Here is a 116,920-nt window from a genome sequence, read left to right as displayed (position 1 = left end):
CATGTGAGGTGTCGGGATTCTGGTTCCAAGCATTTGTGGTGTTATTCTTGGCACAAGCTCCTCTTTACAACTGCAATTTTGTTGTGCACAAAATATTTAACTGCTTTCCAGTCTCTCCCATTGTCCCTTAGGATCGGATTCTCTTTTAGGCATCTTTCACAGTCCACTTTTCCAGGGATCTTCAGTTCCTTTAGATGGTCCTTGAAATGCTGGATGATGACTTCTCCTTCTGTCTCTGACCAGGGCCTTTTGGATTTCCCTGTAAGCAAATGAGGGAAGAGAAGGAATAAATTGATTAATAAAAAGCACCAACACCAAATTTAGGAAATGAAAGTCAAGGTTTTTCATTTGCAGTATTTTATAGAGATAACTGAAAAACATACCCTTTTGACTTGATGCCAATGATGACTTTTTATTGCCCTCAGCTGCCTTGCATGATGAAGTTCTCTCCTTGCAGTGTTTATCCTTCGACGTTTCTGAAATATATGTGTCAATGAGAAGTTTACATCAGATTGAAACGATATGATTTTAAAACTATTCAGTCAAGTTCAGATTTTTTTTTCCTTTACCATTACTATACAGGAGCAAAAAAAATTACCTTTTTGACTTCTGTTAACAGTCCCCTCAGATTGGACATCTGCTTCTGAGTCACTAGACTCCTCCTCAGCTGCAACAAAATGTTTTCAGTAAATATTTAAACACAACATTTATTTTTTTGCCGACAGTGTCCAAATTGCATATTTCATACAAAATAGACGTATTTGAAATCCTTTACTTACAGTTGATGTTTGGTGTGATGTCTTCCAGGGATTTTCCTTTAAATTTACCCATTCCACCTTGCAGAGCAAAAAGAAGTCTACTGACTTTTACCATTTGGATTGTTTCCTCTGGCAGTCTGTAAAATTCCCTGTGGACCTCAATATCATGTCCCATGAAAGTTGCCAGCTGGTCTAGTTCGTGGGTTTGTAGGTTTAAGAGTTGTGACACTGTGGCTACATGTTTCCGTAGTTTGGTTGATGTGAGATTCTGTGGGAGTTTAGCTCCACAGCTTTCTCCAAACCGTCTTAAACAGTCACATCCACGAAAGCTCTCTTGGGATCCATAATATGGACGAGCAAAAATGTAGGGATTGGTGGGGGAAATCCCAGCCTCTTCTCTAGTTTTAATCAGAAGTTCCACAGACTCTTTTACATTTGTTGGGAACAGGACAGGCACTTTGCGGCCCCTTTTCCCCCGTATCTCTACTCTGGTGAGATTCTCACAAAGTTTTTTTTCAAACTTTGAAAGGCTCTCTAAAACTTCATCATGCATGTTGTGTTGGCTCCTTTGTAAATATGTGCTGAGTTCCATTCTTGAAACTTCTCCTTCACGACGACGATTGAACAGTATTAGCTGTGTCAGAGTGACTTGAGCGAGTTCGCTCCATGATTTTGCTGTTGGTTTATCAGTGAGATTTCTTTTGTAGACCACCTGGAGGATTTTCAGATGGTCCTGGAGCTTTTTGATGTCTTCTGACAAAGGCAGTATTTGGGGGATATTCCATTTTTTCTGGTAAAGCGTTTTCAGGGCATTGGATGATACATGTGTTGTCCATTCTAGTTCAATTAACTTGGTGAATTCCTCTGCTTTTGATTTTAAATCAACATTCTGTTGACGCAGTGCCTCTCCTTGCAAAATATGTGACACTTTCACAAGAGAATGCCGCAGTTTTAGTGCTGTTGAAGGCACTTTGAATCTGTTGGTTAACTCATTAAACCCAGTCATCTGTTTTACAGCCTCAAGGACTGTGTTGAATTTTCCTGGACAGATCAAGTCTTTCAAAAAAACAACATCCTTGTCAATGTTTCTTGCCATCAGAACAAGTCTGGCAAGTTCCCTCATCTTATTTCTGATGTCTGCTTGATGTCGTCCAACTTCTCCGTTTCTGAGGTACATTCTCTCACCCAGTGAAATAATAAGGGAGTCTGCCTTTACTAACTGAGATACATTGTCATATGACATGTCCTGGAGAACCCTCTGAAGTCCAGTGGAAATCGCAATATCCATGGGCAACATCATGGAAGAACTTGCCTGAACTTTTCTTGTGACCATGTCTCCTTTTGACCGGAGTTTGCAACGCTTATAATGCCTCCAGAGATCTGTCTTGACATACATAGCAAAACAAAACTTGCAAGGTAGGTAGTTGGTTCCAGCTGATTGATGGGTTGCTTGCCTTTTTGGGATGATTACTCCTTCCCCAGAGGTCAGGACAGAACAGTTGTGCTGATAGTTTCCCATGTTTGCTACTTTGGCCAATAGCAAGGATTGCATTTTTGATCCTTTCCTGTGTGCGAGTGCCTTGGCCACATCAGGTTGGTCTGAATGCTTCTGTTTCAGATGTCTTGTAATTTTTGCATAAGGCTTCTCACAGAAAAGACAATAATTCTTCTTGTCATAGATACGTTGATGGGCAGTGTTTGAAGACATTTTTACTGTGATCTTACATTGTTGAGAGTTACTGCCATTTGAGTGCTGCTCAGTTTTAGAAGATGGTTTTCTGTGGATTACTTCAGTTTTTGTAGTTTCTTCTTCCTCCAATTGTGGGTCATCATTCACTTCTTGATCTGACATTTCCAGAGCAGGGGAAACTTGTTCTTCAGTATTCTGAAAGAAAATGTAGTTTATTTATTAATTACTTTGCAAACAAGATAATAATATCATACATGCATATTTATTTTATACATTTATAACTATCTTTACCACTACTTAAGTAATTAAACACTTTATTACCATTTCACACTCAGAAAATTCCTCTTCTGTCGGCAGAGATGAAGGCAGCGGGTTACTGGCAGTGATGCCAGGCAGATCTGTGACCAAACTCTCTGGAATGTTCATGTCATTAAAGGTTTCAGGGCAGGAATTTGTTGAAGGGGGTCCATCCTGTAATAATAACAACAACAAATAGTGAATACATGTCTATATCAGGTGACAATAAATATATTTAGGCAGTGGAATACAAAGTAAGACAAAATCTCTACTGTGGAAAAATCTTTAGTCTCTTACAGATAACTAACGTTATATTAGCCTACCCTACTTGAAAGAATTACTTACTTCATTTTGATTCTCACATCCACCGTTGTTCATGGTTGCAGTATAATCAGGTCGATGTGCCAAACCTGTAAATACAGTTAATCAGTTGTCATGAGTTACATAAGATAGTGCTTTTAGCCCATAAGATTAGATAATATATTTAATAAAGCAATAGTACTCACACATGAATGCCTGAAGAGCTTCTTCAATGGTGGGACGTTCTTCGAGTGATCTACTCAGCATCCGGGAAATCATATCTCTTTGGCTGCTCCATCTTTCCTCACAGTGAAGATTGAAATTGCCATTTTTGACATTTTCAAATATCCCAAAGGCATTCTTGAAGTATGGTGTTGTTTGTTGAAAGGGATGTTGTCCATCTGTCAGGATGTAATGCATCAAGCATCCTGCTACCTAAAATGTAACGGATTACATTAAAACCATGTCCTCAAAGTCAAACTATGCAGAGTGAATAATAATAAGTCTGATTATTATTATTATTAATGACTGAACAAAATCATAGAGCAACAAACAATCCTAGTATGTAGTATACAATTAAATGAGCATTTTAAGCTCAACACACCTGGATATCTGACTCCTTCTTGTATTTGCTTTTTCTAACTCCAACATCTTCATAACTGGCCCAGGACAAAGTTCCACCTAATTGCAGTGAAAATGATGCAGTGTCTCCATGATCCTCATTTCTGCTTGCTCCAAAGTCTCCAATACACATTTTGTTGTTGATATCTGTAGACAAATAACATATCTTTAGTCATATAAATATCAAAACATAATTTTATCAAAATTAACATTTTGATTATCAACATTTGTGAATAAAATGACTGTACAGTTTGCCCATTAAGTTTCCTTTACCAAACAGGATGTTTTCAGGCTTCAGATTTCCATGCAACACTTCATGTGAGTGGAATTCCTGAAGTCCCAGCAATAACTCCTGACAGATTTCCAGTCTCCACTGCTCAGTCAGGTTTTGTCTCTCGGGAAAATCTTTATTTTCAATCAGGTCTTTGAGATTATATTCACAAAGAGGCAAGACTACATAGGCCAAGTAAGTGTCTTCAATCACAGTAAGGGGCTGCAACAGATGTTTTGTTTTTAATCTGTCTGAACATAGAAATTTAGCTATTTCCAATTGGCTTTTGTTGATATGTTTAGGAAATCGCTTGACTGCCACAGGGCCGTTACAGAAGAGTCCTGGAAAGACTTCTGGTCCATTGCATCCATTTGCAATCTTTATGTTTAGATTGAATACAAGGCCGTCAATTTCCATCACGCCAGACTCAGACTTAAGACTTTCTAGTGAGCTCTTCCATCGGGATTCCTTTAAAATTAAGCAAAAAAACAACAACAATGAGACAATAGAGTACCAATCAACTTATTTATTATGTTTCTGCTACAGCATAAACATAATAGGAACATTTTATGAGTTTATTCAATAAATATAGATGAAGAAAAAACTTCCACACATCTTTACCTTCTTTTCCATGTGTTCAGTAGAAACGACTGAAGTTGTCTTCTAAAAAACAACAATTACAGCATTACATTATTATACAGAATTTGGTTTGATTTAAATTTTGACTGTATTTTTGTATTTTGAGTTTTAACATGTTTACAAACATTTACGCCACTTAAAGCTCATTAACAATATAATAAAAATGAGAGATGAAAAAGTAATATCTGAGATTCATGACATTTGCTAAAACATGTTTTGAATAAAATATAAATATATGTAAATAATAGTTACATACCTGTCGCCATTGACAGTTGGGGTTTTCATAGTTGTAGACGATTTCTTCTCCTGCAAGAATTTCTGTGATTGCAAATATACACAGATGTGGTCTTTGTTGCTTATCCAATATCTGTTGGTCACATAGGTACAGACACAAATTATTTCATTAAGTTTGTTAAATGAAATAGTTACTAAATTAACAGAGACTTTTGACTGTGTTACTTACAATTTTAATTTTGCTGTTTGGCTTGATGTGATCATCATTTATGAATCTTCCAAGTCTTGCTGTATCTTTACTGCCATCAATGCTGAAAAAAAGAGATTAATTATACTTATTCCTGGGCTTAGATTCAAAGTTTGGACGTTCATGCAGTTGTACTCACCAGAAGTTTTGTCCTTGGAAGTTGTAGAAATATAAAAATGCTGCATTTTCAGCTGAGTACTCTTTAACCAGGTCCTCTCCTTCAGAGGCAGAGATATGTCTTCCAACATACTCCAGCAAGAATTCTCCTGGCTCAATGTTTTTGGTGGCAATAACTCCATAACCTGAAAAACATGACCAGGGTTTCATTGAGCTTTGCATTTACAGTCCCACAATGTTCAAACTGGCTGAACCTTCCTTGAGAACACATGATAGTTTTATAGATAATAAACACAGACTGCAGCAACATGCAGCTCAGTGTCGTACTCCACACTAACCCAAATGAGGTTCTTTAAAAGTAGAACCTGCTTCAGGGTATTAAACAGAAAACGTTATATTCTCAAACAAAAGCATACCTTTGTCTTCACTGATGAATTTCTTCTGAAATATGACTCTGTCCTTCTCAGAAGCAATGAAGTGCAAGGCTTCCTCTTCAGGACAAACTCCTTTAGGATTCATTCTTTCTGTGAGATTGTAAATAAATATTAGACATGGTACACTGTACTAAAACTTTAGCTTGATTGAAAATGACTGTTTATACAAAAGGCAGTAAAAACTTGTTAGCATGAGTGACTTAATGAAAAGATACAAATCTGTTAGCATTTTTGCTTTACAGACTAAATTAAACACAAGCGAGGAATTTGGTAAAGTGTGGAACTTACCTGTTGTTATGAGCTCAAAACAAAGAACAGAAAAATCTCCAAGCTGGTTTTTGTCCTCCAAAATGTTGCAAAGTGGTCAACACTCCACGAGACAAAACAACAACAAAAAACTGTTGAAAGAAATCTAAGTTTGAGTTTTGTCTTCTCAAATGTGGCTGTGCTAAATTAACAGACACGTCTGACTGTGTTACTTACAATTTTAATTCTGCTGTTTGGCTTGATGTGATCATCATTTATGAATCTTCCAAGTCTTGCTGTAGCTTTACTGCCATCAATGCTGAAAAACAGATCCTCAAAAATCTGTAGTGAAAACAGTAGGAAATGTGAGGTCTGTTCTGTCCTTCTGGAAAGAAGAATGCCTCTTTCTGCAAGGAGCCCAGATTATATGCAGTCCTCTCTGAATCCAGGACATTCAAAAGAACAAAAGAGTGAACGGTTGCATTTGTTTTTAAATGGTGGTACTCAACTTCTGCACTAAGCAAACGACTGGGGGCCTTATCTACATCACAAGTGTGAAACTGAAGGCCCACAGGCCAAATGTGGCCATGAGAGGTTTAAAGAGGAATTAGATGTATGCTTTTACTTCTCTGATTTCAACATGGACATGTTATATCCCACAAAAACATTCTAATCTAAAACAATTTTTACCAATACCAAACAGATAAAAGTACAAGCAGGGGCGGATCTAGAAAAATATCTATGGGAGGCAAGAGGGGGACAAGAATGAAAAGGACGACTCATTTATCTGAACTCCAGCTAAGTTCTTTGTTACTCAAAACAATGAAATATTTGAATTTAGTCATTACAGAGATAAATAGTTAAATACAGAAATATATCTTGTTCATGAGTCAGTTACATTCACTTTATATGACATTGCATTTAGTAACATATATCCTGTCATACAGTTACTACTGGCCCTCTGAGGGCCACAATAATGCTCATTTGGCCCTCAGTGACATCACTGAAGTTCATTATTGAAATAGATGCATAACAGTAATGGGGGACTGTATGTACATTTAAAGATTTTTAAGTTGGTCAAAGCTTTTTTCTGCTTTCTGAGGATTCTTTCATGTAACATTCACCAACTCATCTTGATGGTTCTGTTACATGACATGGCTGCACTTAAAGTACTTGGGAAGTATTAGAAATGTTCAAATTGGCAGTCATGTTCAAACTCTACAAAATCCTTTTCTGTTGGCTGACAGAAACAGTTTACACAATGTCATTTCTTTGAATTAACTAACTAGATCAACAGCAATCATACTTATGAAACTTCATTTGTCTCCAGAACATGTTACAAGCCTCCATGTGGCCCAAAACTGCATAGTTAAATGTCAATGTATGTGTTTTATGCTCTGTGTCTTTGGGAGGACAAACAGCAGATCTTCAGCCACTTTAAGAGGCTTTGGGAGAACAAACCCTCACCAGTAACACCAGTAAGAGGAATGGTGTGCTCTCAAAGGAGGAAATAACAAAAGGCATGGCTTCTTTCACCTGCATTTACATCTGATAGCTGTTTAATTGTTGTCCCAGGATGAGCTCAATCTGGCTTCTAGAGAGGAGGAGGGGCTGGCTAAATGTTCTACGTTAATTGGGATTGTCCAGACTTGCATATAAATTAGTGGTGCTCTGGGCCCAATGCCAGTAAAGTACTCTGATTTGGTGCAAAGTGGGAGAGGTAAAACACTACCAAGTTATTTGCTGAGCTTCCAAAAAACAACAAAACAAATTATCAAAAGAAATCCCAGTTTGGAGTGGAGGTCACTCTAGAGTTTTCTGTTGTCTGTCCTTTTAACAAACTGTGTCACAAAAGATCCTGTCAGTTCATTTTTTTCCCCATCAAATTTTTAGATGGTGCTAATGATATGTAATTGCATTTCATTTTTATTCTGCTCAATCAATATTCAACAATTGGAAGAGAAAATGCACATTGTGTCATTATCAAACTTAATATATTTAACTTTTCTCTGCAGTGATGACAATTTGAAATGCAATATTTCACCAGTTGAAGTTTTTAGATGTTGGCAAGACTCTTCATATCAGTGGTTCAGCTGTTCTAGATCCGCTCCAACGTCTCTGGTCCATAACTCTTCAACATGCTGTCATCAGCTCTCAGATAGTGTCCGGATCAGAGATGATACTGTGATGGAAATTCTTCTATTGTTCTGTTCTGTTTGTTGATATAGTGACCTTTGAGATTTTCTCTGTGCATAAAGTTGGAACTGTCTGCACATCTGCACCAAGTGGTCAGATGTGTGTAATCTATCAAAATGGTCACCAGATTATTCCATCACATTGAAAAAAAAAACAGTCAAAGACAGAAAATATTTGTCTTGCTTTGTAAACACAGGGGATACTAAACAAACGGTTTTAATTAAGCAGTTTACTGTTTTCATTTTTAGACTATTAGAGCAAGCAGTGTAACTTCTCCTGTTTTCAGATTTTGTCATTTGGGATTAGCCAGATGCCCACGCCTTCAGGAAGCCATCATTCCTCAGCAACTAGAGCCCAGACTCTCTAGATTAAGCAAAGTGTGCAACTAGAGGCTGGTTGTTACCAGGATGGTCTGGGATGTGCAGAGCAGGGTGGAACTGTGTGCTCATTGTGCAGTCAATCAATCAATTAATCAATCAAATTTTATTTGTATAGCATATTTCAGCAGCAAGGCATTTCAAAGTGATTTACATCATTACAAACGCAGAAACACAATGCAACATAGACTCAACAATCAAAACACGACATTAAGTCAAGTTCCATCAATAAATTTGTGATTTATTATGTTTCAAATACAATCCTAAACAGATGGGTTTTTAGTCTAGATTTAAAGGAAGTCAGTGTTTCAGCTGTTTTACAGTTTTCTGGAAATTTGCTCCAAATTTGTGGTGCATAGATGCTGAAAGCTGCTTCGCCTCGTTTGGTTCTGGTTCTGGGGATGCAGAGCAGAACCAGAACCAGAAGACCTGAGAGGTCTGGAAGGTTGATACAACAACAACAGATCTTTAATGTATTGTGGTGCTAAGCCGTTCAGTGATTTATAAACTAACAACAGTATTTTAAAGTCTATTCTTTGAGCTACAGGGAGCCAGTGGAGGGACTTTAAAACTGGTGTTTTGCAGTGCGTTTGTTACAGTCTAATGAACATCTGGACCTGACTTTCTTTCCCATCTATTCCTCTATTTAGACTATAATAAGTAGATTAACCCAACGTCACATGTTTTTTTTTGTGGCTCTCTGTCAGTATTGCATGTTTTCTAAATCAGTCTACAGAATATTTTCCCCAAAGTTATCAAGACGTTGTTTGTAAAATGTGAGACAGGCCTTTATGTTCTTTTTGGTCAGCTATGGTTTTGGCCTTGGAACTGTCCAAGCGAGTCTATTTGTGTTGAATTTTGAACTTTGACCTTAACCGAGGCAGCAAAGCTTTAGATGTTGTTCTGGTCTTAAGTGACGTCCGGGATGAGTCGCCTTTGAGCTTTTGGAGTAATCATGTTCGGTTGGCTCCTCAGAAAGGTTCTCCGTTGTTGTTGTGGATGTTTCTCTCTGAACATCCAAAGACTTTCCAGACTGATAGATAGTGACTCGCTGACTTGGTGTCTCATCTGTTGATTTAATTTTGATCAAAACATGATGTGTTGCTTTGTGAGTCTCATGTTATCAGACTGGTTCTCTTTAAGTGATAACTCTACAGCTTTTGTTGTAATCAGACCTGAAGCCGAACAAAAATCTTTGCATAATTTGATTTAGAAAGGAGGTAATGACTTTGTTCTTATGAGGCCAGTTTGGTTTGGTCTGTTTTACTTTATAAATAAAATCCTTTAAAAACGTATTTTACTAACTCATGTAATCTTTGTTTTGCTACATTTATTTGATGATTTGAAATATTTAAATTAGTAATAAAAACAAAAGAGAAGATATATGTTATGTGAATACTTAAAAAAAACAATATTAGTTAAACAAAGTGAACACAAGGTTTATGTTTATCTGTAGAAGATATTTTCTTGTTTCAAAATCAACTGAGCACCAAAGAGGGCAAAATCTAGATTGTATCTTCTACAGTATGGTCTGTCACTGAGGTTTTTAGTTTCAGGTGATTTAATTACACTGTTGAATAAAAAATAATAATAATAAAAAAAGAGTCAAATTATAATTGTTCAATATTTCTCAGTCATGCACATCATCTTTGCTCTTATACACCCAAGAAGCCTATTACTTCTGCACAGTATCTATATCTGGCCCATCAAGAGATGTGACACACACACACACACACACAAACATTCATAAACATTAAGCAATGAGACACTGAAATCTAAACGGCGGAAAGTTCTGATTAGTTTATCCACAGATTATATCAAACAGAAGAGGATGTTCAGGAGCTGCAGCCTGAAGCCAGCAGCAGATCCTCTTCTGATCTGATCAGCTCTGTGATGTCTAACGGCTCTGCAACAGGCATAAGGAGAGACAAAGACAGGCTTCTGGTGGGGGGTTTTCTTTGTCACCAAGGAGGTGGAGCTCAGACAGTGCATACCTCAGTTATCAGGAGTTGTTGTTGGGAAGCCAATAGTTTGTCTGGTGGTTTAAACTCAGAGGTGATCCTACACTGTTTTATTTTGACGGAGCGTTTTTTTTCTTCTTTGGGAAAATGAAATACTTTTCTGTCAGCATCTAGGGTACAAAACCAGAACTAAAACACTTATTTGGAGATCCTAGTTTTGTGGATAAGTACTTGTGAAAGAAATGTATTAAAATACTTAATTATCGGTCTGGAGCAGGAGCCTGTAACTCCAGTCTTTGAGGATTGGTCACCTGTAACTGTAACTGGACCAACCACACCTGAATCAAATGGCTGGATCACTTCCTCACTGTGCAGTTCCTGAGAAAAGTTTGTGTACTGGGGAACTTGGTTACTGAACAGGGAACAGATGGCTGATTAGAAACAGGTTGCAGGTGTGAGGGGAGAGAGCTGAGACAGAGAGCACACTAACTGGGTAACCAGGAAAATTAATCTACACATAACACAAACTAGGTTAACTAAGAAAGGACTGAACTAAAGTAAAACAGAAACAAGGTTGGTCTAGTCAAATAAAGAGACTAAGGAACAGAATAGTATGAGAAGAGAATCAACAAATAAAAATCCCAAAACAACCCACGTCCTGACACATTTTCTCTTGCTGATCCCATGTGTCCATGATTCCAATAGAAACGGTGTGCAAGCATGTTTTCCCAGGTGAAGAAACCCACAGGCTTTCATCTGCAGACTTCTGTCATGTCAGAACGTCCTACTGAGAGCCTCTGTTCTTTAATGAATTACACAGCAGGTGAGTGGACACCAACATACACATGCTGGAAACCATGCATGTAGGTGTGTGTGTGTGTGTGTGTGTGTGTCTTTGCATGGTTGAAAACACTAATGTCTGAGGCAACAATGCCCCCTGCAGCCTGTTCTGCTTTGAACTGCAGAAAGAAAATACTTTCTGCTTGTGGTTGATTTTCAGGTTAATTAAAGTTTGCCCAGAGTTTTGCACACAAAAGTGTTGAGAGTCTTTATGCTAAAACAGAGCAGTGAGGCACAGTGAGATGAACATCAAAGAGCAGATTTAGATGCAGCTTTACCTCAAACAGCAACGGAGTGCAGTGAAGAACCTTTTTGTGATGATGAAATGTTAAAGAGATCGGAGCAACCCGGCACAGCAGGAAGGCGGCTAGTCAGCTGGAAGAGCAGAGCCAGACGGTCTGACTGATGTGGGATCAGTGCTACACATGAGGGATCTGCTGTTAAAGTGGAGCGATGTGACCTTAGAAGGATCCTACCATGAGAACAGAGTAACTAGCATTAGGAAAGGCACAGACACCATGGAGAAGTGCTTTATTTCTTCTTCTAGTTTCTGAAGAAATGGAATTGTTGTCTTAACTATATATATATATATATGTGTGTGTGTGTGTGTGTGTGTGTGTGTGTGTGTGTGTGTGTGTGTGTGTGTGTGTGTGTGTGTGTGTGTGTGTGTGTGTGTGTGTAATATGTACTCACCTGCATCATTGTTCTCTATTGGATCCTGGCCTCTTGCCCTGCCACTGTTTTGATAATCAGATATACTTTCTAATTTCTAAAACTTTTCTTTCCCTTTTCTATTCTGATGTGAGGAGCACTCACATTTCAAAAGTCTAGAGACCGGAAGCTCTGTTTAGCCAAAACAGTAAAGAGTAACATCATTAAACCTTTTCAGTTTGAACCACAGCACATTGAAATCGATGGATGATTTTGATTTCTACATCGAAATCATCTCTTGTGATTTCGATGTAGAACACACACACATGCAGAGACGGCCATTTTACTTTAGCATACAAGAGATATGGATGAGTTTCTGCTCCATCATTTGTAATAAACTTCATAGTTATACATGTTATACATTCCTAATACATCACCCATAGTCAATAAATCAGAAGGACAGTTGAATCCACCGTTTGCTTTTATTAAAAAAAATGTTTATTTCTAACATGTTTATCAACAATTCTCAGCACCTGCATTCATCTAAAGCCACAGTTCATTATTCCATGATTTAATCTCTGCTGATTAAATCAGAAGAGAAAGAGAACTATCAGAGAAATCACAGGATGGCTTAACAAACGACAGGAAACCACTTTGTTTGTTTCTGAGTAATATTCATCCAGTTTGATATTTACTGATTAGGTCGGACTTATGTCGTCTCTTCTGGTTCTTTTAATTTGAAAAGATCAAGAGGCGTCGACAGTGCCTCTCTGAGTCGTTACTGTTTGCTGCCCCCAAGTGGCTAAAACAGGAGCTACACTAATCTGCTGCCCAGTACATCCATGATCATCTTGGATGTACTCGAGGCCTCCTGGACACCATTTAAGAAAATGTAACATTTTGATTTACAACTAAAGCTTTTCAGTGTTCATAGTTTATATGAATTAAGATGTATTTTAGCATGAAATAACCACAATTTAAGATACATACGGTATTTAAAAATGTGCGTAGTGGGGTTTTTTGTTGTTTTTGTTTGCAGCACTGCTTCTTCTTTCTTTGATACACTTTTGTCATACTGAAGACATTTAAATCAGTTCACGTGTTTCAACACCTTTATTAGTAAATATATTAGAATTATGAAAGGACTCGTTATTTTCACTAAGTTTCAAACATTCTTGAGTTACTTTTTCCTTCTATCACAGTGGGGCATGACCAAATAGTAACCACTTTGTTTCTGTACTGTTAGAAGAAGTTACTGGAGTATGTTTTCATCTCACGCTTTCTTCTTGGGAAGAATTAAGAGAAGCTTGAGAAGTGTTCGTTTTTGTCTGCTTTTCTGTTGCCTAAAACAACTGGGCGGATTTATCAGAGAGAAACATTTTGCTGCTGTCTGCTACAGTCCATCCATATCTCTGCAGGATAAAACCTAGCTAGACACCCGGAAGGAAATTTTAAAGTTGTAGTCCATGGAGAAGGCTGTCTGCAGAAAGATGTGGTGCTAACTCCATGACTTTTTATCTATATGCTCAGAGCGTGTCGTGACATATGCTGAAGCATATCAAAGGTGTGTGTCAATACAAATCTCACTCAACTACGTGAACCCAAGTGGACTGTTCATCTTCGGGTGAAGTATGAGGGACTCAAGGGACCCACAGACAACCTGGCACCACGACAAACAGTCCACCCCGTGCAACTGTCTTGGGGCAAGGCTGAAAAGTAAATCACATTCTTTAGATATGTTGAGACGTTTAACAGGATGGAAGAGACCTAATGGGTACCGACTGCACTTTGACAGCTAGGCCAGCACTGAGCAGAGCTGTCCCCTCTTCAACACCAGCACTAAGCATTATGTAGTGAAAACTTCTGTAATCACAACGGAGGTCCCGATGTCTTTGCTGATCATTTGTTGCTAGTTTTCTGAACAAGGAAAGACACAAACTTACCGTATCACAGCAACACAAACCAAGAAAAAAATAAGATGGTAACAAAAGACCAAAACCAGGTATGTAACTTTTATTAAAAAAAAATTTAAAAAGTTTTTTCTTTCTGTGAAGAAAAAAAAACAAAAAGAAGTGGTTCTGGTCTCCAGAATCAGAACCAAACATGCAGAAGCAGCATTCAGCTTCTATGCACCACAAATCTGGAACAAACCTCAGGAGAACTGCAAATTGTTATCAATACATTTGATGTAAATTTTATTATGGTTACTCTTGATGATTTTCATGATGGCATTTGACAAAATCTAATGTTTATTTGTTGATTATTGATTACCATGTTATCATGTAAACAGTAACCAATTATGTGCAAAGCACTTTGAACTCTCTTATCGCTGAAATGTAAAAAAAAAAAAAAAAAAAAAGAAGTAGAAGAAAATTGACCTCCATCTGCAGGAGAATGACAACTTCAGAGAATTATTTTGTTTCCAGCAAGACGATGACTTGAAGCAACCAGCTGAAGCTACACAAAGACAGATGGTATATATTCCACTGGGCTTTGACAGGAGTGGCCCAGTCAAAGCCCAGACCTCAACCCAAAATAGAATTTGTGGCAGGACCTGAAAAGCACTGCTGATCCCCACCAACCTGACAGAGTTGGAACAATTTAAGACTAGAGGAAAACTGATGAGGAGTTTTCCTGCTCAACTGGCCTGATAGAAACTGATCCACACAGATTCTGCGCTGGAACAGCAGGTACTGCCTGGACAGGGATGAGTATTTATGCAGTTACTTATTCTATGTTACATATTTTTATTTGCCATTATTTTCTAGAGATCAGATTTTACGTTGACATTAAATGGATTTTTTGTTAAAAAAAATAAAGAAAAAATGTTAATCATGACTGATTTATAAGAGCAATAAAAAGGATGAAACAACCAAAGGGTTGAGTTCTTTTAAGAGACACTGCATGCTCTGGAGAGAGGAGGAATGAAAGTCTGTGGAAGCAAGACCAATGATGTGTGTAAATGACAGGGAAACAGGAACCCGTGGTTTACTATACATCACAAAAGATGCACAAGAGACATTAAAAAGAGTGAAGGAAGAGAGAGGTGAATAGAGACAAGTATCAGGGTGGAAAAAGGATAGGTCAAAAGTACATTGAATTGGAATGAACAAAATGAACAGGTTTAGAAAGAAGTTTATCAGAGGTACAACTCAGGTTGAGCAGTTTGGAAACCGTTTGAACATGTGCAGAGATTTTTAGGTATTAAGTTAGTCTTATATTGACCATATTTTGACAAGATGTACTGGTTTATTGCTATGTTGTGGCGGTTTCGTAACATATTAGTGGGTTTTCTTGTTACTGAGATTTCTTCAACTTTATTACTGTTTCATTGATCCTGCTTTGTGATGCGAACAACTGAATTTCGAGCCGCCACCAGAAGGGGCGCTGTTGTCTCCTAACATACCCATAAGCGGAGGAGTGAGAGGTGCATGAAATGGAGAAAAATGGCGGATCATGTGCAGGTAAGTAGAGGTTTCATGTTTTTGTTACCGACAGTTTGTTCTAGAGCGGGAAGATGAGGTTGAACCTTGATCCAGATGCGGTGGTGCAGGTACGGAGCCGGTGTGCAGCGCCAGGGAATGCGGTGGGCGTCGGAACGCGGGACTGTGGGCAGTAAAAGAAAGGATGAGGCAGCCTGTGTTGACTCGTGGCCTGCTGTCATTGCGTTAGCTTGTGTTAGCTGCTGGACGGAACGAAAACAGACACTGTGGTGGCGTGCAGTTCCAGTCTGTGGGGTTCCAAGTGTCTGTTTTAGCTGGTGGTTTACCACTACCGGCATGATAGCGTGCATTACTTGCGTGTTTGGGGGAAATAAACAGTAAAACACAAATGGCTGACTGTGTGCCACTAGCTTTCAGGCTAACATGCAGGGGTTAAGTGCGAGTTGGCGCCAATATGTTCCACATTAGAGGCATTTTTCCTGTCAGGAGCAGCGGACCGGTGTGACGCCGGAGACTTTGCCGTTGGAATAAAACGTTATTTTCGTCTCTGTTGTTAGCTATCCGGACGCTGATGCATGCTAAGCTAACACTAGCTGCAGCCAGACGTCGACTTCTCCCGCCCGAGCTCTTTGAAAACATAACCCAGTGTGTTGAAATGTTTGTCAGTAAAAATGACTTCATCTTCACGAGATGAGGGAAAGGGGAAGTTGTTGTCAAGGCACCGGGGAGGTTTTCCCCCTGTGTGCTGTTACCGGAGGGAGCTTAGCGGTGCGGTGTTGTGATGTGTAGCCCGCTCTGTTGCTTCGTGTTCGGGTCCGGACACATGTGTAAGGAATCTCAGACGGGACAGCGCTCAACTTTCCGATTCGCCGATTGATTGTCGTGAGAAAGATTTAACATGATTTTTCCACTTAGTGTGAGAGTGTTGTGGATAACCTACCGGACACTAAATACGAAAAAATACACACAGCAATGCTTCGCGTTTTATGTGAATGTGAGTGAACTCCCACGGGAGGCGAGCTGCATCTTGGATACCGAGTGTCGCTGCATCCCAGCAAGCTTCACCCTGTATGTTTATGGGATGCTCTCCTGGCCAAGATCGACCTGGGCAGGAATCTGCAGCACACATCAACCTAAATAAGCTTTGATATAAACTGCCCTACATAACGAAGCAGGAATTCTGCATATAAAAACTACTTTTTGCTCAAAAGTGGCTTAAAACACCACGCAGACAATTAATGTTTGATTTTATGACTATTTATGATTTTTGGTCATTTGATGTTTGATGTGGCGTGTAAAATAGTGTATTTTACAACTAAAATGAAAAACATAATATTGAATTTATCAATGAACCTACATGACTGATCAACTGAAGAAGGATCCTCAGTAGACAGATTATGAGCTTTTAGGGGGTTTTAAAATGTCCCACTCTCAAACTGACTCTAATTTTCCAACAAACGGTTTGCAAGTTTTTTTTAGCATCAGACTGACCAGTACAGACCCACCCCCACTTGTTGCTATGCACTCCCCTCCAACCAGCAAAGAGAAAGCTACCATTGTTTATATTTGATTACAAATTTGCCTGTTTGGAAATTGCAGTTGCAAAAATCAGACAGGAGGCCAATTAACAAGCTTGTTGTACTTATTATATAAATTTCAGAATGGTGAAGAGTTATTTAAAAAAATTTCTGAAGCATAAATTACATTATAACTTTTATAATCAATGTATTTGCAGGAGTAGGCACAGCAAAAATGTTCCCCTCTTAATTTTTTAAGAGTTTAATAAAGTTTATCCCCCATATACACTCTTTAACAAAACCAAATGTAATTGATATGAATTAATTGTGATATGTTTGTGCAGCTAATATTCCTGTAGCAGAGCTGTTTGACGCCATGTTTGTTTGGTAACAACACAAATGAAATTCTTAGATGCACAAACATGTGGCAGAAATTTATTTTGACTTACAGGAAGGTGAACAACTTCACTCAGGTTTTGTACCTGAGTGAGCAGTATGCGCAGTAATGATGGTACCTCTTATGCTGTGAAATCACGGAATGCTGAAGGTTCCTCCATGGAGTAGTGCCTACCTGCCCTGCTGTGCTCTGCTGTGTAACCTCATGTGTAGGTGCATCAGTAGGTTGTCTGAATCTACACACCCTGTCATCACCACACTGACCAACCCTGGACTGAGCTCTGTGTTGCACTTCGTTTACATTCAGTGGCATTTGAGTCTCGATAGAACAACGTTTGGCTCTAAAGTAGGTTAAAAAAAGTGAGAGAATGTTATGAAGGGTTGTTATGAAATTAATCAGTTATCTGAAAAATCTGATGTTCAGCTTTTGATGAAAGCTGGTGTTATTGAGTTTAGATCCAATTCACGTTGCCAAGCAGAAATGATTTTAATAATGGGTGACGAATCAAAAGACAAAATTTCATTAGAACGTTTCGGGTTGGGTCGTGTCTCAGAAGCTGCTGAGGATGGAAACAAAACTTTAATCTGAAAGTATTGAAAACGATGTGAAACAAGGAGACACAATCCTCACCAGATTCAAAAAGCTTCAAAAACATGTCATTCGGCTTTAATTATACCTAATGGCTGCTAGTAACGACTATTGTAGTAATGGATTTTCTGACTGTTAATTTGAAGATTAATCAGACAAGAAAATGGACAACATCTGCAGATTAAAAATGCATTAAAAGATCCAACTTTCTTATTTTTGAATAAGGAAATAATCATGTAATTGGCCAAAATGCAACATCATTCATTTAGTTTGCAGCTAAAAAAAAACTGAATATCAATACAGTGCACAGCTGACATGGTGGTTACTTCTTGGGATTTGCTATCCAGATCTCAGTCTGGATAGCAAGGTGTCAACAAGATAGCAGATTGAGATCTGGATAGCAAAAGGTGCTTAAAAGAATTAAAACAAAAAACGGCCCCTACTCTTGTTAATGATTAATCGATTACTAAATCAGGTGACCATTATTTCAACATTCAATTCATCACAAGTAATCTTATTAAGTAGTTGTTTCAGGCCTAAATTGAAGTTTTATGATTCACACTTGAAATGTACAAATCAGGCAGCTTGCTATAACTTGATACATCATCAGCTCAGGTCACATGTAATGCATGTAAAAACTGTTTGTTTTTGTTTGTTTTGTTTTTTTCCATGTTCATTAAGTGAAAATTGTATTGCTCTGATTGTTATCTAGGATTTCTATTATTATTAGTGTAATAATGGTTATGCTGTCATTCTCCAAAACTAACTGCTCTAATAGTTGTACTGGGGGCAGCAAAGGGTGAAACAGTAAATTTGACATCTGTTGTCTATAGGAAGTCAGTCTTGCTAAATGATGGTCAGTTGCAGTCAGATTATTATCATGCTAAATTAGCATTGAATGACTTCCATCAGTTGTTGATGTGGCAGCACTTTAAAGCCAGGTCAGAAAAATAAACTGCTAAAAACTTTATTGACACACTAGAAAGAAACACTGGAAGCAGCAGTGAAGATATCCTGAAGTTTGACATTCAGTTGAAAATCTGAAATATTTCTACTGGTCAATGTTGGATGAAATTGTTTAATGCTGATCTTCTACACAATCATACTTTTGTGCAAAAACACGAAAGTATGATTACGATGTGTTTTTCTTTTCGGTATGTAGACACATTTAAGTTAGTTTGTTTTATTGTGTATATTCTTTTCTAAGAAATCTCATGAACAGATCTAACCAGCTGGTACTACCCTAAAATATCAGCTCATAATGAAAATAATAAGCTTAGTTTTCAACAAGGTGGGATCTCGGTTTTTAACAGTTTAAGTTTTAATGATGTTCTCAGCTGGTGGGAAACGGAGGCAGGCTTTCTCTCAGGAACTACGGCTCCAGTTGAAATGGATCCTTATGCTGTGAAATCACAGTAAGGATTTTAGCACAATTAGGCTAGATTAACACTTAGCTGTTAAAGGAAAAACCTGACTTGGGGAAAACTGTAATTCTAACCGTATTCTAATTGGTTTGCATAATTTTTCCAGGCAGGATTGACATTGAAAACATGCCATTTAAGACAAGATACACTGATCTAAAGCTCTTGTTCAGCTGAAAAAAAGTTAATTTGAAGTAAAGACTGCTCCAATTATCTTCACTGTTTTTATCTAAAACATATGAAACATGCTTTATTATTGACAGAGCAATAAACCTGCTTCTTATTGTTTTAGTCCCTCAAATACAAAGTTGGAAGTTCAGTAAATCTGACAAGCTGGTAACCAGTTAATCAAACAAATCTGACTTTCCTGAAGCATCCAGCTAAATGTTTCTTCACATGCCAGCTAACAGCAGACAGAGGATAGTGCCGCTGCAGTAGTTTCCTACATGTAGTGAGGATGAAACACAGCAAGACCAGACTCTGAGACAACACCTGACACCCAAAGCATCAACTCTAAACTCATCTTTGCTGCCACTGTTACTGGTGAATAATAATAATAATAAAAAAACAACTATCTAAAATAAATTAACCAGCCACGCTTAGCCGGGCAGGGGGAAACAAGTGAAGCCTGGCAGCCCACCAGGCTTAGTATACTCTAAAAGAAACCATGCATACAGTGAAATGCTTGTTGTTTTACTCATTATGGCTTATAGATAATGTAAGCCCAAGATTCAGGGTCTCAGAATTTTTTTATATTTTATTAGAGTATAACTTAAAAAATGTTTTGAAAAAAAACCCCAAATATTCTGAAAAGTATCATTTCCATCCAGTCAAAACTCGGTTTGGCTCCTCTTGCATGAATTATTGCATCAATGCACTGTGGAATGGATGAGATCCACTTGTGCCTTGTTCAGCAAGGCACAAATGTGCTATATAAATAAAATTACCTTTGTGGGTCAGTGTAGGTGCAATGGAAGCCCAGGTAGCTTTGGTAGCTGCCTTCAGGTTTGGGTTATCTACTGTTTTTAAATATATATAAAACAACAATTACAATTTTTTTAAGTACTTGATGGAATACAACTGATTCAGTGACTGTATCACATATAAGTCTATATTAATGAAATAGTATTTTTTATCTCTTTTTTTCTATTAGTTTGTCTTTTTAAAAATATATACATATTTACATATTGCAATATTTACATATTTACATATTTAAAAAGAAATAAAGATCTGCAGAATGTGCCCATGTTGTTTTATCTGATTAATCATCAAAACAATTGATAAAATAATTGTTTTGTTGAATACAGTGAACCCTCGTTTTTCGAGGGGGTTACATTCCAAAAAGAACCCGCGATAGGCGAAATCCACGAAGTAGGAACCTTTATTTTTAACAATTGTTATACAATAAAATACTCCATAATACATTGAAACCAAAGGACAAAACCTTTTTACAGGCCCAAACATTTGTTTAACAAATAAAAAGTACTGTATAAACATTTTATTTTTTTTTTTATAAATAACTACTGTACTGTAAAATAATCATTTTAATATGAAGTGAAAGCGGATTCCCGTGCCCGAATTACGGAGATCAGCGCCGCCCCACCGCGACCTGAGTCATTAGATTAGAACGGGAGAAAATAAAAAATGATTAGGAAAAAAAACTAAGTACAGTAGGACTAATAGTGACTCACGTGTATTTCACTGCTCTTCTGACTGAGCCGCTGCATCCTGACTCCGCTCTGTAGCGGGTTTTTTTTTCTTCTAAAGCCCGCGGTGCAGGTGTTTTTTTTTTTGAGAGAAGAACATAGTTATTGGTAGCTGTTGTCGCTCTTTTTTCATCTCTAGGTAAGCTGAAGAAGTGTAGAATTTGGATAATTCTCTGCACCTTTACCGGACCGGACTTTTAGTTCACTTGAACACAGCTACATCAAAACATCGGTCCCAGAGAAATTGTTGATCATAACATTGAATCAGTTCCTAATCGGCTGCATGAGAAACCCACTCATAGTTTAAAACATGTCTATTGTAAGCCTAAAGCAAGTTAAATGAGAACCGAAATAGTTGGATTTAGATCTGGAAAGCCAGCTCCATCTGTTGGCTGACTCAGGAGGAGTACATCAGGACATGAACAATGTCCAAATATGAGCTGGATGGAGGCAACAGCTGCGGGGCTCAGTGTGTTCCTTAGAGCGGCTCCGTTCTTCTGCCTCCGTATTCAAAGCTGCTACAGAGCACACCAACATGTTTCAACAGAAGGAAAGAAATCCTCAAATCACAGATCTTTCATCAGGACAGGTCTGACCTTGTGTTTTGGTTCAGATATCCACCAGGTTTCTGATTTCCACCCATCCAGAAGCTGGTTTTCCCCAGTGTATTATAAACCTGGTGGGCCACCAGGCTTTATTTGCCTCCCCACCAGGCTATGCATTGCTTATTTATAAAAAAATGTTTTTAAATGTTTGCATTTTTAAGACTTAATAGTTGGAGTTCAGGTATTAATCTTCTAATAACATATAATTGTCAAGTGATATTTTCAAGTTTCCTGTCATTTAAACATTTTTTAGCTCAAAAACACGACACACCACTGGATGAATGACTGCCTGAGTGCCCCAACCACTGGACTTGGCAGGTTTCTTGGAGAAACCCTGAGTTTCTCTTTTGCCTAAGTGTAAAAATTAATCTAATTGTCTTTGTAAATATTTTCAACTATCTGTATTAGGGTTGTTATAATACCAAAATATCAAAGTTGATACCAATAAAAATACTCCCATTTCACAGCGTTTCCCTCAGAAAACTAGCTAAGCCTGCTGGTAAGGCGGTCCATCAGCGGCCCATTGTTTTCGTGTTTTTGTGTTAAAAATTTTTTAAAAGTTGATAGTAAATTTGAAAATATGGAAATGTGTGTTTTTGGAAGACATTCTTGCCAACTCTTTAACGTCTCTGTAAAAAGGCAAACAAAAAAAGTATCATTTAAATAAATATAAAAATGTTGCACTCCAGTTACGTATGTCATAATGGCCAGTGGGGTCATAAAGTAAGTTACATTTAAAGGTTGAAGAAATTAAAAGAAATATTAAGGATAGGAAGCATAAATATCTTTTGGTTACAAATTCATTGTGATATGTTTTTCTGAATCTTACCATTTTGCTTTAGTAATGTCTACAGCTTGATGTAGTATTTTGATTTGCTGGTTGTCATTGTTTTTTGGGGTTTTTTGCAAGGAATATGGTAATTGAATTAAGACCCATCTGTGATTTGCTGGTGGTGTGACTCATTTACATAAACATTATCAAGCTGCAGGCCCAAACTAAGAGCCAGGTGTGTGTTGGATCACCTGCTGAGCTAACATCTGTGAGATGTAAATGCTAATGTCACTCATTCTTTTTTCACAAAGATACAGTGAACCCTCGTTTTTCGTGGGGGTTGCGTTCCGAAAAGAACCTGTGATAGGCGAAATCCGTGAAGTAGTTACCTTTGTTTTTTTACAATTATTATACAGAATAATTAAATACTCTACATTGAAACCAAAGAACAAAACCTGTTTTCAGGCCGAAGCATTTTTAAACAAATGTAACGCTTTCTTGTAAATAACTACTTGTAAATACTACGCGTATTTCACTGCGCCTCTGACTGACGCTGCGGCCTGACTCCGCTCTCTAGTGTCTTTTTCTTCTGAAGCCTGTGGTGCAGGTGTGTTTTTTCGAAAGAAGAACATAGTTATCGGTAGTTGTTGTCACTCTTTTTTATTCTGGGCAGAAATATTTACCAAAATTTGCCAAGCTGTATTACGTATATTTAAATACCGTAACGTTATTGGCACACAGGCAGAGAAAAAGCGCGGAGACTGTTTAGCCAATCAGGACGCAGCGCACAATGCACTGTGAAAAAAAACTGCACAAAAAAATCCGCAAGGCCATGAAAAGTGAACCGCGTTATAGCGAGGGTTCACTGTATATGTGTTATATATATGTATCAGTCTCACTTCACTCTCAAGCTCTGTGAGAATGTGTTATTGCATTATTATGCAATGACTATTATGTTACTTGAAAATTATTGTTTGTCACGATAACTTCATCACAGGCAGCGCTAAACAAATGGATTTTAGTCTTGATTTAAAGGCTCTTGGTTTATCTCTGAAGTTTTCTGGATGGTTTAACAACAGTATTTTAGAGTCTATTCTCTCAGTGTAAGGACTATAGAACTATCTTCCTGGTTTTAGTCAGAACGCCAGCACCAGCGTTCTGCTTCAGCTGCAGCTGGAGGTTTGATTTTTCAGGCAGACCTGTGAGGAGCTGAGCTCAACCTTAATATTTAAATATTTTATTAAAAAAAACACTTTTACTGATAAACTCTTTAGTTTCTTTGACCATGGTTATGTTGGAGGTTTTCCTCCTAGTTTTGGGGATGAATCTGCTGATCAAACTTTATCAAAGACTCAGACTGAACTGAACGTCTTGTTCTGTCACTCATAGCCTGCCAACCGCTGCTGTCCTTTTAATAGTCATTTATGTGGAGGTTTATCAGCAGTAATTAAGTTTGTTGGTGCTCATCTCATGCAGCAGATGACACGTGTGCAGGCAGGGCTCCGTGCGCAGCTCTTATCTCAGGACTACAGAGTGAGTGTGCGAGATGCAACTCCTGCATACACCTGCTGCACCGCAGTGCTGCTGTAGCCAACAGAAGCTCCTCTGCTGTTGCTGCTGCTGCAGTATAACCTGCCTGCTCCACCATTTTGAATTTATCAGTGACCGGCATCTCTGTGTCACCAGACATGACTCAGCACCTTACAGGAATTTGATATCATTAATGTACAGGAGGCCGTCTCTTCCTCACAACAGGTGAAAAACAGACGTCCATGTTTTCGTCTGTCGGCTACAACCGGAGACCAAACGGTCCCACACTTAAGCTGTTCTCAGTGAAAAAGGGAATGTTGACTTGCTTGAAAGTTAACTGTCTGTGATTACTGTGTGTTGTGTTTGTGCAGGGCCTTGCCCAGCTGGAGATCCTGTGTAAGCAGCTGTATGAGACCACCGACACCGCCGTGCGACACCAGGCAGAGAAAGCTCTGGTGGAGTTCACCAACAGCCCTGACTGTCTCAGTAAATGTCAGCTGCTGCTGGAGAGAGGCAGTGTAAGTGTCTGCAGGGGGACTCACTTCATTCACCACTAATCATTTTCTCTGATTAAACGTGCTGCAGTGTGACTTCAAAGAAAATACTTTACAGGCTTTTTATGTCTTTAAGTGGAAAAATAGAGATACAGTGAGTGTGGTCAACAGGTGGTGGTACAGCCCTGATCATGTCAATGACAAAGCCAGAATTACAAGAACCTGGGCTGGAGCCAGTTTTGGTGGCCTGTTCACAAGGGAAAAACTAATTGACTAGTGCAAACGTACAATATTAATAGGTAGTTCTGTATATAAGTGGATATGAACTGAGGCTTGTAGGTCTAATACATCCTCTAGCCAATCACTCCATGTTACCCGAGTTGCATGCTGCTTGGACTACTAGGACACCTCAGCTTCTTTTGAGGCCAGAGAGGTCCAGCAGGACTGCATCTTCAGCCTGACATCATCCTTCACCTCCTTTGTCCACCAGCAGCTCCAGGGGTGGGTAATCTAAGTGCCTAAGTACAAACAACAGTCAGACCTTGTCCCCCCACTCATAGCCAGAGGGAGGCTATCCTGTCATTCACTGGAGTGAACCATAACATACAGGTACCAAGATGGGGGTTACAAGTAGAGGCACCGAGCAGACCCCCTCCGGCTGAACGTCTCTCACCAGGGGAACTCCAGAGTGAAACAGTGTCCAACTCCTCTCAAGGATACTGGATCCAGAGCCATGTGATATTCCACATCCCAAGAGCCCTAACCCTCACACAGGTGGTGAGCCCATGGGAAGTGGGACCCATGTCTCTTCTTCAGGGTGTGCCTGAACAGGCTCCATGGGTTGAAGCCCAGGCTCTCACCAACATGCCCCACCTCCAGGCCTGGCTCCAGAGTGGGGCCCCGGTGTCCCCAGGGAACATTGTTTCTGTTGATTTTACTCATCACAAGGGGTCTTTGGGCTTTGGACTTTCCTAGGTCCTCACCTAGGATCTGTCTGCCTTGGGTGACCCTACTGGTGGCATGAAGCCCATGACAGGATATCTCCTAGGCTCTTTGCAGCACTCAAACCCCTCTGCCACAGTAAGGTGGCAGCCCAGGGAGGGGGTCTTAATTCATACATCTTTCTTTTCTGTCCACATAATTTTTTTTACATTACATCAATAGCGAAAATAATACAAGATTTATTTTTGGATTTTTAATTTAAGCTACAAGCTAGCTAACATTATATCTCTGCTCTCTTCCCAGTCTTCTTATTCTCAGCTACTTGCCGCCACTTGTTTATCTAAACTGGTGTCTCGGACCAGTAACCCTTTACCCCTTGAGCAACGCATTGACATTCGTAAGTATATTTGTTTCTCTGGCAGCCATCTTTTTTTTTTCCAACATGAAAGAAAACTCTCCTTAGTGCTCTTGACAAATCAAAGCAGTCTTCACATGTCTTTTAAGTGGGATGTTGTTTTATGTAACACACAGGGAACTATGTGTTGAATTACCTGGCAACACGGCCGAAGTTAGCAGCATTTGTGACCCAGGCTCTGATCCAGCTTTATGCCCGGATCACCAAACTGGGCTGGTTTGACTGTCAGAAAGATGACTACGTCTTTAGAAACGTCATCGCTGATGTTACGCGATTCCTGCAGGTGAGAATCTCAAGTCTTGTGAGATGGTTCCTTGTCAGAGTTCTGAGTTCAAAGAAAGTGGTCTACTTTCAGATGCATTGAGAAGCTTTGAGTTTCTGTGTGGGCTGGAAAAGTCTAGGAAATTATGGTGTTTCTATGCTTCAGACTCTCTGTAATCTCTGTACATCTCTCTCCTTATCTCTGTTTTCTGTGTGTGTGTGTGTGTGCACGCGTCTTCTTTTACAAATGTGTGCAGATCTTTGTCAGTATTCTGCTAATGTCAAGAAAGCAAAATTTTGCAATTGCTGTGTTTCCTTAAATAAGAAATGAAATTCAAATCATGTATGTTCACATGACAAGTTGAAAATCATGGTAGCAACAGATGTAAACAGTTATGAGATATACAGTATTCATAATTCTGCCATAGTGCTAGCGTTCATCATCTATCAGCCAATCAGAGAGACGTCAGCGTCTTGTTCAGACGTTGGTGCAACAAGCCCCGCCTCCTTGGGACGGCCTACATATGTGGCATTTTGGGGAAATTTTACAGTGGAGCCAGCCGCACTTTGACCGAAAAAAACAAACTACAAACCACGAAAAAGACTACTTCTTGTTTTCTTCGCCTTTTCCCAGTAATAACATCCAGTAATGATTATGTGACTGGTGTGGTTCAAAACAATGTTTCCATTGCGGTTTTACAAAATACATCTGAGGATAATCCACCTCATCCCAGCACAACAACTTATGAAAAACGTGTTTTTTTGTTTTTGTTTTTACATTGCCGTGCTTTCATTAAGCAAATTTATTTTCAGATTTTTAATTTACGTGATTAGGCTGAAGAACAACTGAAAATGGTCGTGAACCTGAGAACGATTCTGGACCTGCTGTTCAGTTCAAGCCTAAACTTTGGAACTGTGTGTTTCCAGGACAGCGTGGAGCATTGCATCATAGGTGTCACCATCCTGTCCCAGCTGACGAACGAGATAAATCAGGTAAGTTTTCCTGTGAGTGTTTCAGTGTGAGGCGTAGATGTGTAACTGGAACGGTGGAAGCAAGATAAATCTGAGCCGCTAACGGTTTCAGAGCGCTCCGGTCTGGATTGGAGGGCTCATCATGTGACACACTCTAGTGATTAAGCTATTCCCAGCAGCTTAAAGATGGAAAATGTAAAGATTTTCATTTGTGCCGCCTGCCAGGTGGAGACATGGAAAACCAAATGTTTGCTTTGATTCTTAAGAACAAAAGTCAAGCTGCTCAGATTGAAGCAGTGTGTTGGTGTGACTGGATAAGCCTGTTGGGACTGTAAACTGATCAGTGGCAGCAGATTGCTCCAACATAATTCAGTTTTAGAATTTCCAGATTATGTTCCTTATTTAGGATCTACACTTAAAAAGTTGTTTTGCCTGCAGCCTGGACTCTCTGATTATGGTATAAACTGAGTCTTAAATCAATCAACCAATCAAGTTTATTGATACAGTACATTTCAGCAGCAAGGCAGTTCAAAGTGCTTTACATCATTAAACACAAAAATACAGTCATAAAAAACAGAAAACAAACAAACCATTGACATTAACATGATGTCATTAACATGACATGATGTCACCTCCCTGCTGTTCCTCAGTATCAGGAAGCCGAGTCGCCCCTCATGTTTCTGTCTCCCTCAGGCCGACACAACGCATCCGCTGACCAAACATAGGAAGATTGCGTCATCGTTCAGAGACTCCTCGCTCTTTGACATCTTCACACTTTCCTGCAACCTCCTCAAACAGGTCAGTCCCAAAGGTCACGGGGTCGGAGAATGAGTCCAACTCTCTCAAATGGGCAGTTAGGAAAAAATGTTTTATTTTAAACAAAGATGCACTGGGAAGTTGATTGGGGAAATACGTCAAAATTTTCTTCTAGTCAGAAACTACTACTACTAAGAGGTAAATAAAGCAGCTTGTGCAGACTGCATGTTGTTAGGTTTTAATAGGTCAAAGCTGTTGCACTGTAACAGAACAATTCCTAGTTTATTTAGCTGGTTCTGCTGTTTTCTTTTTCTGTCTTATCTTTCCAAAATAATTGCACCAATTTCCTTACACTGTACAGATCCACAGCGCCTCCTCCTGGACTCAGATGTTAGTCCTCAGCTCAAGGGCATTTTCACCATTTTCACTTCTTCTCCTATCCTCATCTTTGCACTGTAGCCATGTCTTTAGTCCCTTCCTCCTTCCATTTTGTTGCTGTGGACAAACTGTTTCATACTTGTATTTAAGCCACTGTATGTGAGATTCATTTTCTATATAGTTAAAGGATGAGCAGTATTATGTGAACTTGACCTCTTTGAGCCTTCCATCATGTTATAATGTCATTTTCTAATCAAAAACATACCTGGAATGTGGCTTTGATTCTTCCATGCATGTTTGAGAAATCCTTTAATCTCCCATGGCAACCATTCTGGGTCCCTAAACACACACCTCCCCCACTCAGTTCCTTCAGACTAGCCAGCAGCAATTAGCAAACACCTGGTGGAACTGCTCTGCTGCTGATCTCAACACACAAACTACTTCTCAGTGCAACTCTCCTAAGAATAGTTGTAAACAGCATAATGGAGAACCATTGCTGTGATGACGTGATGAAGGCAGAGTTGTCAGAAAGAGCAGGAGCTTCTTAAAGAGACAGAGACCCAATTTCAAGGTGTTAAGTTGCAAAGTTAAACTTCTTTTAAGTCATGTTTGATATACATGCAAATAATAAGAATTACAGGTAACATAATTATTTGATTGTGCTTTAAAATGGAAAATACATAACATAATTTACATGTTTTATTTCCCCTCTTTAGATATTTAAAATGTTTCAAATGTTTTCATTGAGAGCAAAACAAAACCATAGTGAAATTCATCGTTTGTGTACGGAAACATGGTGAATAAAGTTGATTGTGATTCTGAGCCAACACAGGCAGGAAGTGACCAGTGGAGTTCTAGCATGCAGGAAGTGATGGTGGCGTTTCCGTTGTCTCGTTTCCAGGCTTCAGGGAAGAACCTGAACCTGAACGATGAGTCCCAGCACGGCCTGCTGATGCAGCTCCTCAAGCTCAGCTACAATTGCCTCAACTTTGATTTTATAGGAACTTCCACAGACGAGTCATCAGATGACCTTTGCACTGTACAGATTCCAACATCATGGAGATCAGGTAACTTAGTGTTGAGCTCAGGGTTGTTCAGAAGAAAGCCCTAACTTGGCATCTCCAAGTTAAAGCTCCAATAATGCATTTCTTTTCAAATTAATTGAGGCTTTAATCATAAATGGATCATAAATAGTTCACGTTGCAGTACCGTATTTTCCTCACTATAAGGCGCATAGAATAGATGCTACAATAGAGGCTGGGGTTACGTTATGCATCCATTAGATGCGCTAAAGGGAATGTCAGCAAAACAGTCAGATAGGTCAGTCAAACTTTATTAATAAATTACAAACCAGCGTTCTGAAAACTCTGTTCATTCCCAAAATGAATAAACAGCTGTTTTATTATTTTCCCTGAGGTAAAGTCAGTGATGTGGTATTTTCGTGACACAGTTTATCTTTTAACAACAGCAAGGTATAACATATAGTGGAGGGGAAGTTTTCCTCGATTCAATAAACACGTAAAAAACAGTCTGATACTGTTACGGTAAATCAAACGTTAGTGCAATCACAATATATATCCACTTCCGCTATAACCATTGATTCGTTCATGTTAAATTCTCTGGCTGCTGCTCTATTCCCGTGTTCTACTGTGTGACTGATCGCCTTGAGCTTAAACTCTGCGTCGTAAGCGTGTCTCTTAATAGGAACCATTTTGGGGTCTTTACACAAAACCCAGCGTGCACCGCGCGCTTCTTCTTCTACAGGGGAAAATGAAGTCGGCGGCTGCTTACCGTAGTTGCGAGACCTGTTGTGGCTCAGTATTGGTCCATATATAAGGCGCACCGGATTATAAGGCGCACTCTCGGCTTTTGAGAAAATTGAAGGTTTTTAGGTGCGCCTTCTAGTGCGGAAAATACAGTACTTTGAATTCAAGATAAATAACTTTTCTTCATTTTTTGACACTCGGCTTCAAAGTAGTACATAATTGGATTGAGGAAAGAAATTATATTTAGTTTCCAGATTGCAAATGAAAATTTCCAAACAGTCAGATGTTCTCTATTAACTTTGTGTTTGATCTCTCCTGCAGCGTTTCTCGATTCCTCCACCCTGCAGCTGTTTTTCAATTTATATCATTCCCTCCCTCCGTCCCTTTCCCCGCTGGTAAGTGTGAGCTGAGCTGGAGGCGGAGCCGTAAGGTTTCTGTCGGATTCTGAGCCGGTTGTGTTCCTGTGCAGGTGCTGTCCTGTTTAGTTCAGATCGCCTCTGTCAGGCGGTCTCTCTTCAACAATGCAGAGCGAGCAAAGTTCCTCTCCCATCTGGTGGACGGCGTGAAGAGGATATTGGCGAACCCACAAGTAAGGAAGTCACCTGACCCGGACGCTCCCCTGATTGTCCAATCAGGTGCCGCTTTGTGATGCTTTTTATTTTGTGCAACAGTGTCTGCCGGATCCCAACAACTACCACGAGTTCTGCCGCCTGCTGGCGAGGCTGAAGAGTAACTACCAGCTGGGAGAACTGGTCAAAGTGGAAAACTACCCTGAGGTGATCCGTCTCATTGCCAACTTCACCGTCACCAGCCTGCAGGTGAGGCTGTCAGCTTCCACTCCAAGCAGTTTAAAACAACAGGAAGTTGTGGGTTCTAACAGCTAGTCTGGGGGTTCTGTGGGGTTGCAGCACTGGGAGTTTGCCCCCAACAGTGTCCACTACCTGCTGAGTCTGTGGCAGCGCCTGGCAGCGTCTGTCCCCTACGTCAAAGCCACCGAGCCCCACCTGCTGGAGACCTACACCCCAGAGGTGACCAAGGCCTACATCACGTCGCGGCTGGAGTCGGTCCACGTCATCCTCAGGTAGGTTCTGCAGAGGCTGTCAGAACCGCAGATCACAGTGGTTGTCATGAGTCTACACAACGTTTCTGATTTCATCCTCCTGCAACATTTAACGATGGACAAACCTCCATTTCTCAGATATCTTTCCCTGTAGACAGCACATGAATGTTGCTAGGTTTCATGATAACAACCAGAAACATGATCAGAAGGAATGAACCTGAAAATAATCAGCTTTTACACAGGAAGCCCTGTTGACAACTGAAACCCAGCCAGGCTAGCCGTCGTTTATTTGTTTATTTTGGATGCTTTTTAGTGCTGCCAATCGATTAAAAATTTAATCAGATTAATCACAATTAGCATTGTGATTAATCACTATGATTAACTTTGTAAGCTTGAAATGTAAAAATGCATATTTCTAAAATATGTTGTATCTTCTCAAACCAAGCATCTGTTTTCCAAGTTTTCATAATCTGGAAGGTTTAAAAAACTCATTTCCAAGCAGAATTTGAAAAAGTTAACTAGTGCTTTGGTGGAAGAATAATTTCCTCTTAGAATAAATAGGCTACATACTAACTTGGTTTTATCCAAATGTCGACCTCAGTGTTTTTTCTTCTTTCTTTTTTTAAAAATCATTTTCAGCAGCAGTGGTTGATTATTTGACAGTAATCTGACAGGAACGGGCAGAGAGACGTGCTGTACTGAGGGCTGTAGCTGCTGTGTACAGTTTTTAAAATACATTTTTTTCCTGAACACACCAGTCTGACTCTGCTGGCTCGTCTATTCACTTGGGTTTTTAACTCTGCATTTCTGCCAGCAGCACCAGATGGCGCTGTGAACTAGGTAACCCTTTGGGAGGGAGGCCTGCATGCATTCTGTCCCTGCTACATCCGATCCTCTGGTTCTCTCCACAGAGACGGCTTAGAGGACCCTCTGGATGACGCTGGGCTGGTCCAGCAGCAGTTGGACCAGTTGTCCACCATCGGCCGGTGTGAGTACGAGAAGACGTGTGCTCTGCTGGTGCAGCTGTTTGACCAGGCAGCTCAGACCTACCAGGAGCTGCTGCAGTCCACCAACTCCAGTGCTGCAGACGTCACCGTGCAGGAGGGTACGGCCAGCCAAACGCGTTCAAACCCAGCTGCGTCAGGTTGCGTCGGGTAGAGTCTCAGCTTTTGTCTTCTGTCTGCAGGTCGGTTGACATGGTTGGTCTATATAATCGGAGCCGTGATCGGTGGACGGGTGTCGTTTGCCAGTACGGATGAGCAGGATGCCATGGATGGAGAGTTGGTCTGCCGGTAGGAAGCGTATCTGTTGAATTGTTAAGAATCATTTAAACAGAGAACTGGCCTAACTTGACTGAGGTACCGTCCCAGTCTTTATGCTTTCAACACGCTGTAGTTCCTGACCAGGTTTGGTTTGCATGTCAGGGTTCTGCAGCTGATGAACCTGACGGACTCCCGGCTGGCTCAGGCAGGCAACGAGAGGCTAGAGCTGGCCATGCTCAGCTTCTTCGAACAGTTCCGAAAAATCTACATCGGCGACCAGGTGCAGAAGTCCTCAAAGGTGAGGCACTGCACACGGCTGTGGAGCGGGCTGGATCACAGGAAGCCTGCGCTGTCGTGATGCACACTGACATTTGTTCTCCCTTTTTAAGGCACATACTGCAAATTGTGAACTTCTCAGATAAGTGGTGGAAAGTAGAAACTGTGGTGTTGGTGGTGTTTTTGTAGCAGTTGTGTCTGTAAAGAAAACATGGCAGTAAGCTGTTGATCTGTAGCCAGAGATCTGCTAGGCTGCAACCAGGAAAGGTTTTCTCTGAGAAAAAGAATGAAAGTGAAGCTTTAAAGGGGCAGTGTTATGTAAAATCGATGTTTTTGAGCTTCATGTTACAATGTTTTCCCCTCATCAAAAACATACCTAGAGTGTTGTCTTGATTTTTCATGCATGTTTGAAAAATCCTTTAATCTCCATGGCAACCATTCAGATGTGCAAAACGCCTGGGGGATCTAGCTCCGCCTCCCCTTCAGAGCTGCAGTTTCCAAGCTTCAGGGCTTCGATTCCCCAACTCGGCTCCTTCAGACTAGCCAGCAGAAATTAGCAAACGCCTGGTGAACCTGCCCATCTGCTGAGCTCATTATAGGAGCTACTTCTCAGAGCAACACTGGTGAAATGGTTGATAAAAGGTTAATAGAGGAGCCATGTTGTGATGACTTCCACTTCGCAATGCAAGTTTCAGAATGAGCAGGAGTTTTTAAAGAGACAGAGGCCAAATTTCAAAGTCTTAAATTACAGAGTAGAATTTCTTTTAAGTCATATTTGATAAATAGCATTTTGATAACAACTGAAGGCAACATAGTTACTTGGTTGTGCTACATAAAGGGACTGTGGCCTGAAACACATCATACTGCCCCTTTAAATTCCAAAGCAGAGCCAGAGGTCTCCAGCTCTGTCCTGCACATCTTGGTTAGACTTTAATTTGGCTCTTTATCCAACACAACCTTCTGAAAAGGTTGTCCCACCTCAGAAACTTAGCTTTGAACATCATAAAATGTAATAACTAGTATTTCAGCTGCATACTGCAGGAGGAGCAGGTCACATGATACGACAGTTGTTCCCAGCACAAGGTCTCTCTGACTAAATGTCTTTTATTTACAACTAGAAAATAATCTATAGGGCTTATACGTATAGATTATTTTTTGCATAAAAAAAAACTCGGCTGATTGGTAGAACAAGTATCAGGATCTCCAGTTGTTGTCTTTGAACAATGGTTGAGGAGCCTAATCTGATACTTCAGATCACACTGGGACGTCCCTGCAGTGGACAACCTTCAGTGTTTTCATTTTCTGATTGCATACAAACATAAAAACATGCATTTAGGTAGATAAACTTCAGTGGGAATGCACTCTTTTACAACAATAAACAGATTTCTGCTCTGCTATCTCTCAGTTGTGAGTTTTTGTTTTTGATTAATTTGTCAACTTTTTTCTACAATCTAAATGACAACTGTTCATCCAAAAATTATTGTACATTCAGAAGTATTCAGTCACATTTTTCATGTATTGCATTCCATAAAGCTGTAAACAAAGACTAAAGATACGCTGAAGACGGCTATAGGTCAGGGGTCAGAGGTCAGGGGTGTGCAACCAGTGGCTCTTTGGATGTTCCACAGTGGCTCCCAAGAAGTTTGTGTTAAAATGATATGGACTTTGATTTCTTTGTATGTTGCCTCAGGAGAGAATCGTGTGGTCATCAGACATCCAGCACCTGTAGGAGGTGAAATCTGATGAGTTGTATGTCATTGAAACATCTTTGTTTTCCAGCTTTATCGACGATTATCAGAGGTTCTGGGGCTGAACGATGAGACGATGGTACTCAGCGTCTTTATAGGGAAAATGTAAGTAGCCTCAGTCTGAGGAGTGTTTTCCTTACACTACTTTGTATCCCGACAGTTTGGACTGGTTCATTTGACTGTCTGATTGTTTCTTCCAGCATTACAAACTTGAAGTACTGGGGCCAGTGTGAGCCGATCACGTCCAAAACCCTCCAGCTGCTGAACGACCTCTCCTTAGGATATCCTTACAGAGTGTGTGGAAGTGTGTGTCTTTGAGAATCCTGACCCGGGATTAACTGGGAGAACCATTGAACATCCAGGATGGCAGAAGGACAGAATTAGGAGATCCAGTTCAGGCTGAATGGTGTTTTCTTCAGAGTTAACTGTCACATACGACACCGCTGCTGCAGAAATCTGTTCAACCTTCAGAGCTGCTAATGTTGATTGACCAGATTTCTGTGTAACTTAATCAGCGTGTTTATATCTGTCCACAGAGAGACGCTCACTTTCATTTCAGTCATGTAAATTAAAGCATGACGAGCCTCAGTTAGTCGTCCAGGTCTTCATATGTGCTGTTTATAAGGAAAAGCGTTTCCTGCTGCTGATCAGGATCCCATCAGGATGCGAGTTTCTCCTTGACTTCCTGTTTGTGCACATACAGCAGCGTGAGGAAGCTGGTGAAGCTCAGCGCTGTCCAGTTCATGCTGAACAACCACACCGTGAGTATTTCCCTGGACCAGGTCCAGATCACACTTTCAGACTGAAATACCCACGCATCACAGTCACACACACTAACATAGTGTGTCGGTGTTTGTGCTGCAACAGAGTGAGCATTTCTCTTTCCTGGGCGTGAACAACCAGTCCAACCTGAGTGACATGCGCTGTCGGACCACCTTCTACACGGCCTTGGGTCGCCTGCTCATGGTCGATCTGGGTAAACACAAACGTACACAGTCACATGTTAGCTTGTTAGCTTATTTCTGCTGGTGGGCGTTTAATGGTGGGGTGTGTGTGTGTGTGTGTGCAGGTGAGGACGAGGACCAGTTTGAACAGTTCATGTTACCTCTGACTGCTGCGTTTGAGGCTGTGGCTCAGATGCTGAGTACGAACACATTCAACGAGCAGGAAGCCAAGGTGAGGTGAACACACACACTTCCTCTGGTTGTTCTGGTTCTGCCCTAGCATCCTAACGGTTCCCTGTCCGTCTCTTCTAGAGGACTTTGGTGGGTTTGGTGCGAGACCTCCGGGGCATCGCGTTTGCCTTCAACGCCAAGACAAGTTTCATGATGCTGTTCGACTGGATGTATCCTTCCTTCCTCGCTCCAGCTGCTGTCTCTCTTCTCACTGTAACTGACCTATCTGAAGTGTCCTTAACCAGCTCTGCAGATACCCAACGTACATGCCCATCCTGCAGCGGGCCATTGAGCTGTGGTACCACGACCCGGCCTGCACCACTCCTGTCCTCAAGCTAATGGCGGAGCTCGTTCACAACAGGTACACACTTCCTGTCATGATGAGTGGACTAGGACTCTGGAGTTACTATCATGAACCCATTGGTTCCACCAGACTGTTTCCAGTTTTAAACTGGTGTCAGTAGCTCCATTTCCATTACAAACGTGCACACAACTTAGTCAATATTCTGCTAATGTAAAAAAAAAAACCACAATATCGCAATAGTGGTGTTTCCATTAAATAAGAAACGGGATTCAAATCACATGTTAATAAGTTTGTTCATGTGATAAGTCATTAAAACTTATCATTCTACTATCACTTCCTGTCGTCGTCTTTGTGGTTTGCACCTGGTGTGACATCAGACTGATGATCATGTGACTTATGTGATGCGAAAAAAGTGTTTACGTTACAGTTTTTGAAATAAACCAACTTCACATTTATTATGAAATATACAGAGAGACTGTGAAGCTATCGCTCCACACTAAGACGTGCAAGAGAAATGCTCTTTGCAGAAATCAAAAGACTAACAATGAATTTTATTTGCCACAGTTGATAGGCTCACAAGCCTGGATCTGATCTGAACAGAAACCTCATCGCTCTCATCAGCTGTTTCCGCCAAGCTTTAAAAACAACAGCTATCAAACCACTGATAAAAAAACAACAACCTGGAGAAATTGACAAATCACTACAGCAGAACTACAGGCCGATCTCCAACCGTCCATTCATCAGTGAAATGATTGGAAATGCTGTTTCAACTGTTGAATTGTTTCTTAACGATAACCAACCGCTTTGATATGTTTGAGTCTGGTTTCCAGGCTCACATAGTACTGAGTCATATAGATCAATGACATCCATATAAATACAGACTGCTGGTTCTGTTGGACCTCAGTGTTGACCTTGTCTTATTACTGAAACGACTGGAGAGTCGGGTCGGACACTCCGGTCCAGAACTCAGCTGGTTCCAGTCTTCTCATTGAAGTGGACAGAAGTCACATGTGACATGGCACATGTTGCTGAAACAAGCAGAAGATGTAGTTTCTGTTGCCATCCAGCAGATGGAGCTGCAATATCAGCTGATTAATAAATAATAAGAAAAGCAAAGAATGATGTGATCTCCTGGATGGATGAACACATAAACAGCCATCCTGACAACGTCTCCATGAAACATTAGTTTCATTAAGTATTGTGCCAGTTTTATTTTCAGAAATTTTACAGGTTCAAAATTGTTCATGTTTACACTGTTAAAAGTAACGTGTGCCACAGTTCATATTGGCAGGAAAAAATTTTAAAAAAGTTATACCTATAAATATTATTGGGTTCCTTAATTAATTAATTATTTGTATGCTACTTATTACTAAATCAAATATTTAGTAATAAGTGATTTAAATATATTAATATTTAAATCAATAAGGAATCAAATTGTGACCCAATGAATCTAAATTGAACTGATCTGCGAGGGTCTCAGCGATAGCCGGCCCACTCTGCTGCGTCTGTGTGACGCCAGACAATCAGTCAGTTTGTTTTCTCTGCAGATCGCAGCGGCTTCAGTTTGATGTATCGTCACCAAATGGGATCCTGCTGTTCAGGGAAACCAGCAAGATGATCACCACATACGGTATTTGGACTGGAATGCAGCCTGAAGTGTGATGGAAGCTAACAGTAGCTAATGATAGCTAACAGTAGCTGGTTTGTCCCCCAGGGAACCGGATCCTGACGCTGGGCGAGGTTCCTAAGGACCAGGTGTACGGCGTCAAGCTGAAGGGCGTCAGCGTGTGCTTCGCCATGCTCAAGGCCGTGCTCAGCGGAAACTACGTCAACTTTGGGGTCTTCCGTCTCTATGGCGATGACGCCCTGGACAACGCCTTGCAAACCTTCATCAAACTACTGCTCTCCATCCCTCACAGTGACTTACTAGTATGTTGAATTTTTTTCCTGTGGTCAGACAGGATGTCTCTAATGACCTCAAAATGAAGCCACTTCTTTGTTTTTATGGGATGCTCTCTGTTGATGCTCGCTTCCTAAACAGTCTGGAATCTGGTTTCAGGATTTTCTGCTACGTGTGTCTGAGTCCCTCATGTTCATCCTCCTCTTCTTCCCTGTGCCTTTCCTTTCTTCTCTTTTTGTTTTTCCTTTGTGACTCCTTCCTCCTGTCATTCCATCCTTGTGCACTTTCTCCCTTCTTCCTTTCCTTCCTTATATACTTGTACCCAGCTCCTTATCTTCCTCATCCCTTCTATACTTAATACTTCTGTTATTTGTCCTTCCTTCTTTCCTCCCTTGTGTCCTACCCTCCATTATATCCTTCTTTTCCTCCGTCTGGTTTCATATTTCTCAGATCCTATATTTAATGCCTGCCCATAAACATATTGCAATAAACTAATAATTAATTGCTTGATAAATTACAATTAGTTTGATCATTTCTTTTCTGATGATTCATATTTTTGGAAGGAACATTTTATTTATGGTTTTATTTTGGATATTTAAAATATCTTCCAGTTCTAGTGTTAAGTGTTCTTTACAAAATTACAGTTTATTGGTGTTTGATAGGGTGAACCTGCATTATCACACAGTTTTCAATAAATTACTTAAAAATTGTCTCAAAACAACAATTTTATCGCGACAATTAGTAGGACATTTTATTGTCCAGTAAAATGTGTTATTGGGACCAGTGTGTCCACCCAGCCTTAAAAAGTCTTAAATGATTTTCTTCTTTTTTTGTAAGCTGGCCTTAAACTCATTAATAACAGCTCTTAAACTTTGTGGTGGCAGGACTGTTGAATCTCACGTCACAATTTTTCTGGTGGGATTTTTGGTCAAGCCAAAGTTTGAGTCGCCTGGTGACATCGTTGTTCTCTGACTCCAGGCAGCTAAGCCTACCACTAACTAGCTGCTAACAGACCCTTGCTGACTAACATTTCTGTGTCTATCTTGGGTCCAGTTGGATGGACGACGTTCATTTTTGCCACTTGCCCACTTCTGTTGCTAACCCATAAGATGCTAGGTGCTTTCTATGGCGTAACAGTTTTAAGCTAAGCTTTATGGGTTGTAGACGTCTGGGAGGCATCACAGCCAAAAAACAATACTTATAGGTTTTTTTGTGTTCCATTTCATTCAACGTGTCAGCCAAAGAGGTCTTAAAAAGTCTTAGGTTTACCTGCAGATGGTCTGATGAAAGTTATTGGATGCTGATATTTGATAGTTTAGAAGGACTGAGACGTGTGGAGGAAACCAGCAGGTGGATGTAGATTTTCTGATCAGTGTCCAGCAGTGAAAGCAGGAAGTATGTGTGTGTGTGTGTTGTCTATCTCTGCAGGATTACCCGAAGCTCAGCCAGTCCTTCTACTCTCTGCTGGAGGTTCTGACTCAGGACCACATGAACTTCATCGCCAGTTTAGAGCCGCACGTCGTCATGTACATCCTGTCATCGATATCAGAAGGCCTCACGGCGCTGGGTGAGGCCCGGCGGCAGTCTGGTCTGACCGGGACCACGGTCCGATCTGGGTTTTCACCTCTCTCTCTCTGTGTGTCTGTTCTCAGATACGATGGTGTGCACCGGCTGCTGCTCCAGTTTGGACCACATAGTCACCTACCTGTTCAAGCAGCTGTCACGCTCCACCAAGAAGAGGCCTGCTCCCATGGCAACAGACGACCGCTTCCTGCACATCATGCAGCAGCACCCAGAGATGATCCAGCAGGTCAGACCAATCAGCTCGCAGCTTCCCGTGGCGGCGCGCTGCGTCCGCTCAGACCGACCGTCTCTGTGTCGTCCTGCAGATGCTGTCCACCGTGTTGAACATCATCATCTTCGAGGACTGCAGGAATCAGTGGTCCATGTCCAGGCCACTGCTGGGCCTTATCCTGCTCAATGAGAAGGTGAGCTCCTCCCTCTGCTCTCACCTGCTGCTGTCTTTAGGAAGTGTGTTTCAACGGGTGTGTGTGTTTGTGTGTCCTGCAGTATTTCGCTGACCTGAGGAACAGCATCGTCAGCAGCCAGCCTCCTGAGAAGCAGCAGGCCATGCACTTATGCTTTGAGAACTTGATGGAGGGAATAGAGCGAAACCTTCTAACAAAGAATCGAGACAGGTGGGTCGGGTTTCAGGTTGTCTGTCTGTCTTCCTGAGGGCCGGGGTCCCTTCTAGTGGTTAAACTACAAATCCCACAGTAACTGTAGGTGAGAAGTGACCCTGTTTATGGCCATGTTGCCTAGCTACGGCAGAGTAGTCAGAGTCACGTTGAAGTTTAAATGCTTTAAAGGGCAGTATTGCTTAAAATCAACTTTTCTGAGCTTTTCATCATTTTATAATGTAATTCACTCATCAAACACATACCTGTCTTGATTATTCCATGCATGTTTGAGAAATCCTTTAATCTCCATGGCAATCTTTCAAATGAGCAAGACTCCTGGGTGGACCTAGTGCCGCTTTTGAGATGTAGCTACTCCTCAAAGCTGTAGTTTCCAAGCTTCCCCCTCACAGAGCAGTCCTCCCCCATCCGGCTCCTTCAGACTAGCCAGCAGCAATTAGCAAACACCTGGTGGAACTGTGGATCTGCTGAGCTCATTATAGGAGCTTCTTCTCAGTGCAACGCTGGTAAAAACGTTGTGAAAGGGTTAATAGAGGAGCCATGTTGTGATGACTTGCTGAGGGTAGAGTCTCAGAAAGAGCAGGAGATTTTAAAGAGACAGAAGCCCAATTTCAAGACTGTAAATATCAAAATAAAATTTTATTTCAGTCATCTTTGATATATAAAGTATTTTCATAACAACTGAATGAAGTTAATATAGTTACTTGACTGCTATAACATGACAGTATGTGACTGAAAAAACACATAGCACCGCCCCTTTAAGTGTGCCCAGTATGTCCTGGTACTAATAGAACCTCTCAGCCTAGTGGGGCTTTATTTATGCCCGTCCACCTGTCCCTCTGCTCTCCTTTTGCAGGATGTGTTTTTAAAGTCGTACTCTTGTAAAACCGTCTGAGTCTTTGATCTGTGATGGTTGAAGTTTAAAGCTGCACGTGTGTGTGTGTGTGTGTGTGTGTGTGCAGGTTCACACAGAACCTGTCCGTGTTCAGGAGGGAAGTCAATGACAGCATGAAGAACTCGACGTACGGCGTCAACAGCAACGACATGATGAGCTGACATTCCACACGGCAGAGCCTCACCCAGCTGCAGAGCGGGCGCCCCCCAGACCCCCACCCTGCGTCCCCCCCCCCACCTCCCCCAGCCTCCTCCCTGGGCCGGGATGCCTAAGGGAACATCTTCTCACCCCGACACCACATCGGCTAAAGTTTCCCGCCTTCTTTTTGATATAAGCATATATAAATATATACAGATCTATTTTAAAGCCAGTCCGTGTTGGTCTGACTCACCTGGTGGAGGGGGAGGGGGGGGTTGCATGTCTTGGCACGTCTTGGCACTCTAAATCACTGACAGAGGAAGGCGAGAGTGCTGTGGCTGAGAAACGGAGGAAACGGGACCGCAGAGGACGAACACCGGTAACCGTAGTAACCCGCTTCTGCCTGCCTTGTATAGAAAACACACAGAAAAAGAAAAAAAACAAACCAAGTGTACATTTTTTTTCGTAACATTTTGAACAATGTTTATAATGATTGAATTTAAACCAGATGATGAGCTGAGGATTGAACCCACGTGTGATTGAGCTTTTTACAGTGTAGTGAGTTAGTGCAAACTGTCCGTCTGCGTGGGGGATGAGGGGGGCAGAGGTACACACACTAACAGAAAGGGAGTCAGAGCACCATGCTGTACATTTTTCTCAGTCTCTGTTTGAAGTGATGTAAATAGTTGTGCAGCAGCAGGGAGGCAGCTCTTAAAGGAACATTCTGCTGTTTTTATTTAGTCCAACCTTTCAACATGGCTCCTAAACGTTATCCAGCAGGAGGAAGCAGAGAAATCTCCCGCGTGGGTTTGCTGCTCCTCGGTTCTTCTTCTTAGTTTTGGAACGTGACACTAACTGACTTCTGGCTTTCCCCACAACGAAATATTAATACGCAGCCAGTGTTCTGGCTGGGTTTCACCAAATCTCTTCATCAGTGAGGTAATTAAACGTCAAGTGGTTCTGATGTGGTCCCACTCTGACACTTCTCTCTGTTTTCTCCAAGGGTTTCACTCATGCTAGTTTCTCATCCGTTTTGATCATAAGAAAAGCAGTCTTTAAGAGTTATTCATTTAACAGAGACCAAATATGGAAGTTATCTGTAATCTAAAACAAAAATAATCAATAAAACCTAAAGAATCCAGAGTGAGTATTAATAAGCATGAGATTGGAGGCGGACCATTCCTCTGCTGTAGTTTTAAACATTATGGAGTTTTTTTCTGAAGGAGTTAAAGAAGCATTTGTGCATCATTCCTCACTGCTGCTTTGCTTTCCGGCTGCAGTGAAACATCTGCTCAGTGTTTCTTTCTTCCCTCTGTCTTCTACCACCAACCAAATTGCTCTGCAGTGTTTCTGCTGTCCTGCCTGAACGCCGTAGAGTCGGGAGTCTGAGTGTCGCAGCTGATAAGAAAGAAACCCCAAACAGAAAAACAACCCCCGCCCTCCAGCAGATTTTTCCTTTAAAGCCTGACGGTCCTGCAGGCGTCACACACACACCTGCTGCTTGACGACGTGTAAGCAACATGGTCGCAGCTCCGTTTCCCCCTCTGGCAGGCTCGGTGCAGTATCCACCATTTTGTTTACACTCTGGATTCCTCGGACCCCCATTTGGGTCCTGCAGTGAAGTCCTTTTGGTGTGTGTGTGGGTGTGGGTGTGTGTGTGTGTGTGGAGTGGTGTGGCTCTCTGTTGCCTGGTGTGTGTGTTGTCACTTGGTGAACTGCGGTAGAGCTCAAATGGCCAAGGTGTGTGTGTGTGTGTGTGTGTCTGAAGACAGACTCTGAATAATCAGAAGGGGAGGCCAGCGTGGCGACATGGAGACCAGCTCAGCCTGAAGAACCTCAGTAGAAGTCGGGACAGTGTAAAGGCGTCTCTTAGCAACGTGTGTTACTCTGTACGATGTTGCTGCTAACTGTTTGTGACAACTAGCTCATCTCTAACCATGTCAGCACTCACGGATGTTCCTAAGTTTGGTTTGTGTCCCTGATTTGAATGTGTTGGGTCCATAGAGTGAATAGCTGTTTGAGTTGTTTGGATGTCTGCTACATATAGTGTAAGCATTGTGACTGCAAATAAACCTCATTGATTTTTACAACACTGCTGAATGTGGGTTTGTTCCTCTGGATCTTCACTCTGATCCTCTGCTGGTTCAGAACTCCAAAGTTTTTCTTTCCCCAACACCAACGTTTCCCCCCCAAAAGACTTGCTAAGCAAGGTGGTTGGGTGGCAGGGCAGTCACTCCTGCAGCGGCCCGTCGTGTTTTTGAGTTTAAAAAATGTTTCAAATTGACAGGAAATTAGAAAATATCACTTGATGATCATGTGTTATTGAAAGATTGGAAGAGTAACACCTGAACACCAACTATAAAGACTTAAAAATGCAAACATTTAAAAAAACAATTTTAATAAATAAGCAATGCTTAGCCTGGTGGGGGCACAAGTTTTTGTTTTTTTTTCAGCAGTCGATTCCTTCTGACTTTCTTGTCGTAAATGTGCAAACTATGCTATTTGGCTGGCAGCTAATTATGATTGAAAAACAGAATACATCTTATGATTAAAACAATAAAAATTTATTAGACAAAAAAAGGAGTAAATTTTTATACTTTATTTTTTTTCACATCTTCTCTCCAACATTCTGAGGGCCCCCAGGGGACCACGGCCCCCACTTTGAAAAACACTGTTCTAAAGTACAGCACCAGGTTGGAAACAGACACTTTGGTTGTTTAACAAAAAACCTGTAGCTAGCTGGATCACAGCTGGAGCAACTGATTAAAATTAGTTACCTGATCGTATTCAGTGTAAAAAGACTTAACCAGCCAGGGCCTTCCTACAATTCAACCTGATTCTCATCAGTGCTCCGTCTGCAAATTCTCCCATTGAGCTCGATTTCAACAGGCCTAATCCGCAAATTAAAATAAATCAAATAATGTTGAAATAAATGATTAAGTGTTAATTATTTTGGAGATAAAAAGGTAATTTTGCCACTTTCTGAGGTGCAGTTTGTTCTTTTAAAAAGTACTAGTTCTACTTATGGGGAAAAGAATTTGTCATAAGTGAAATAATTTTTCAGCGGAACTTCCACATTTTCATCAACATTAAGCAATTTACTTAAAACAATCTCCTATACATTCCATCTTATAAGATTGTGTGTTTAGACTTTGTCATTGCACAAAGACACAATAGTGAATTTGGCAACAAAATGCTTGCGTACCAGAGTACAGAAAAAATACTTAAAATCTATAAGTGGGCCTATAGATTTACAAATCTGGTGCAGGTAAGACAAAAAATGAATAAAATAAACATACATCTATATAAAACTGCATTTTGAAACAGTCTTAGTGGGGTGATTATTGGGGTTGAGCAATCTGATGGCCAATGGGAGGTCACTATTTGGTTGTTGTACAGCGGATGCTGCAGAATCTCCTGTTAGACGCTAACCATTAGCAACATCAGCTAATGTGAAATCTTTTCCTCAGCAGCTTAGTCGGTTCATTCTGCTGATTTCTTCCATCTTTCCTTCTGGAACTACAAACATCAGACTGGACACTCTGTGGTTCTCTTCTTATTTATTCCAATTACCACCAACGCTGGATAAATCTTAAGAGGGAATATAAAAAAGCTGGATGGCAAACAGCCCTGAGCCGACTGACAACATGCGATGTCTGCTCAGCGCCTGCAGTTCATCTGATGAGGGCGAGCGGGGTGAGACGAGTCCGTACTGGTGTTTGCTGGTTGAACTGGAGGCTAGCTCTTTGCCCGTTTGGATGTGAACACCGTGTCGTTGTGGCCTTCTCTGTTTCGGGCGATCTCCACAGCAAAGAACTGGACTCTGGTGGCTGAAATCACCAAAAACCCGACATTCACTTTCTGCCCTGAGAGACACCATTTGGTCCAGTGAGACACTCCCAACTCACCAAATATGGTGTTGTCCTCGCTGTAGTCCTTCTCACAGTCCAGACGCAGCAGGGTGCCGTAGTTGAAGTCCTCCACGATTCCCTCAAACTGATTGCAGAAGGGGCGCCAGGTCTGGGACGACGTTCATATTCATCGGTTGGATCAACAAGAAAAATCAATCATGCAAATCTCATCAACAGTTATTATTCACTTTAGATTAATATTTCTTGTTTCACTGCAGATGTTATGATCCCTGGAGCCTTTTTTTTTTTTTTTTTTTATAGAATGTCTTCGATATGACTGAGGATGCTGGAATCCTCTGGAACATTCCGCTGCAGCAGAACCAAACTGACCTGCTTGGCCTCGTCTGACTTCAGGTCCTCCTCTTTCAGCCGCTTCACATCCAGGTCTTTGAAGGTTTCTCTGAAACTCAAGTAGATCTGGTCGTCCACCTTCGTCAGCTTCAGGAACTTGGGATCGACGGATGAGATGAGCTGAAAGAAAAGGAGAAAATGTCGGAATCTGGAAGGGAACGCCGCGGTGTGATCGGTTCTTAGCGGGGCAGTCGGATCGTTACGTTGAAGTAGACCTCTGCGTGGTTGTAGGCCTTCATCGCCCACATGGCTTCAAGTCGGGGCTGAAAGAGAAGAAAGGTGGATCAGTGTTTCTCACACACACACACACACACACACACACACACACACACACACACACACACACACACACACACACACACACACCAGTCTGGATGTCACGGAAGACACTCACGTCATTTCCGTAAGCTTCTGCCGGCAGAGACAGAGCGTGTGCAGCCGCCGAGGCTCCCTCCACTCCCTGGAAACAAACACACACACACCCACACACACACTGCTGTTAAGACGGATGCAGCAGCCGGAGAAGAATCAGAGTGTGTGTTGCAGTAGTTGTGATTCTGTGTGTGTGTGTTTCCTGGACCATCAGGAACTTTAACTGAATCGTGCTGCCACCAGTGCAGAGCTTGTCTAACGCTGCCAGCAGTCTAACAGCATATGTGGTGGAATGTGTAGAACATGGGGCTTTGTTGTCATTTAACTGCATATTTACAATGTACGTATTGAGCGAAATGTCACTGCAAGGCTCCAATAAAAGTAAATCAAATAAGAAACAACAAAAACAGATATGGGAGTGCTGAGATTACATGTCTATCTGAGTATCCCCCTTTGGACTGCTTGGGACAGCTGGAAAAATATTTTACCAGAGAAGAAGAGGGGAACACTGGTGGGAGCCTCTACGTGGGACTGCTGCTCATCTGAAGAAGTGGGCTCTCTCCCAATTTTGCCAAAAACGCCACCATGAAACCAGTTGGAAAACCATCTGAGAACCACCATGAAACCATTATGAAGACCAGAACACTGAAATGTTGGACCTGTGATCAGAAAGCTCCCAGCTTCAGAGTAAACGTCCTCTGAATCTGGACATGCAGTTCCTCACACATCACTGTTTGTCTGCTCCTCAGTCTCCACACGTGTTTTCGCTAATTCTCGCGGTTCTTCGCTTAAACTCGGTCCCTACTGTGTTTTTTCCACACAGGGACTCCGTGTCCTCTGACCAGGACCAGCTCACAGACAGACACGTCACACACAGTACATGAAAACACAACAGTTTTTTTTATTAAAGTCCTACCAGAGCTGCTAGTCCCTCATGCGACGCCATCTTATTCCAAACAAAGATCGTCTATATGGCTAGACGTATCACTCCATGCGTCGTGCTAAAACCGGAGTTGTAAAACACTGTCTGAAAATTAGGACAGTGTAATATTTTGTGTTATAATCTATATATTTAATATAGTATATATATAGTGTTATATAGTCTTCATCAAGCTGCCACAAGTAGTCCTGTTAAAAGACTATTTAAAATTCCAGTTACTGGAGTGATCAATTCTTCACTTGAGCACAGAGTGAGTCATCTGAACGTTTTAAGCCTTTGTGTTAAACTATGACACTTCGTGTCGTCACAGGCCTTCTTCTTCTCTTGCGTTTACTCTCTCTCCCTCGCCCCCTATGCCATTTTTCCTCTTTCTCTCCTCAAAATGCCCTCTGCTCTCCCCTCACACCTCAAATTCAGTTCAAAAATACTTTATTTATTCCAAATGGAAATTAAATTGCAACTTGTGTCTAATCAATCATCCGCTCCTTGTTCAGTAATCAAGCTCCCCAGTATATACAACTTATTCTCACTCATAATTCTCAATGAGTGAGAATTATATATATATAATAAAATTCTCACTATTTTTTTCTTAAATACTTCTACATCAACTTGATGCATCTGGGTCCAATTAAACCTCACTTTGACTTGACAGAAGTCTAAGTTGGCATAATTCTTGCCAATTCAGCAAATGTTCAGGAATGAACCATCCCACCACTCCCCTGAAGCTATGCCATAGCTCCTAATAAAGGAAACTGGCAAGCTAGGTACTTCAAAAGTCAAAAGTGCCACTTTTACTAAATATCAGGTCGTTGAACGCTGCTATGTAAGGCGTCATGGAATGGTGACATGAGTTTTGTTATGTGACCTTTTTAGCCAGACTTATGGCAGAAGTGGCTTTCCATAGAGCCCCGCTATTTGTCGCCTCGCTGCTGTACGATGGGCTCGTCCCGTCTCAGGACATCCCGCGCAGGGACAGCAGCCTGGTGACGTAAACATGCTTGTGTTGTGACTGGTGAGTGTGCGCGAGCTGCAGGAGGACGGAGCGCGTGCCCACTGGGGGGCAATGCTGCTTGTTCTCTTCCCCCCTTCAGCACATAGTGGACCGGCCCACGACAGAGCAACAGGAAAACAGCCTCCTCTCCTCCTCCTCTCCTCCTTCATCGCTCCGAGCGGCTCGGCTTCTCTGCTGGATGTTTTCACTCTGAATCTCCGGGCCGCTGTTTCCAGGTAGGATCGTCTTCAGCCTCTTCTCCGTCTGTTCTTTCATCAGTTCTTCCTCCTCTCGTCTCCCGCATCCCCGCATCCCGCACATGACCCGCAGCATCCTCCACGAGCCTCTTTTTTACCGTCGTTTATCGCCGGAAAACAAACCGAACGGGGCTTGTTTGCTCGTGCAGGTGAAGATTCCGGGCCTCGTCGCCCGGGGTTCTGTTCGGGGATCAGGTGGACCGAACAAACTGAATTAGATTGTTGAAACGCCACTTTAGCAGCACATCGCATCTAATTGTGAGGGGAAGGCCTTCACATGGGCTTTTGTCTGGTTCGAACATCTCCAGAATTTGTTCACCAAACCCGCAGAACCTGCTGAGGCAGCAGCGGCGGCGGGGAACGGGATCCATCCGGTTAATCAAACTGGGAGCTTTGCTTAACTATTCATTCTGAATTCAGACTTTAGGGGAAGGAATGACAGGTTACAGATTTTAAAAAATGGTTAGCGATCCCATTTCCACATAAATCTGCTTTGTAATGTTTATTAATTAAATGTGAAAAGTCCAGGAGAGCTAAAAGAACAAAATAAAGAAATTGTTCATAACTATAAAATTTTAACCTTGATTTGCTTTCACTCAAAACTTGGAAAACTAAGGTCAAGAGAACTGAAAGTTGAGTAAAATGAATCATCAAATCTGCTAATCTTTCTCACAAGGAGTTCTTGAAAACACATCTATTGATTCATTTCATTTTTCATTTATAGATCATATGCATTTAATTGTCTCAAATTTCATCTGCTTCTAAAATCTAAACACAATCTAGATTGTTTTTAGATGAGCACATTATCTAAAAAATGTTTTTAGACATGGTGACTGATGTGATATTTGTGAAGCAGAACTGAAATATTATTTGAACTATAAAGAGGAAAAGATTTCGGTCTCAGACATCTTTTAGCAGAGTTGAAGCAGACAACCTTGTTCTAATCAAATTAAAAGTTAAAACATAAATAGTTCTCAGCTTTTTATGCTGTGAAAACAAATGAAACATGTACAGATGAAGCGACTGTGTTTTTGGTGGATTACAGGATTTCACCAAGCTTGGTCAATATTCATAGATGGGCTGTAGTTGTTGATTGGGCCCAGTAATGTTGTGGGAAACATCCTTCCTGCCTGACTTTGTACATTCAGCTGGTCTCTTGTAAGTGTGTGTCCCATTATGGAGCACACACACCCTCAGCTGAGCTCCATCACTGGCTTTCTGGCAGCTAAAAGCTCTCGGTGATAAGACTATCAGCCTTACAGACACTCAGACTGCAGCTGCTTAGATCACTGTCAGACACACACACACACACACACACACACACACACACACACACACACACACACACACACACACACACACACACACACACACACACACACACACACATATACACACATACACACACAAATTATTACTCAGTAGTTTTACCCACTTTACAGTTACCAGCTACAGTTTACTGTGCATTTATTGACCCAAACATACCTTTGTTGCTACACTTTTGGGTTTTTTTTAAACCTTAATATATAAAGGGGAAACAACAGGGGATCAATATTCCTATTGATTATAGATTATTTAAACTAAAATCTCCTGCTTTGCCATGTTTAAAGAGGCCCAAAGAGAGAGAAGCCTGCACAGAACTGAGCCACCAAACACAAGGAGGCGTAATGACAGTACACAGGAAGTGACAACACATAGATAAAGAACTAAAAAATAAAAAAGGCAACAAGCAAAACTTGATGGGCCTATCCAGCAGTCAAGGAGCCAAGGGCGGGGTTCACCCTGGACAGGTTGCCAGTCCATCACAGGGCAATGCAACCCTGCACCTCACACTTAAGGGAAGCTTAAAGATTCTAAGTAATACATGGATGTTTTTGACTGTTTCCTGTTGGCGGAAACCAGAGTACCCAGGAAGCACTTGCACAGGGAGAACATGTGGACTCCATGCTGAAAGACCCCAGGCTGGGATTCGAACCCAGAACCTCCTTTCTGCAAAGCACCAGTGATACTAGAAGTGCAGTGACATAGACAGATCAAAAAAGTTAATAAAAAATTTCAAAATGACCAAAAACATACAGAAAAAGCGCTACAGAAACAATTCATCCACATGGATTAAATAGTGACAACAAAGAAATGACAGAAACAAAAAGTTACCCACAGAAAACAAACTGAGTAGAAAGATGTAAAGCTGCGTAACACAGCTGCTGGGACGTGTGTGTTACTGATGTGATGTTCTGACACACAACTAGGGCTGCCTGCAACCTACAATTATTTTAGTAATCGATTATTCTGTCAATTGTTCTGACAATTAATTGATTAATTGGACTAAAAAATTGGCACATTCCACAGATTTTTCATTCAACGTCTTATCCCTTTTTTTAAATAATAGAAATACATTAAAATATGCAAATAAACAAATTCCTTTTTTAAGCAACAAAATCATCATTTTGTTTGCCTAAAATGCATTAACAGCATTCCTTTAGTGAACACTTGATCATTTGTAGTAAAGGATGCATCTGCAGCTATAACATCACCATGTGAAACACTCTGGCATTTCTTATGAAGTTAAAATGTGGGGCTGATCTGGTGATTTGTTTTTGATTAGCTGATTAATAACTGGGCAGGAAAAGGTGTTTTTTTTTCTTCAGAGTTTGAACCAGGTGAAGCTAAAACTCCCAATTCATGAGTTCAGAAGACATTTACATACAAAGGTTGGTTTTTTGAACTCAATTGCAAAATGTAGATGTTTTAAGTACAGTTTTGGCTTAATTACTGCTCTAAGTGTTATTTTTTCAGCAAATGAGTGTTTTGAGTTTGCATCCACCAGTTAACGATTAATTGATTACTAAATTAATTAATGATTAATTCAAAAATTGATTGACATTTAATGCAGTTAATCGTTCCAGCCCTGCACAGAAGCTAATTGTTTTCATTTTTATGCTAACCTGAGTTAGCATTGAGAGTTTAGCTTTAATCCAACAGTTTGAGATGGATTCCTACTCCAACAGTCAAATGACCTCCTTATCATCAAACACACCTTTTGTTTCTTTCCTCCTCCAGCTCTTCTTCTCCTGGTATAGTGTTTGTTTATGGAGGTGTTTGTTCACCGTGAGGTATTGTGGTATTTTGGACAGAAAGCTGCTTCCCGGTCTACTCAGGTCAGGTTCAGGTGAGGCCAGCAGCGAGCTCCTCTCTAGCTGATACCTCAGCAGCTTTGGGCTGCAGACATGAGCTGCTGGTTGCTGCTGGCTGTGCTCCGTCGTCCCTCTGGAGGGAGGAGTGTAACCACAGCAGTAACAGTTGAGGAGCGCCTGGGCGTTGGCCCGGCTGGAGGAGCTGATAAACAGGAGGGGAGGAGGAAGGCAAATGAAAAAAGCTGTTTCACAGGAAGTCTGGAAGCTTTAACCCCCCGGTGAAGCATTAGCAGACAGGCCCTCATGTTCTTAAGATATAAGGTGTAGTTACTGCGAACACAGCGCCCCCCCCCACCATGAGCTGTCCCTAGAGGAAGGTCAGATAACAGCCAGCCCTGAAACTGACTCAATGGCGTCCCAGCCTCCTTGCCCCATCATGTCCTCGGTCACCTCAGGGACAAACTCTCCATGTGAGGATGAAGGTTTGAAACTGGAGCGCTGGTTCTGTAACACAGCTCAGATGGAGCACAGCATCCACTCATGCTGCTCAGCAAGGCATTTAGCAATGACTTATGGATGGGTTTGTGACAAGATTATAGGAAATATTGTTCAAATTTTAAATCCTTTTTAACAATCAGAGCATCACTTCAATGTTTTACTTATAAGAAACTAAACACACACACGTCATATTTAGTCCTATTAGGTTCTGTCAACATCATGTCTCTTACCCAGTGGCACATCAACATGTGGAAGGAAGTGATGGGGTTATTGATACTTTTTACCATTTATTTTACTGATACTTTTTACCATTTTATTCATATATCTACTGTATTTTTTTTATACTTCTGCAAGTTGTGATTTCCTGTTAAAAATATTTCCAGACAAGGTGCAAAACACTTTCGCACCTGCCTACAAAGATAGGTGACATCCAACACAGCTTTCTTAAAGAGTTAACATATATGGAATGCATTTTCCTGTACTTGTTTTTGCTGTTGAATTATCACTATGACGACACGCCGATGCTTAGAAGTGAATAAATATTGAAGGGTGGCAAGACCCCGTTGGAGTCTGACAGGCTTCTCCCCTTGCTGCAGACAAGCCTTTATGTCCTTGTGATTCTTTCAGAGTTTATTTGAAGAATAGACCTAACAGGAAGAACCTGGAATCAGTCCCCTAATGTGAAATAAACTTACGATTCACGTAAAAAGTGTCTAGAAAAATTATTTATGAATTATTGGTTGGATCATGTACAAAATGAGCCAAGCTGCAGAAGTACAGAATAACAAAGTGTAAATAACAAAATGACACCTGCTGCCAGTGTTGAGAACAAAACATTAACTGGTTGATTTCATCAAAAAGTGACCAGTCACCAAACTTGCTTTGTCAGATTTTTTTTTTACAGTTCTCAACATATAAAATAATAATAAAAAATGCTGTTCAACTTTATGTTTAAGCTTTTTCCATCCTAGAAAAATTATCTGGTTTATGCCACCCACTTTCCACATTGGAAATGGAACATTACATCCCAGTGAATTGCTCCTCTACCATTGTTGCAGCAGCCCAGCCTCTTGTTACCACCAAAATTGGCCGAAAATTTCAAAATCTATGCTATGTGAACGAGCCATTAGCAAAGACTTTGAATCCAGTTGAATGTACTGGCATTACTTGCAATTAACATGCTCAGTTCTGATACAAAACCAATATTCTGATGCCTGATTAAAATCTGAAGCAGTGGAGACTACCACCACTGGATGATACAGAAGGTGGTTACCATAGAGATTGAATGCAGTCTGGTATACATAGATTGCTAATCTAATCACTGATTTCTGTGGTAAATCGTTTTGCTGCTTGGTGTCAAGAGATCTCCTGTATCTGAAGGAAAGCTTTGATAAATTCACCGTTTATGTAGTTGTGTTTTCACTGCTGCTAGAGGAAAATGTCCTTTGGTAAGAGTTGATGGGTCTGGGTCATTGGTTATTCAGAGTTGTGGACTCTAAAATAAATTTTGCCAATCATTCAATGTTTGACCATGACATATGCAACATGCCAGATTGATGGCATCGGAAATTGCCTGCATTGTAAACAGTCATCCTCCACTGCAAAGAGAGAATAGCTGATCTGAACGAGGCTGTTAATGTGAATTCATTATTTGGAAGTGTGAGCAACATGGACTGAACAGGTTTGTTCACTTTCTCCACTGCCATTGCTAAAACTACAGGCAGACTGCAATTATAAAAAAAAAACGCAGAAAAGCAACGTCATTGTTCACAATTTCCTCTGTTCACTGATTGGCCCAGTTGAAATTCTTGTGGAAGAATCCAGGTCAATGGGAGAAAACCCAGGCTGACCACTGAAATGAAATGAGATTTGTAGGACAGCAATGACCAGGATAGAGTTGATGCCTTTACTGGTTGAAACATGTTTGGTAGTCCCTGAAGTTGTCCAATGTGATGATAGGTGGTATACCTGAACATTTTTCTCTTTCTCTCTGCCAAATTATAAGGGACGGAATCAAACATGGATATTCTCTGCTACGACTAGTCAGCCAACCTTTCAATCAGTCTTTGTCATGAACACATGGTGTGTTACATTTGAACGCATTCTTCTAGCACGAATGGTTTTAAGTAACTGTGTCTCTATGTTGCTTCCTGTTTTTGGTTAAAAGCCAGGCTGTTTTGCTGTTGGAGAAGAGCAGAGAGCATTTTAAAATCTTACCCTTCACAATGTTCAGCTGTGGGAAGAAAATGTTATTAATATGCTTCTCACTCAGAATCAGGATCTAGATGAGTCAGTCCAGAACTCATTCATGCTAAAATGCCAGGCTCTGGTGACATGTTGGGTAAAAGGGAAGATGTCACTGACTCCCTGTCTGTCCTCCTATCCTCCCCCAGCTGGTTTAAACTGAGCAGAAGGGCAGTCTCTCTACAGCCATGCAAAAGGTGATTCATCTTCCTGTATTATCAGTAACAGTTAAAAGGAAAAAAAAAACAATGTTTGGGGCTTGTGAATTTGGAACCATTTGAAATATCTGAATGTTTCTGACTGTCCTTGCAGGTGGAGGGACGTGTAACTCCTGTTATCCTTCCATCATCTAGGGGCCCAAGCGTTCCGGGGTCTCCTGCCACTGGCATCATGGTAAATACAACACAGACATGTTCCTTCTTTGATTTGGAAAAGTTGACATCTCTGTCAGTTTTCCTCTGGGTGCAGAATCTGAGTGATGCAACTTCAAGCTTAGTTGTGGGTTTCATGATAAGAAATGCTTCATAGCCTACCTGAGTCTATCTCAGAGACTGTATGCTGCAGACCTAGTGTTCTCCAAAGCCACTCACATACAAATTGCTGTTGTTGCTGAAATTCCTCTAACTTCTGTCTGCAACACACTCCTCTTACCATCAGTGATATACTCTCTCTATATATATATACAGTACAGACCAAAAGTCTGGACACATCTTCTAATTCAATGGGTTTTCTTTATTTTCATGACTATTTATAAGGCAAGAAATCCCACTTATTAACCTGACAGGACACAACTATGAAGTGAAAACCATTTCAGGTGACGACCTCTTGAAGCTCATCAAGAAAATGCAGAGTGTGTGCAAAGCAGTAATCACAGCAAAAGGTTGATACTTTGGAGAAACTAGAATATAAGGGCTATTTTCAGTTGTTTTACACTTTTTTGTTTAGTGCATATTTCCACATGTGTTATTCATAGTTTTGATGCCTTCAGTGTGAATCTACAATGTCAATAGTCATGAAAATAAAGGAAACTCATTGAATTAAAAGGTGTGTCCAAACTTTTGGTCTGTACTGTATATGTACTCTGTGTGTCTGTGTGTGTGTGTGTGTGTGTTTAGGCTCGTCTGAATGACCAGATGGTTGGCTACAAAGACCTTGCTGCACTGCCCAGAGATAAAGCCATCCTGCAGGTGGAAAGGCCTGACCTGATGACCTATCAACCCCACCTGAGCTTCTCACCACTCGACCCGCCACGCAGAGAGGTACACACACACACCCCTACATGGGTAGCAGTAATGGGAGACCTGTTAATGTTACATGCACAAGAACACTTAGACTGCTCTATACTTGTAATGTTTCTACAGGTTTGGAGAATTAGGTCTCTATACCAGAGTACTTAACCAGTAAGTGGTTATCTTTTTGTCTTTGCAGCGCTCTCTGTCCCCTCCTGCCATGTCTCCCTCCAGGTCTCCTGAGGTAGGATCTGCTACAAGCTGCTTAGATGCTACAGTTTATGTTTCCTCTGATGTGTTTGCTTCAGATTAAGTCTTGAATTGTAACTTTTTTGTTCCCTCTGTCATCACTGTTTTCTGCCTTGAGAAGTCAATGGGTGAGAGTCAGGATACACCTTGGACAGTTCAACTCCAGACAGAAAACCATACATGCACTCTACTAGTGATCATTTATTGTAGTGCATGTTTTTGAACTGTGAGGGAAAACCTGGAATTCTTAGAAAAAATGAATGTATACATGAGAACATACAGCAAGACCCCAACTTTGATTCAAGTCCAGGACTTTTTTGTTGCAAGACAATTATGGGACCATACTTTGCATATATACATAAAATATTTATAATAATCAAGTTTCTGCACAGTGTGCTAGCTGTTTGTTTGATTGGACCTGTTTGGGCATTCTCTACCCATAAGTTTAATTTCCTGATGTCAACCAGTTGCCAGTGGTACATCCTGTGCAGCAGATTATACTTCAGTAACAATTCCTGCTTCTCCTCTGCTTTAATATTTTGTTTATGTTGCCATAAACACTGTCTTGGCATTTCTGATCCACTCCAGGAATATTTTGTTGCTGGATGGTGTCTCAGATGTTCTCTACTGTCAGGCATACCTGATGCCAGCCTCCTGGTTTTGATTCAAAGACAAACCTATCATAGAATTTCAAAGAGGAAAAAACGTTACTTTTTGATACCACAGGAAATGTTTCATATTTCTTTTTTGGGGGGAGCAGAGGGGTTACTGGTTTCTTTTGTTGCTTCAGTGTTAAGGATCTGTCGGAGCTGTTGGCTCATTAAGATTTTCCTTCAGTAGTTGGTACCACAGTAGATCGGAGCACTGTGTGGTTGAGAACTTTGCAAGTAAGAAGTACATCCTGACATGGGAGCACAAACCGACAGTCAGATTACCATAAAAGCTCTGCGTGTCCGTGAAGCTAAACAGATAGCATTAGTGTTAGCTTTAGCTTATGTCATCTGGGAGGCTAAGTGCTTCACTGTTGCAGATGCAGCTTTATTGACCTTTTTAAGTTGCTGTAGCATTAGCTTGTAGTACTGCATAGTCAACGTGTGGCATCCTTCAGGACTTTATTTTTTCCTGTTTGTCTCTAAGAAACCTCCAAACATAAATATTTGGCTTTAGTTTAGCATTATGAGCTAAATAGGTTACTACGTGAACATGTTTTTTTGGGAAGGGGGGCTGCTTTATAAATATCTTATTGTTTTCTAGTAAATTGACATTTTTACCATTTGTTTGTAGAAACTGAATTTTGGCAGATTTCTTGTTGGTTGTCTGGATTCTGTGCCTCTGTAACTCCTGTTGGTTCTTGTTGCTGTATTCAGTCTTACTGCATGTAAATGAGTATTTTGGTAAAAAATCTGTTTTGGTCATTTTGTGATGTTTCACACAGTAGATGACCCTCTGGAGACCGTTCTGACTGTCCCACGCCTCACTTGAAGGTCTTGACCTCAGCTGTTTGGTCTTTTCACTCATTCAGATTTTTTTCATCTGACTCTTCAGCATCAATTGCTGCTTTGTGTTTTTCATAAAGAAATGTGACACTGATTTGCAGATTGCCGAGAGGGCCAGGAACTGAAGCAAGTGGGAAAACCATCAATAGAACTCTTCAGTCCATAGTAACTGTTACTGCGACATATAACGGCACTTTTATTTTGGAGCTGAGCATCATTGTCACAGGAATGTGTTGAGATTTCCACAAGACTTTTGAACAAATTCCACCACAAATAATTTGTGTCTGAATAAAAGAAATTTTTTATGTATTTTCTTCCAACACCATAAACCAGTGTAAACAGGTCTGAGTTTCGTGTCAAAGTGTTGGACACTTTTTGTCTATTGGAGATGCTTTGAATTACCCAGAATACATCTGTAGCAACAGTGGAGAGAACCAAAGTGTTTAATCTGATTCCTGCTTCCTGTTCAGGTGAAAGGTCGCAGAGCAGAGAGCGACAGTGGCTCCCCTGGAGGATCCACGCTGCAACTGCAGGCAGGTCGCAAGATAAGCACCAGCCTGCAGCATTTCCATCGACCAGGTAGCTAGTGTGCGCACACACACATACTCACAAACACACTCGCACACACATAATAAATGTGGCTATTTTCTGGATTCCTTACTGACTCCATCCAGAGAACATCTGCTGGTGTCTTTGGTAAAGGATATATTAGCCCCCACACTAAATGAAAGACAACCTGACATAACTGGTATAACTTCAAGTTGTTGGGTCCAGCAACCCAATGAGCCGTCAAGTCGAGTCGTGTTGAGTCAGGTCCATTGTCATGCCATGGTAGAAAGGTATGAATGTGTATAAAATCCTCAATACTCATTAAAATGTCAATATGAGGTATCAAACTGTAAAAGCAGCAAATCCATATGGGAAGGACATGTAGTCTTCTTTGATCCTGGAAATTTAAATCTTACATTAAACAGCCTTTTTATTTTTTTTGGAGCATGCATTTCCTCTGTCATCCACCATGGGGCGTTGCAGCAACTTCCCATCACAACTCTAAAGTAAACCCAGCTCAAGCTAAACACTAAACACAGTATCAGTAAATTCAGTGATGACTTTTTTCTAGGTAGAGCTCAATAAATGAAATATATGTTGTTGTTTTAACAATTTAATATTTGTTTAGCAGTTCTTACTGATGTGTGTGGTGTTGATCAAACACTCCTGCTGCCACAGACTGTAAATATGATAAATCTGATAACAGAATCGGTTCTTCTTCTCTTGAACTTCCAGATAACGGCTCCAACATCTACAGGAAGCCTCCGATCTACAAACACGGTGAGCTCTTGATTCTCTCCATCTCTTTTCTATGAAGCGGTTGTTGTTGTTGCTGCTGTTGTCACTCAGCTACTTCCCTTCTTCGCCCCGCAGACCTTAACAAACCGTCCGAGGGCAGCGGGGTCATTCAGTCTGCCAAGTTCCCCGCCGCCCAGCCTCCAGACCCCAACCAGCCCTCCAAGATTGAGACAGAGTACTGGCCCTGCCCACCTTCACTGGCTGCTATGGGTAACACAATACACACTTATCCTTCTACAGTGACCACTCATGGTGAGCATCTTTAACAATGATGACCTTCACAGAGATCGAGTGGAGGAAGAAGAAACTTCAGGAAGAAGATGAGTTTGAGGACGTGACAGAAGAAGAGCAGGAGCAGCAGGAGCAGCAGGAGCAGGAGCTGGAGAAGGTCTGGACCCCATCCTGACTGTTTACATCACCTTAAGTTAATTCATTAGACCTGATTTTTTTGTTTGTGTTTTGTTTTTTTACAAGTGGAGAATCAATGTAGAGCAAACGATAACTTTTAAAAAAACAGCATTTAGGTAGAAATATGGAACTTTTACTGTGAAGAATATAGTGACATAAAAAGTATTGACTTTCTTGCCATGCTTAAATTCTTTTGAGTCATCAAACCGATCTTAGTATCAGATATAATGTTTAATATCAAATATAACCTGAATAGCTGTAAAAAGCTTTTACAAAATGATGAGAGAACAACTTTTGAAACCATTCTGGCCTTTTGTGGAAATCAGAAACAGTCAATGGCAGCTTTAGCTTCACAACCAGTTCTAATGTTTGACAGAAACTTCTTTTCTTTAATTTCAGCAGTATGAATTGTATTACAAACATAATTGAAGTATTAGTGTGTGCACTGTTAAAATTTCAAAAGACAGCTATGATGCAGTATTTGGTAGGTTAACATATTAGAAGTATCATGCATGCCAACAACATAGTTATCTGTTGGCTGGACGCTCACTTTTAGTGGCCAAGATTTTCTCAAAGGATTCTGGGAACAGTTTGATGAACTAAAGGGAAAAAAGAGACACTATTGCAATTGCATGTTTCAGCCTGTATGCATAATTTTGACTTGGATGAGTGCAAAACCCCAATAACCTCCAGCTTGTGCCTCAAACTGTGGTCTTAAAGAATGTTGAAAAATGTTGAATCCAGACTGCTGAATAATAACCCTGGAAAATAGCAACTCAAAGGCTGCATGTATGTAAACGTGTGAGCAGTGCTGGAAGTGTTCTGCTCTTCCTCCACCATCGGCTGTGTTCTGTCTGCAGATCAAGTCCAACCTGGGCCGTCTGATCCTGAAGGAGGAGAAGGAGAAAAGTGTCCACATCAGGAGGAAGACACAGTCTCTGCCAGACAGAACACACATGCACAGCAGTGAGTCCATCGATTGTCTCACACGTCTCCGCTCCAGCTGAACAACCGGTCAGACGCCACTTTGTTTCCCTCTCCTCAGCAGGTGTGTCAGCCAGTGCATCAAAGTCTCCGTCCCGCTCCGCCCTGACCAGAGTGAGTGTTGCCGCTGGCTTTCAGGCCGGCAGCGTCAGACATCAGCCTCCATGTTTGCTCCTGGTTTCCTGAATGCTTCCTGTTCTCCTGTTCCTTAGATGCAGTCGGAAGAGTTTTCTACAGACGGAGATAAGGGACGGCCAGGTGGGAGCCTTTTAGCACAACCTGAACACAACAGCAGTCCAGTCAGATCGTTTTGACACAGAAATGGACCCTCAGTGGACAGAGAGAAACGTCTTTGTCGTCCATTGCTGCAGTTTGTGGATGTTGCTTGTGCATCAGATTTAAACACACCAGAAGCAAATACTAAGGTTCCTGCTCTGGACTTATGCATGTAAATAGGAAAATTACAATTAATTGCGTTAAAATTATGTAGCTACTTAATCAAAAGCCACTTTATACGTGTTCTCCTGTTGGTGTTGTTATAGCAGCAAATGTAGTAGCTAACCTTTGAACCACAATCTTTAATAAGGTTTTTAAACCATGCACAGATCTCTTCTGCTTCCCAGCTCTATACTGGCTCATATTAGAATATTAGTGGTTGGAACATATTCATACTATATATGGACACTATATAGGGATGTGAATACTTCTGCAAGGAACTATATTTATATGGGAAGTTTCAGGGACACCTCTAGTCCTGATGAAACTCTGTGATGATGACTTCCTGTTCTCAACCTCTCTGTGTCCTTTCTCTTTCTGTCCTGGTGTCCTGCAGCTGCTCAGGTAAGTGTGTGTTCATGTATGTGCTTATGTGCATGGCCATGTCAATGTCCTGCTGCTGCACCAATCTTTTCACACCATGTTTCTGAACCACTTCTGAACCAGTCTGTACCCCATTTGGCCCGCTTTTAATGGATGGAGTGTCAGAGAGTACTAAAGCTTAAAGAATCAACTCTTTACTGTTAAGATGCTCATATATTTGGTGTATAAAGGTACATTTATTTATTGCTTCAGTTCAACTTTTCAGTCACTATTTCTTTTTCTAATTGAGTCATCATTTATTTATTGTGTTATATCTATGTTTTCAGTTCTTTCCCAGCTTTCTATTTTTCTGTCTCTCATGTTCAAGAGAAAAATCTAGCTAAGAAATGTTTTTATTTTAGGTAATAAAGCAAACTTAACTTTAGGGCTGAAACAATTCATTGGATTAATCGGATGAATCATGATGATTATTGATTTTTGAAATAACCGTCAACTAATTAAGTAATTGATTAATCATTAGCTGGAGTGTACAGACTCTAAAAATGATCATTTCCTGAAACAACACATTCAGCACAGTAATCAAATCAAATCTGTACAAAAATACATACATTTTACAAAAACTTCTTTTTCTGTATATGTGTTCCATCCAGAACTCCTCAAGTGTCAGTTTTAGTTTCACCTGGTTCAAATTCTGTAAGAAAAAAACAATGTCCTATCAAGCACATTTTACTATCCAATTACTAATGAATTAATCAGAGAAATAATCACCAGACCAATCCCTACACTGTGTCCAGTAGAAAGGCCTGAGCTTCACATGTTGATGATCAACCCATTTCTTTAGCTGTAGATGCATCATTTGCTACAAATGATCAAGCCATGCTAAAGGAATTCTGTTATTGCATTTTACACAATAAAATGTTTTTTTTTAAATGAAGTGAATTATTTACATCTTTAAATGTATTTTTAATATTGCGTAAAATATGCTAAAGCGATTAAATGAAAAATCTATAGAATGTGACAATTTTCTCTCTGAGTGTCAGAATAATCAATTAATCAACAGAATAGTTGATAAAGCAATGGGTTACTAAAAGAATTGTTAGTTGCAGCCCTACTTAGCTTATTTTTGTGTAGCAACACAAGCAATCGTTCTTTTACATTTAAATTATGATATGAAACATTTAGTTCCTGAAAGATTAAACTTGATGTTTCTGTGAGGTGAAACAGGAGCTGCAACATGCAGTCTGGAGAGGAACTGCAGGAAGCTGCAGCTAACCGTTAGCATTAGCTGCTTCAGGACCTAACAGGAATCTAACAGTGTGACTCTGCTCAGCTTCCTCTGCCATGCTCTTTGTGTAGCTTACATTTTAGCAGCTATTGGACAGGGTGTGTCTGAAATGTGTGTGTGTGTGTGTGTGTGCGTGTGTGTAGAATGGAGAGAGCCGGAGAGATCGCATGGATAGAGGGAATTCCCTGCCGAGCATCCTGGAGCAGAAGGTGAGACCTGCTGAAAGGGTTAAATGCAGCCCAGCCTCTGGGTCTGTGTTCATGAACACTGACCTCAGAACCAGCAGCAGTTATTAAGGCTTTTACAGTTTAAAATGAAAAGTCACTTTAGCAGCAATTAGGAGAAACTGGAAACAAATTTCTGTGATTGGTGGAATGAAATGAGGAAGATGGATATGTAAGATTTCACTGCCTTCTAAGAAACAAAAAGTACAAAACATATTTCCTATACACATCAATGTTTTGAGTTAAATTCTTTGGAAACAAATTAAAAAGAAACTTAACATGTTTAAAGGGAAATAAGTTAAAAAGTGAAGGGAACTACATTTTACTAATTTTCCTTCGTCTACTGATGGAAATGTAGAACTTATAAATAGTAACTAATACTTCCACACACACACACACACACCCATGCACATACACACACAGCACAAAAAGGTTTAACAATGTCAGGTTGCAAACATGAACTTATTCCACTGAGATTTGGAGAGTGTCTGTGAATATTAATGTTCCAGTCCTGCCACAGCGCAGACTGCAGGCTGGATCTAGATGTGGACTTTGACTAGTCCATTCTAGCATAAGAATATCATGTGAGTACCTTCTGCAACCTCTATTAGGAGTTCTTCTGTATGTCCATCCATCTGTCCATCAGCTCTGACCAGCTTCCTTGTTTCTCCTGAATAAAAGCATCCCCACAGCATGATGCTGCCTCTATCATGTTTCATAGTGAGGATGGTAACATTTCAGTCTCCTTTGAGCAGACCACCTTCCTCCACATGCGAACAATCTTTAAATAACTTTTATAAACAATATATTTCATTTACATATTTGTTAAAACTGTCACCATGTTTTCTCAGCACAATATGAAACATAATCTATGAAGGTCACCTCCTTCCTGTAGTCCTTCTGCCATCTGCAGAAATACACCACTCGGTCAGACATGACCAATCAGAGCCAGGAGGAGGGTCTTAGCGCTGTCAATCACCCTCATTTACTCTCTGCTCAAAACCTCCCCTTTGCTCTCTGCTAGGCTACAGCTCAGGCCATTTAGCATAGCCACCGATAATAGTGGATACATTTCCTGTAATGGTGAGTTGTCTCTCCACCATTAGCAAATTGAGCAGCGAATACATGAGCTTGATTGACAGCACTAAGGTCCTCCTCCTGGCTCTGATTGGTTGTTTCTGATGGAGTGGTGTGTTTCTTCAGACAGCAGGCGATCAGGGAGGAGGTGGTGGAGGAGATTTTTTTTACAACTTGACTGTCTCATATTACACTGTGGTGACAGTTTTCACAAATACAGTATGTGAAAAGCTGAATTTTTTTTTTTATAAAAGTTACATCCTGCAGCTTTAATGCCACTCCATGCTCTCCTGAAGTGGATTCAACCATGTGTCTCCTCTGATGCAGAATAAATCCCATTGAAACACACTGAGGTTTAGCTTCAGCCATGTTATGCTTCCATTTTGAGTGTATTAAAGGAAAGGAAATGACCGGCTGAATCTTCTGCTCTTTGTTCAGATTTATCCATATGAAGCCCTGATTGTAACCCACAGGGGGCGCTGTAAGCTGCCCCCTGGAGTGGACCGGACCCGGCTGGAGGTGAGCATCCGCCTGCTGGTGACAGCTTAGCTTGTGAGAGCAAAATAAAATTAATCAAACGCTCTGTCAGGGGTGTTCAAAGTGTGGCCCCAGGGCCATTTGTGGCCCATGAGATGATTTTGTTTGGCCCCTGACCACAATTCAAGAATAGTAAAAAATAAAAATAAAATTTACCAACAAAATAAAACACAATTGATGACCCAGATCATTTGGAAACTGTCAGTTTCCAGATTTAAGGCAACAGTCCGGAGTTCGTTTAAAGTTGTGGATCTTTAATGATATACAGATTTCATAAAAAATTTTGTTTATTGTTCCGCAGATAAAACAAACAAATTTTTGCTTTTTTAAATGAATGAATTTAGTGACCCCCTAGTAGTTTAAACTGACCAGTCTTGGCCTCCAGGGCTAAAGGTTTGGGTGTGAATTAAAGCTCGTCCGCTAGCTGAAGGCACTTTAACCAACTCTGGGCCCTTCCTGTCCTGACAGAGGCATCTCTCCCAGGAGGAGTTCCAGGAGGTGTTCGGGATGCCCATCGGCGAGTTTGACCGCCTGTCATTATGGAGACGAAACGAACTGAAGAAAAAAGCCTCACTTTTCTAACAGGAAGTGACCTAATTCCCAACCGATACTTGATGAAGCCTCTCCTCTGCAAGGAGGAGGAGCCAAAGAACAGGCCATAACGTCAGCTATCCAATCAGCAGATCAGCAGACCCCTCCCCTCCACTAACAGCCCCCTCTCCTTGGAAGACTGGATCAGAACGTCTAATGACAACCAGTTCTGCTCAGATCTAAACTTAAGCGATGCTCTAACATGTTACCAGTACTGCACTTATAACCACCACTGCTTGCAAACCATTCCTATCATATATCCACCATCATCATCATCATCATCATTATCACCATTGTTAATGTGACATTTAGTCTCAGAGTTACACTTCCAGAGGTCACCATCTTGAAGAGAGATCAGCAGTTATCTTTAGGAGAAACTCAGGTTTCTTGGTACCATAAAGTTGCTGCTAATCTGTGGGTTCAAAAGAGGCCGACTGCTGACCAGTAGCTGCTTCCTACAGGAGTCCCTCAGTCTGTTAAACCTCCTCCATGTCCATCCAAGACCTGTTGTGTGTTACACTTACTTTCCTTCCCCATTATTCTTACTGTGTCAGTTATTTCTAAAGTGGTACTTTAAGAGTATCAGGTTTTTTTACAGGACAGTGGCACAGTTGGTAGAGTTGTTGTCTTGGTGCAAGAAGGTCCTGGGTTCGATTCCCGGCCCAGGGTCTTTCTGCACGGAGTTTGCATGTTCTGGGTTCTCTCTGGGTATTCTGGCTTCCTACCACAGTCCAAAAACATGACTGTTAGGCTAATTGGTCTCTCTAAATTCTCCCTAGGTATGAGTGTGTGTGCATGGTTGTGTGTCCTGTGTTGCCCTGCGACGGACTGGCGACCTGTCCAGGGTGACCCCGCCTCTCGCCTGGAAGGTTAGCTGGAGATAGACACCAGCACCTCCTGACCCCTTTAAGGGACAAGGGTGTACAGGAAATGGATGGATGGGTGTTTTTACAACTGGAGAGGCAGCTTAATGTCTTCCTACAGATGCTTGAGCTGGCATTGCTTTCTTATTTTGCCGTGTATGTTGGCATATCTAAAGTTAAGGTTTTCATAGGTCAAAACGTTAACAAATGAACATCAAGTTCTTTCTTATCTATAAATGAAATGTGTTGCCACTGTTTTGTATAGAGTGTGTGTTAGGATGAAGAATGTTACTGCGTAAGGAGTGAGTTGTATAAATGTCAAACATAATTATTTTTTCCTTACTTAATGATTATCTGACCATGTTAGGATGATGGGTAATGATCTATAGTCAGTAACATCACAATGATTATGAGCTGAACTGATCAGAAAGTTGCTTAACCTGCCATCTTGTTGTTACTTTGAAGATTCAGCAAACTGAGAGTCTGCATGATGTCAAATTATTATATGGATAAGCTGTATTGAGTATAAACTTATTTAACTTCTGCACAATACATGAATGGTGTCTCAGAACTGTGACTTAATGTCATGAAATATTGTTCAAAAATGTTGTAGCAAGCCGGTCGAACTGTACTAGATGTGGAGAGGTGACTGTTGTCCAAGCTGCACATCTTCATACACCATAGAAACTCAAGGTAGATATGGGACAGTGTGATGGATTTATAAATCAGAACCACAGGAACCACTCCATTTATTTATTGATATTGAAATATTTTCACAATATTCTAATCGCTTTCAGTACCATATATTGTCAGGTGTTAGTGTCTTTCTGACACTTTAAAAAACAGGAAAAAAAGCAAAACAAACATGTTAATGCATTTACTTGTAAAGAAAACTAACTAATAATGAGCTTCTGGTGAATTACTAAAAATCCTAAGATCTAAAAGTTTAGTTTTTGCTAGTGAGCTTCTTTAACTTATAGATGCTTTTGAGAGATTCCTGCTCTGGTGGGGTTCACTGAGCCAGCTGCTTTAACCTGGGAGGACCTCACCCAGCCCTGCTTCTTTCTTTAACACAGCTTCTGAATTGAAGTCAATAATATTGAGATGAAGCCTGATGCACATAGATACAAGGAGAAACTTGCAGAGTTTTATCATACAGTTAGAAATGACCAAAATTGATTGGACTACTGTGTTTCTATTAGGATACAGAGTGTTTTCTGTTAGTAACATTCAGAACATCAGTGGGCCACTCTGACCGGTACTTCAATTAGTATAGGTATGCTTTAATTTGACCTTAATTGTATTATTATTATTATTATTATTATTAATAGTAGTTGTAGTAGTAGTGGTGGTAGCAGTGTTAAATGCATGACCCTAAAGCTAAAGACAATATTCTGTAGTCAGCCTAATCCCAAACATCGACACATTAAAACAAGCTAACCTGCTAAAACTATTAAGGACTCAACTTTAGAAAAGGAAGATTTTTTTTTTCTCTGAATAAAAATAATAAAAACATAATGCAAGGTAAGAAGGTTAGGAGAACATTTTCAGGAAGGGTTGTTAAAAAGTTGGCTACGACCTTGAGCAGATGTCCCCGAATGTTTTGCGAGTAAAGTAATAAAATAAAATGTTTGAGAAACAATAAAAGAGGAACCTTCTTTTATTGTTTCTCAAACATTTTGTTGCCCTAAAGTGAATGTTGGAAGTGGAAGAAAAGTTTCACAGACAAGGAATCACTCAAGGTCACAGACCATGTTCAGTTATCCTTCAGCAACCTTTCCTACATGCTTTCTTTTTTTCATTTTTTTTAGCTAACACATTAGCTCACCAGGACAGTGTCGCTCTTCATCCAAGCTAAGGTCAGAACTGAAAGATGGAACTGAACTGAGTCACAGTTTGAGAGGGAATAGGGATTGGGTGGAAATCTACTTGCAGTTTAGTTGTAATATTAAGACTTTCTCTGCCACGTTGTAGTTCACAGGCAATCCAAAAGAGAGCAATCTAAGATTTAAAGAAGCCATTCTGCCTGTTTGAACTCACATGAAACTGGAAGCAGCTTCATGGTACCAGTCCAGTCTCTTCCTGATCCAACTCTGACAGCTTCCTGCACTATAACTTGAATGACGGCCGACTGAAGGAGTCTTCACCTCGTTCAGTAGCCGATTGTGAATTTATTTCAGGCAGCTTAATTTATAGATTGTGTTTTTACTGTGAACCTTTTTGTTGGAGACTATAGTCCTTTAATGAGCACTGATGTTAATATTCAGCACATTAAAGGGGCGTTTTTTGCTCACTAGGGTGTCACTGGTACCAGTAAAGGACACTGTGCTCAGTTTGTGTCATATGACTCGAATAAATCTGTTGAACTCAAACTCGTTTTTGGTATCCTTTCTTTAATTCTCTGTGTCCGGTCATTAGCTGAACTCAGATCATCCCATGTGATGGGACTTCTTCACAAGTCCCATCACATGTTCAAAGCTTCAACATTTTCTGGCTCGTTTTATATTTCTACAGAGCATGTTTATTTTGGACGTCTTTTTTTACAGTGCAGAACGTTCTCAACAGAACATCGACAGGTTCTTAGCTGTGGGACAACCGTCAACCTTACCTGACTGCATAGACCACATCATTTGTGTTTTAAAGATCTTTATGCAATGTTGTCATTTCTAATATTATAAAGTCTGGGTTTCCATTAGTTATAAGCCGTAGTGATCCAAACTTAAAAGAAAAAACAAAACTATAACTGCATAATTTTACATTATTTAATGTGGTCTTTGGATTCACATCTCTCTGCTGCCTCAACGTTCCATCCTGCTAGAGCTGGTTTTCCGGACAGCCTAGAAAACAGATGTCAATCAGACGTGTCCTCAGGTTGTGGCCGAACGTATCGATAAAACAAGAAATCAAACTGTTAAAATATAAAGCAGCAGCTGTCTCTGCATTCCATGAGTCTGTGAAATTAAATATTTAACATTGATATAAGTTGGAATGTACACAGATAAAAACTACTTTGATTTGACTGATAAAATTATATTTAAGAGCACAAGTTAACTTGAAGGTTTAAGTCCGTCTCGAGTCCAGATGGCCACATACGTAGTTTATAGCGGCCCGCTGCTGGCCTGCGAGCCTCAAGTTTGACACATGTAGTTTAGAACCTGTTAGGTTCTATCCTGTAGTAACCGCTCTGAACGTTGAAGGAGGGGCCCCTCGTTCTGAATGTGCTTTCTGATCCCTGCACAAACACACACAGGTCTGATGTTCCCAATGTGTGTGTGGTTACCACGGTTTCCAGACGGTGATCAGGCTGTGGAGCATTGAAACGCCCCCGCACTGTTCAAGGTTTCACCATGGTGACCTTCCGCCAGCTGCGGTGCAGAGGCTCCGTGTTGCTAGGAGACACGAGGGTCGGCAGGTGGAAACAGAGGCTTCACACACACGAGAAGGATTTTTTCAGTTTTTTTATTGAATGGAGTGAAACGTCTACATAAATGAGAGGCCTTGCAGTACATGAACAAAAAAAAATTTAAATTTATCTGTAAAGAAAAAAGAAACAATCTGTGAGATGCTCAGAGAGGTGAGGCGTGGCTCAGACCCCCCCAGCCCCCCCCCTCCAGAATCCCTCCACAGCCTGTCCAGCTACACTTCACACCAACTGGGACCGGATCGTCGTTTTCAGATCGGTTTGGTTTAAAACTTTGGTTTTCATCCACATACGAGCAAATGACATTTAACAGGAAACCCTGAACTCCTCATGTTAGGATTCAAGTTGTTTTGTTCTGTTTACTGTTAGATTATTCAGCCTCAGAGATTAATAAAACTTTTTACTATCTGGTTGAATATACAGCTTCCTAAAATAAGATTTATAGAAATGTCCTGAATTTATTAAAGGCTTTTCCTTGACATTTTTACTGTATAACGTCAATTTCAAGACATTTTTGGCTATTACAAGATTGTAAACCCACTTGAATATTTAATAGCTTTAAATTACATTTTTAAAATGTTTAATGTTTAAAAAGTTCTTCTTTAGAATAATTCTCTCCTATTAAACCTCAAATTCCATCAACATCCTTAAAAAGTTCCACCTTTATTTTGAAATCAGAAATGAGATGGAAGGTGGAATGGACTGCAGGAAGACCCGATGTCGTCACGACAAAAAGTGATGATTTATTCATTTCATCACAATTTCACCGTTTCCTTTTTCCACAAATAAAAACACCAATTTATTTCCAATGATGAGTTTTAGTAATCAGATCTCACTGCCAGACTTCCTGCAGACCACAGCAGGTCTTTCTGAGTCAGAACGTAGCGGAATGACCCTTTAGCTCCCACATCTCTGTGCTGTACAAAAGAAACCGAAAAGAAAAACCGTCACATTGAAAAGCAGGAACAGTTAAAATATCCATATACAGTATAAATGTCAATACTTGCTCCACAGAGCTCAGTCACACTATTGTTGGCATAAGAAAACGATGGATGTGTGCGTGCGGGCGGGTGTGTGTGTGTGTGTGTGTGTGTGTGTGTGAGGACAAACACAGCATTTGAATGAGCAGCACCCCCCCTCCCCCAATGGTAAAAAAAAACAAAACAAAAAAACAGAAAGAAAGACGGCTGGCACGGAGGTGTGGTGTGGAGTACCAGCAAGCATCCAGTCCTGGTCGCTTTGAGATTTCCTCGGTTCAGTCTCATACTATGATATTTACTCTATGAGAAAATAAATAAGCACTCAGACTGGACCGCCTCGCTGCCCCCCTCCTCCTCTCCCCCCAGCAGGTTGGAGGCCCAGGGACAGGAAGCAGGGAGGGACAAACGAGGAGAGGAAGAGAGGCCGGAGGGAGCTAGGCCTGAGCGTTGGTGCCGTTCTTGTCGGGGGGCCCGGTGCCGGCCGGCAGGTTGTTGAAGGACGGGGGGCCCTCGTTCTGCTTGCTGTCGCGGCGGGGGGGCATCCGCTCGTTGATCAGGTCCAGACCCCGAGCCTCCTCAAAGCTCTGGATCTTATGCTGAGGGTTGAAGCCTTGGATGGCTGCAGGGAGGGAGCAGTCTGTTAGAGAACCAGAACCAGAACCAGAACCAGACACAGTACCGGCAGCAGAGTCAGAACCAGTCTGAGATCAGCAGCAGCCATGTTAGGAAGGTCTGAGCTGACAGGTCAAAGGTCAGCACCAGACAGCTGTCTCTATCTGTGATTAATCACTAAGCTGAACTTTATCAGCATAACACGTAAAAATGAACGTTTGGAAAAAAATGCTACAGAAAACATTAAAGACTTTTGTGATTTTGTTTCTCCAGTTACTGTTAGTGCTGTAGCTACAGCACATCCCATAATACTGCTGCTGTTCCAGAAACAGACGTTGTTCAGACGTCTGCTGCCCATCAACATCAACAAACTGCTTTAAAGTGACCAAAAGACAAACTTACTTCATGAGCAGAGAAAGACAGCATGGAGGAAATGAGAGTCAGTTTCATTAAACAGGAACTTTACATTCAGCTCCTCTGTGCTGTTAGAACCTGCTGCAGCATCTGGAAGCTTCACTGTCCTCTTCCATCAGTGAAACCTCAGCTCTGTTCTCTGAGCCCACAGTGACCACTGACACGGCAGCATGTTGGAGCAGCTCTGCTGCGATGGCTCTGACAATCCTACCCCCTGGTTACGGACACCCAGCAGCTGGATGGATGGATTTTTGCTCTCACTTTTGGACAGTAGGGACGTGTAACCATGCCAACACGCGATTGTTTCTACAGCTGGGAGCAGCTGATTAGCATCTCAAAAGCTCAGCAACACATGAACTCTGCAAATGAGGCTTCATGGATGCAGAGAGAGAGACGGTCAATCAGCTCCTCCATCTATCAGGAAACAACTGGATGAACTTCCGGTCCAAAACGAGGACGCAGGCAGAGTTTACAAGAATTACGGCGTTCCAGGGAACATGATGCGGGATCAGATCCCGACTCTCTCAGACTCTGACCACACAGAGATGTAAAGAGAAGTGGCAAAAGCAAAGGAGATGGAGCAACCAGGTCCTGCTTCTGTGGAATATCAGCTCTGATTTATCAATATCTGGTTCTATTGTGATAATGATAAAAGCGATGAGAAATATTTCTTCTTTCTTAGGTAAGTTTAAGCTGTGCTGCACGGCGCAGCAATCAGAGCTCCACAAACAAACACAACAAGTTCACTTGTACCACCAGGCTGCACACTGTAACTCTACTGTATCATATTTTCTCATTTATTGTCACTTTCAATGGTGAAAATAGCAAAACAAACAATTCCAACAATATGGGCTTTTTGGGGAGAAAATCAAAAATCTTATAATATATGTACCATGATAAATGATAAGTGATGTCATGAACGATGACAGCAGCAGGACACCCAGCTGAGATGTGGCTGCATTTGGGTCGTCAACAGGACAATGAACCTTAACGGCCCAGTTAAAGTCCAAGCTTCTATCTCTGCAAATTTCCTTGCAACAAAGGTTCTGGAGTGGGTTCAGTCAGATAAACAGATGAAGGCTCAGAGTTCATCTCTGGATGGTCCGGTCCGGTTTGGTCCGGTCCGGCTCAGAGGAGTTCAGATTCTGAACTAGATCTGCTTCTGCTCTGTGTGTCTTTAACGTTGTGGAGGTTCTAGACTCGGTTCTGCTGGTGCTCTATAAGGTTTCCTGTCTGGACAGAGAAGCTTCCAGAAGCACAGGCAGAGTTCCACAGAGACAGAGTTGGACACAGACAGACAGACAGACAGACAGACAGACAGACAGACAGACGGACGGACAGAAAGGGTAGCATACCTCGTGCCTCCTCTGCCTCTACGGTGGCTGTGTAAGCGTGAGTAGAAGTGCCATGCCCAAAACAACAGAGAGAGAGTGGGAACGTTATCAATGCATTCAGTCAGACACTTTATCAATGCAATCCATCAGTTCTGTTAACATGGAGCTGAACATCACACAAAGCCCCGCCCCCATCCTCAGCACGGCTCCATGGGAACGGAGCACAACCACTCTATTAGCATCTATTAGCACTCAGTGCTCAACACTACGGCTAAAACAATCCGTTTGATCAACTATAGAAATAATCATCAGCTGATTCATTACTAACTGGAGTACGCTGCAAATGACACTTTGCAGTAATTTAGCAAAAACTGTATAAAAAATAGAAACACTGCATTTATAATAATCATGAAAACTTCTTTGTCTGTAAATAGTGGAAGTTTTAGCTTCACTTGGTTCAAACTGCACCTTCTGCTGTCCAGTTATTAATCACTTAATATAATAACCTACACTTCATCAATCCTACACTGTATTATTCTTTTATATATTATAATTATTGTTGAATTTGATGTTCAGTCCAGCAGAAAGCCCTGAACTTTCCACATGTCGATTCTTTTAGCTTTGCTACAAATGATGGAGAGTTCACTAAAGTTCAGTCCTTTATGCATTTTAGGCAAGAAAATGTTGATTTTCTCATTTAATAATTTGTTTATTTGTATCTTTTAATGCATTTCCAACATTGTACAGAAAAAAGCTGAAATGATTAAATGAAATTCATTTGTTTTCATTGTTTGTTCTCCGATTGATCGATTAATCATCTTAACTCATTAATCATCAGAATAATCAATCCATTACTAGAATAATCATATTCTAGTAATCAGCTTTAGATCAGATGTTTGTCTCTTCAGGACGGCAGGACAGACGACCCCCATGTCTATAATCAGTGTGTAGATGGGGAGGGTGGGGGGGCATGGGGGCTTGAGTTAGTCTCAGGGTGTGAGTACAGGCACAGGGGCAGTTAGTGGTAGCTAACTCTCATGATTGTGTGTGTGTGTGTGTGTGTGTGTGTGTGTGTGTGCTGGGAGGCTCACCGCTCTGCAGAGTGCGCCGGCCTCCAGACAGAACGCCCAGCGGCAGCGTCCCGGTGGGAGTCAGTCCCTTCAGCTGCAGCACGCTCTCATTCTCCTCTCTGGAACAGAAACACACGTCTGACTGACTGACAGCTGGGTCTGATTCAGACCCACCCGGATGACCCCACATGACCCCCGGAATGACCCCAGATGACCTGGTTCTGTAGGAGGGGCTACAGCGCCTTGCTAAAGTATTCATTAGCAAGGCGCTAATGGAGATTCTCCACAATAGTCTTCAAAACAATCTGAGTGACCATGTGTGTTTATGAGTTAGGATGACCTAGTCAAAGTCCAGACTTGAAGAAAACCAAGAATTAGTGTGGAGACTTGAAAGATTTACTTTTGAGTTTTCTTTTTAAATCAGGAGCCCAAAACAATTCAACCCACAGCTGACTCTTCCATTCAGCCCCTTTACTCTCATGCTCTGAAATAAAATACAGTGCTAACTGGACAGGGTTAGTAAGGCCTACAGCCACCAGGGGGCAGTAGAGGGCAGCAGTGCAGTCTGTTCTCCTTCACATCCATTCAGATCCATCTCTGAACAGATCAGATGTTTTCAGCAATTTGATTATCTCAGGCATCGTTTGGAAAACTCACTTCATGGATGATCTGCACTGCTGTGAGTTATTCATGTGTTCATTCTGAACTGAACTGGGTCATGAGAAGCAGAGTGACACACTTCCTCAGAGTTAATGGAGGACAAGTTAAAAGTCATTATCTCTGCAGGAAAGTGGAGGAGAGAGAGAGAGACAGCTATGTCCAAACAACATCCGCTGGACATGAACGATGCCAACAGCATGACTCTGATCTCCCTCCAGTATGACGAGGGGCCCATGGAAGACTGGGGGCCCATGGAAGACTGGGGGCCCACCTGAGCACAGAGAAGACGCGCGCCATCTTTCCAATGGCGCGGATCTTGTTCCTGATCACCTCCTTCCTGGCAGCAGGAGCTCCACCTGAACATAGGGAGAGCAACAAGATGAGTTCACACACACACACACACACACACACACACACACACACACACACCTACCTACATCCTCTGACCATCTCTGCTCACAAAACTAAATAATTAGCAAATTATTGATAAAATTCTAATTATCCTGCTCTGAACAGTCAACATTTAATGACCATCAACAGAAAATGTGGTAAAGTGAAACTAAATCATTTTATTCCAGTTAAATAATATTCCTTTAAACCATGAAACCTTTAAAACACAAGTATGAAAATAAAAGGCCGCCTTGCTGTTAATGCGTTGGGAAGCTGACTGAGAGGTCAGAGGTCAGTCTGAGGTTGTGTCCATCTCCAGCTTCGTTTAACGGTGTACAGCTCATCTTGCCATGGAGACCCGAAAGGCCTTTCCTCATTGGGCAGAGTGCCAACTGCAAAGTGGGCGGGGCCCGTTACATCAACCAAAGTCCTTCTGAAGCTGCTGAGGCCGTTTCCCTAGCGACCGCGAACACTTTCGTTCCTTGATGTCCCGTCCAGCGAGATTAAGAAATCCCGCTGATCAGAGTGTTGCTAGCTTCACACACAGCACCAACAATCATTTTACTACATCATCCAGTTTGTTATTAATTATTCATAAACGTCTAAGAGCGTTGAGGTGGTGTGAGCGCCGGCGGTGGCAGCAGCAGCCTGAGTTGTTCCGCAGCTGGAAGAGAAGTTGAACGGCTCCACTTCCTCCAGGGTTTCACTTCCTCATCTGGCCTCGCTATATTTGATTAATCAAATTCAGTGTTAAACGCCTGCTGTGTGTCAGCATGGCAGCATGCCAGGCCTTACACACACACACACGCAGGCCGACATGTCCCTTCATGCACACAAACACACTGGGGTGTGTTTGCACCAGTGTGTAAAAGACCCAGATCTTCTCAGCTCAGTGAGCTGCAGGTTCAGGGTTAGCTTCTGTTAGCGACAGCTGGACGTGACGACACTTCCTGTCAGCCATCACCTCTCCAGCTGAGGATGTGAGCTGCAGCAGACGCTGAGGAAAAACTCTTACCCTCACACGTGTCGTCCCCTTCGGACATCAGCTCGTCGTCGGAGCAGATGTTCAGCACGTTCACCAGCATCTCCGTCACTGTGAAAACACACCAGCAGGTGGCAGTGTGTGGTTAAAACTACAGCAGCACAGAATGGAAACGTGGTCAGGGAAGCCGACGCCTGACGTCAAGACTAATGAGGAATAAAGTGGGTGGAGAAGAACCTTGATGCTTTTAGAACAGGTTGGGGTCAAACCTGAGGCACCAGGCCTGATGCAGCCAGGAATACCTGGACTCATCATGGCCACTAAGAAGACTGACCTAAAAGTTCAGAGAACAGACTGTGAAAACCAAAAGGATGCTAACATGATGAATTGATTTCATTTGAATGGGACATATGTAAATGAGTCTAATTAAAGCTCAAACCTCTCAATTATTCTCATCAGGTTTTCAGTTGATATATTTTGGGAATGAAACATAACTTACAGAAAGGGTTAAATAATTTTAGGTGCTTCTAAAATAATAAACTTCAACAAACAATTTAAGTGATTGCATATGGGCTGCATTGTGTGTTTTCCAGGCACATAATGCCACTTTATGTCAAAATCAAGTAACTTTATTAACATTAGTTGTTATAAAAAATCTATCCATGTCAAATATGACTTAAATGAAGTGTGACTTCATAATATAACGTCTTCAAATTGGGTTTCTGTCTCTTTAAAAACTCCTGCTCTTTCAGGAAGTCATCAAAACATCTGTCCTCTATTAACACTACAACATTTTTAGCAGTGTTCCTATAATGAGCTCAGCTGATGCTCAACTCCACCAGGTCTTTGCTAATTACTGCTGGCTAGTCTGAAGGAGCTGAGTGAGGGAGTCGCTCTGTGAGGCGGAAGCTGCAGCTCAGAGGAGGAGCTTCATCCTGGAAGGCGGGGCTAATGTCCACCCAGGTGTTCAGCACAGCTGAATGGTTGCCATGGAGATTAAAGAATTTCTCAAACATGAACGAACGAATCAAGGCAACACTCATGATATAACATGATGTAGAGCTCTAAAAAGTCAATTTTACATAACACTGCTCCTTTAAGACTTCATGGATAGGATAAAAAAAAAAAGACAAATTTTTTCTCTTTTCTTTTTACCCGCTGCCTCAGTCAGATGAACAGCTGGGTCGAGGAACCAGGTCCCTCTGTGTCCCTCTGCTCAGAAGAATATCAGGGCCAGCTCTGGTTGTCTGTACCTTTTCTAACAGGTTTTGGTCTCAATCTGTTTGTGTGTGTGTGTGTGTGTGTGTGTGTGTGTGTGTGTGTGTGTGGCAGAGGTCGGCAGGCTGACCTTTCTCCCCAACAAAGGGCAGGGACCAGGTGAAGACGTCCATGAAGTTGGGCAGCCAGTAGGGGTGGGGGGAGCAGTTAAACTGCCGGATATTCATCACATTGTTCTCATATTTCAGCACCGCAGCTGAGGACAAAACACAAACACGTCAACATCTCCACGTTCTGTTGCTAGGGACCCAAGGTCTCCAGCCCGTATCCATGGTTTCCGGCGTGCGCTTCTCCTACCTTTATTATTGTACACATCTAGGTAGTTGGGAGCGGAGAAAATTGTAATTAAAGACGGGAAGCCTGTTGTCTGACTTTTCCTGTACATTCGATACCTGCAGGACAGAGACAGGAAGGGACGTCCCCGGGACATCAGGACAGGACATTTCAGGATGAACACAAGCAGTCAGAATATGGACCCACTCCACAGGTCACCCAGACTCACCCTGCATCCTGAGCTTCATGAGCCCGTATGACAGACAGCAGGTTGTTGTTCATCAGGAAGTCGCAGACCGCCGGGTAACTGCACAAACAACATGGGGTTACTGCTGCCTCGCCTCCACTCCAACTCGGTTGCCATGACAGTAAAGATGGCTGCTTTAACTAGATGATTACCAGAGACGGTAGCCGTACTAAAATTAGGGATTTAATAAGGTTGAGGCTTTAGGGGGGCCAAGGGAGGGGGCTTCTAACCCACTTCCACCACTGCAGGCCTCTGAGGACACACAGCACACTGCATGCAGTTAGCAGTCCCTGCAGGAAGCTGCAATGTTGAGATCACAACTACTAATGCAAATCCACTCGTCACTGACCTTTTTTGTGATAGATGTGGCATAACATTTCTGATTTTGCCACACCGTTTTCAAAGGTGCAAATTTGGTGAAAGCTTTATTTCTGCCATAACCTGGTCTTACTAAAAAGTAGAAATTGCTGCACAAAACGTTCCCAAAAAGACAGGAGTTGAACAGAATTAATGTTCAAAGTGCAAATAACATTTGCAGGTACCTTGATACAAATCAAATCCTGTCCTGAGGAGAGGTCAAAGTGCAAAAGAGGAATTCCATATTGGTCACCCTGGTTGACACAAACTGTAGACCCAGTAGAAGTAGATCCTACCGAACATCTCAGACTGGATTTTACAAAAAAGGCAAATGTTGCCCAGCGTCACTCATGCTTCCATCTCACAGGTTCTGTAACTGTATTACTGATGCTTGCAACCATAAAAACAAAAAACAGATGAGATCAGGGGTCTGAAGTGAATTGGAAATCATCATCTAGTGCTCATGTGGTTTATTTTCTATCATCCTGAAAGTGACTCCAGTTTGAAGCCAAACCCCCCCGCCCCAAATCCTGTGTGTTCTCTGCCTCTGAGCCAATAGAAAGCAGAGGCAGAAGCGGCTCCGTCTCCTTTATGACCCATGTTTGGTGTCAACATGGCCGATTCAGTACAAATATTAAGACAGAGAGGAGAATGCTAATATTTGTTTCCAATATTTGTGTGGCGGAGGATTTAACCAGCCGTCACTTATCTGGAGATAAGCCGTTGTTTGGGATCGCTTTAATCAGAGCAGATTAACGGCATGTCAGGCTGCCAGAGGGCCGTACCTGTAGAAATAAGAGCAGCCTCGTACGCTGTTGTGGGAGAAGTGTTCCTGCGTCTTTTCCGAGCCGTAGTCCTCCCCCGGGTCTGACCACAGCAGGTCACACATGGGCCCGAATGCAGGGGGTTCCTTGAAGCGGTCCAGCTGCACACAAATCATTAATTAGACAAAACACTGATGGTTTTAGTTTCCTTCTTCAGAATTCTTATATTTGTCTTCAGGAGCTCTGGTCCCTTCCTCCTGACGGAACCGCTGGAGCTCAGTCAGGTCTGTAGGTCGCCTCGCTAACAAAGACTAGTTTTCTAGTTGCTGGCCATCCCAGAACATTGATCTGGTTGTCCTTCAGCCACTGTGGAACTGAATTAGTAGTGTTCCCCCTTCAGTTGTACAACAGGCTGGTTAGGGCAGAGCCACTGGAGTCACACAACTCAGTCCATTGATTGTGTGACAGAAAAAGTCACTGCTTGCAACAAACATGAGACATACTAGTGAGTCACGTTCATCATTGCACCAGCATGACTCAATGTTAGCTGTTTGGAAATTAGCATCTTGCAAAGCAGTTTTTAGCAGCAATAGCAAAAAAATAAAGCAAAAAAAAAAAACTGTCTTCCCTGTGACCAGGAAGAGGAATTAATGGCCTCAACAATGGCCAACAGTGTTGAATGCTACGATGACTACGATGATGTTTTACCTTTGCAGTATCAAAATGTTTGGTCAACAAATACTGGATCTCACTGGAAAATTAGGAAAAATTTTCAGGAACAGCCAGACGTTGTGAACAATCCTATTTTGTGCGATTTAGTCCAACATAATCTGAGCAAACAAAAGATCTCATGGAGTTCCTCAGGCTCCATTCTCAGGCTCAGCTCCTTTTACTCGGTTTTGACATGCAACTCTCAACCAAGTCTGTAGGGCTTTACAAAGTCTCATTCCACACCTATGCTGATGTAAAGTTGATGAGATCAACTTTACATCTTCAAGTCACCACAAGTCCGACTAGATTCTGACTGCAGTTTTCTGGCCGATCTTTAAAAAGCCTGACCTGATGGTTTCAATTTTGGCCGATACAATTTCTTTTTTGTTGTCAGAAATGTCACTAAATATAGAAAGAAAATAGCTGAGTTGGCAGCAGTGGGGTGACTATTGCAAACATGACCCGGTGGGTCGGTCTGTCAGTCAAACCTCTCACAGCAGACAGAGGACAGTGGATGATTTTTAGACCTTTGCAGAGGAAGGTACGATCAGCTTCACATGTAAGTATCAGCCAATCACCAATCTCCCAAAATTAATGAAATTGGGGCAGATTCATTGGTGCACCTTCAGTCCCCACTGTTACAGAGCAGGTCAGGTCTGAACCGCCAAACACTCGTCAGGTTATTAGAAGTCCCACAGAAAACCTCAGATGTGCATTCAACAAGACTTGAAATCATGGCTGTTAATGACCAAAGCCTGTTTGTTTTATATTTTAGCATTATGTTAAGGTTTTTCTCACCTTTCGTATGTCGTCCAGGCAGGTGATTTCAGGGCTCAGGCCTCCATGAACGCAGAGGAACTGCTGGTTGAGGAGCGCCGCCAGAGGCAGGCAGTCGAACGCCTCCATGCAGGCATCATACACCTGCTCAGAGTACTTTATCTTACCTGGAGGACACACAGACACACACACTGAACACACGGCGCTACCACTCTGAGAATCCAGCCGTTCACTGTGGAAGCCGAGCGGCCGGACTTACACTCCTGCTTGAAGGTGAAGTACTCTGTGAGATGTCGGCACTCGTGGTTCCCTCTGAGGAGGAACAGCGTGTCGGGGTAGTTGATCTTCAAAGCCCACAGGTACAGCACACACTGCAGACACACACGGGAAGAGACGGTTAGTCCAACAAAACAACAAGCTGCTGACTTTCTGCTTCAGCACCCACTCTGCCTGGATCACTTTGTTCCCAGCGGCTCCAGCGGGAGATTTCTGACAACTTCCCTTTTCTGTTCAGTCTTAAAAAAATAAATAAATACAGCAGAGCTGAAGAGACGTTTCCACGGTGAAGATCCATCTGATCATTCACCTCCATGTAATCACCTCAGTAATCAATTAACTGTGAAATCAGACCTACATGGGACTCCTCTTCACTAGAAACAGACCAAATGACAACCATCCATAAAAAAAACCTAAGGAAGCAAATGGACCAGAAGTTCAGAAATACTTCATCTCAAATGGAAATCAAACTAATTTCATGTAAGTATCTTCAAGTAAGTCGTCATGGATGGTGATGCTGTGGGCCAGAAGGATCTCCTGCAGGCAGTCTTGCAACCAATCAGAAGAGCCCACAGAGTTGACAGTTTAAATCAATTCATGACCTGCAACATGAAATAGTGAAATAATTACATCTAGTTTTTAAAATGAAATCAATACATTTAATTGAGGCACAAATATTTAATACATTATTGAGGTATTTTTAAATTTGAATATTTATTTGAATAATTATTTCGTAGATTATTTATTTTGTGTAGTTTGTACAGAAGAGGATTAGAAAAAAAACAATTCTGACTTATCTTCTGAGATCTCAAAAACACTCTCTTGACCAAAAAGGAAAAATGAAAGTAAAGTCAGAATTTTGAGAATAAAGTCAGAATTCTTTTTTTCCTCCCAGTAATCCAAATAATCTTCTGTATATTTGACCCTCTTGAATCTCCATAATAAAGGAGATAGTGGGATGTAATTCTCTCTCAGCTGGAAGAAAGGAAACCATTACTGTAACCTGAAAACTGAAGAAGTATTTCAAAGTACCAGTCAGACCAGAACACAGCTGATCTGATCTGTAGTCTAACCAGAGTTCAACAAACTGCACAGGAAGACCGGACCAAACCGGACCGGACCGGACCGGACCGAACCGGGCCGACCGGCCTGCAGCACTAATAAGCATCTGTAACCGTTTCCAGGATAACACCGGATCAGGAGGGACAAAATCATTAACCGGTTCAGGGATTCAGCCGATGTGATCATTGATCAGCAGCCAGGCTCTACAGAAAACTCCCACGGGAGCAACTGGAGATCAACATCCTGTCTACATGACAACTGGAACAACTGGAAATACTGGAGGGTTGATCAGCGGCGGAACAAAGCAGCCAGAACGCAAACATGCTGCTGGGCTGAACCGTCACACAAACCGCTTCAAACCACCTGCTTCATCTCAATCTGTTCTCACACTGAGTCAAATCTGGCAGGCTGGGAAAGGTGGCGGACACAGCAGGAAGGCTGCAGCGGGCTGGACGTGGACTTTCAGGTGGTTTTAGAGAAGGCGGACGCAGCCCGGTGAGGCCTTATCGGTTCGGTTCAGACGTCACAGACGGTTCTCTGCTCCGACAAACCAGGATAAGACAGCAGGCACCATCAGATCAAACACAATGACCTTAGAGACGGGATGGAAGAAACCCCGCTCCGCTCATCTGCTGAACGCTACTCTGGAGTTCTGAATGTTCAAGGCTTATCGGACCGATCCACACGCCAGAACTAAGACCCACGCCTCTCTGTCTCCACTTCAGTCTGCCTCAGTCTATAGAGAATCAAATCACGGCAACATTTACCAAAACAGTCTTGCCTTTGCCAAGATGGACATTTTTCTGACTTATTAGAACTTTTTTCTAGGAACTCTGTTCTTAACTATCTAACTAATATAATTAACTAATATAATCTAATTAACTTATCTATAACTAACAATTAAACTAGTTAATTGTTTCAACAACTGATTCATCCGATTGATCGCTTTAGCCCTAATTGACACTTTTTCTCATCTGTCTAGATTCTATGATAGGTTCATTTCTGTCAATTCATTACTGGGGTGGATTACCTAACTGATCACAGTCCCTAGAAGACAAGCATCACACCTAGCAACAGCGTCAACCACACCTAGCAACGAGGTCAACCAAACCCCTCACTAAGACAGAAGGCTCTGGTCTCCTGGCTGAGATTCGCTCTCTGCAGCTGAGTGAATCGCTCTGAAGTCGGGGCTGGACTGCTTCAGCTCACATCTCTCAGAGGTTCCCTACCAACCGTTTCTAAGTTAACAGTCTACCTGTAATTTACTACAGTGGCAGTTAGAACTTACATTTCAGGTAGTACTAAGGTAGATATAATTTCTGCTCCACTTCTGACCAGCACCGTTACTCTGCTATCTCTGTATCAGCTCCTCAATTTCTCCTGTATCTCCCAAATATACATCAGCCCTACAGCAGAATGGAAGCAGCTGAAAGCCTCATGTTTCTCCACATAATTGCTCTGTCCTTTGCTTGCAAGGCTAGTAGCTCCAAGCTAGTCTACAGTTAGTTTTCTCGTGTTAGGAGCAGCATTCAGCATCTATGCGCCACAGATCTGGAACAAACTTCCAGAAAACTGCAGAATAGCTGAAACACTGAGTTCCTTTAAATCAAAGTTAAAAACTGAACATGTTAGAGTTGTTTTGAACCATAATAACTGGAACGTTGATCAACATATTTGATGATTCTGATGATAGCACTCGTCTAAATGTAATGTCTGGTACTGGCTTCTCACTTGTTGACTTTATGTTGTTTCTATGACTTTTGTTTTTATTTTTTATGATGTAAATCACTTTGAGCTGCCTTGCTGCACAAATAAACTTGACGGTTTCAAATCAGGCTACGTTCACACAGCAGGTCTTAATGCTCAAATCAAGACTTTTGGATGAATGAATTAATTCCCATATGTGCAGAAGAAGGTTGACGTGCTTATCATAACAATAATGGCCGTCCAGGGATAGATTTAGAATTATTCTGCAACGGGAAGATGAAGGAAGCACAACTAATAGCAACAGAGAATAAATCCAAACTCCTGTAGAGAAGACTGTTTGGATGTGGAGTTGAAGCCAGGAGTGATGGGATTATAATTGATAATAATAATAATATAACTTATGGCAGAAGTTCATAATTGTAATTTTCAGCCATCGGTCAGGTCTTGATTTACCACATCTGGCTTCTTCTGGTGCAGATTTATGATGCAATGACAGAAGTCAGATAAAATGCAACAATACGGTTCAGACACCGAACACTTTGAAAACAATCGGATCTGTATCCAACAGATTAGATTTTTTGGGGGAGTGAAAACAAATGGAAATTGGATTGTTCGGATTTGGGTCGTTGTTCACCTGCTGTGTGAATGTAGCCTTCATGTGTGAACGACACACAAAGGGCAGGAAAAAATACTGATGAACAATCTATCACTCATTTGGCTCAGACAAGAGAAAAACCCTGTGTAGCTGTAATTAGCTCCCTGCTGTAGCAGGAAGACAGTTTGGAACGAGGAGTTAATGATTACCTATGTTGGTGATTTAATTCACGCAATCGGAGGAAATCATCAAGGTTTGTTCAAAGAATATTTTAAATCTGTCAAACCACAAATTCCAAAGTTTTAACACTGTGTGTATTTTTATAGGTAGATGACAGTGCAGTGGTCAAGCTGACCGAGTGCTCTGGATGACGAGTCAGTCTGGAGACTAACGGCGTCTCCATTAAAGGAGCCCAGAAAGCAGCAGCTGTTTAATGAGCTCTGGGCTCCTGGAAGTTAACTGTAGAACGGCTGCCAGCCAGAAAACACAGAGTCCACTCCTCAGCTCAGAACCCTCACACAGTCGGAGAGGGAGGCGTTGGCAGGCTTGTGTTGTGTGTTTGTATGGGTGGGGCTCTGAGTTTGGCAGTCAGGGGTGTGAGACAGCCAACAGAGCGTCTTTCATTTCCTACACTATTTAAAGCTGTGAAGGTTCACTTGTTACATCCTTGTGTAACGCCTCTAATTATGGAACAGTTCTTTGTGTCTGTGCCTTTGTTTACTGAAACTGACAAAACTCCACTGTTAAAGGACCAGAAGAAGAAGAAGGTTAAAGGGGCAGTGTTATGTAAAATTGATATTTTTTTTAGATTTACATCATGTTATGATGTTATTTCCTCATCAAAAGCACATCTGGAGTATTGCTTAGATTCTTTCATGCATGTTTGAGAAATCCTTTAATCTCCATGGCAACCATTCAGCTGTACACAATGCCTGGGTGAACCTAGCTCCGCCTATGAGGATGAAGCCCCTGCTAAGAGCTGCAAGTTCCAAGCTTCCTAGACTCCGCCTCACAGAGCAGCCCTCTCCCACCACTCTACCATTCAGTTCCTACAGACTAGCCAGAAGCAATTAGCAAACACCTGGTGGGCTCATTATAGGAGCTACTTCTCAGTGAAACACAGGTAAAAACGTTAACAGAGGAGCTGTGTTGTGATGACTTCCTGAAGGCGGAGTGTCAGAAAGAACAGGAGGTTTTAAAGAGACAGAGGCCCAATTTTAAGGTGTTAAGTATTGTCAAATTTCTTTTAAATCATATTAAATACACACAGCATTTTTATAACAACTGAAGGTAACACAGTTACTTGATTGTGCTATAAACTGACTCTATGTGCCTGGAACAGACATGATACTGGCCCTTTAAATGAGACGGATGAAATGAAATGATCAAGGGAAAGCTGAGGTCTGTGGATGATTTCCAATCTATATTTTCTGGAAAGCACCGATGAGCCAATCCAGATTGATTCCATTTAAGATCCATAATTTTTACACCAACTAGTTTCCCATGCACCTCCAGCAGGAGGCAGGAAGTGGAGCCCTGGGCAGTCCTACCTCGATACTGAAGTATCCTCGGTCCACGTAGTCTCCGAGGAACAGATAGCGGGTGTTGCTGGGTGAGCCGCCCACCTCGAAAAGCTTCATCAGATCAAAGAACTGGCCGTGGACGTCCCCACACACTGGAGACACACACACACACACAGCTGGGTTCAGCTTCTCCAAACATTTAGAAAACTCGGCATCGGGTCTCAACTGAAAACCTGTGGAATCTAGGATGACCATTTCTATGCTTTGGTATTCTGCTGTCAAATGGATAACGGGAAACAAAGCATTTATTTGGAATATTTCCTATTTTTGTTTAAGTCAAAATTAGTTTGCAAAGGTTTCAGACAGATCTATGTTGGTGTGTGTGTGACAGAAACAAAGTGGAGTGTGTCTGAACAGACTGGAAGCTGCAGCCGGACAAGGTGGGGTCATTTGCATATCAGAGATCAGTGTCTACTGGCTGAAGGAGAGGTGTAGAGTTACATGGAAGGCTTTTATTATTTCCATGAAAAAAAAAAAAGCTGGTTGATTCTTGTTTTAACAACTAACTCCAGACAGATACATGTTTGGTTATTATACTGAGATCAAGTTTAACATGTTTGCATTTGCAAAGAAGGTGGAAGACTTCAGGGAATATGCTAACTGCAGAAAGCCTGAGGTCCAAGGAGGTGACATGGTGTGATCACTATTTAAATGATTACTTCATTTATTAAAAAAGGGGAAGAGCCCTATCTGTGTGGCCCTATCTGTGTCTTTGCTGCAGCAGGACCCGTCCAGAAAACTGCATAACAGCTAAAACAGTGAGTCCCTGTAAATCAAAGATAAAGTCCAGCTGTTTAGCGTTGCTTTGGTTAGAAGCAAATGAAACCTTGATCAACATAAGTTGACCTAATTCAAAACCTAATTCATATAAATGAATTAGGTTTTGGAATAGAGTTTTGAATAAATTAGTAAAGTTTATACTTAATTAAAATGTCTGGGTTAGGCATTAATGCAGTTACTAAAATGAATGGAAGATAATACAAAGTCCTAATATGAGTAGAAATATAAACTTCTGTGTGGCCATAGAAACTATAAAGAGATTGTTCTTTTCTCCCTGCTGTCATTAGGAACCCAGCTGTTGCTATGAGACAGTAAAACATCACAGACTCTACAGCTGCTGCTACTTCAGTTGGATTAGCCCAAAACAGATTTGTTGACCACCAACAGATCTAGTTTTCAGGGCATTCATAGATACAGGAGAATGTAGACTGGTGTACCTGTGATGGGCGCCTCCACTTCCAGCATGCATTTCTCCTTGCGCAGGATGCTGGCTCCCTCGTTGATGATCCGCAGGGCCGCTTCCTCCTCCAGCCGGCCCTCCTTCACCAGATGGGCCTTCAGCAGCTCCAGGCTGGGCTTCCCGTCCGCATACAGGTCTTTGACCGACAGGCGTGTACCGGGAGGATATGGCACCGCTGCAAACATGGTGGGGAAGAAAGGCAGGGGGGTGAGGCTCTGACGTCAACGACACAAACACACTGATAAACCCAGGGTTCACTGTGAGGACAGGACATGAGCGATGGAGCGGTTCCTGCTCGGATGCTTTACCTTAAAGAGGCAGGAAGAGCTCTTACCCAAACTGAGACGCCAAGGTGAGGCAGAAAAACGCACGTTCTTTTCTGGGTGGATTTCAATAAAACATCTCAACCCTTACCACATGTTGACGACAAATGTCTCTTTATAAATTTTGCTTCGTTCAAGAAGTTATTTCTCTGGAATTGTTCTGTGAAATGCCTGATGCCAAGGCAGCTCCGTCCTCTGAATGAGTGGGTTCTGCTGGAGGATGCAGCTCTTTAGAAATGCTTTGAAAACGGAGCTGCAACAGGAAGTATCCTCCACAAGGACACAGAGACAAAGCACCTGAATGCCACGAAGATGCTTTCAGCATGGCAGCTGCCGCAACTTCAGTTCCTCACAGTAGAAATCGGTTCTCGCTCAGGCTCCATGCAGAATAGGAAAAATGGCTTCATCGCACTATGGAGCATCATTTCCCCATCGAGGGTTAGCCTCCCTCATCTACAAATGATGCCACAACACTCCTGAACACATCTCTTCAGACCACATGTACTCTGGTTTACTTTACTGCTTGGAGGTTGGCGCAGACTCAATCAAGTATATTTTTACCACCGCGCGCTCGCCGTCGCACAGTAGAACGCTCACAGCTAGCAACATTTCTAGATAAGAAATGTTTCTGCATGAAGAATTGTCCCAGAAATTAATAATATTTTTGGTGTCCATTTTTTAAGTAATATATTGTCGACAGGTTTGCCCTCTCAAAGACTAATGGAGCATTATTTTGTGCAGAACAACACTGGAACTGGAAGACATTTGAAATATGCAAAACAACCAAAAACAATAAATAAAATGGGAATAAAACCAAACATAACCAAAAATAAAATGGATCATTACGGCTCTGAACAAAATTGGCCTTCAAAGAAATATTAGAATGGAAATTAGTGAGTTCATTTTAAATGATCATGCCAGCGGCAGGCTGTGAAACTGTTTTATATCCAACACCAAGTTGATAAGCTTGAGAGTCGGCTCAACCAGTTGCCTTTATAGTTGCTTTTTTTGGTCTTATTGTTACAAACTACCAAAGTGGTGAGTTAAAATGTAACAAAGGACATCTGTATAACTCAAAGTCCAAGATATTCTTCCAGCATTTTCGACCAGAGCCGTTTGTAGTGAACACACACGGGTATGTTGAAGAACATTTTGAGAACTCTGTCTTCAAATGTCAAGGAGTTAAATATACCAAAGGAACAAGTGTTACAATCACTCCCGGTCTTCCCTGATCCACTTTGAACTCTGCTCTGTTATCACCGTTCAGCAACTTTCTGCCATGTTGGGATTATCAGCAGCATTTGATTTTACCCCAAACACAAAGCAACAGTTCTGATTTCAAACTTTCTGTACCTTAACTTTTGTACTGAAGCTGCACTGTTAGATCAGAGAAGGAGGATGGCTGTAGAGTTGCTTTTCTTTTCATCCTAAGTGTGTTTTTTTCTTCTTTTTACCGCTGTGTAGAACAGTTACTGTGATCATTTCAGGTCACATCACTCAGCACTGCTCCAGCGTCAGACAGAAAGCTAAAGTCTTGTTCACATGACAAGATTTCGAAACTGCGGGCCGATTTTCCAAACCTGAGAGTTCCCACACATGACGATGTCTTTCCGAGCGGACCAGAACACTAACACACCACACATGGCAGGAATCTCTCAGGAGGATCGGAAGGAGAAAATTGGGACAAAAATCTTACAGCGTGAACTAGGATGACTTCACCGAACTGGTTTGGTTTGTCATTGTTTCTTCTACCCAATTCTGTTCCAAAGGCACATTTCTCTCCAACTCCATTCCCTCACACCCACCCTTCAGTCACCACCTTATTTCCCATGAGCATCCATTCAGTCTGATCATTTCATTCTGATTACATCATTTCAGAGTGTCTTCTCTCCGTTCCAGGTAGAACAAAGTTCAACAATGTTTAAGTGTGAACCAGGAATGTCTGTGCTGACCACAAAGTGGCCGCTGCTGTACGTTGTCGGTGTTGGAAGTCAACGTGGTGTTCAGACCTTTTCATAGAGCTGTAATCAAGTCAATGAGCTACGATGGCATGCTGAGGCTTGACCAGACACTCTGGCAGTGCGGCGCGGTGCGGCGCCCAGAGGAAATACCAAACAGCTCGATTCCTGGAAAATACCAGTTTCACAGAGAAATCTGGCGGATCACATGGAGGAGGCAGCGGCTAAGAGATCTTTATATTTCTGCTGAAGCAGTTTTTTATTGGTACAGTGCCAGTAGAGCACACCGTTTATTGGACCCCTGACTGTAAACATACCACACCTCATCTTAGTAACCAACTAACCAGTGTTGCTTTGAGAACATCGGCTCCTTCAGATCACAATGAATTTGAGGAGTTCGTCAAACTTCAGTGAGTGGGACTGAACTTCAACTAATGCAGTGTTAATGGCAGCAGCCCATATCACTACCCCTCCTCCACTCTGCAGAGCTGTCTGTTCTCTGTACTAGAAACCGGCTGTGTGTAGCTGCGCTGGCTGAGGGTGTGACAGCACACCAACAACAACTGCTACTGGCTTTATTCAAGACATTCCTGATACTTGATTTAATGGGATATCCATCGTCTCAATAATTATGCAAATACAAAGAGTAAAACTGAACAGAATACTGCAATCATCGTGTTTCACTGGCCGCTCATTAAAATGTCCAGCAGCTACCAAGGTGGAGTGGTACACAGAGGTCACAGTAAATAGCATGAACTCTAGTAAACAGCATACTGTTTAGTAATAGTAAACAATGTGACATTCAAATAAGATGCCTGATAAATATGCTGATAAACCTGAGATACAGATATGGACTTTGTGACTTTGCTTTGATAAAACTGTACAAATGTAACAATGAAAATGTAGTTTGCAAAGATTTTGATACAAAATCAGTTTAATATAATTTACGACTCTTAAGTGACATTGCATGTTTGGTCAATAACTTCATTTGGAAGAGGATGTCCCCGTCTCCATGGTGAAGTTTATTATAGTGCTTAGTTCTCGTTACATAAACATCACAGTAACACTGGAAGTGGAATTTCCACCTTAACCAAATAATCTGATTCACTGTACTGTGTTGTTGTTATTTAAGAGCTAATTACAACACCTGTCTAAAGGTCAGAGTTCAGACCAGGTTAGACATTCAGCAGGGTTCTGTGATGTTAGACTCAGCAGGTTGAGTCTGATAACAGTGGCAGCAAACTCACTTTGGGCCATGTCAAGATGAAAAATGTTCAGAGGGCTCATTGTGTATTAATAAAACTACCCATCAACAAACTCTTCAAATATTAATAAGTAGTAATTCCTGCATTCCACAAGTCCTACTCAAAATTAACTATTATTAAACATCTTTCCACACTGATTTAATTTGGCACTATAGAGCTAAAACAAATTTGACAGGCAGGCTGGATTTGGCCTGTGGGCCTTCAGTGTGACGTGTGCCTTAAAAAAAATTTGACGCCAGAACGATGCCGTTCAAGAACAGCCCAAGCAGCTTTCTTCTTCTTGCACACTAAATTCTTTCCCGCCTCAGTGACAGCCATGTACATGTTTCATTCTGTTTCTTGCTCTGCAAGTTGTGAACTGTTAAAAGATAATATCAGATTACTACTCTTTTCACTTCCGATACCGATACAAATATCTGAGGTTTAGTATCAGCCGATACTGAATCGACTTAAAATGTTTGTTTAATTAAAACAAAGAAATGTTACAAATTTATTTGATAACACTGCACCGGTAGAGCACACTTAAATACATCAATAGTTTCACAAGCTTGGTCAAACATTTAAAAACAAACTCCAACCTGTTCAGCCAGAGCAATCAGGAGAACAGCCGTAAAAACCAACAATAGGCTGACTGCCTTTGTCAAACATGTAAAATTTAACTGCAACAAACCTTCGTTCAAATAGTTCAGGAAGTGCAGTTAGAAATTCTAAAGATAATGCAAAATAAATAAAGCATGATGTCGCTCAGAGCACAAAGCATAGAATTAAACTGAATAGATCTACCCTGATGGATCGGACACATTGTCACGGTATCCAATGTAGAATTTTTTTTCCAATACCAGGACTGATTCTGATATTAGTATCGGATCGGTGGACCTGTGGTATTGTCAGCCAATATCCAAAACGTTAGAAAAAATTCTAAATGCCGTCGCATACCAAAGCTTGGAATCAGAAGGCTTAGCTTCCTGTTGGCGCTAAACTGAACGGCTGTTTCAAAGTTTTCATTAAAGGAACCCCAACTCAAAATGAACACATGTAGTTCAAAATCTACAATAAAACTTTAGACCTGAACCTGAAAAGCAACAGGAATACATTCAATTTGCCTCCATAAAAACAGCGTGAAAACAAGTAGAACCCTGGACTGGAATATTTCACATGATTTAGAGACTAAATGAAGTTTGAGATTCCTTGAACTTTTACTATATTTGTGGAAAAAAGGTAGATTTTGAGTTGACTCAGTCTCTGAAATCTCATTTCATGAATTCAATCATTATGTTCCATTAGCTGGATATAACATAAGATGTTTGGCCACTTTTTAATGTAGCAGTTTGCATTTAAAACAGGTATTGAATGGTTTTCTGTTCCATGCCGTCTAGTTTTCAGTCACTTAATTTGTTTTAAAAATGGAAGGATGCATTCAGGTTAAAACAACAATGAAGGATAAAACACTCAAGCTCGTCCCCATTTCTAATCTTCAATATACACGGTTATCTCATTGTTTATTTCTCATGTTCTTATTGTTGGCAGAATATGAAAAGCTTTGAATAAAGCACATGAACTCACTGAATCATGTGTCTATTAATGGCGAGGAACTGAGCTGCTCTAAATGTGAACACCTCCCAGTTTGTCAGGAGATTTCTGTTTTTTCTAAGTAGAACATGATGGTAAACACGGTTTACACGGAGGACATAGACTGCTGACACCCCTCCCCCCCACACACAAAAACATGTACAAATGCAATAAATAAAACCGTTTTCTAAAACAAAACTGACATTTTGTTGAAAACTGACATTACGCACACAATTCTTCTCATTCACTGAAAGAAAACTTCCCTATATATCACACACACACAGCTGGCTCTGTGGTCTAGTTTAATGAAAGCAAACCAGGTCGCACACATCCTGCCAATCATGCCGCTGGCTCCTGAACTGGTTCATCACCAGCAGGGCAGAAAGCAGTCCAGTGACGATGTGTAGATGTGCGGCCTGAACAGAGCAACCTGTGAAGCCAGCCTCAAGTCTGTAGAGGAAAATAAAAACCACAAGCGAGAGAGAAAGGCTTCATCGACCGCAGGAGGAAGTGGTAGTCAAATAATCAACGGCTGGAGGGACAGAGGAAGACTTCATCACACTGTATGTCAATAGCTTCAGTAAAGCACTGCTCAGCTTTTGGTCTTCTTTTTAAATTGCTTTTTGTTCAGTTGGGTCCTCAATGGGCACCGTACAAACCCAGCTCACTTTTAGTAGTAATCATGAACTCCACTGTGGACCACTTTTATGAACCAAGTCTTTAGACCTGATAGTCCAGTAGTCTCAGTTCCATTGGGGACCAAAGTTGCAACATTTGTTACATAATGTGAAAATGTAAAAACCCCTCCCCACCTGTGGTGGCGCTGCACCAAGAACCACAGAAGGAAACAGCATGAAGACTTTACGAGTTTGTTTGAGAAGTACTTGGTTTGTTTTGGGTGCATTTACCCAGAATGCCCTGTGCTACAGACCGCTTCCTGGTATAATTTTTAGAATAATTACATCTTCTATGAGATTAACTCAAGGTGTTAATGGACTGTACAAGACTATATATGGAATAAGTTCATGGAAAGCACTAATTTATTACTCTTTCCTCGTTTTATTATGGTGCAGGGGCACATACTTGATATTTTATTTTCAAATAAAATCTTGCAAAATGCGGTTAAGATGTTTTTACTTTTACTTCATGCTATTCTCTATAAATCCTTTACTATTTTTACGATTACAATGACATAGAAAAAGAAAAAAAAAAACTCCTTGGAAATATTTCTCTCAACACATGCGCAAATTAGCCGACAGTGTGACTGCTGCTTCAGTGACCATCTGAATGCAGCCTTACACTTCTACTGACCACCTGACCATGAACTGCAGCAGACCCCTGCTGTGATTGGCTCAGCGCTCTTCATCCAGGAAGTTGGTTATGCTTCAACTGAACCACCTGGACGGCTGAAGTCTCTGTCTGTCAGTAGCTCTGCTCTCAGCGACGGACTCAACCCTAATGGCTCGTCTCAGAGCCAGCAAACCCCACATTCAGAGCAGAGACACACTGATGTGTTTTGCAAATTGTGTGGTTTCAGTTTTGTGGTGTGGGTTCACATTGTCAGAATATAATGAAGACTGACTGCTGTAAAGAGAGCCGTGTCGTGTTTTGGTGGAAACCTGTAGACAGTGTGAAGCAGCTGCACCAAAATGGCCTCACAGACAGGAAACTGCAGCAGCTGATAGAACTTATCTGGACCATCAGGAACTTCAACATGTTAGCTTCTGGTGTGGCGAGGGAGGCTGCAGGAAGTCCAACAGCGTTCAAGCAGCAGGACTCTGAGAAGTGAACTGCAGGGCGGTGGTAACATGGGAGCAGAGCCTGCTCCACATTGTTAGAGGAGGATTGGGATTTCACTGTCTGGGAACCAAAACTCTGATAACGATTAGGATTTAGGGTGATATCAGTAAAGAAAGTGATCATGTTTGACATCGTTTTACCTTTTGAGCCACGTTTTTCCACAATTGCCTAAAGACAGCTCAATACATTTCAAAAATATCAAACTATTGTGCACTGCCTTCTTATACAGCAGAACTACTTTATACAAGCGGCCACTTGAGAGACACATAATTGTATTGTATAATTGCAAAAATAATTGATAGAATAAATGTAATCATTTATTCTATCAATAAATGTTTTAGCTTTAGCAAATGTTTTAGCATGCCACTAAAATGTTGCTCATTTTTGTGGCATGCTAATGGAATTTAACGGTTCTGGGTGTTTAAAAAAGACAAACCTCAGGCTGACTGTGAGCTCAATTAAAGGCTCTGCCAAGACTAGCTTTTCTATTGTTCTTCAGGACAAAGTGGAAATTGGCAGCATATTAAACCTTTAAACAACTTTGTGTCGCTGTCAGAATGTGACTGTTTGCTCAGCATGGAGGACAGCTCAAGTTTAGGCTTGTTCTTTTGTTCCTGAGGAATTTTTAACATTTACCACATGACTCCAAACAGTACACTTTGACTATTCGTGTGAACTGTGCAATAAATTACTCATATAAACTAACTGAACATGTATGTAGAAATAATCCTTAGAAAGATTTAAACATCATTAGTTAGATGATGAGGGAATATGACTGATGTGATTTATCTGCATTATTAACCTGTAAACAAGCCATTTCATACCATTGTGCATAAACCAGCGCAAATCTGTTTTTTGTTGCACTTGTGATTTTCATATTGAATGGTGGTAAACGGCAACAAAATGCCCACATCTATCCATCTATTGTTCATCCCATTCAGCTCAAAAATAGCTTCTCTCGACTTATGGAGTGCCTCAAGGCCCAATTTTGAGACCAGATTTGTTTTGATTGTATATTCTTCCCCTTGGGTCAATTTGTCACACACACCTAAGGAGAATTTAGAGACAGGCTTTTTTTTGGACAGTGGGAGGAAGCCAGAGTACCTGGAGAGAACGCACACATACACAGGGAGAACATGCAAACTCCGTGCAGAAAGACTTTGGGCCGGGAATCGAACCCAGGACCTTCTTGCTGCAAGGCAACAGTGCTACCTACTGCACCACCTTGCAGCCGGGTCAAATTATTTCACACTATAAATTTTCCTTCTTCCTGCAATTTTACTTGCCTTTAAAAGTGAGCACAGGCTCATTTCGGTTAAAAATTAGACATCATTATATGTTTCAAATTAAATGATAGTAAAACAAAAATGCTGATTTTGACAGCTCTTATTGAAGGTATTAACAGTGCTTCAAGCTACTTATTTTAAAGTAGGAAAATTTAAATTGCCTTGTTTGTATCCGCAAAGCCCAGGACACTCTGGTAATGAGAGTTTTTTTTTTTATCTCAGTGAGTTTTTGTCTTCCCGGTAAAATAAAAGTTAGAGCCAAACAAGCGACTGTTACTGGTGAAGTGGTCCGGGGAGCCTAAGCCTGATCAGTCTGGCTCTTGGATAAAAACGTTGATGCCCATAGTGGGCTGTGTGAGAAACAATTGGGCCTTCAGAACTGAACCGCTGCTGGAGCGTTCCAGGAGAATATGGGGCAAACCGCTGACTGACAACACTCTCTGAAGTGGCAGAGAGAGCAAGAAGCAGCATGACTTTGCGGCTGTGTGGACGGGAACGGGTGGAAATGAGGGAAAACATGACACTTACCCCAACCTGTTGTTGCGAGGAGCCAGCTGAGCCCTGATCCCTGAACAGAGCGTCACAGAGGACACGCCCCCTGCTCCTCACTGGACGGGCCTCATCAATCATGGATGCAGAAACAATCATTACACATGGCGGGCGAGGCAAAAGGCAGGACTGATTGGATTACCATCAGTAAGTAAGCTGGAAGCTGAAAGCAGCTAACAGCAGCGATGCATCAGCTTGCCTGCCGCAGCCGTTTCCATGGCAATATCACCAGAGACCACTCTGCCGTGAGTTAGCAGAGCGCCTCCAGAAAAAGTTTTCACACCCTCTAAAAGAGGTGGGCATTTAAGCGTAACATTTATCATGAATATGATTAATGGATTAATAATCACGATAAGATTTTGATTCATTGTCACGATAAACTCCAATTAATGATGTTTAAAATCCCTTCAGACTGTCTGTGTGGTCTGGATTATTATTTTAATTATTTTTATCCACCGTTTGTTCAGTAAAGGTGTATCAATAGATATCAATACATTTGAAAACATGATTAAATGCAGTTAAACTGTTTTAGTGATACAAATCTCACTTCTTCATGTGACTGTTGTCCTAAAGAAGTATTTCACAAACTCCATGTTTTTCAAGAGCAGGATTTAATTAGGCCTGTGGAGCTGTGAATGATGTGCCATGTAGTCATAACCATACAGTTCTTTAAAATAAAACAGCAATATCTCTTATTATCACTTTTATCATTGCCAATCACCACAAAGTATCATGATAAAACTTTACGTTCATATCGCCGTCTGCTACCATCCAACTAGGGCTGGGCTATAAATGCATTTTGTCAATTAATCCAATTCTTGGTTTTTGAAGATTTAATCTTTGGAAAATCTGGATTTTTTTCCCTCCAATGCACACTGGAGGTTTCCATGGTTCAGAGTGATGTCAGCACACACAGGGCGGCCATCTTGTTTACAGCTACTATTTATTTAGACTCTAAATTCCAGTGACGTTTATGACAGGATATTACCAGAATAAAGTGGGAATTTTATGAGACCAACATGAGAAATAGAAAGATTAAATGACGGCTGTTGAGCATCTTGTGAAGTTACACTTTGGCGTATGATTTACTCAAAATAGAAATAATCTTTAAACACATCAACTTCAAATTATCAGCAGTAGCAAGACTTTGAAACAATTGTGCAAACAACTGAGTTTATTTAAAAAAAACTTCAACATGGACGGAGGTGGCGACATCAGATCCTGATAACTGAGCTATTTTATGGTTAAAATGCTTTTTCCTTGTAATTTTAAGAGGTGTTTTTGTGGTTAAGTTGAGTTTTTATTCTGCTAATGTTGTGACTCTGTTCTGGTAACGTCAGGCTCTGAAATAAAAGCCAAATGAGAGAAAATATTTTTTGTCATTTGTAACTTATTTTTAAGGAAAAAAAAAAATAAATAAACAAAACTAACCCCCCAAAAATAAACAATCAATTAGAACTTATTGTAAGGATCTGATGTGATATTAAAAAATTTAAATGCAATAGTAACAAACTACACAATAATTTCCAAAGCCTAAATAGGATACAGGATTTTCAAAAAGCCTGGCCACAATTTCTCCACTTTGGGCTTTGACTAGGCTGTTGTAACAAACCCTTCCATTTTAGGTTTGCTAAGAATAATCAATATTTCAATGTAATCAATTTGACATTAGGCATGTCACAATCTGACATTTTACTGGACGATACATTGTCACAGAAATGATTGCGATAAACGATAATATTTGGTTTTGAGATCATTTTCAAATAATATAACTAATAAATAATATATGGAAAATGTCATAATAATACAAGTTGGCCCTTTCAATGACCTATAAGCTGGAACACTGGACATATGAAGATATTTCATATGTCCAAAATAAAATGCGACAAAAACAATAAAGGGAAGAAAAAAAACATGCAACCAAATGCATAAATAAACTGGATTATGATGTCTCAGTAAACAAAACTGACCTTCAAAAAATATTCATCATCAGAATGGAAACTACTGAGATCATTTAAATTTATCATGTCATTAATTTCTTATTGCGACAGCCTTATTCAATAACATAAAAAGAAAAAAAAGCATAAAAATCGATCCAGACTGAGCCCCTGTCATCTCTTAGGCCACCAAGTTGCCGAATCATCTTAAAGTAAAACACTTTTTGTTTAATTGTTCTTACTTTTTAAATTTTTTTTATTAAGGCTGCAAACAACTTCACATCACCATTTGCTGAGAAGTGTGAAAGCACTGCCATTTGTAGTCAAAGCAGAATAATTGTAGGAGTTCCCTGCCCCACCCCTCTGTTTCCTAAAGGAACGCCGTTCCTTTTCCTTGACTCTGATTGGCTGTACGCCCGGGAGCGGAGGTTACCACGGTCAAGTGTGCTACCTTCTGCAGTAGTGCCCAGATAGTTTCCACTATAAGTATTAACGCATATTAAAACTTGATTAAAATAGACAGTTCTACGTGTTTTTAGTTGTCTCAAGTATTTGACAACATTATACCTAACACACATTGTCAGGTCGTTGAGTTTGCCTTAAAACAGAAACAGCTGACAGAACCAGCAGCTAGTCAGCGTTAGCTTGTGAGCTTTAAGGTTCAATTGTGGTCTCATCTGACAAGAGCATATTATTAATACTATTATTATTATTCATATTACTCACTTCCTCCAGGAAGCTACAATACTGAGATTGCAACTCAACATTGCACACGCTCAGTCATCGTAATTGTTCTGTAAATCTGACCAATCACCTTAATGTTTTGTATTTCCTTCTTTTCTGACCAATCACTGCAATTCAGCTGAATCTTGACCAATCTCATTATCCCCCTTCTAATTCAACTTCCTGTTTCCCATGGTATCTTGAAAGCCAAACCTGACAGCATGAGTGACTCTAAATGTTAATATCAGACTTTTTTTTCTGAGAGATGTTCTGAAAGATTTGCTTCTATTGTGTCTACAGTTCATCTTAACCTGGATGAGACAATATGGAATTATTCTTTTGCACTTTGACCTCTCCTCAGGATAGGATTTGATTTGTGTAAAGCTGCTATATCAAGAAGGACCCTGAAAATGTTCACTTTAATCACGGACCATGTTAAAATCCTGTGTCTTTGTCATGTGCAGCGATTTCACTTTCTAGTAAGACCGGGTTAAGGCAAAAATAAAACTTAAATAAACTGCAACTTTGACTTCAACATTTCAAAAAAGGTACTGCAGAAATCAGTCATTTTAGGCCACAAAAATCACAAAGAACATCACAACCTCCTGGAGGAATCAGTGGTGAACATGGCTACGCTGTCGACTTGAGGCAAACTGCTGAAGGAACTTATTCTCTACTTCACAACTATGTGCTACTTCTTGGTAGCCTCCGAAGCCAAATAGAACATGAATCTGTCTACAAGGCAAAATGTGTTGTTTTTTCCCCCCCAAGAGATTAGAAAATCTTGCAACAGCTATAAAGCTGGTAAATATAGCAGCATATTTTCTTCTTGCCTATTTTTCTCATCTGTGTTTCCGTTCCTCTGTGACCTTCAGCATTTTGGGCAGCATTTCTGTCCAGCTGACTGATCCGCTGTCCAACTATCATAACAGCTGGAATACATTAGTCAAACAATTACTACACTCCAAACAGTACTATGCAATATAAATATTGCACAAACTGATACTGCGATGACCAGATATTCGTGACATATTATGAAGCCTTAGTTTTCTCCTGTTCTTGTGTTAAACCAACAGTCTAAGCCTACATCTGATCAGTTCGAGGCGGCATGCTGGAGTCAAAGACAGGCACACCAACTCGGGCAGATGGATATCTGCAAGTTTTTTTCACTGCAGCACTAAATGCATTTTAAATTGCCTCTCTCGTGCTCGGTCGTTGCGTCTCTCTGCCTCATTTCGCCGGGCGATGCTGCGCTCTGGGAACCAGAAGAGGCTAATTATGTGGAGCGCAACAATTAAACAGCTGCTGTGATGGAAAAAGGTGAAGGACGACCACCAGCGACTCATGAAGTCCGGAGTAATAATCAAATGAAGAGATGAAAGTAGAGCGAGAGGAGACGGAGCTAAAAGTGAGAAGCCAATCAGAACGGGTCGGGTCGACCTGCAGCTTACAGGTTCCAGCTTTAATGGACTGATGCTCTTCAGGCAGATTTGCCTCCATAAGCCTGTCTGACACGTCCTGAGTCCATCAGACATGGCCGCCTGCTACCTGACCCACTGCCTCTGAACCTGACCCACCGGCAGGCTGACCACCCGGCTGGACTGACTGGTCTCTTCTTCACTTCCTGTTGCTCTGGATGCTGGTCTGAACCACAGAAAGTCCAACTCCTCCACAAACAGCTCTGCTCCGATTGTCTCTCTCACATTTAGACCCTGTCTTGATTTCTGCAGACCTCATCTTCATCTGCAGACATGAAGACTGCTGACCAGGCGTTGGAGTCAGTCCGTCCCGCGTGAGGCACGCCGAGCCCTGACCCTCTGGATGGAGTCAAATGGAGAACGAGGGGCTGGTTTTACCAGGCTACCTCCGAGTGTGTTGTTCTTTCAGCAAATTACTTTTTTTTTTGTCTTTCCACTCCAGTTAACGATTACTTTATTACTAAATTAGTTTACCATTATTTCAATAATCGATTATTCCAATTAATCGTTTCAGCCTTACTTAAAAGAGCAAATTTTAGTGTTTGGGAAGAAATTGCCAGGCGCAAAAAAGGTAATTATGGCAGGAAAATGAAACTATGATACCCATCATTATTATACATGCAACTACAGGGTAGAAGCTCTGACTGCAGGTTCTACCAGAGCAGATAACCAGTTATTAAACCTGCTGGTATCAGCCGGTTAAACTCCCAGGCTCTCTCAAGTAATTCACGTCTGCATTATTAGCAAGTTTACTGGAAAAGTAATACTAAATTTAGTTGGTGTTTGTTTGTAGACGTTGGAAGAGAATGGATATCATAAATGTAATAGAATTTTCATTATTGTAAAATCATCTGTTCTTAATAACTCACCTGGTTACATGAAGGTTAAGTAAAATGAAATAAAATGCATTATTATTTCATTTACATTTTATTAGGTTGTTGTGAAACTACTGACCAATTTAAGGTCGAACTGTGAGAATCTCTTCTGGCCCATTTCTAACCCCAGCCGGACTCAGACCGCACACCTCACCACTGTCTGGCTGCACAGCCCTCACTTTCACCTGACTTCCTCATGCAGCAGCAGTTCCCCTCATGGCATCTCTTTACATTCTTCCCCTAGAAACATAAAGAGACGCCCCCACTCCTCTGGACCTGCTCGATACTTGTCAATGAAGCATTTTAAAGCATGCGTGTCTTTAAAAAGACACTGTAGGAAAACGGAGCCAACTCAGGGACATCTGCACCGATAACTATGCCAGCAAGAAAACTACCCTGGACGGTGTCCGTCCAAATGAAGACCCCCACCCCTTTTACCGAAACGTTCACCCGGAAACGGGGGACGTGTCTCCGAGAAGAGCTGCCCGCGTCAGGTCACACATCTGCCGCTGCTGTCAAGTAGCAGGCTGCGGTGACCAGCGGGGGATCGCCGAGCAGATGAGCTGCTGAGCGGCTGCTACCTCCGGCTCTCCTGTTAGCCCTTCCCTGTACCCCCCCACCGCCCCGCTCACTTCCTGCAGCCGGAGAGAAGTTTACAGGAAGAAAAGTCGCCTACCTTTGATGGGCCGTTCAACGGTAGAGAGTTTGTTTTGGTCTTTGGTCGACATCCTCGCTGCCTGCTGGCCGCGGGCGGACACGGAGCTGAATCCGAACCAAACTTGACAGATTCCTCTCCAGCTAGCAGGCTAGCTGGGCTGGGCTAGCCGCGCTAGAAGCGGGGCGTCTCGGAGCGGCAGAGAGGACAGCCGCAGTCAGCCTCCAGGCCGAGCAGGACTCAACCCCGACGCGGATAGGAGGAAGGCGCTGACGGAGATAATGTCTCTGTCCAGCTAACTGTAGCAGTTCCCGAGCTCTGCGGTGCAGAAAAGCCGAGCCGCTGTCACCGTGTGTGTGTCGGATGAAGCGGCCCGGGGGAGCAGCACCGATCTCTGGCTCCAGCAACACGGCGCCGCGCCTCAGATCATATCCCGACTTTATCCTTTTATTCTCGGACCAGCTGCATCTGTTACAGGCCGCTGCGCTTTGGGGTTTTTTTTTATCGTGATCCGATGTGTCGTCCAGACCCTCAGTCGGATTACAATAATCTGCCGCAAGCGGATTTCCTATAACATGGCTCGACGCGGGGATCTGTGGGTAGTGTAGTATTAATGTGAAATTTAGGCGCCGCCTTCATACTGTAGTCGCTGAGGTCCTTCTCCATGCAGCTGCCAGGGCCCAGACTCCCAGCTCTTTAGCTCAATGTTTCTCGCCTAGTTCCAATAAAATGTCACGTATATATTCCTCAGTTAAATATATCACAGAAAAGTTCATTTATGTCACTGATTCGGTTCAAAAGGCGGTTACCAAGGAATTGGTCATCTCTGCTGCTTGTGCATTTTTTTCTGCAACACTTTTTCTTTTCACAAAACTTTCTGTTAACATGACTGAACAAAGCACTCTGTGAGTGTGAACAACCAGTTTCTTAATCAATCACCTTTAGTGGTTTTATGTCCTTGTGGAGGGTGTGGTCTGAAATTAATCACTCTGTATGTAGTGAATCATTTACGCGTTAAGTTTCCATTTTTAAAGTGTATTACTAAATGAAATCATCTTTTAAATGATATTCTAATTTATTGGGATGCTCGTAACATTTCAAAAAGTGGGACTTACAAATTAAAGCTTCATAAATGCAAATACTTAATAAAATTGGTAGTATAAAATAAATGTATCTCAAAAAGAAAGCGGTATGATTTCCTGAAAAGGACTTTATGTCACTGATTGGTCCACTTTTGGGTTAAAAATATTATTATGAAAGATGAATTTAAGAACAATGTTTTGATGTGCTAACAGTTTTTCATGCTGACAATTCACCTATGAGATTATATTCACAGTAATCAGATGTATGTTAATAAATTGCCCCCCAAAAAACTTTGTTTGTATATTTTTGCCCTGGATTACTTGGGGTGTGGAATTATATTTTGGTATCAATCTGATATCAATTAAATACAGAGCCTGTATCGTCAATACTTCTACCGATACTTATTATTTAAATATGATATATTATCAGACTTTGGACCTTTAGGTGTTTTTGTAGTTTTTCCCTTAAAATATTTTGTTAAAACCAACAACAGTATTTAGATAAACTGTTTAGGTGTCGACAAAATACTTTGGTAGCACATCTATATGATAAACAGAACCAATACCATGTCCTGTGTGCACTGATTTATAAATAAACAAAGTGCAAAGGATTATCATTTGAAACCAAATCAAAGCTAAATCTTTTTTCAGGGTAGAATTGAGAAACTACAGCCCAAAAATCAAAAAACATTTAAAGAGGGAGTCTGAAACTGAAGTTTATAATGTCGGCTTATCAACATTATGGATATGCTGTTCTAATACAAACTGACTGAAAATCTATTTATTTTGTCACAGCCTGATTATTAGAGAAGCTGAAGCTGATAAGGATTCCACAGGTTCCCTCTGACCATCCAATCAGCAGACTGACTGCTGAAAGAGGAGCCTAAAACGATCAAAACGTTCAGCTGGACTGAATGTGCTTCCTGGAAACCTAATAAAGCTTTGAAACATCAGAGTTTGTTTGTTGTTGTATTTTTTTTCGTCTGCTCTGCTGTAGTCTAATGTAACATGCAAACAGATATTAAAAGTACTGAAGCCACAGTACAGTGACTGAAACCTTCAGTGAAGTACTGCTGATCTAGTGTCTGCTGTGTCACATGGGTTTTACGAGCACAGAAAAGCAGAGTGGAGCAAGCCCGCCCCCGTGTGGACACCGACCAAACTACAATAGAAAAACAGAAATCTGAACCCACACATTGGAGCACAGCGGGCCAAATCAGGCCTGTACTAAGTATTTATGTGGCCCTCTGAAGAGTAGAGGGCCACATAAATGGAACTTTTAAGATAAAAGTTGTCTGCTTAAATATTATTCTATCAATCAAATTAAAGCAGATTTTTTTTAATCTGCTTAAATAAGATAAAGCAGATAAATAATGTAAAATTTAATTTATTTATAAGACGTACTTATGGAATGCAGAGACAACTATTTATTAATATTCTAAGTTTGGTAAAGCTGCAATACGTAACCTTAAAAGAGTATGATTTCTACATATTTGTTAAAGCTGTCACCATGTTGTGACAGCACAATATGAGACAGATCATCTGTGAAAAGATCCATCTCTTCCACTTCCTCCCTGAGCTGCTGTCTAAAGAAACGCAACGCTCCCGTTCAAAAACAACCAATCAGAGCCAGGAGGAGGGGCTTAGCTCTGTCACTCAGACTCAAAGTATCAGTATCCATATCAGTATTGGTAACATGACACTGACCCTGTATACTTGTAATAGGATTAATACTAAAATATGAAGTACACTTCTAGCTGCAGCATCTTTGTCAAATACAGGCCAAGAAATGTAACCTGAATGTTCTTTATTCAAGATGAAATAAAGTGAAACAAGCCTCAGCTGTAAATGGTATAAAATCATTAATCGTCTTTAAAATTCTCCCTTTGTCCAGTAATCGATTTTCAAGGTGCTCTCTTGAAAAGTAGTCCAGTTGTGAACTAACCTGAGATCTATCAGGATAAATATGTAGACATTATTACATAAAAGTTTTACCCAGCAGGAGAAATTGATTACAAACAGTGTGTGTTCTCAGAGCAGGACAATTCAGCAGCGCCTGGTGTGAGTGAACCTGCACAGCAGAAGATCATGTCCAGTCCCAGAATGTTCAGCAGCTTCACTCAGCTCCTTCAGACTAGCCAGCAGCAGTTAGCCAGGCTCGGCACTGGGCTCAGAACCAGGGTCGGTACCAGGCTCAGCTGCAGGCCGGCGCCCGTGCATCCATCATGACGAAGAACCCCAGGGAGTACGGAGGAAGCTTCAGGTGTTCTGCTGGAGGGAATTGAGTGCCGTTGAGCTCAGGGAGAGTTTTATCATCCACCATCTTCAGCAGCTCTCCATTCAGCTGAACAGACCTGCAGGGAAAACAGAACACACTCATTGCGCAGTCAGGACAATGCAGGCAAGGGCGGTGAGAATCAAGCAGAGCTCCAATAGTCCGTAAAGAGACAGACTGTCACGTTTACTGAAATTCTGCTCATAATAAGGTTGGTGCATCAGCCTCAGTAACTTTCTCTAGAACCCTCGAAGTTCATCTGGTCAGTTTGTCCCTTTCACCACTAGATGTCACCCTACTCCTGCTCATACCTTATTGCTACATGATCGCTACAGTTCACCATTAGATGGCGCTCTCAGTCAAACACAAAGGCCTTAGTTTTGCTGACATCAGCAATGTGGATGAAAGCAGAGGTCCAGCTGCATCAGTCTGGTGTGTTTGTGTCCTTTGTAACTTCTGATGCTGACCTGACTGAACCGAAGTGTCCAGCAGGCAGTGGTCTGGAGAATTAATGACCCTTCCAAAAGCACACAGTGGTCCACAATGTCACTGTAATGTCAGGAACCCAGGAGAACAGAAGAACTCTGAATGCAGCAGGGTCAGTGGTTAGGTTATATACTCCTTCCTGCCCCTAATTCTGTTCTCATTGCTTTTATATGCATCAGTGCACACACGCTGTGGTATTCACATCCACCCAGTCCCAACTGTTTCCACACAGACTGCCCTGGAAGTAGGATGGAGCGAGAGGTGGGTGCTGAAAAATGCCTCATCTTCTCCTGTCTTATAGTTCTTATTTCTGTTCTGGCGGCTTCATGTCAGTTCATTCAGATCATCAGGACAGGTGAAGTGGTGAAAGAGTTTATTCTAATCAGCAGACTGTTTCCTATAAGGAAGGGGCATGTGAGCTGAAATCAGTCTCTCCATGTTAGCAGCGGTTGCTAATGACATACTGAACTCTAACGTCTCTCTATTCCATCTTCTGACCACGGCCAGGCAGAGGTGTGGAAAAGAGCGACAAAAGCAAAGGAGGTGGGTCAGCAGACCCAGCAACAGTCTTCATTCCCTTCAGCTGCCACTTCATATTAAACACGCCTCAACTCTAGGTGTTATTGAGTTGCTTCTTAAAACACATTTGTACTCAATGCCTTTTAATACAGAGTGAGAGATTCATTTTTGGCCCTTTCTATGTTTCTGTTTCTGCTGGGTTTGTATTTTCTTTAATGTCGGAATTACTGTGATTTGTTGTCTTTGCGTGCAGCACTTTGGCCAATGGCAGTTGTTCGTAAAGGTGCTATGTAAATGTAATTCGATTCAGTCAGAGGTTAGTTCAGATTTGATGCAACACAGACTGCTACTGGTGCACCCTTCTGCCCACAGCATCACCATCTACCACTATTTGAAGAACCTGGATGAGATGACATTTACATTTCCTTTTGGAGCGAAGTGTTTTTGAACTGAATTAAAGAAGGATCAAGAATGTAAATGGGGGAATTTTCATATAAATTTGACTATTTTGCTAATAAATGCCTTGGACTTTATTTAACCATTTAGCACAGAAACATTCCAAACAAATAGCTTAAAATCTCAAAAAAGCCGCTGCCACAAGCATCTGGTCCATCACTGCCCACAAACGTTCCTCTTTCCTCTGGGAAAGTGTTCTGATTTAAACCGCTGTCAACGATTCACATGACAGGAAGCACCGACAAAACTAAATTAAATCTTCCGCGTGACTCGGTGGCTCTCAGTTAGGGGGGAAAAAGGCTGTATTGAGAGGAGAGAGACACCTGGACTGCAGTCCCTCCTCCCCCGGCTGGTTGGACTGGAGGACAAAAGCGTCCACTGTGCTGCTGGAGACGAGGGCAGGAAGTGAGATCCTCACTGGCTTCCTGCTCAGGTTCATCCATATCAGCACCACGGCTCCGCCGGGGTAACTGCACACACACAAAACACAGCATCTCACCTTGGGCTTTCACCAGATCTTTACACCAGCTTCACCACTTTGAACCGCCTTGAACTTCAAAACGCCGGCAAACATTTCCTTTGTCTCGACCTGTTGATAAGTTTGTTTCTCCTGCTTCATGAACATGTTTGTCTCATTTCTGTGAGTACCTCTTCCTGTTGGCGCAGTGCAGATAGAGCCTCACTCTTTTACTTCTGCCGGAATCAGAAACGAGCTGAAGCTTCAACACCTCCGGTCCGACGAGTCTCTTGTAGAGGAGCGACAGCCAATAATCCTGGAAGAAGAGTCAGCAATTCAGTTCGCTAGAGAAGCGTGATTCAGAAGGACGCCAGAAAATCAGAGAGAAAAGTGTGGGCGAATAAAATCAAACCAAAATAAAGGTTCCAGTTTGTTAAGATGTTAAATTGACCTTCACTCTGGGTTCCTTTATTTGTGTCTTTTAAAACCAGTTAAAACTCCTCTATGCAGGGTGGGACTAAACCCAGCAAAGATTGATCCTTGGTCCAGCATGAAGACCAGAAGCAAGCAAAATTAGACAGTCAAGCCTTCAGATTTATTCCTGCCCTTACTTTTGTGTATATGCTATTGCCTAGCAACTAAGGTGGCAGAACGTGTTTTTTGCATTAGAGGATACTGGGGACGAAAGCAACACCATCAGTTCCACCATCTAATGACAGAAGTCATGATATTCTTTCATTATTTAGCCATTCCCCCATAGGGCTGAACGCTGGTGTGTTCCAACAGGATCATTTCCACATTAAATGAAAATGGCTAAAGTTACTCCGATAGTCAACAGGAACCCAGATCAGATTCCCGGCTGAGCAGGGAGTCTCTGGCAGCATGGCTTCATCCGGACCCGGATCCGAGACATGGTTCAGGATGACACGATGGTCCTGGTGTTTCCGCCTATCATCAGCATTCTTCATATCTATCATTCCATGCTTGCTCTTATATTCCTATATCAACAACTTCTAGATCTATTTTTCACTCAGTAACGTTTTTATTATTTTGACATCAACTCACTGAGTCCCCTTGTAAAGACACGCAGTGGATTGAAAGGACGGCGATCACCATGAACTCAGTTTTCGGAAGTGCAGAGCCGTCTTACCGGGAGGGGATCCAGGTCGTCATCGATCATGTGGTAGCTCCCGGCGCCGACCAGCACCTGCCTCATCACCACATCCAGGCCCAGCCTGGCTCCCAGGCCCAACTTATCCAGCCACCTTTACACCACAAGTCTGATTAGTGAAAATATCAAGTGAAAATATCCAGCTTAGCACAGGCCCTCATGTCAGCATGAGCTGCTATCGAGCTAACATTCTTGCAATTAACTTTGTATTTAGTCTTCTCTTTCTCCTTCTTTGCTTCTTGAATAATTTTCTTTACTTTTCTCAGGTTGTTTTAGATTTAGTCAAAGGCTTTCCGTAGTAAAATATGAGCTGTATTAATAAAAGGTTTCTGGGTTGCTTTGGATTAAACTTCCACACTGATCTGTTACGTTATCATTTTATGAGACCATTTTATGACAGCAGTCAGCTGCTCTCCTTCCCCATTTGGATCCAAAATCCATTGCACCATAAAACCATAACATCGCACAGCTGCTGATAAACTGTGCAGACTTTTCAGTTATGCCTTGTAAAGTGAACGTTGTCACACCAGTCGAACATTACAACCATCATCATTAAAGATAGATTCAGAAACTCATTATCTTGTTCCAATTAGTCCTGTTTGTCAGATTAAAAGTAACTTTTAAGACTAACAACCAGGTATAACTGGGAATTAAATGCACTTTCTGTGTTAAAAATGTTTTTTATTGGTCTGATGTAATATTATGATTTCAAATGTCATGTTTTCATTAACAGAATGTTATCATAATTAACAGAAATAAAGGCTTGAAAACATCCATCTGTGTGGAATTAATCTATAAAATAGGTTTCACTTATTGAGCTACTGAGTGAAACTAACTTTTCAGTATTCTAATTAACTGAATGATGGTAAACGGTAATGTGATGTAATAAACATGGCGTTGATGAACAACAAACCCACTGTCATCTGGTCAAAACAGTGGAACCGTGAGGATCAAGTTCATTTAACACAATTCAGCCTGTGAGAAACTCCAGAGGTCAAAGGTGAACGCTTCAACAGTCACCTGATGGACTGTGTGTCTAATCAGGAGCACCACAGGGCACTGTTCTCTCACCATTCCTTTTCACTTTCTACTCTTCAGACTTCCAGCACAAGTCGGACTCAGCTGAGTATTTCTGGTTCTGATGAGCATCTGCTTTCTTTTCCAGCCCTCAGAATTACAGCCTGAACACATCGTACAGCTTCAGCTGATCCTCAACATGAGCCTGTCTCAGCAGCAGTGATCACTGAATGAATCAGACTTTATCTCCTAAATAGTTCTGGACTCACATGAATCCAGAGACGAAGGTGTCCGACAGTCCCCGCGCGCCGCCTCCGTAGGCCGAGCTCGTCTCTCCGAGCCACACCGGTTTCCCCGGAGACTCCTGCTGTACTCTCTGAGCCACACAAGGAACAAACAATGAATCTTTGTCATCAAACCCTCAGCCACCCAGCTGCTGCAGCCTGACACTGTTACCTCCAGAACTTCGTTGGTTTTCAAAGCCAGGGTGTCCAGAACGTCAGGATCTAGAAAATCCTCTAGTGAAGTGTCTCTGCCATTCACATAGTAACTAGGAGACAGAGGACAGGACAGGACAGCGTGACGGAACCACCGTGTGACAGCAGCCATCGCTTCAGGGATGATTTCATATCTAATCAATGATTGGCTGAGCTCAGGGTGTGAAACCACAGAGGGACCAGAATCCATCAGCAGCTGCAGCAGTTCCAGCAGCACTGACTGTCCAAAAACCCTGATGTGACCACAGATTTGTTTGGACAGAGCTTCTGCAGTGATGCTGCAGCTGGTGTTTCTGTGCTGCTGAAGAATATGGTCGGCGTGGCAACAGTCAACTCACTGGTGCCAGGTACAGGCGTTGATGGCCTTGGCTCCACTCTGCAGGAAGCTGCAGCAGAAACACGGGGAGGAAACAGTTAGTGAATTTATAAAGTTAAACTAAAGCAGAGTGAGGATCCACTGACGTCTTCTTCAGTCCAGTCATGAAGCAGTCAGCAGGTTAGACTCTACAAACATCACAGCTCCCTGCAAACTCACTCACTGTTTACATCTTTGCTGGCATTTGCTCAACCATTTGCAGTTTTGCTCATTTTTAACATCATTTCTGCATCAGTTTTTCTGTTTTTGATGTTCACACATTATGAACATTTTTAAAAGTCATCCTACTCAGATGCACATCTCTTGGATTGTGAGTACAAACAGCCCCCTCTCCACCACATAGTGGACAGACAGCAGAGCACCTTCTCACATAGGCTGCTCCAGCTCTGCTGTCGTAGGGACAGATACAGGAAATCCTTCCTGCCACATGCCATCTCACTGTACAATAAAAGCTAAATCATTGTTCTGCACTAATTAGTCCAATTTTGCACAACTGCACTGTGGCACACTTGCTGTACATATATTTACATATACATACTGTATCTGCATTTTTTTGAATCTTTGCAAGGACTGCTCTAAGTTGCTTTTTATATTAACAGCATGTTATATTTTATTTTTATTTTGTCTACATTGCTACTCAGTGGTGGTTGTTGTGTGTCTTGTCTCTATGCTGTAACTGAGAAGTAATTTCCCTGCTGGGATGAATAAAGTAATTCTGTTCTATTCTATTCTATTCTATTCTATTCTATTCTATTCTATTCTATTCTATTCTATTCTATACAATATTTCTATTCTAATAACTGGGCAGTATTTTTATGTTAGACTCTTGTATAATATATTATTATTACTGTTGTTATTGTTCATCTTGTTTTTTATATGTATATGTTTAAGCACTTATTTGAAACTTTTTTGTGTAAACTTGCATGTCTTCATCCTGCTGTTACATCTGAATTTCCCTTCTGAAGTTCAATAAAAGGATTTTTGTAGATGTTCTCCTTATTATTCATAAGAAAATAAAAATGTTCATAGAGAAAACAGAAGCATTATAGTTCCATTTGTGATGCAGATCCACGTCCGGTGCAGACCTCTCCAGCAGATCCGCCCTGCGGTCCCGCGGCTGGCCCACATCGGGTCCGAACAGCCCGGCGTCCCGGTAGAGTTTGAACTCTGACATCATCTTTCTGAGACGGGTGAAATCGACTCCCAGCTGATTTCCATCCACACGGATCCCAGCCTTCTTCTCAAAGCTGTTTGGCTCTGCAGACACACAGAACACTGTCAGTATGAGACTCTGACCACAAGGAGACACGGAAGTGAAACTCAGACGTCACATAAGAAACCACAGAGTTTCAGTATTACTTCAGATTCGCTGCAATTATCTGTAAAAAGGGAAGAGAGAAAGAAGAAGCTCATCTGATAATCGGCTTAAAAATCCTGACTCCCATAAAGCTCAATGTTCACTGCTGAATTTGGATCATGATAAAACCACACAGACTCAGCTCCTCTCTACAACAAAGGAACAATCTTCAGAAATCCATCCAGCTTTCTGTTTGTTACAAACAGACTTTGTTTTCTAAAGGAACTTGAAACTTGGAGCTGCAGACATTTCTCTCTGTCCTTAGAGATGAACTGACAGCAGCAACATTACAACCACAAACTTCCACTTTCATCCCAAACTCAAGTTTTTCTCTGCTGCTTTGGAAAGAGAAAAATGTAAAGTTTAAAAAGTTTAAACTCTGATTCTGTCCAAAGTTTAAACTCTGACATCATGTTTCTGAGATGGGTGAACTTGACTCCCAGCTGTTTTCCATCCACATGGGTGTGTTTTGTCATATCAACAGTCCTCTACGAACAGAGTAAAAACATTTTTACCAGTGAGTACTGAGAAGTAGATGTGTAGGTTCTGGCTAGTCTGAAGGAGCTCAGTGAGAGAGGCGGGGGAGGGGCTGCTCTGTGGGGTCTGCAGCATCAGGGTGGAGCTGTGTGGAAAAGACAGCGCTCAGTGACAGCAGGCGTTTCTGCAAACCAAATGGTTGCCATGGGGGATTAAAGGATTCCTCAAACGTCTGTGAAGGAATCAACGCAACACTCCAGGTATGTTCATGATGAAGGAATAAAATGATAATATGATGTAAAGTAAAAAGAAAAGTGGATTTTACACAATACTGCTCCTTTAATATTTGTGGAGACATTAAAAAAGCCAGTAGCTCTCATGGTTTTGTGTTAGATCCAAAGAGCTGCGGGTGTCGGATCCCTGACCTGAGCACTGCTGAAGGCAGCTGGGTGCACTGGATTTTATTTATGGGTATCAGATTAAAGGGAGTTAAATACAATTGCAGATTACACTTTTTACTTTAAAACAATTTTTAAACAGATACAAACCCTTGCATGTAGTACTTTGTGCTGGGATATTGCATAAAATCCTGATAAACTTCTTTTACATTTTGTGATTGTAAGATTACAAAATGTTTCAGCGGTGAATGTTTTTGCAAGGCGCCATGTTCTGAACAAGATACGTTTCCTGATGAAGACGCCCTCCTGTTCCTTCCTCAGCCCTCTCAGCAGAGCGAAGACGAGATAATAACTTCCTGGTTCTTAACACACCACAGATGGAGACGTTAATTAATCACTGACTGAGTTTCATCTCAGTGAGCAGGTTAAGGCTACATGGATGTCACCACGGTGTTTGAATCTGTCAATGTCTCCTTCCCTTGTGAGTTAGACTTAGTTAGCAGCACCTGACTAGCTGAGCAGTTCATGCCACTGCCTGAAGCCCACCCTGCTCCCTCAGTGTACCACTGAGGCCAGTGTCTGAGTCAGAACTGTGAGAGCGGATGCTAACCGTTTCCCAGCTCCCAGGACATCTTGTATTGTTTGGAGTTGCAGTAGCCGAGCAGAGAGCGGGCGTTGCTGCTGTTCCAGCTGTTGTCTGCCGTCCGGAGCAGCGCGTTCAGGCCGAAGATGAGATCCAGGCTGCAGCAGCTGCTGAAGGAGTGCAGCAGGTCCACGGTGAGCTCTGACAGAGACAGACAGCCGTCAGGAGACACCCGCAGCTTCAGAAGACAGCCGGCCGGACATCCAGAACCTACCCGTGAAGTGGATCTGGTTGTACTGGTTCTGCTGCTCCTCCTTGGTGAGGACGAGCTGCTGCTGGGCCCAGTCCTGCTTCAGCCTCTGCTCCACCCACCAGGGCAGCCGGACACTGCTGCAGGGCTCACCTGAGGGGCGAGAGTCACTCGTCACAGGATAAATTCTCCTGGCTAAAGGAGCCATCAGAACACAAACTGTTGAACACGGCATTTATTTCTGCAAATACGTTGCAGTCCTGTAAGCTGGAGGAGTCTGATACTGCATGGTATCAATACGATAAATACAGAGTAAATACAGTGCTAGTATCATCAACCAATACCAATACTTATTTAAAAAAAACATTTCAAGAGGAAAACTGTTATCAATCTGACAAGAGAAGTCAGTATCAATCTGAAAATTGATGAAGACGCCCTCCTGAAAATGATACCGGCTTGGTATTGATATTATCAATATTTCTGGATTGATCCGCCCATCTCCACTGTAAATAATGGTTAACATAGCGTGTGCAGTGTGTTTATTATGCAATCTGTCATAAATGAAAAACAGCATCCAGGATTTCCATTTATGTTTGTTTAGTAATGGCTGTAAAAAAGGAAATTTTGTAAAAATTAAAGCAAAATTTATTTGCTTTAATTTTGAATCTGTTACAATTAAAGGGGCGGTAGTTTGCATTTTTAAGGCACATAATGCCATTTTATAGAAAAATCTGTTGATATAAAAATGCTGTTTCATATCAAATATGATTGAAAAGAATTTTACTTTCTGATTTTTCTCCTTGAAATTGGGCCTCTGTCAGCGTGGCAGTGAGAAGAAGCACCTATAATGAGCTCAGCAGATCCACAGTTCCACCAGGTGTTTGCTAATTGCTGCTGGCTAGTCTGAAGGAGCTGAATGGGGGAGGGCTGCTCTGTGAGGGGGAAGCTTGGAAACTGCAGCTCAAAGGAGGAGCTACTTCTCTGAGGCGCTGGGTCGGCATTTTGCACAACTGAATGGTTGCCATGGAGATTGAAGGGTTTCTCAAACATGCAAGAAAGAATCAAGGCAACACTCCAGGTATGTTGTTGAGCAGGAAATAACATTATAACATGACCTAAAGCTCAACAAAGTTGATTTCACATAAAGATATGTTTAAGATATGTTGCTGCTAAGAAGAAGAAGAGACCTGGATCCAGCTGCTGGCTCCTCTGAGGACTGAACACCATGAAGTCCTGCTTGGTTCCCCCGAACCTCAGAAAGGCTGGACTCAGAGCAGTGGCCAGAGTTCGGATCCTCTGAGACCTGCAGAGGAAACAAGGCGGACAGAACTCAGCACAAACACCCGAACACAACCGCTGGTCCTCATGTAGCCTGCTGACTGTCTGCGCTGAACAACAGGATGACATCATCATCATCATCATCACCTTTATTTTTCTTATCAGCCTAGAGGAAGAAGCTTTGTCACTACTCTGCAACGTGTCTCATGGTGGTTCTGAAGAGCACAGGCTGACATGCAGAGGGGAAAATAAGTATTTGACACGCCACTGATTTTTCAATTTTCCCTTCTTCCAAAGAACAGTGTCATCATAGGTACGCCTCAACTGTGAGGGACAGAATAATAAGAAATAATCCAGAAAAACAACATTTCATGATTTCCAAGCAGTCGGCAGAGAAGGTAACAGAGAAAGTAACTGATGTCATGAATGAACTGATAACTTTATCAGTCTGGGAAGTGTTACAAAGCAGCTGGGATGAAGCAGTTATATATTCTATTTTACTGAGCTGTATTTAAAATAATAGTCTAGGACACGATTCAAGGCTTTTTATTTGTGTTTTATTAATTATGTTTTGGTTGTTTAATTTATGTTCTCTGGGTCTCGGCATATTCAGTTAATTTATTTGTTCATTACTGAGTTAAGGGTCATTATTATGCAAAATCCTCTCTTTTTTTAGCTTTACATCATGTTACAATGTTATTCCCTTATAACATTTTTTTTTAATTACAGCAGCTTCGTTTGCCAGAGCAAAAGTAAAATAACGCAGAAAAACAGAAGAACAACTTCTTACCACCTGAACTCTTCTTTTCTCTCGCTCTGTGTGCTTTACTCCACACGCACACCGTTGCCATGGCAACTGATGCTGCTTTTTTTTTTACTTTAAATTTTTTACTGAGCTGTAAAATGAGGTACACTCTAAGAAATAATCCTGCAAATTTACTGTAAAATACTGGTAGCTACAGATGCTAGCATTTTACTGTAAATTTACAATATCTGAACCGTAATTTAATCTGACAGTGGATTACTGCTAAAGTAAATGCAGTACAGATACTGTAAAAAAAAGGAAAAAATATTGGTTAATTTAGCTGCCAGTAAGTTACTGTAAATGTACATATTGAACACTGTAATTTTAAAAGTAGTTTACTGTTAAAATAAATATAGTAGTTAAACTAAACATACAGTAATGTACTGGTGTCTATAGCTGCCAGTATTTTACTGTAAGTTTAGTTTTCTACTCCGTTTACTTTATCAGTAAGTAAATGGACCTTTTCTATGTCTGAAAGAAAAGGTTGTGAAACATTGCATTGTACAGTCTTAGCTTTACAGTAGAGAGTGGCACTAAAACTGCTAAAATTGGTGCAGTTTTAAAATGCATTGTCATTACGTCACTTCACAGAAGAGGATGAGATAAAAATTCTTTTGGACCAAATTTTCATTTAAACACACTCTTATCCCACAAACCATATACATTTATGCAAAAAATAACAATAAAACACATTGCCAAGATTCAAGAAATCAGTTATTAAAAACTAAGCCTTTTATGCAGAGTTAGTCATGATTGCAAAAACACTGGTACAAAAATGTAAGACTTACAGTAAAACTGGGTTTTACTGGTCCATTTTTGCAATCAAAGACTCAAAAAATACTGTTAAAGAAAATTATCACATGTCCATGGTTTTGGTATTATTAAAAACAAAAAAGAACAAAATAAAATATCAGCAGAGAGGCTTTTTGGAGAAACGCCTAAAGTTGAGCTGTGAATGTGTATGCAACCCTGCTCAACTGAAACTTAAAGATAAGTAACGTATAGATTTTTACCTGACACTTGAGCCACGGGGTGTGACTAAGAAATGTGTGATGTATCCTATGTAAATGAGGGGACGTTCAGCCCCAAGTCAGAACTCATCCGATTCTCACTGAGATGTGAGCTTTGTATGTTTTCTCCATTTGCAAATGTTAATTAAAGTTGTGTTTGTTCTCTTTTATAGCCAAAGGTTGGTCTCGAATTTTGTGCAACTTAACACAGGTATTAATACAAAGCAAAACGTCAATCACAAGAGTCATGTGACTATTGTCCGGATATAGGCCTATCATTAGTGAGAACACATGGGCCCCCGGTGCCACTGACCCATGAACCGCCACATGTTTGCCTCACAACAGAAACACACAAGGGCTTAAACTCTAAATTACACTAATAAAAAAAACTAAATCATTTGTAACAATAAAGGAAGAATAAATTAATCAAGTCTTAAATGAACAGCTTGGAAAAAAGGGAAATTGATCAGTAAAACAACTACAGGAGTGAGTGAGGCTGGGATTTCAGTTCAAAGATGAAATGAAAGCTGTCAGTTCAGAGTCATTCTGCAGTTTGAGTCAGAACCAGAACCTCACAGAACAATCAGAACAATCAGAACCTCACAGAACAATCAGAACCTCATAGAACAATCAGAACAATCAGAACCTCACAGAACAATCAGAACCTCATAGAACAATCAGAACAATCAGAACCTCATAGAACAATCAGAACAATCAGAACCTCATAGAACAATCAGAACCTCATAGAACAATCAGAACAATCAGAACCTCATAGAACAATCAGAACCTCATAGAACAATCAGAACATCATAGAACAATCAGAACCTAATAGAACAATCAGAACCTCATAGAACAATCAGAACCTTACAGAACAATCAGAACCGTTCTTATTCTGGCTTTAACTTGAACTTCGGAGTCAGAATCTGAAGGACGTAATGATTTGCAGAGTTTGTCTCTAACGTCAGAACCTGTAACCGGATAAGAAGCTGTGTGTCTCTGCTGCTGCTGCTGCTGCTGCGTTCATCGTCCTCTTTTAAACCAGACTCCGCGCAGCGGCGAAGATTAGCGAACAAAGCCTTGACTTTAGCAGCTCTGTAGTGAATCTGACGCAGAGTTGTGCGGACTGAAAGTGTGAGCGGCTGCCTGCCTGCCTGCCTGCTTGGAGCGCCAACCCTCACCTCAACAGCAGCATGAACCTCTCCTCTGATGCCAGACTGGCGTCGATAGTGAAGGACAGAAAGCGGGGGTCCACCCGGCGAAGCACCGCCGACAGGTCCAGGTCCAGGTCCAGGTCCGGATCCTGGTACAGCGGGCTTCCATCGAAGAGCCGGTCCCCTCCGCTCCGATAGGAGAAGAAAGTTAGAAGGAGCAACAGAAAGTAGTTCATGTCTCCAGCTGAGAGACACTTCCTGCTGCTCAGGTCGGAGACCCGGCTCTGCTGGCACCACCCAGCGGGGGAGTCAGCCGTCAGCCCAGGAGAGGAGGGACAGACTTCTCTGGAAGGACACTCACCTCCGGGTGTCTGTATGGGACATTAAAATGAACTGAAGCTTTTGCTTCTCTGCCCTGACAAGATCCACAGGTTAAAGGCTGGTTGCCTCACAATCATGTCAAACTCTCAATCTATTTTAGGTCTGGACTTTGACTAGGCCAGTTATAACACCAGATGTTATCCATTTCATTGTAACTCTGGCTGTTTGTTTTTGGGGTTGCTGTCTTGCTGAAAAATTAAGAGTTTTCCAGCCTCCAACAGGGTTTGTTTATGACATGTCTAGACAGACAGACAGACAGACAGACAGACAGACAGACAGACAGACAGACAGACAGACAGACAGACAGACAGACAGACAGACAGACAGACAGACAAATAGCAAAGACCAAAATCGCAAAAGTGTTTTTTTTTTTTACCCCCAAATCATTTTGGGGGTAAAAAGGGTAATTATTTTAGGAAGGTGATCATATGTAATGTAACAGTACTGCACAATGCCAGTACAGTGGTAATTGAATAGGTGAGAGATAACAGAGGTAATAATAATAAGAAATGTTACAGATATTTCAACAGTTTATTGATGCTACATTAACAGGTGGGCATTCCTTCATAGCCTGCACACCTTCAGTAAAATGTAGTTAATAAGCAGCTGCATGAGGCTGTGATAAAGAATCACCTTTACTGCAGCCTCAGGTACAGCCACCCCCATCTGTATTGTCACCTGACTTTGAGTCAAAGATGAGCAGAACAGGACTGGCAACATTCAGCAGCCATGCATGTCACCCAACCCACTGAGCCGGAAGCATCCTGAGTGAAAGCAGGCATTCTGGAAATGATACAGCGATGGCAGAAAAGCTGGAGTGAAGCTCAATGGCTGCATCACCTGAGTCTCTTGTCAGGTGAAGTTTATTTCTACAGCAGTAACAATGCAGCTCAAAGTGTTTTACACCATAAAAACATCAGACACCTCCTCTTTCAAAACATCAAGTCATTCTGAAAAACTGGAATAACTTCCAAAATGATCAACCCTCTGATCAACAGAGCAAATTCATTTAGTCACTTATAGTTATATTTGTCCTTTTAACAATTTGGATGGGGAAACTTGTCAACAAATAATCAATTAAAAAGTATATTATAGTTTCTTCTAGTCTATAATGTCCGACTGTCTCAAGCCGTGGGAA

At 41.5% G+C, this 116,920-nt stretch overlaps 5 protein-coding genes and 1 long non-coding RNA gene across 9 annotated transcripts; 2 read left to right on the top strand and 4 right to left on the bottom strand.

Moving 5' to 3' along the window:
- Positions 1-606: 606 nt before the first annotated feature.
- On the bottom strand, positions 607-1,339 carry LOC111609419. The gene is made up of 2 exons (XR_002753119.1): positions 780-1,339; positions 607-667 (listed from the first exon to the last, which is right to left on the bottom strand). It is a non-coding gene; the product is annotated as an uncharacterized LOC111609419 (long non-coding RNA).
- Positions 1,340-15,295: 13,956 nt separating this feature from the next.
- Positions 15,296-40,888, top strand: xpo7 (exportin 7). The gene is made up of 28 exons (XM_023338351.1): positions 15,296-15,343; positions 24,230-24,376; positions 25,598-25,691; positions 25,826-25,992; positions 26,898-26,963; positions 27,636-27,740; positions 28,978-29,143; positions 30,164-30,237; positions 30,312-30,431; positions 30,514-30,660; positions 30,751-30,923; positions 31,814-32,007; positions 32,089-32,194; positions 32,327-32,462; positions 34,220-34,293; positions 34,389-34,469; positions 34,886-34,949; positions 35,056-35,164; positions 35,258-35,364; positions 35,445-35,533; positions 35,617-35,724; positions 37,215-37,297; positions 37,382-37,596; positions 38,996-39,134; positions 39,220-39,377; positions 39,457-39,555; positions 39,638-39,765; positions 40,728-40,888. Exons 1-28 carry the CDS (start codon positions 15,311-15,313, stop codon positions 40,819-40,821), a joined length of 3,276 nt encoding a protein of 1,091 aa, XP_023194119.1. The 5' UTR covers positions 15,296-15,310; the 3' UTR covers positions 40,822-40,888.
- Positions 40,889-44,343: 3,455 nt separating this feature from the next.
- pbdc1 (polysaccharide biosynthesis domain containing 1) lies at positions 44,344-46,443 on the bottom strand. Its single transcript, XM_005812593.3, has 6 exons — positions 46,349-46,443; positions 45,455-45,520; positions 45,264-45,323; positions 45,040-45,180; positions 44,707-44,818; positions 44,344-44,628 (listed from the first exon to the last, which is right to left on the bottom strand). Exons 1-6 carry the CDS (start codon positions 46,376-46,378, stop codon positions 44,537-44,539), a joined length of 501 nt encoding a protein of 166 aa, XP_005812650.1. The 5' UTR covers positions 46,379-46,443; the 3' UTR covers positions 44,344-44,536.
- A 911-nt stretch (positions 46,444-47,354) lies between these two features.
- Positions 47,355-64,405, top strand: LOC102230227 (dematin-like). 2 transcript variants are annotated; one of them, XM_023338771.1, is made up of 16 exons: positions 47,355-47,599; positions 53,646-53,693; positions 53,809-53,889; positions 54,612-54,755; positions 54,925-54,969; positions 56,941-57,049; positions 57,755-57,799; positions 57,893-58,027; positions 58,102-58,205; positions 59,086-59,191; positions 59,274-59,323; positions 59,422-59,467; positions 60,042-60,049; positions 61,457-61,522; positions 63,053-63,133; positions 63,620-64,405. In XM_023338771.1, exons 2-16 carry the CDS (start codon positions 53,685-53,687, stop codon positions 63,731-63,733), a joined length of 1,143 nt encoding a protein of 380 aa, XP_023194539.1. In that variant the 5' UTR covers positions 47,355-47,599; positions 53,646-53,684; the 3' UTR covers positions 63,734-64,405. The 2 variants fall into 2 exon arrangements, with proteins under 2 accessions (XP_023194539.1, XP_005812649.1); XM_005812592.2 differs by having other exon boundaries at positions 47,356-47,599; positions 59,271-59,323.
- A 3,643-nt stretch (positions 64,406-68,048) lies between these two features.
- LOC102229803 (serine/threonine-protein phosphatase 2B catalytic subunit gamma isoform-like) lies at positions 68,049-100,621 on the bottom strand. 3 transcript variants are annotated; one of them, XM_005812590.2, is made up of 14 exons: positions 99,778-100,621; positions 85,316-85,513; positions 84,066-84,190; positions 79,135-79,246; positions 78,897-79,042; positions 77,409-77,548; positions 76,249-76,326; positions 76,044-76,138; positions 75,817-75,942; positions 74,502-74,579; positions 73,368-73,452; positions 72,458-72,555; positions 71,388-71,414; positions 68,049-69,616 (listed from the first exon to the last, which is right to left on the bottom strand). In XM_005812590.2, the coding sequence occupies exons 1-14, from the start codon at positions 99,827-99,829 to the stop codon at positions 69,441-69,443; spliced, it is 1,536 nt and encodes a 511-aa protein (XP_005812647.1). In that variant the 5' UTR covers positions 99,830-100,621; the 3' UTR covers positions 68,049-69,440. The 3 variants fall into 3 exon arrangements, with proteins under 3 accessions (XP_005812647.1, XP_023193992.1, XP_023193993.1); XM_023338224.1 differs by having other exon boundaries at positions 68,049-69,625; positions 99,778-100,618; XM_023338225.1 differs by lacking the exon at positions 71,388-71,414 and having other exon boundaries at positions 68,049-69,625; positions 99,778-100,620.
- Positions 100,622-102,603: 1,982 nt separating this feature from the next.
- hpse (heparanase) lies at positions 102,604-115,812 on the bottom strand. The gene is made up of 12 exons (XM_014473920.2): positions 115,429-115,812; positions 112,345-112,460; positions 111,182-111,310; positions 110,935-111,108; positions 109,178-109,349; positions 108,055-108,102; positions 107,676-107,769; positions 107,489-107,595; positions 106,182-106,296; positions 105,223-105,347; positions 104,898-105,044; positions 102,604-103,192 (listed from the first exon to the last, which is right to left on the bottom strand). The coding sequence occupies exons 1-12, from the start codon at positions 115,635-115,637 to the stop codon at positions 103,033-103,035; spliced, it is 1,596 nt and encodes a 531-aa protein (XP_014329406.1). The 5' UTR covers positions 115,638-115,812; the 3' UTR covers positions 102,604-103,032.
- Positions 115,813-116,920: the final 1,108 nt, after the last annotated feature.

Source organism: Xiphophorus maculatus, chromosome 8, assembly GCF_002775205.1.
Source record: "Xiphophorus maculatus strain JP 163 A chromosome 8, X_maculatus-5.0-male, whole genome shotgun sequence".
Taxonomy (NCBI): Eukaryota; Metazoa; Chordata; class Actinopteri; order Cyprinodontiformes; family Poeciliidae; genus Xiphophorus; species Xiphophorus maculatus.
This window is presented reverse-complemented; position numbering and strand designations above follow the sequence as displayed.

Coding starts and splice junctions, on each gene's coding strand:
- xpo7 (XM_023338351.1), top strand. CDS start 15,311: ATGAAATGGAGAAAAATGGCGGATCATGTGCAG. Junction 30,432..30,513: donor GGATATTGGCGAACCCACAA/GTAAGGAAGTCA, acceptor TTTGTGCAACAG/TGTCTGCCGGATCCCAACAA. Junction 39,378..39,456: donor ACCCAGAGATGATCCAGCAG/GTCAGACCAATC, acceptor GTCGTCCTGCAG/ATGCTGTCCACCGTGTTGAA.
- pbdc1 (XM_005812593.3), bottom strand. CDS start 46,378: ATGGCGTCGCATGAGGGACTAGCAGCTCTG. Junction 44,819..45,039: donor AGTCAGACGAGGCCAAGCAG/GTCAGTTTGGTT, acceptor ACGTCGTCCCAG/ACCTGGCGCCCCTTCTGCAA. Junction 44,629..44,706: donor CGAGGACAACACCATATTTG/GTGAGTTGGGAG, acceptor TGGTGATTTCAG/CCACCAGAGTCCAGTTCTTT.
- LOC102230227 (XM_005812592.2), top strand. Junction 57,050..57,754: donor GCAGCATTTCCATCGACCAG/GTAGCTAGTGTG, acceptor TTGAACTTCCAG/ATAACGGCTCCAACATCTAC. Junction 61,523..63,052: donor CGAGCATCCTGGAGCAGAAG/GTGAGACCTGCT, acceptor CTCTTTGTTCAG/ATTTATCCATATGAAGCCCT.
- LOC102229803 (XM_023338224.1), bottom strand. CDS start 99,829: ATGTCGACCAAAGACCAAAACAAACTCTCTACCGTTGAACGGCCCATC. Junction 74,580..75,816: donor GCCCTTTGTTGGGGAGAAAG/GTCAGCCTGCCG, acceptor GTGTTTTCACAG/TGACGGAGATGCTGGTGAAC. Junction 69,626..71,387: donor AGAGGCAGAGGAGGCACGAG/GTATGCTACCCT, acceptor CCCTCCCTGCAG/CCATCCAAGGCTTCAACCCT.
- hpse (XM_014473920.2), bottom strand. CDS start 115,637: ATGAACTACTTTCTGTTGCTCCTTCTAACTTTCTTCTCCTATCGGAGC. Junction 111,311..112,344: donor GAGCCAGCAGCTGGATCCAG/GTCTCTTCTTCT, acceptor CTCGCCCCTCAG/GTGAGCCCTGCAGCAGTGTC. Junction 103,193..104,897: donor GAGGAGGGACTGCAGTCCAG/GTGTCTCTCTCC, acceptor TTTTCCCTGCAG/GTCTGTTCAGCTGAATGGAG.